Source organism: Tachyglossus aculeatus, chromosome 19 (genome assembly GCF_015852505.1).
Source record: "Tachyglossus aculeatus isolate mTacAcu1 chromosome 19, mTacAcu1.pri, whole genome shotgun sequence".
In the NCBI taxonomy this organism is placed as follows: Eukaryota; Metazoa; Chordata; class Mammalia; order Monotremata; family Tachyglossidae; genus Tachyglossus; species Tachyglossus aculeatus.
The window spans coordinates 39,250,893-39,361,257 of record NC_052084.1 but is presented as its reverse complement, the minus strand read 5'-3'; the positions used below and the strand labels follow the sequence as shown (position 1 = coordinate 39,361,257).

The window sequence follows — 110,365 nt, the reverse complement described above, 5'->3', positions numbered from 1 at the left end:
GTGCCTCTTCCTTTTCCTTGTTTCCTTCTCTTTAGAAAAGAAAGCTACTTCCAGCCCCTTCCCCCTCCCCGCAGTGGGCAAAGACAATTGAGATACCCCGGGTGGGCCGCAAGGGCCAAATTTCCCGGGACAGCCCCGCCTCCTCCTCTCGTCCTCCTCCTCCTCCTTGTCCTCGTCCTCCTCCCCCTTCTTCTTCCCAACTCGGTCCCCCGGCCCGGCCACCCACCGTCACCCCGCCCCATCCCTCCCGGCCTCGCCCGCCTTAGGCCCCGCCCGCCCGTCTGGTCCCTCCCCTTCGGCGCTGCCACCCGCGGCCGTCGCGTGGCCCTCTGTCGCTCGGGTCCTAATAATAATAATAACGATGGCATTTGTTGAGCGCTTACTATGTACAAATCAATCAATCAATCAATCAGTCGTATTTATTGAGCACTTACTGTGTGCAGAGCACTGTACTAAGCGCTTGGGAAGTACAAGTTGGCAACATACAGAGACGATCCCTACCCGACAGTGGGCTCACAGTCTAAAAGGGGGAGACAGAGAACAAAACCAAACATACTAACAAAATAAAATGAATAGAATAGATATGTACAAGTAAAATAAATAAGCGCTGGGGGGGATGCAAGGGGATCAGGTTGTCCCAGGTGGGGCTCACAGTCTTCATCCCCATTTTACAGACGAGGTCACTGAGGCCCAGAGAAGCGAAGTGACTTGCCCAAGGTCACACAGCTGACAGTTGGCGGAATCGGGATTTGAACCCATGATCTCTGACTCCCAAGCCCGTGCTCTTTCCACTGAGCCACAATCCCTCCCCGCCGGGCCCTCCTCCGCCACCCGCTGTGGGTGCCTGGGGCTGCGGATCCCCGACGGGAGGCCCCGGCCCGTTCCCTGGTTTTTCGGGGTTTCCCCGAGGAGCCCACAGCGCGGGAGGTCCGTTGTCAACAGGCCGGCGGGAGGGACGCCTCTCCTCCGTTACTTGGAAGACCAAAAGGGTCAGGGCAGGCCCGAGGAGGCTCCCCAGCCTGATGATGCCCGGTTATCCCAGAGGCGCCAGCTCGTTCTGTGTGCTCCGAGGACTGGCCTGCCGGCTTGGGCCCGGGACAGGAGAGAAGGACTGGCTGGGCTAAAAGGTTGGAACCCCTTTTAGGGTGCCAGCTTGGCCTGCCCCACTGTCTTTTCCCCCTGGACGGCAGGAGTGAGTCCTGGCCACGGTGCTTTCTCTCCCTCCATTCCTCCACTCAGCTCCTGCCCCCCCTTGGGCACCTGCCAACAGAACTGCCCCGAAACACGGGGATTCGACCCAGGCCTCTCCCCCCCGAACAGCCTCCCATGGCCTTTCTACACTGTAAGCCCGTTGTGGGCAGGGATTGTCTCTCTTTATCGCTGTATTGTACCTTTCCAAGAGCTTAGTACAGTGCTCTGCACACAGTAAGGGCTCGATTAGAGAAGCAGAGTGGCACAATGGAAAGAGCATGGACCTGAGAGTAAGAGGTCACGGGCTCAAATCCCTTCTCCGCCAATTGTCAGCTGTGTGACTTTGGACAAGTCGCTTACCTTCTCTGTGCCTCAGTGACCTCATCTGTAAAATGGGGATGAAGACTGAGCCCCACGTGGGACAACCTGATCACCTTGTAACCTCCCCAGCGTTTAGAACAGTGCTTTTCACCTAGTAAGCACTAAAGAAATGCCATCATTATTATTAAATACAATCGAATGAATGAATGAATGAACAGCCAGCCAGAGCTGGAGGGAATCTCAAAGGGCCATCTGGTTCAAACTCCTGTGCCCAGGAAGGGGAAGAGGAGGCTAAATTGTCCAGGAGAGGAGGTCACCTCTTCTTCTGAAGAATTCAACCTGCACTTGCTGTCAAGAATTCTTTGAAAAGGGGTCTGCATTTCCTAATGGGAATTGTTCATGGTGGTGGGTTAGGGGGAGAGAAGTTAAGAGTCCGTTAAAAATGAATAAGATCAAAACACGTGGAAAATAATGCTATTCAATATTGCAAGAGTTATATACACTGTACCCACTTGTAGCTTTTGCTATGCTGGAAATAGCCTTAAGCACCTCCCCCTCTGGTTTCTGTGGGTGCCAGGACAATTATAATTCACTGTTGCTCCACTCCAATCATACCACTGTACATAGTATACAGGCAAACACTTATACCCATGTATAGACCCTATGGAATTCTCAGAGAGAATGGCACAGGTGAAAGATATCATAAACCACAGGGCCCAAAGTCATAGTTTTGAGCCAGGAGGACTTACGGGAAGTTTTTTATGTAAGTGAATGTTTCCCTCTGAGTTGGGTGTACATCTTAACCGGACCCTTGAGAAAGTAGAGGGAGAAATACCGATGGGATCTGGTCATATATAGGTCCAATGGTGTGGCTTTCCCAAGTCAGTGGAGACTTTTCTGACCTAGGAAATCCCACAAATGGCAGCTCCACAGGCAAACTCAAGGTCTGCTTTTGGACAGCAGGACTTTGATCCAGACACGCCTCAGCCTGCCTTCAAAGTCTTCAGAATCTAAAATTTTAATCAACTCTAAGGCAACCAAGTGTCTGAAAAGAAGCAATCAATAGAATTTATTCCTCTATCACAATTACCAATGGTATTTATTGGGCACTTACTATGTGCAGAGCTCTGAACTAAATTCTAGGGAGAGTACAATAGACTGTAAGCTCTTTGTGAGCAGGGAATGTGTCTACCACTATCAACTCTATTGTAGGGTATGCTCCCAAGTGCTTAGCACAGTATTCTGGACACAGTGAGCACTCAATAAATATCAGTGATGATTTACTGAGCACTAGGGCACTGTACTAAGCGTGGTATAGAATCTCAGAGTATTAAAGCTAGCAATAGGCTAGAATTGAGAGGTCTTCTGTTTCGTTCGAGGATCTATTATTCATTCTTGTATTTTCAGGGTGGTCTCTCTGTCCTGCTGTTTTCTCTTACTGTTGTTTCTTTTAAACTCTTCAGGAAAAGTATGCACTATTTATAGGGACAAGTTCTATAAATTATTCATTTAGAGCTTATTAAGTGCCAAGAAGTAGGGTAGATACAAGATAATCAGATCAGACACAGTTCCTTTCTCACTTAATCTAAGGAGGGGAGAGCAGATATCTTATTCCCATTTTACAGATGAGGATTCCTAGAAAGGTTATGAGACTTGCCCAAAGTCGTGCAGCAGGCCAAGGGCAGAGCTAGGATTAGATCTTGAGTCTCCTGACCCCGTAATCCCATGTTCTCTCCTCTAGGCTTCCCTGCTTCTCTAGTATGTTGTTTTTGTACCCCTTTCCTGCCACAATGTTTCTAAGGTTCCACTGCACCTTTCGCACTCTCTCTCTCTCCTCTCTCTCTCTCTGATCTATTTTGCTCTTAATTTAAATTTGCTTTCTATTACGGATATTTACTTCTTTTCCTTCTACTTTAAGACTTTCCCTAAGTTTCATCAGAATCGTGAATATTTTCATGGCACATCTGAAAGTAAGTTCATTTGTTGAGAGACAGCCATCTTTGGAAATAGGAAATTTCTCATGAACTTTCTAGAGCTACCTGCAAAGAGCAGAGCCTGGGGAATAAGTCAGAAGGAGAAAGTATTATTGTTATTATCTATACTAGAAACAAATTTAAGCTTAGTTCTGCCTTTAACCAAGCTGATCACTGAAAAATCCTCAGAGAGAGAGAGAGAGAGAGAGCACAGTGGAGCTTTAAAGACATCAAGAGACAATAATAATAATGGTACTTAAGTGCTTACTATGTGCCAAGCACTGTTCTAAGCACTGGGCAAGGAAGTGGGGGAAACCCAAGACTGTAAATTCGTTATGGACAGGGAACATGTCAGTTAATCCTGTTGTACTGTACTCTGTAAAATGGGGATTAAGACTGTGAGCCCCCCGTGGGACAACCTGATCACCTTGTAACCTCCCCAGCGCTTAGAACAGTGCTTTGCACATAGTAAGCGCTTAATAAATGCCATCATTATTACTCTCCCAAGCTCACTGTACGGTGCTCTGCACATAGTAAGCATTCAATAAATACCCCTGATTGACTGATTGAAAAGGAAAGGCTATACAAGATTCTTTCAGGGTGACGGTTTCCTCATTAGCTCCTAACAGTTGCAGTACAGGCATTCTCAACTTAAGATGTCTCAAATTACGAGCGGCACTTCCCATGTTTCTACAATCACAACCGGTTTCAGCTTTGCAACCCATGGGTTTCCACTTAATGCCAGCCTCCATTACTGCACTAGCTCCAGGAAGGTGGGTGGTCAGAGAGGGCAGGGAAAATACACCGGCCCTGTGGGAAAGCAGGGAAACCATTTTAAAAGGCACAAAATTGCAGCGGGTGGAAGAAGAGAGTTTAAAGAGGGTGGGGAGGGCAGAACAGGAGAGGTGCAGAGTGGGGGGCTCCTGAGTGTCCAGGAAGAGACACCAGGGTAAACATGTCTGGGTTTCTTCCTATGCATTATACTGGGGTATCTTGACCTCTATATAAGGCATTCACTCATCTATCGTTGACTGAGTCCATATCCTGGATAATTCTGCTAACAATGGGAGATGGCTCCAAAATGATAAAATGATTTCAGCCCTGAAAATTCTGGACTGATGATTTTGGTTAACCCTTTAACTAGTTAAGTATCTTTGCTTATTTCTTCTATTACACCCACTTTGAAAGGGGATCTGCATTCAATAGTAACCATAGTACTACTATTTACTAAGCACTTACTCTGGGCTAAAAGTTGATTTAGATACAAGATGCCCAGAATAGAAACAGTCCTTGTTCTGCAGGAGATTCAGGTATCATATCCTCATTTTACAGATTGGGGAATTGAGGCACAGATAAGTTAAGTGATTTACCAAAAGTTACACAGAAATCCAGTGGCATGGGTAGGATTAAAATCCAGATCTCTGGACTCCCAGGACTATACTCTTTCCAACAGACCATGCTGTATTTACTCTGATATATATACTTCTTGTGGTGTTTGTTAAGTGCTTACTATGGGCCAGTAACTGTACTAAGTACTAGGGTAGATACAAAATAATCAGGCTGGATATAGTCCATGTCCCACTTGGGGCATTCAGTTTTAATCCCCATTTTACAGATGAGGCAAGTGAGGCACAGAGAAGTAAAAGTGACTTGACCAAGGTCTCAGCTGATATTGGCAGAGCTGGGATTAGAATCCAGGTCCTCTGACTCCCAGGCCATACTCTATCCATTAGACCACACTGCTTCTGTTTACAGTGCAATTTTATTTATAGTGTGTTTCCCTGCCAATGCACTGGGGGTGACTGTTCAGGCATTCACAGCAAATTCATTGTAAAAAAAAAATACCAAGTCAATCTTATAAACATTGTAACTGACCAATAAAGTAAAAACACAAAGATAAGGATGATGAGACAGGAGAGGTCCTAATATTGTGAATAAAAGTCCAAGTGTTAAAAATAATTCCTTTAAAACTAAATTTTTTGAGTCTCTGGATTGTAAACTCATTATGGGCAGTGAACATGTCTGCCAATTCTTTTGTATTGTACTCTCCCAAGCTCTTTGTACAGTACTGCCAGGCTGCCTCCCTACCAGCCTCCCTGCCAGTCTGCCTCCCTGTCTGCCAGTCTGTCTCCTTGCCAGCCTGCCTCCCTGCTGGTCTCCCTGTCTGGCAGCCAGCCTCCCTGCTGGCCTCCCTGTCTGGCAGCCAGCCTCCCTCCCTACATCCCTATCTGCCTCCCTGCCTCCCTATCTGCCTCCCTGCCTCCCTCCGTACCTCCCTATCTGCATCCCCCACCCCCGTCTGCCTGCCTTTCTGTCTGCCAGCCTCCTTGTCTGCCCCAGCACATACCCAGGAGGGCATAGGCTCTTCGCAGTGGGCCCACCCCCTCCAAACCCCGGGAACTCCAGCTGCTGCTGCTGCTGCTGCTGCTGCTGCCCCAAACCAGCTGCCCAGAGGTGGGGAGAGAAGTAGACCTCGTGAGCAGTCAGCAGGCAGAGAAGTGGAGCCCGGGAATTCCTAAGCTGATACTGGAGAAGCAGCATTTGGCCTAGGTCCCAGGAGAAAAGACTCTTGCAGGTTTGGCAGGGCAAGGCAGAGTAGGATAGGGAAGGGTAAAACAGGGCAGGGTAGACCAGGGCAGGGCTGGTCACGGCAGAGGAAGATATAGTAGGGTAAGACAGGGCAGGGCAGGCTTTAGGGTATGGTTATACCCACCCTATTAGCAGCCCGACAGCAAGACTTAAAGACTGCTCAGCCACCACCCCGCCTACTCCTGCTTACCCTGACTCACATGCACAGAAACTCACATACACAAAGACACAGAGATACCAACAGTGACGAAGAAAATGAGACCCAGCAGCTATAAGGAACAGACGCAAATCCAGCAGGGGAGTCAGAAAGATAAGAAAGAGGGGGAAGAAGACATATCCGGTGAGGTAAGAACAAGTGGAAGACCAGGGAATAACTGGGAAGAGGAAGAGGAGGTTGAATAGGAAAAGGAAAGAGATGAAGAGATTGGAAAAAAACAACAACAGAAAAATCCTGGGAATGTTGCCCAGGTTTCACCTGGAATTTTAGAAAATGCACCGTATCAGAGAAGGCAGGTTAAATGGGAGCCCCACACCATTCTGAGTCAAAATTGAATAAGTCCTCAAAGAAAAACAATACCAGAAACACCCCCAAAGTAATATCCCTTAAACTGTGAGCCCTGCATGGGACAGGGACTGTGTCCAACATGACTATCTTATTTCTACCCCAGTGCTTAGTAGAGTGCCGGGCAGTAGTATGTGTTTAACAAATACAGTGATAATAATAATAATATTTCAAATATCTACACTTTTCAGCTCTTCTTCTCAAAAAATGAAAATCTAGTTATGCAAAGATACATAATTTGTAGATCGATTGGGTCATTTATCTCTTAAGAGCAAAGAAAGCAACAATCCCTGCAGTATCTGGCTGGTCTTGATTTGCAGGTGGTAGGTGAGCACACAGGGAGACTAGTGGTCACAGAGTTTATCCATCAAGACTCCTTCAAGGCACCTGTATCACAGGATCACAGAACTATGTCCCAGAAATGTTAGGTGATCGGCTCAAAGCCCCAAAGCAGGCCAATGGCAAAGCCAGGATTAGAAGCGGGGGGTTTCCTGACCACCAGGCTGTTGCTTTTGGTCTTAGGCCACAAGGCCTCACTACTTCCCTACTTCCTCACTTCCAATGCCCAACAGCCTCCAGTCGATCAGTTACTCTCATTTCGCTGCCTATTTCTGGCTAGAGAGAGTCCTTGTAGGGTTCGGTGCTGGTGGTGGGGAATCATCAGATCATGTTTTCCCACCTAAAGTCTTGGCCACAGCACCGGAGCAAGGGATCCCTCCCTGAAAGCTCCAGGAGGCCTGATTCTGAGCCACAGCAGTGGGGAAGCCTAGCTAGCTTTCCATATGCTGCTCTAGCTTCAGTCAGTCATTGAATCATATTTCTTGAGTGCTTACTGTGTGCAGAGCACTGTACTAAGTGCTTGGGAGAGTGCAATATAACAAATACATTCCCTGCCCACAATGAACTTACAGTCTAGAGGGGCTTACCAGGGCAGGTCCTAGCCCCACTGTCCGGGAGCCCCATGCAAACTTAGCAGAATGGGAGCAGTCCTTGGTACAAATGCCTCTCATTCTTTGGCATTCTTTATATTCTCCAATCAATCAGTGGTATTCATTGAGAGCTTACTATGTGCAGAGCACTTTAGTAAGTACTTGGGACAACACAAAACAACACTCTCTTCTCACTACAACTTCCAGAGGCAGAACTAAGGCCACAGTTGACTCCCTAGAAAGGCACCTGAAGTTTCAGAGCCGTGAGATAACCTGTAGGTTCTATGAAATTATTTTGTGCTAGGCATTTTTTTATATTTGTTAAGCACTTACTATGTGCCAGGCACTGTACTAAGCTCTGGGTTGACACCAGTTAACCAGGGTGAACACTGTCCACGTCCCACATGGGGCTCATGATCTTAATCCCCATTTTACAGATGAGGTAATTGAGGCACAGAGAAGTTAAGTGATTTGCCCAAGCTCACACAGCAGACAAGTGGTAGAGCCAGGATTAGAACTCAGGTCATTCAGCCTCCCAGGTCTGTGCTCTGTCCAGTAGATCATGCTGTTTCTGTAGACATTGTCCATGCAGTCACAGCTGGAAAGAGGCATTCAATCAGTGGTATTGACTGACTGCTTACTGTGTGCAGAGAACTGTATTAGGTGCTTGGGAGAGTATCAAGCAAGAGAGTTGGCAGACACGATCCCTGCCTACAATGAGCTCACAATCTAGAGGGAAGGAGATAAGCCCCATTATTCCTCCTCTAAAACTGATCACCACAGTAGGAAGCAGGTTCAATACAACATTTTAATTTTAAATGAACCAAAGAACCCTGATTTTTCAAGGTAAATGAGACCAAGGATTCCATGAATAATCAAAACCTTGGTTAATAGGGTATGACCAGAGTGTAATGTATTTGCCTTCTGTGGAGAGATAAAGCCCATGCTGTGAATTGGTATTAAAGACACTGCACAAAGAGTCAGTCTTTAAAACACAGGATTCTGAAGAGACCACCTTGGATGCACAATACATCCCTAAAGCATACTTGTATTTTCCTTCTTCATGACTTCTTTCACCTTGGATAACCCAGAGAAGCTCATCCTAGCCAGGGGGAAATTTGAGTTCTCAGAATCTGTAATTTTGGCTAAGTGACAGACCTGACTGACTTTGGTTACCAGGAATTTGATACCTAGTTTGTAAGAAAGATAATTCAAACTGTAGCAGGTTATGTTGATTTCATATCATAAACAAGATCCTTTGAGGGATGAGACCATGTCTAATCTTTTACTCTGTATTCCAATCACCTCTTTCGGTGTTTGCCAGTATGGCCTGGTAGAAATCAGGACACCTGCGATCTCATTCTGGCTCTGCCACCAGTCTGCTGTGTGACCTTGTGGGACAGGGACAGTCTCCTACCAGATTTTTGTGTATTTATTCCAGTGCTTAGTAAAATGCTTGGCATATAGCACTATTATTATTAAGAATGTCTACTGGTTCTACTGGACTCTCCCAGCATATAGTGCTCTGCTCACAGTAAGCACTCAGTAAACGCTACTGATTGATTATGACTTTTCTAGGCACCAAATTCTCAGTCACTAAAAATACGGACAACATTAGAGAAGTGTATTTTACAAATTTCCCTTCTTAGAAGACTGGAGTAAAGGCAACTGGAGAACAGAAGCCCTAAATCTTCCTGAAAGATGAAATAGGGGCCCTTTCTTCTAGAGTTGAGGGGGCCTAAGCGGCCCCCTCCGAGTGTATTTTACTTATTCAGTACTCTTAAATTTTCAATTTTTTTTCATATCTTCCATTGCTTGTGACTTCTTCCTGTTTTCTATATCTGGCCTCCCTCACTTTAGTCTGTGAGGCCCATATGGAACAGGAACCATAGCTGAATTGCTTATTTGGTATCTCACCCAAGTGCCTTTCACAGTGTTCAGCCCACAGGGATAATGATGGAGTCTTCTGACATAAAATGACAGATGAGTCTTGGTCCAGATTAAAGATTTGGGATTGAAGAATGGATTCTAGCCCTGATGGTTGGTGTTGGGCTATTTGCACTCTTTTTATATATATCTAGCATTTGTTAAGTGTGTGGCTCAGTGGAAAGAGCACGGGCTTTGGATTCAGAGGTCATGGGTTCAAATCCTGGCTCCGCTGCTTGTCAGCTGTGTGACTTTGGGCAAGTCACTTAACTTCTCTGTGCCTCAGTTACCTCATCTGTAAAATGTGGATTAAAACTGTGAGCCCCCCGTGGAACAACGTGATCACCTTGTAACCTCCCCAGTGCTTAGAACAGTGCTTTGCACTTAGCGCTTAACAAATACTATTATTATTATTATTATTACAAAGTGCCAGGCACCGTTCTAAGTGCTGTGGTAGATTCGAGGAATCAGGTTGCAAACACTCCATGTCCCATTTGGGGCTCACAGTTGTAATACCCATTTTACAGATGAGGTAGCTGAGGCACAGAGAAGTTAAGTGACTTGTCCAATGTCACACAACAGACAAGAGGCGGGGCCAGGACTGGAACCCAGGTTCTTCTGAATGTGGCTTAGTGGATCGAGCACTATAGTGCTTCAGTTCTTGGTAACCAGGTGTAACATTCCTGTCCCCCTCTTCCTCGCTAGACTGGAAGCCTTGCTGAGGGCACACCAATAGAAAGGGTTCAGGGCTGGACAGAACAGCCTGCCAGCATCCTTGGTCAGGGGAGACTGTGGGCAGGATGGAGACTCTGTGGCCCAGGGGAAAGTGCACAGTCCTGGGAGTCAGGAGATCCGAGTACGAGTCCCATTTCTGTCCCTGTCCCCTGGCCTTCTGTGACACCTTGGGAAGTGTCTTAACCTTCCTGCTTTCAGATGACTTCTCTGTAACCTAAGCAGGGGGGGCGGTGGGAAAGTAGATGGTGTCAGCAGCCTGTTTTTCCTTGACCTCCCCTCTCCCCAGCAGGTGGAGGGTCCCCTAAGAGCCAGCCAGGTCCCCTGGGCCATGGAACTGCAACCAGGTCAGTCAATCAATTGTATTTATTGAGCACTTACTGTGTGTACAGCACTGTACTAAGCACTTGGGAGAATACACTACAACAATAAGTAGAAACATTCCCCTCCCACAACCAGTTTACAGTCCAGAGGGGCGGCCAGCCGCACAGCTCCACCGAGGTCAGGAAAGTGAGGATGGATGGGCTGATGGACTGACTGACTGACCAACTGACCTCCTGATGAGTAGACTGAGATGTTGAGCATGGCCTCAGGCGATGCCCGCCGGAGAGCAGCCACGTGGGCTAGGGTCCTGTCATTTTCTGCCAGTGTGGCAATGTGGGAAGCCCCTGCTGAGGTGGCCACAAGGAATCCAAACCTGGTCCCCAGGACCCCGGGTCCCCTGACCCCAGGCCAGTCACAGGGAAACCAGTGACTCAACTCCTGGAGCCAGTGAATCCTCACTGGAGCAGTAAGGTGAGCCATGGCCTTCCCCTCTCATCCTCTCCCTTTCCTTCTTCTCCTCATTCCTCCCCACCCCTCCCCTGCTTTTCCTTCCCTCCTACCCTGCTCTCTTTCTCCCTCCTCTCCCCTGCCCTCTCTTTCCCTTCCTTCCTACACTGCTCTCCTTTTCCCTCCCCGACCCTCCCCACTCTCATACGCACATTTGTATATATCTGTGACTTATTTATTTATTTATTCATTCATATTAATGTCTGCCTCCCCCTCTAGACTGTGAGCTCTTTGTGAGCAGGGAATGGGTCTGTTTGTTTTTATACTGTTCTCTTCCAAGTGCTTAGTATAGTGCTTTGCACATAGTAAGCGCTCAATAAATACGATTGGACAAATGAACGAATGCTCTCCCTTTCTCTCCCCACCCCTCCCTGCTCTCATATGCACATAATAAAAAAACAATAATAATAATAATAATGGCATTTGTTAAGCACTTACGATGTGCAAAGCACTGTTCTAAGTGCTGGAGAGGATACAAGGTGATCAGAGTGTCCCACGTGGGGCTCACAGTCTTCATCCCCATTTTACAGAAGAGGTAACTGGGGCACAGAGAAGTTAAGTGACTCGCCTAAAGTCACACAGCTGAAAATTGGTGGAGTCGGGATTTGAACCCATGGTCTCTGACTCCCAAGCCCATGCTCTTTTCATTGAGCCATTCTGCTTCTCTATGTATATGTGTGTATATATCTGTATATGTATTTATCAACGTGGCTCAGCACTTAATTATTATTATTATATTAATGTCTGCCTCCCCCTCTAGGCTGTGAGCTCTTTGTGGGCCGGGAATGGGTCTGTTTGTTGTTATACTGTCCTCTCCCAAGCACTTAGTACAGTGCTGTGCACATTGTAAGTGCTCAATAAATACGATTGAATGAATAAACAGATACTCTCCCTTTCCCTCCCCGCCCCTCCCTGCTCTCAAATGCAGGTATGTACATATCAGTAATTTATTTATTTACATTAATGTCTGTCTCCTCCTCTAGACTGTGAGCTCTTTGTGGGCTGGGAATGGGTCTGTTTGTGGTTATACTGTCCTCTCCCAAGCGCTTTGTACAGTGCTTGGCGCACAGTAAGCGTTCAGTAAGTACGGTTGAAAGACATATTTACTACTCTATTTTATTAATGTTGTGCATCTAGCTGTAATTCTATTTATTCTGATGGTTTTGACACCTGTCTACTTGTTTTGTTTTGTGGTCTGTCTCCCCCTTCTAGACTGTGAGCCCGTGGTTCGGGTAGGGACCGTCTCTATATGTTGCCGACTTGTACTTCCCAAGCACTTAGTACAGTGCTCTGCACACAGTAAGCGCTCAGTAAATACGATTGAATGAATGGTCTCTCTTTATTGCTGTATTGTACTTTCCCAAGTGCTTAGTGCAGTGCTCTGCGCACAGCAGGAGAGGCAGCGTGGCTCAGTGGAGAGAGCATGGGCTTTGGAGTCAGAGGTCAGGGGTTCAAATCCCGGCTCCACCAATTGTCAGCTATGTGACCTTGGGCAAGTCACTTCATTTCTCTGGGCCTCAGTGACCTCATCTGTAAAATGGGGGTGAAGACTGTGAGGCCCCCGTGGGACAACCTGATCATTTTGTAACCTCCCCGGCTCTTGAAACAGTGCTTTGCACATAGTAAGCGCTTTATAAAATGCCATCATTACTATTATTATTATTAGTAGTAAGCGCTCAATAAATACGACTGACTGACTGACTGACAGACAAGAAGCAGCGTGGCTCAGTGGAAAGAGCCAGGCTTTGGAGTCAGAGGTCATGGGTTCAAACCCCGGCTCCGCCACTTGTCAGTTGTGTGACTTTGGGCAAGTCACTTAACTTCTCTGTGCCTCAGTGACCTCATCTGTAAAATGGGGATGAAGACTGTGAGCCCCCCATGGGACAACCTGATAACCTTGTAACCACCCCAGCGCTTGGAACAGTGCTTTGCACATAATAAGCGCTTAACAAATACCATCATTATTATTATTATTATTCTCTGGGCCTCAGTGACCTCAACTGTAAAATGGGGGTGAAAACTGTGAGGCCCCCTCTGTGGGACAACCTGATCACCTTGTAACCACCCCAGCGCTTGGAACAGTGCTTTGCACATAATAAGCGCTTAACAAATACCATCATTATTATTATTATTATTATTCTCTGGGCCTCAGTGACCTCCTCTGTAAAATGGGGGAGAAGACTGTGAGGCCCCCCTGTGGGACAACCCGATCATTTTGTAGCCTCCACAGCGCTTGGAACAGTGCTTTGCACAGAGTAAGCACTTAGCAAATACCATCATCATCATTATTATCATTATTCTCTGGGCCTCAGGACCTCATCTGTAAAATGGGGGAGAAGACTGTGAGGCCCCCCTGTGGGACAACCCGATCATTTTGTAGCCTCCACAGCGCTTGGAACAGTGCTTTGCACATAGTAAGCGCTTAACAAATGCCATTATTATTATTATTATTAACAAATACCATCATTATTATTATCATTATTATTCTCTGGGCCTCAGTGACCTCATCTGTAAAATGGGAAAGACTGTGAGGCCCCCCTTGTGGGACAACCTGATCATTTTGTAACCTCTACAGTGCGTGGAACAGTGCTTTGCACATAGTAAGCGCTTTATGAAATGCCATCATTAGTAGTAGTAATACCTGTATATATGTTTGTACACATTTATTACTCTATTTGTTTATTTATTTATTTTACTTGTACCTATCTATTCCATTGATTTTATTTTGTTAGTATGTTTGGTTCTGTTCTCTGTCTCCCCCTTCTAGACTGTGAGCTCGCTGTTGGGTAGGGGCCGTCTCTATATGTTGCCGACTTGTCCTTCCCAAGCGCTTAGTCCAGTGCTCTGCGCACAGTAAGCGCTCAATAAATACGATCAATGATGGGTAGAGGCCTTTCCCCACAGCACCTGTATATATGTATATATGTTTGTACATACTTATTACTCCATCTGTTTATTTTACTTGTACCTATCTATTCCATTGATTTTATTTTGTTAGTATGTCTGGTTCCGTTGTCTGTCTCCCCCTTCTAGACTGTGAGCCCGCTGTTGGGTAGGGGCCGTCTCTATAGGTTGCCGACTTGTCCTTCCCAAGCGCTTAGTCCAGTTCTCCGCACACAGTAAGCGCTCAATAAATACGATCGATGATGGGTAGAGGCCTTTCCCCACAGCACCTGTATATATGTATATATGTTTGTACATATTTATTACTCCATCTGTTTATTTTACTTGTACCTATCTATTCCATTGATTTTATTTTGTTAGTATGTCTGGTTCCGTTGTCTGTCTCCCCCTTCTACACTGTGAGCCCGCTGTTGGGTAGGGGCCGTCTCTATAGGTTGCCGACTTGTCCTTCCCAAGCGCTTAGTCCAGTTCTCCGCACACAGTAAGCGCTCAATAAACGATCGATGATGGGTAGAGGCCTTTCCCCACAGCACCTGAATATATGTATATTACTCCATCTGTTTATTTATTTTACTTATTGATTTTATTTCGTTAGTGTGTTTGGTTCCGTTCTCTGTCTCCCCCTTCTAGACTGTGAGCCCGCTGTTGGGTAGGGGCCGTCTCTATAGGTTGCCGACTTGGACTTCCCAAGCGCTTAGTCCAGTGCTCCGCACGCAGTAGGCGCTCAATAAATACGATCGATGATGGGTAGAGGCCTTTCCCCACAGCACCTGTATATATGTATATTACTCCATCTGTTTATTTATTTTACTTATTGATTTTATTTCGTTAGTGTGTTTGGTTCCGTTCTCTGTCTCCCCCTTCTAGACTGTGAGCCCGCTGTTGGGTAGGGGCCGTCTCTATAGGTTGCCAACTTGGACTTCCCAAGCGCTTAGTCCAGTGCTCCGCACGCAGTAGGCGCTCAATAAATACGATCGATGATGGGTAGAGGCCTTTCCCCACAGCACCTGTATATATGTATATTACTCCATCTGTTTATTTATTTTACTTATTGATTTTATTTCGTTAGTGTGTTTGGTTCCGTTCTCTGTCTCCCCCTTCTAGACTGTGAGCCCGCTGTTGGGTAGGGGCCGTCTCTATAGGTTGCCAACTTGGACTTCCCAAGCGCTTAGTCCAGTGCTCCGCACGCAGGAGGCGCTCAATAAATACGATCGATGATGGGTAGAGGCCTTTCCCCACAGCACCTGTATATATGTATATTACTCCATCTGTTTATTTATTTTACTTATTGATTTCATTTCGTTAGTGTGTTTGGTTCCGTTCTCTGTCTCCCCCTTCTAGACTGTGAGCCCGCTGTTGGGTAGGGGCCGTCTCTATAGGTTGCCAACTTGTCCTTCCCAAGCGCTTAGTCCAGTGCTCTGCACACAGGAGGCGCTCAATAAATACGATTGATTGATCGATAGTAGTAGTAGTAGTAGTAAGCGCCTCGATAAGTACGACTAACAGAGGGAGGGAGTGACTGAGTGAGCGCCCGCCCCCCGCTTGCTGCTTTCCGGGGGCCGGATTTTCCGTCAGGCAAGATGGCGGGGCTGAGGGCGGCGCGGGCGGCGGGGGGAGGACGGTTCCCGCAGGGCTCGTCCGGGCCCGGCGGGCTCGGCCTCGGCCTCCTCCCCGCCCGGGCCCCGGGCCGCGGCCGCCCGCCCCCCGGGCCCGCCGCCCCCCCGAGCCGGCCGCGGCCACCCCCGCCGCCGGCGTCCGGGCTCCCCCCCGGCCCTCCCCGGCGCGGCCTGGCCTCGGGGGCCCCCGCGCCCTGGAGCCAGGTGGTGTCGGACGCGGAGAAGCTCGTGGGCTACCCCACCTCCTTCATCAGCCTCCGCTGCCTGCTGAGCGACGAGCTCGGCAACCTGGCCCTGCAGGTGCGCAAGCTGGTGGGGACCCGGCACCCGCTGCTCGGCACGGCCAGGTGGGACACCGGGGACACCCCGGCCAGGCGCCGGACGTCGGGGACCCGGGGGGACGCGCTCCCCCTCGCCTCTTCGCTGTCTGTGTGTGTCAATCAATCGATCAATCGTATTTAGTGGGCGCTTACCGTGTGCAGAGCGCCGGACTAAGCGCTTGGGAAGTGCAAGATCAATCAATCGATCGTATTGAGCGTTTACTGTGTGCAGAGCACTGTACTAAGAGCTTGGGAAGTACAAGATCAATCAATCAATCGTATTCATTGAGCGTTTACCGTGTGCAGAGCGCCGGACTAAGCGCTTGGGAAGTGCAAGATCAATCAATCGATCGTATTGAGAGTTTACTGTGTGTAGAGCACTGTACTAAGAGCTTGGGAAGTACAAGATCAATCAATCAATCGTATTCATTGAGCGCTTACTGTGTGCAGAGCGCCGGACTAAGCGCTTGGGAAGTACAAGATCAATCAGTCGTATTCATTGAGCTCTTACTGTGTGCAGAGCACCGGACTAAGCGCTTGGGAAGTACAGGATCAATCAATCGATCGTATTGAGCGCTTACTGTGCTCAGACCACTGTTCTAAGAGCTTGGGAAGTACAAGGTCAATCAATCGTATTAACTGAGCGCTTACTGTGTGCAGAGCACTGGACTAAGCGCTTGGGAAGTACAGGATCGATCAATCGATCGTATTGAGCGCTTACCGTGTGCAGAGCATTGCACTAAGCGCTTGGGAAGTACAAGATCAATCAATCAATCGTATTCATTGAGCGCTTACTGTGTGCAGAGCACCGGACTAAGCGCTTGGGAAGTACAAGATCAATCAGTCAGTCGTATTTATTGAGCGCTTACTGTGTGCAGAGCACCGGACTAAGCACTTGGGAAGTACAAGATCAATCAGTCAGTCGTATTTATTGAGCACTTACTGTGTGCAGGGCACTGGACTAGGCGCTTGGGAAGTACAAGATCAGTCAATCAATCATATTTATTGGGCGCTTACTGTGTGCAGAGCACTGGACTAAGCACTTGGGAAGTACAAGATCAATCAGTCAATCAATCGTATTTATTGAGCGCTTACCGTGTGCAGAGCACTGGACTAAGCGCTTGGGAAGTACAAGATCAATCAGTCAATCAATCGTATTTATTGAGCGCTTACCGTGTGCAGAGCACTGGACTAAGCGCTTGGGAAGTACAAGATCAATCAATCAATCAATCATATTTATTGAGCGCTTACCGTGTGCAGAGCGCCGGACTAAGCACTTGGGAAGTACAAGATCAATCAGTCAATCAGTCGTATTTATTGAGCGCTTACCATGTGCAGAGCCCTGGACTAAGCGCTTGGGAAGTACAAGATCAATCCATCAATCGTATTCATTGAGCGCTTATTGTGTGCAGAGCACTGGACTAAGCGCTTGGGAAGTACAAGATCAATCAATCATATTTACTGAGCGCTTATCGTGTGCAGAGCACTGGACTAAGCGCTTGGGAAGTACAAGATCAATCCATCAATCGTATTCATTGAGCGCTTACTGTGTGCAGAGCACTGGACTAAGCGTTTGGGAAGTACAAGATCAATCAATCGTATTTATTGAGCACTTACTGTGTGCAGAGCACTGTACTAAGCGCTTGGGAAGTACAAGTTGGCAACATATGGAGACGGTCCCCACCCAACAGTGGGCTCACCGTGCTTGACACATAGTAAGAGCTTAACAAATAATAATGATGGTGTTTATTAAGCGCTTACTATGTGCAAGGCACTATCCTAAGCACTGGGGAAGATTACAAGTGATCAGGTTGTCCCACGGGGGGCTTACAGTCTTCATCCCCATTTTACAGATGAGGTAACTGAGGCTCAGAGAAGTTAAATGACTTGCCCAAGGTCACACAGCAGACATGTGGTGGAGCCGGGATTCGAACCTATAACCTCTGACTCCAAAGCCCGAGCTCTCCACTGAGCCACGCTGCTTCTCCATTACCGCTATTTTATTATTATTATTATGACCCTGGGTAAGTCCGTTAGCCTCCCCTGGTCTCAGATTCCTCAGCTTTAAAATGCAGGTAATGGTTCCCGCTGAGCCCACCTCCTAGTCCTTGAGCCCTTGTGGGATTCTGATCTGATAACTTTTTTTGTGCCCCAGGGCCCAACATTTATCCATTCAGTCGTAGAAGGAGCAGCGTGGCTCGGTGGCAAGAGCCCGGGCTCGGGAGTCGGAGGTCTTGGGTTTTAATCCCGGCTCCGCCACTTGTCAGCTGTGTGACTTTGGGCAAGTTGCTTAACTTCTCTGTGCCTCAGTTACGTCATCTGTAAAATGGGGAATAAGACTGTGAGCCCCACATGGGACAACCCAATGACCTTGTATCTACGCAGCGCTTAGAACAGTGCGTGGCACATAGTAAGCACTTAACAAATATCATCATCAGTATAATTTATTGAACCCCTATTGTGTGCAGAGCACTGAATTAAGCTCTTGGAAAGTACAGTTCAGGAATCGAGAGAGACAATCCCTGCCCAACACGTAGTAAGTACTTGGTAATATTATTGTTATGGTATTTAAGGGCTTACTGTTATCGTCAGTGGTATTAAGTGCTTACTGCGTGCAGAACACTGTACTGAACTCTTGGGAGAGTATAATGCAGCAGGGTTGACAGACACGTTTCCTGCACTTGAATCTGTGACCTTTGGGCATTTGATATTTGCCCCACCCTCAATACTACAGCTTTTATGTGCATGTCTGTAAATTATATACTGTATTCATGCACTCAGTTGTACTTATTGAGTACTTACTGTGTGCAGAGCACTGTACTAAGTGCTTGGGAAAGTACAGTACAGCAATAGAAAGAGACAGTCCCTGTCCCACAGGAGCTCATAGTCTGGGAGGGTGGGGGGAAGAAGACAGACATCAATAAATACAAATAATTATATTAATGTCTGTCTCCCCCTGTATGCTGTAAGCTTGTTGTGAGCAGGGAGTGGCTTCCAACTTTGTGGCATTGTACAACAGGGTTTAGTACAGTGCTCTGCACCTAGTAAGTGCTCAATAAATACCATTGATTGGTTTCCTGCCCACAAGAAGCTTACAGTTTGTGTGTGGGAGGCAGACATTGATATATGTAAATATTTATAATATATAATTTATAGTGTAAGTGCTGTGGGGTTGAGGATGGGGTGAATATGAAATGCCCAAAGGACACAGATCCAAGTGAACAGATTATACAGAATAGAAAGGGAACCAGGGAAAAAGAGGGCTAATCCCCAAAGGTGCTTTGAAGGTGGGGAGAGGGTGATCTGGCATGAATGAAGAGGAAGGGAGGGAGGGAGTTACAGGAGGGTGTGGGAAAGGGTCGGAGCAGAGTGAATAAGCTGGAGCTAGAGGAGTGAAGTATGCAGGCTGGTCTGCTGTAGATCAGTGAGGTGAGGTAGGAGGGGATGAACTGATTGAGTGATGTAAAGCTATCTATAGTAAGGCATTTTTGTTTGATCCAGAGGTCAATGGACAACCACTGGAGGCTCTTGAGGTGTGGTGTGGGAAGATATGGACTGAACTTTTTTTAAAAAAAAATTATCCGTGCAGCAGAGTGCAGTATGGACTGGAGTGGAGAGAGACAGGAGGCAGGGAGATCAGTGAAGAGGTTGATTCAGTAGTCAAGGCAGGATAGGATAAGTGCTTGGATCAGCATGGTAGCAGTTGGGATGAAGAGGAACGGGCAGATTTTAGCAGTGTGTTGAAAATAGATAAGAGTTGGTGACAGATTGAATATGTGGGTTGAATGAGAGATGAGTTGAGGACAATGCTAAGGTTACAGACTTGAGAGCTAGGGAGGATAGTTGTATTCTCTACAGTGATGGGAAAGGCGGGAGGACACGGTTTGGGTGGGAAGATGTTACTAGGTGTCATTATTTAGCTTTGGAAGGTTTGAGGTTAACAGGGAGTGAAGGTGACACTTAGAAGGAATCAGTGACGTTTGAGTGCCTATCTTATGCAAGATGTCCCGAGCTCCTACTCAATCAATGAATAATATTTCCATAGTGCTTTGTGCATAGTAATATACTAGGAACCTGGGAGAGTACAACAAGAGTAAAATAGAAGCTAATTCAGACAAAAGACCCCAACAAGCACGGAAGGAGCATTTTCAGGTTCTCCCCGTCTTTGGCGGTAGGCTGATCCAGAGCCCAGCCGGCCCATCCTTCTGCGTGTTCCAAAGGCCCGGATGGTGGGGCTGCCATTCCCTGTTCTGCCTGACTCCTCCATCCGATCTGGATTGTACCCCCAGGATGGTGGTGTCTGTCCACAGTAAGTGCTCAATAAACATAATTGAGTGAATGTCCAGTTGACCTTCAGGGCACTGTGGACTGAATGAAGTAGGAGAGAACTTCCTCCTGAGGTGCTTAATGAGGGAATGGTTCGTTTGCTATTCACCTTGGTGGAGCCTCAGACCCTGTGCAGAATGCCCCTGGAGGAAGAGGAGGAGGGCAGAGAGCTTGAGTCAGTGGTATTTATTGAGAAGCAGTGTAGTTTAGTGGATAAATCATGGGCCTGGGAAACAGAAGAACCTGGGTCTAATCTTGCCTCATCCCCTTGTCTGTTGTGTGACTTTGGGCAAGTCACTTCACTTCCCTGATCCTCAGTTCTACCATCTGTAAAGTAGAGATTAAGGTCATGAGCTCAATGTGGGATAGGTACTGTATCCAACCTGATTAGCTTGTATCTACCCCAGTGCTTTGAACAGTACCTGACACATAAGTGCTTAACAAATACCATAAAAGAACAAAGTGAAAAGTGTGCTAAGTGCTTGGGAGGGTACACTACCATAAGATTGGTAAACACGTTCCCTGTCCACAAGGTGCTTAAGATTCCCCTTCCCTCCTTCTGCTGGCCCACATCTGCTGAGAGCCTGCCAGGAGGAATCAGGACCCCCGTTCCCGGAGCGGGTACCTTTCAGGTGGGATTGGGTGGTTTCTTCAACGTGCCAGATGCCGCTGGTTGAAAGCACAGTGCTGGGAGGAATTTCAGGCTGAATCCCAATCAGCAGGTGCATGGCTACCACAAGAATGTGGCTTCCTCCTCTGGAGGACTCTGTCAACCCCTAACTTGCTCTTCTATCAGAAACAGCTGTATCTGAATATTGCTTCATACTGCTGGCAAATTCATCCCCTGTGCAGGAAGCAACTCCTGATTCATCTGTTTGTGATTTGGATGGATAAACCTCGATGGAAGCCATCCACCAACTGTGTTCCAGGAACAGTCTGCCTGTCCAAATCTGGGTTGGGGTGATATGCTGCGTTTCCCTTTGATAGGGCTCCGTGGGTGGTGGGGCACTGATTTAGGAGAAAATTTCTCATCACATCTGGTAACCGAATGAGATCTTGCAACTCGAGCATGCCCCAAGGTAGGGACTGCTCCTGTAGGATTAGGGTACTGGGGGGCTTGTCTGGGGCACAGTTCTGTAGAGTACCAGGAGCCGGGGTGAGAGGGAGCCCTCTGGGATTTGCCATTGCTGGAATCCCCCATGGCCGGTGAGGCTCGTTTCCTGTTTGTCGATGTTTCCCTTCTTTCCCTCCTTCCCCCTCCTCTCCCTTGTAGTCCCTTCCTCCCCCACCCCCCCACCCCAACGCTCCACCCCCCAGTTGTGGGGTGCGGGGCGGTAAGGTGACTCTTGGTTCTGGATCTCTACTGCTAGGGCAGGTGGGCAGAGGCTAAAAGCTGATTCTTCCTCAGTTTTTCAGCAGCTATACCAAGGCACCCAGCCAAGCCCTCTCCATTCTCTGAAGTAATTTCCTTGAGTTTATTTTAGAGCAGTAATATTGCAGGAACTTGTGAAATGTTTTTATCTGTTTTCACTTCCTGCAGCAAAGCACCAGAAAACAAAAGGAGTCACGTAATGAACTACGTGTGAGGGTGAAACACAAGGATCACAACAGGCATTCCCTCTAGACTGTAAGCTCTTTGTGGGCAGGGAACGTACCTGGCAACTTTACACAGAGTAAGCGCTCAATAAATACAGTTGATTGATAAGCAGAAACTATGCCAGGGGACTCTTCCCTTAATTCCCATGAAAGCATGGGATGCTTCGGGAAAACTACCCTCTTTCAGATGTCAATGCCCATGTTTTTTGAAACTTTTTTTTAACAAATAAAACAGTTTAGGATGGGCTGCCAACATTTGACAGTCATGTGTGCTATATTGTTTCTACGTGTCTTTCCACCCACACACTGGTCAGCTCCCTTACCTTCCTTTCTAGAGCTAGGGATTGGGGTGGCAGTTTGCAGTCTTTTGGTGTGTCAAATGTTGAAGAAAAACCCGGGGAACATCTCAGCGGTGGGCACCTCCTTGCTTGGAGACTTGTGTGATGATGCTGTCAGATCTGGGTGCTTCAAGACTAGAAGCTCCTTGAGGGCAGGGGTCGGGTGCTCTCCCAAGCTTTCAGTTCAGTGTCCCATAAGGTATAGGCACTCAGGAAATACTGTTGATTGATGGAGTGATTTTTGTGGCTTTGACTTTGGTCGTGACTGTGTCTTCATGTTTTGGCCATTCCTTGTGCTTCCCAGGGCCTCGTTCCTACGTACATATCTGTGATTTATTCATTTATATTAACGTCTGTCTCCCCCTGTAGACTCTAAGTTCGTTGTGGGCAGGGAACGTGTCTATTTATTGTTATGTTGTACTCTCCCAAGTGCATAGTACAGTGCTCTCTCTGTATACACTGTGCTGAATAAATGTTTGAGTGAATGAACACAATATAACAATAACAGACAGACTCCCTGAGAGGGCCGCCTCCTGGGAAAGGCAATCAGCAGCCACCTCTCTTCCTTGGTTCCGGGGCCAAGGAGAGATGATGAAATAGCTGTTTCTCGGGTAGGTTTTTCCGCTTTCATCCCTCTGCAGCAGCTTCATAAAATACATCCAGCAGATTTGTCCGTTGGAAAGTGGGAAATGAGCGCATCTAATAACTGGGCTGTGTTTGTCGTAGCAACCCAAGTTGTAAAATCTGGCAGTTCTGGCCCAGCGTGTGCTCCCAGGTGACCCAGGGAGCGGTCCCTTTCAGGGGCCCCACGGCCACAGCAGACAGGTGGCCGGGGTTCATAGGTCCGGCCAGTCCCATACCCAGGGGTTCGGGGAATTTAACTCTCGGGGGCCCTTCCAACCCTTCTTCAATCAATCGTATTGAGTGTTTACAGTGTGCAAAGCATTGTACTAAGCACTTGGGAGAGCCCGATATAACAGAATTGTTTTATGGGGGGGCCTCAGCTTGGTGCCTCCGCATCTTCTCAGCCACCCACCCCCTCATTTGGGAACATAGGTGGGTTTCATCAGCTTAGCCGCCCTCCTCTAGTGATGGCTGTTCTTTTCAAATAGTCCCTTCATTTGAGGCTACCACTGGCCTCTCTGCACTGGCAGGCCCGGCCTGGAAGGGTCTTTGGCTGGGGAGTGACCTGTGCATAATCAAAAACTATTGTTTCCCCTCCAACTTCCCCTCAGCCATTGAAGGGTGGAAAGTTGCCAGATTGTCCAGACAGTGGTGAAAGCCTTCCCGCTTCAGCCCGGCCCGCCGGCCTGGCAGGGATGGAAGCCCCTCCGGTTGGCACATGGATGGACCCCTGCCTGACCCTCACAGTGAGGGTATCACCTGCACTTGGCTCAGTGGAAAGAGCCCGGGCTTTCTAGTCAGAGGTCATGGGTTCAAATCCCGGCTCCGCCAATTGTCAGCTGTGTGACTTTGGGCAAGTCACTTAACTTCTCTGTGCCTCAGTTACCTCATCTGTAAAATGGGGATGAAGACTGTGAGCCCCACGAGGGAAAACCTGATCACCTTGTAACCTCCCCAGCGCTTAGAACAGTGCTTTGCACATAGTAAGTGCTTAATAAATGCCATCATCATCATAATTATTATTCTTTGGCTTCGGTACATGGCCTGAGGTGTTGGGTTGAGACCCTTGTTTCACTTAGCATGGGTTACTGGGCAGTCATAGCAGCTTGGCCTGACTGGGAGGCAAGAGCCCTGGGTTCTCATCTCAACTCTGTCCCTGGCCTGCTGTGTGATGTGTGTATGTTCCTTTACCTCTCTGGTCCTCAGTTCCCTCATCTTTAAAATGGGATGAAGATAGCTCCCCTCCCTCCCTTAGATTGTGAGTCCTCTGTGGGACTAGGGATGTTGTATCTACTGCAGTGCTTACTACATAAGAATACTGGAAACTTATCATTAGTATCATCATTATTATTTTTTTATTGTAGCAGGCAAGCTACTTGGGAACTGCCTCGGGGCTGAGTTCAGAGTTCCCATCCTGTTTTTGGAAGCCAAATACTAAACAGTCTTCAGATGAGCCCATTGGTTCCCCAATTTTTGAATATTTTTATCTTTGCATGTTACGAGTCTGGATTTCATTTTTTATCAGACTTCACCAGGTCCCCCCTTCCACCACCTGCAGTGTGCTCAGGGACCAAAGAGTGCGGTGGCGGTGAAGCCCTCCTTTCGGAGAGGAGCGTTTCCATGGTCCACCTTGCTTCCTCAAGGAGGGCTCCATTCTCTGCCTTCACAGACCAGCAAATTCAAGGATTTCTGTTGGTAGCTGTAACCCACTCCCGCAAAGCCAGCCTTTTCCAGTAGCACTGTGCGTGACACCGGTCTAGCAGGAGTCTGGTCCCAAGCTGGGTAGGGGAGAGGGAGATGTGGCCAGCCACGCGTCCATGCCGGGGGAGAGGAAACCTCTCCTCAGAGCCGTCTGCCCACTCGGCTGAACAACCGTTCACCTCGTGCCGTTCTGGGGCCTTCCGGGCTCAGGGAAGAGCTGGCCGGTTGCTCGTTAACTGCTCCAAAAGTTGCTAAACTTTATGGCTTTTATTTCTCTGGGGAGCTGGGGGAGGAGAATGGAAACCAGCGGTTGTTTGTTTCCTCTGATCTCCATGCAGAGAGTTGAATTGGCAAGTGAAGATGTTACACATTTAGGTCATATTTGGCCCACATGTAATCCAGGCTGTGGAATACGTCTGGGAGACGGGAAGAGTGAAATCGCGAGCCAAAATCCTGAATGTTTCCTCCCCTAACTGTCCCCCCAGGTGAATATGTGGAATTTACTCTGTCATGAGTCAAATTAAAAGATGGGGTCATGAAGTGAAATTGGGGTCAGGATTTCAGCTGTCTTGTTTTTAGAACAGACCGATCCGGATGGCCTTAAATCTGATTTTGTTGAATAAAACCTTCCATTCTGGATTCTCTGGGTAAAGTTATCAGTGGGTTCCCCCTTTTAGAACTCGGCACTGTAGCCTGTTTTGTTTTGTTGTCCGTCTCCCCCTTCTAGACTGTGAGACTGTTGTGGGGTGGGACCGTCTCTATATGTTGCCGACTTGTACTTCTCAAGTGCTTAGTACAGTGCTCTGCACACAGTAAGTGCTAAATAAATTCGATTGAATGAATGAACTTCCCAGGATTATAAGACCGTATTGGCTGTATAGCTCAGCGCTTCTGGAAGAATCAAGAGAATCAGGTCCACTTTCAAGAAGCCGTACACAACACACCCAGGATTTACCGGTAGATTGTCACCTGAGACAAGATGTTCATTCATTCAATCGTATTTATTGAGCGCTTACTGTGTGCAGAGCACTGTACTAAGCGCTTGGGAAGTACAAGTTGGCAACATATAGAGATGGTCCCTACCCAACAGCGGGCTTACAGTCTAGAAGGGGGAGACAGACAACGAAACAAAACATATTAACACAATAAAATAAATATAGTAAATATGTACAAGTAAAATAGAGTAATAAATCAGTACAAACATATATACAAGTGCTGTGGGGAGGGGAAGGAGGTAGGGCGAGGGTGATGGGGAGGGGGAGAGGAAGGAGGGGGCTCAGTCTGGGAAGGCCTCCTGGAGGAGGTGAGCTCTCAGTAGGGCTTTGAAGAGAGGAAGAGAGCTAGCTTGGCAGATGTGCGGAGGGAGGGCATTCCAGGCCGGGGGAGGACGTGGGCCAGGGATCAACGGCGGGACAGGTGAGAACGAGGCACAGTGAGGAGGTTAACGGCAGAAGAGCGGAGGGTGCGGGCTGGGCTGTAGAAGGAAAGAAGGGAGGTGAGGTAGGAGGGGCGAGGTGATGGACAGCCTTGAAGCCGAGAGTGAGGAGTTTTTGCCTGATGCGTAAGGTAGATGGGATACTTTAAGAATGCCTTCTAAAGTTATATCGTTTCTGTGCTATGTAGATCCTACCTCCAGAGAATACTTGCAAGGGGAAATTAGATTCGCTTTCTGCCACCAGGTGATTGGTTTAGCCCTGAGGGTCTCTGATGAAATTCTAATGAATCACTTTATTGCTCCCGTGGTCATTTTCCTGCATCATCCCTGCCAGTTTGTGTGTTCTGCTCCACCATGGGACTCGCTGTCAAAAGTAGACACCTGTCAGTGTGTCAGAGTGCTGAGGCAGGGCTCCTCGCCAAGGGGATGTGCCACCCTGTCCACAACTGAGGGTTCCTGCGGCACAGGCTAGCAGTGACCTGCTGGCCGCAGCTCTGCCAACCGAGGCAGGTGGCCCAAGTGAGTGCGCCTTGTTCCAGCATCTGCTGCTGTTCAAAGGGCGGGGAGGCGGGAGGCTGCGGGGAGGGCAGGGTGGTGGGCAGTGACTGTCCACATGCTCTGTAGTCTTGACTTCTTCCCCATTAGTTGAATGAATGTTGGCCTTCATAAATTTTTCTGGCGGGGAGGATCATCTTGCCTTCAGAGTGTTCAATCTCTCGGGCGGTCAAAAAGAAGCTCAGGTAGGTGGATACAGTCATTCCATAGTCTGATGGGATGATTTTTGGCCAGGAGGTTGGATTTAGTCATTCATTCTGGACAGCTTTTTGTCCCTAGCAATTGGAGAGAGAGGCAGGAACAGGGGCTAGCCGAGAGGAAGAACTCTAAACAGAGCCTTTATTGGTGCAGAATCAATTGTATTTATCAGTCAGTGATATCTATCGAATGCTTTCTGTGGGCAGGGCACTGTACTAATCAATTGGGGGAGAAGAGTGTCCCAGACTTGGTAGGTACATCCCTGTTCCCCAAGGAACTTACATTCCAGAGGAAAGCATGAGCCTGCTGTTGGGTAGGGACCGTCTCTATGTGTTGCCAACTTGTACTTCCCAAGCGCTTAGTTCAGTGCTGTGCACACAGTAAGCGCTCAATAAATATGATTGAATGAATGAATGAATCAGTGCCCTTCCTAGAGTCTTTTCTCACCTCATGAGTGGTGGCTTGTGGGCTTGGACAGTGGGCGACTCCCGGTTGAGAGGGTCGGGGGCCACTCCTCGTGAGCCTTCGGCCTGTGGATCTGACCATCCCGAAGTGGCCGGAGCGGGGGACGTCAGTAGAGGTCCTGGCCCAGAAGACATTGGAGACTCTGGCCCTGGGATGGGCCCGCGCATCAGCTGAAATAATGAAAAAGCTATCATGTTCGGTCCTGAGCCAGCTTCCTATCCGGTGGGAGGGTTGAGCGGTATCACGGCAGGATGGTGGATGGAGACTCGACTTTCCAGTAGGAGACCCGAACTGCTGTGAGTGGGGGGACAAATTCGAGGTCAGGGGTGAAGCAGCTGTCTGTAGAGAATGGAGTTGGCCTTAACAGGGAACCCTTGGACTTCGGCTCTTGCCATGTGCTGAGCACTGGGGTCACCCAAGAGAATCAGCTAGGACTTGCCGTTCCTATCCCATCCCATGTTGGCTCCCAAGTGAAGGCTTTTCAAATGACCCTGAGGGTGAGCTCAAGAGGAGAATGCAGCACAAGGTTTTATTAGTACTAGTAATAATAATAATGATGGTATTTAAGTGCTTACTCTAGGTCAAGCACTGTTCTAGAGCACTGGGTAGATACAGGTTAATCAGATTGGACACATTCCCTCCTGTCTCACATGGGGTTCACAGTTTAATTAGGAGGGAGAACAGATATTTAATCCCCTTTTTACAGATGAGGAAACGGAGGCACAGAGTTTTTTTATGGTATTTGGTAAGTGCTTACTGTATGTGGAGCATTGTTCTAAAGTGCTGGGTTACATACAGTCAGGTGGGACACAGTCCCTCTTCCACCTGGGGCTCACAGTCCAAATAAGAGGGAGGCTAGGTATTGGATCTTCATTTTGCAGATGAGACAACGGAGGCATTGAGAAATTAAGTGACTTCTCCAAGGACTCACAGCAGGCAGATAGATGGTGGAGCTGGAATTAGAGCCCAGTCCTCTGACTCCCAGGCTTGGGGTCTTTCCACTTGGTCATAATGCTTCTCAGATGTTAAAAAGCAAAGTGTTAAAAACTCAAGTGACTTTCCCAAGGTCACACCACAGGCTGGGACTTGGCTAAGCCGGGCCTGGGGCGCAGTGGGAAACAGGACCACCAAAGGGACCAGGAAGCAATCTATCTCCCCATTCTGCGAGAAAGAATTGATTCCCCCTCTACTTGATGGATTGTGCGTTTGGAGTGGTTTGGCTTCTTTCCTCTACCTTCTTCCAGTCCCCCAGAAAAGTTTTGGCACCATTTAATAAGTAGGAAAGACCTAGATCTTTTACAGCATTCGTTCACTTGACTGAGCCAGCCAGCCATCTGGCCTCCCTTATCCCTATGGGCTCCTGCAGGGCCCTTGGGTCGGAGATTTCACTGGGCACATTTCTGATGTGTTTGAATCCAGGTGGCTGCCAGGGACTGGACATGCCCAGCCTTCTTCCGGAAGCCACTGTGGAGTGCCAGCAGGCAGAGATCTTAGACTCACTCCAAAAGTTCCTGAGGAACCTCCCCTGCCCACCCCTCTTATCACCCAGTTTCTCCGGAGGAAGTGCACTCGGAAATCTGCCAGGGTTTCTAGGCGGTCAGGTGCCATGGGCTTTGTCTAGCAATGCAAAGGGGAACTGGGATGGGGCTGGAGGCCACAGGTGCCCCTGCGATCCGACACCTCGACTGTCATGCTGGGTGGGTGGAGAGGTACCGGAAAACCAGCCATTTCCAGGTGTCAGGAGCCGGGTCCCTCTGCACAGATTGTCTTGTGGAATCTCCCAGCCCAGGGCAGCCTCTGCGTGAAACTAAGTGCGGTCTTAGGCTGGGTAGGAGATGTTCTTTACTGGGCACCAGTTCGTAGTTAACCCCACCACGGGCAGCTTCCAAGTCCAGAGTCAGTGGCATTCCCCACCCTGGGAAGTAGTCTTGAGGGAGCATTGAGCAGGGAGGATCTGCACTTTCCCCATTGTCCATGTTGTAAAAACTCCGATTCTAAAGGGACTCACTCCCCATGGGTTTGGGGGTGCTCACGTCCAGAGACAGACTTAGGGTAGCCTACTGGGGAACAGGCCCGTCAGAGAGAGGGATCCTCTGGTAGATTAGCTGGATGTTAAAGCCCGGCCAGCCTGGTTTCAGCCCTTTGTGCAGGGGCAAGCCAACGTGAGCAGTTGTGGCGCCACGTGATTCTTAGCTGCCTCGTCGGAGAGTTACCGGATAATCTCCAGACTGACACTGGGCCTCAAGTCCCCACATTGCAGCCGGGAGGAAAACTGAAGGGTTGCTTCCTGGCTGGGTCTTGATTGCTGCCAAGTGAAAGGTGGCGAGTCTCCCGGTGGATTGCTGCCCAGGGAAGTGTGTGGATGGCCCAGGTTGCCAGGTCCCCACATCTCTGTGGGTTTTTCTTTTTACAGGAGAGCAGGGGGGTTCCCTCTGAAACCTCCTGGATTGTTAAGCAGGAGAACTGGGAATAATAGGCCAACTAGAAAGTCTGTCCCAAACTATGATGGTGGATACACAGAAGAGCAAGCATTGCTCTGCTCCTCCAAGTATCCTTGGAGCCATTATCTGTGACAGACTTTTGGACTGGTTGGGCCATTGAGATTACCCAGTCTGGCACTGCACACCTCCACTCTAGTGTTCTGTTTTAGTGTGAAGTCTGAGTGTCTGAAATTCTTAGAGTGGGATTCTTTGGAAATACTGCTTTGATTGTCCACCCTCAAGAATGCTGACAGGAAAAGTAGAGGGAGTAGTGCCAGCCTGTGAGAGGAAGGGGGGAAAAGGAAGGAAGCATCGTGGCCTAGTGGGTAGAGCATGGGCTGGAAGTCAGAAGGACCTGGGTTCTAGTCTCAGCTCCACTACTTGTCTGCTGTGACACTTTGGGCAAGTCACTTAACTTCTATGCCTCAGTTACCTTACCTGTAAAATCAGAATTAATAGTGTGAGCCCCATGTGGGACAATGATTGTGTCCAACATGATTAGCTTGTATCTACCCCAGTGCTTAGTATAGTGCCTGGCACATAGAAAGAGCTTAACAGATGTCATTAAAAAAAAAAAGGTGAGGTTGAGGGTGTTGTTTGTTAAGGCAACTCTAGGTTAGTGCTGGAGGTTCTTTACTGCTGCCACTGCATTTCTGGAGCAAAGTAAGCAGCAGCCCTGTCCTTTTGGATCCAAAGAGCCCAAGTTGCTGCAGCTCTGACCTGGGTGCTTCTTGAGGGAAGAGTTTTTGATTCATTCATTTATTCATTCATTCATTTAATCAAATTTATTGAGCGCTTACTTTGTGCAGAGCACTGTACTAAGCACTTGGGAAGTACAAGTTGGCAACATACAGAGACGGTCCCTACCCAACAGTGGGCTCACAGTCTAAAAGGGGGAGACAGACAACAAAACAAGTAAACAGGTGCTTTGATTGCATCTGGAAGATGAGAAACTGCTTCTCTCACCCTCTCTGGGTACAAATGCCCGCGTGTGCGCTGGGCGCTGTGCCTGCCACTTACACCCACACATGGTGACTTAGTAGGTGGAAGGAAGAGCGAGGAGAGAGGTCGGGTATGCCAAAAGGAACCGAATGCCTTTGTGACTCCATCTCTCCACCAAACCCGTGATTTGGAGTTTCTTCCACACCCTCCTCCCTGCAGAGAGCAGGGGGCGTAAGGACTGAGCTCCTCAGAAGATCAGTGTGAAAACTCCACCCTTTGCTTCCTGCTGGTCCGTCTCCCCTCTCCCCACTCCTTCTTTTCCTCCTCCTCCCCTCTGTAAACTGGGCATGGGTCCCAGTTTTCCGCCTACTGACTTCTCTCAACCTCTCTCCTTCTCGGCTCCTCCTAAGGCTGTTTGCCACGGAGACTGTTCTTTTAGAGCACTCTTGCCTTCATCAGGATTGTCTCTGGCTCTAGGAATGCCTCTTCCTTCCCCATACCCCGAGTCGAGCTTCACTTTCCTCCTCATTCTTCCTTATTCCTGCTTGTACCTGCCTGGCCTGGCCCAGCTAGAAGGCCCGAGAGTTGAAGGGTCCTAGAGGTAACAATCCTCCAGAGCCTAGACTCCCAGTGACTATTGTGAAACTTGCTTTTTACCTTTGTGCAAATCATTCTGCAGGAAATTTTTTTTCTAAAGGACTATAGAACTGCTCTCCATCACAGTTACTGAGTAGCGCCTGCCAAGAGAGCTTAATTTGATCCAGTGTGACTTCCTTCCCTTTGGAGTTTGGGCCGCATCCAGGCTTTATGTGAAGCTACTAGCCATGGCGGTGATTGTGCTTTTGATTCAGCAAGTCTAGTGTTTGCGGGCTCTTCTTTGATGTGGGTTACCACAGGTGAAACCTCAAAAGACAAGGGCCACCTGGACCATTTTGGGAAACTGAAAGCTGGAGGAAAATGAATTGGCAGCAGCCCAGAGTGAAAAGTCTGTAATCGAAATGAAAATATTTCCATCTGATCTCCTCAGGGTTGAAGGCTAGCAGTTCCCTTGGTCACTGTTGCTGCCTAAAGTGGGCAGCTGCCGACTTGGGCCATAGGGTCTCTCATTGCTGCAGCCCTGGCCTCCAGGGCACCCCTCCCACCAGTGCCCCCCTCTCCAATATGTGGCATTTAGTGAGTATTTACTGTGTGCGGATCACTGTCGTAGGCGCTTGGAAGAGTACAGTACAATAGAGTTGGTAGAACAAGAGGAACTTACAGTCTGGAGGGGGAGACAGACATATTTCAGACAGGGGAAATGGAGATTTTGAGAAGTGGGGAGATGAGGACTGAACAGTTGGGTTTTGGGGGGTTTTTTGTTGTTGTTGTTTTTGTTGTTTAGAAAAATGATCCAGGCAGCAGAGGGAAGTAAGTACTGGGAGAGAGGAGAGAGGGAAGGCTTTTTTTTTTCCTTTTGTAACAATTTTCAGTGAAAAGTGCACTCTCGAGCATACACCTCTAATTAAGTAGCAAAGCTATGAATATTGAACGCTTCATATTTTGTTTAAAATCCAAGTCTGGAGGGACAGAGTCAAATTGGCGGCTTTGTATTCTGTTTATAGCACAGCGATGACCAAATCAATCTTTGAAGAGCAACTTTATTTTTCATGTAAATTAAGTACACATGGCTACTGTCTGCTGGGAGGGAACCCCGGGAAATAAATTCCCTCCCAGATATTCCCAGAGTTCCCTGCTGGAAAGGATGATTGTTCCAGGCCTCCAAGGCTCCTCTGGACTGTTGGGGGGGGGGGGGGTGTGGGGGGGTGTGTGTGTGTGTGTGTGTGTGTGTGTGTGTGTGTGTGTGTGTGCGTGCTTTGGGAGGCACTATCACACAATTCTTCTTCCTGCTAATAAAACCCGAGGAGCTCATTCTCCCGAGAAAGTGTTCTCCGGGAATAGGAGTTCTTTTGCTGACTTGTATTAGGGTGGTAACTTCTTTATGGTAGAGCACAATTCTTTACAGATTTTTCTGAGCCTTCCTAGTACTGTAAAGTAGCATCATGGTGTAGTGGAAAGAGCATGGGCCTAGATTTGTTGATGGGTTCTAATTGTGGCTCTGCCTCTTGCCTGCTGCATGACCATGGGCAAGTTACTTAACTTCTTTGTACCTCAGTTCCTTCATCTGCAAAATGGAGATTAAATACCCATTCCTCCCTCCCACTTAGATTGTGAGCCCTGTGTGTGTGAGACAGGAATTGTTTCTGATCTGCTTAAGTTGCTTGTATCTTGCCCGAGAGCATAGTTTAGTGTCTGGCACATGGCAAGTGCTTAACAAGTACCTCAGTTGTTATTATTAGGACCAGAAGTGAGGCTATGAACCAGAGAAACTGGAGTGACACCAAGAAGCTACTTTCTTGGAGTTCAGTAGGGTCACCTAACTACTTGCTAATTGAAGTGAATGGCTTCATAATTCTTTTCACATTGTCTAAATCCAGGGTGAAGAGTATTATTATTGTATAATGATAGTAATAACTGTGGTATTAAGCACTTACTCTCTGCCAAGTATTGTACTAAGTGCTGGGGTAGATGTAAGATCAGGTCAGACAGTCTCCGTTCCACATGGGGCTCACTGTCTAACTAAAAGGGAGAATGGGTATTGAATCCTCCTTTTACAGATGAGGAAATGGAGGCACAGAGAAGTTAAGTGACTGTCCCAAGGTCACACAGCAGGCAAGTGATTGAGAAGGGGATTAGAACCCAGGTCTGACACCCAGGCCTGACACCCAGGCCTGGTCCTGTCTATTAGGTCTTGTTGCTTGGGGTGGGAATGTGGCTCTCATTGCCGGTGTGGAAGCATGGTGTTCCCGCCTGACTCTGAGGCACGATCAGTCGGCTCAAGGATCAGCTCATTTTGGAATCAAACCACCTCTGCTGTGCTTCTTTCTGGTTGCAGAAAGTGCATCATTGGAATTTGAGTCCCATGTGGGCTGGGAACTGTATCTATCTGATTATCTTGTATCTACCCCAGCGCTTAGGACAGTGCCCGACAAATAAGCGCTTAACAAGTGCTGAAAAATAAACATTGTTCTGGATCATCAGGGCCTGAAGGCTCTGGGTGGACATGTGCAGAACAGGGAAAGCATAAAGTTCATACCTGTCCCCTGTGTGGTAACCAGAGGCACACAAATGGAAATTTCATTACTGTTAATACGTGCTTCCTTCCCTCGGAAATCATACCCCCCTCCCTCCCCCCCACCCCTGCTTGGATGTCACACTTAATTCCACATTTTAAAACTGCATCCTGTTCCCTGTTGGGACCCTGTCATTTTGCAACTGCCCTTGGGCGCAGAGTCCTCCATGGGGGTTGAAATGACCTTAAGGTCCAGGCAGCTTGTATTGCAGCGGCTCATGCTCTGGGCGTCTGGGGCAAACCTTTGTTTGCATGGTATTCTCCAAATCGGGTGTGTTTGAAAAGAAGTGCCCTCTGTTGCCAAATACTGGTTAATTGCAAGAGATCCACAAGAGCCACATCCCCATCCCCAGCATAGTTATTCAGACATTGAACCAGTACACCTGGAGGTTGGAAGCAATGCAGGTGTACGTGGTTGTCCCACCCTGGCACCCCTGCCCTCCCGCAGGTCTCTAATGTCATCTCTTAGGTGGTCTAGGGTCTTTCTGCATATTCGAGGGGGATCAATCAATCAATCGTATTTATTGAGCGCTTACTGTGTGCAGAGCACTGTACTAAGCGCTTGGGAAGTACAAGTAGGCAACATATAGAGACAGTCCCTACCCAACAGTGGGCTCACAGTCTAAAAAGGGGGAGACAGAGAACAAAACCAAAACATACTAACAAAATAAAATAAATAGAATAGATATGTACAAGTAAAATAAATAGAGTAATAAATATGTACAAACATATATACATAAATACAGGTGCTGTGGGGAAGGGAAGGAGGTAAGATGGGGGGGATGGAGAGGGGGATGAGAGGGAGAGGAAGGAAGGGGCTCAGTCTGGGAAGGCCTCCTGGAGGAGGTGAGCTCTCAGTAGGGCCTTGAAGAGAGGAAGAGAGCTAGCTTGGCGGATGGGCAGAGGGAGGGCGTTCCAGGCCCAGGGGATGACGTGGGCCGGGGTTCGATTGCGGGACAAGCGAGAACGAGGTACGGTGAGGAGATTAGCAGCAGAGGAGCGGAGGGTGCAGGGTGGGCTGTAGAAGGAGAGAAGGGAGGTGAGGTAGGAGGGGACGAGGTGATGGACAGCCTTGAAGCCCAGGGTGAGGATCCTGGGTGAGGGTCACATGTCTCGAGGGTGGGTATGACCATACGTTCCCGCCCACCTCTGGGTTAATTCTGCACAGTCCTTCTGAAAGGTCACCATCAGTTTAACTGATATAACCTCTGTGCTGGAGCACCTCCTTATCTGACAGTCAGGAGAGGGGGCTGGAGGACATATTTACTATATTTATTTTATTAATGATGTGCATCTAGGTATGATTCTATTTATTCTGACGGTTTTGACATCCGTCTACTTGGTTTGTTTTGTGGTCTGTCTCCCTCTTCTAGACACTGAGCCCGTTGTTGGGTAGGGACCGTCTCCATATGTTGCCGACTTGTACTTCCCAAGCGCTTAGTACGGTGCTCTGCACACAGTAAGCGCTCAATAATACGATCGAATGAATGAATGAATGAGGAGGGGGAGGTCTCTCCTCACCACTCTGCCTCCTCCTGATTACTGCTCTCCATTGTCCGAAGGCAATCCCTTTTGGCTCCTTTGTAATTGGGCCTTGCCCATTTTGGAAGATGATTAGGTTATCCCTATATTCTCTCCTTTTTGGGGGGTCACTATCTGTTTCTTTTACCCTGAAAATAATCTCCCGCCCCACCCTGGCCTTTCTGCTCACAGTAGATTATTTACTTCTACCCGAAAGACCTTTCCCACTCCCTCCCAAATATCTCAGAATTTCGTATATCAGCTTCCCCGCCCTCCCTACAACTCTCTCCTCTTTCATAAACAGGTCCTACGGAGAGCTGTTAACAGGTCTGGGGGTTAGAGAGCCCCACTCGGGCACCTAGAAAATGTTATTGAATTTTGACTTTTTATGGTTGTCTATAGCTGAAACCTGCACTTTGAACTATTTTCAGTATTTCTGCTTACAGCTTTGTGAGGAAGAGGAGCTTCCCCTTCCCATTTTGCACGTGAAATCACACATAGCTCTAGTGGCTTGGCAGGGTTTGAATTCTAGCCCCAGAGTTAAAGAGCACAGCAAACAGGAGAGAAATTAACACTCCCCTCCTACCCCACCCCCAAAAAAGACCCTTGAACAAATGAAGCAGACAGAACCTGAATGCTGTTTAATAATGTGAGTATCCCAGCCTGGTTTCTGAGCTGATCCAACACATACTGACTTGTGACCCAGTTGTACCCAGTGGGCTTGGAGCCACTAGATTGGGTTAGATTGGACGATGGACCAGCTTTCTGGTGCTCTCGATTGGCCCAGAAAAACAGGTGATTGACAGATGCCTGGGGGTACTTGCAGCATTGCCTCAACTCCCATCTAGGATAGACACTGGGTGCCTTTCACCAGTTTGTGGAATCTCCTCAGCAGACCCTCCGGGAATGCTCGTTAGCTGCCGAGCACCAGCTTTGCCCTGAATGGTGTTGTAACAAAATAGTCATTTCCACTGAGAAATTAATTTGGAAGAACACAGTTGCCTTTTACAGACCCAGTATGAGTCTCTGCCATTGTTGCCCTGGGGTAGCCTAATGGCAAGGTGTTTTTTTTCTTTTTTCCCCAGGATCCATGGGTTCCTTATCAGTTCTAATAGTATCTCATTTGTTGCCACATATTGATAAGGGAATTTGAGATTAATACATTGCATTTCAATTCAGGAGAGTAGGGCTTAGTGAGAATTCCCTTGAACCGGCACAGACGGAGCATTGTTTTCCAGAAGCCTACTCATTCATTCAGTCATTCATTCGTTGTCATGTTTATTGAGTGCTTACTGTGTGCAGAGCACTGTATTAAGCACTTGGAAAGTACAATTCAGCAACAACTTGTGTGTCCCCTCAGATTGGTCCAGGTATCGCCTGATTGTTAGCCACTTCTGGGGTGGTACTGGAAGCTCGTACTCTTCTTGTCCTTGAGGGTCCTCTCCAAGGCACCCTGCCTTGCCCTCCTCACCAGGGTAGCACCCATTTGGGGAGAATGGGCCGGGAAATGGGAAAGGTCGCAGAGCCATCTCCAAAAGGACCTTGCTGATGTCATCTACCTGGGGCCAGGGGGACCAGAAGCACAGACTCCCAATGCACAGAGGTTCTGCCTGCCACCATCCACTCAGGCTAACTGGTGTCTATGCCATAGTCTCCACTCTATACCACGCCCAAAAAAGAAGGTGGGTCCCTCCTTCTTGCCACAGAACTTCCCTCTGGGGGTTGAATTCAGATCTTCCCTCCACCATGGTTCAGAGAGTCTTCAGGCCACGGTCTATATTGGTGTCGTCTGTTCGTGCTGTCTAGTCTGGGGTGGTTAGCTCTGCCTGCAAACTCTGTGGCTTGTGATGCTGGCGAGAGGCAGTGCTGGCTCACTGGGGCGAGGAGGCTGAGGTGCCCTCGGATTTCACTGACTCCTAAAGGAGCTGTGAACTGGGTCCCAGAGAGCCAGCATTCAGAGAGCTCAGTAGCAGGAGGGAGGTGGTCACAATATCGGCTTGAAATACATGTAGCCGATGTCACTTTTGTCAAAATTAGTGTTTCCCAGCATATGTATATGCCATGTTGTCTTTATTTTGATGTGGGTCTATTTTAAGGAACATGAAATTAATGTGACTGTAGCAGTAGTGAGTTTAATATCTGTGTGTATTCACATCAAATGAGAATGTTCCCTGTGCGTTTTGGGGTGGCGTGCTCCTAAAATATCTAATTTGTTTGCAGTGAAAGCTCACTAGATAATACAGTTTTGGCTGTTTATCATAAATTATGAAGCTTTTAATTTATGTAAATGATAGTATCAAATCTTTGCACATTTTGGCATTATCACACCATCAAACCCAAAAACCATAATGGTTTTTCTTCTGTCTGGAACTAGATTGATCTCTATTTCAGAATTTGAAATTTCATTCCTAAGGCAAATAGTGGAAATGCTGTTCAGTCTCAAGAGTGAGACTGTTTGCCCCATGCATGGGCTCAAACTTCCAGGGTGTGGGCTGAGTTTCTGGGGGCAGGGAGTCCAGGAGACTGCTGCACACCAACCCCAGAGGAAATGCCAAATCGGATTACAGTCAAGTTTCCCAGCTCCTCTGTGCCGGGGTCCCCTCACCAGTGTCTCTATATGTTCTAGTTTGGGTCTGCAGCTTCTCTACTATCTCTTCCTCTTCTGCCTCCAGCATTTCCTCCAATCAATGGTATTTATTGAGCACTGTGTGCAGAGCACTGTACTAAGCGCTTGGAAAGTACAATTCAGCAACAGAGACAATCCCTACCCAGAAATGGGCTCACAGTCTGGAAGGGGGGAGACAAACAACAAAACAAGCAAACAGGCATCAATAGCATCTATATAAATAAATAGAATTATAGCTATATATACATCATTAATAAAATAAATAGAGTAATAAATATGTACATAAATACACAAGTGCTGTGGGGTGGGGATGGGGGTAGAGCAGAGGGAAGAAGTCGAGCTGATGAGGAGGGGAGGAGGAGCAGAGGAAAAGGGGGGGCTCAGTTTGAGAAGGCCTCCTGGAGGAGGTGAGCTTTCTGTAGGGCTTTGAAGGGGAGAAGTGTGCTGGTTTGGCGGAAGTGAGGAGGGAGGGCATTCCAGGTCAGAGGTAGGACATGGGCCAGGGGTCGACAGCGGGACAGGCGAGAACAAGGCACAGTGAGAATGTTAGTAGAAGGAGCGAAGAGAGGTGAGGTAGGAGGGGAGCAAGGTGATGGAGAGCTTTGAAGCCAATAGTGAGGAGTTTTTCCTTGATACAGAGGTTGATAGGCAACCACTGGAGATTTTTGAGGAGGGAAGTGACATGTCCAGAGCCTTTCTGTAGAAAGATAATCTGGGCAGCAGAGTGAAGTGTAGACTGAAGTGGGGAGAGACAGGAGGTTGGGAGATCAGAAAGGCAGCTGATACAGTAATCCAGTCGGGATAGGATGAGTGATTGTTAGTTCAGGCCGCTGGGGTGTTAGGAAGAAGTTCTCATTCTTCACACCTTGGGCCAGGGTCAGGGGGAGTCTCCCAAGACAGAAACTCAGCCATATTCTAAGTTCTGGAGCTGCTTTTCTGGTCGTGTGGGGCTCAAGGAGTTGCATTTATTTGGCTGCACAGTTCTCCTCTACAACAAACTTTTCCATTAAAACAAATACTGTTACGTTGTGGGCAGACATTGAAGGTTCTGGTTGGTCATTATTAGGAGGTGCCAGAACAGGACCCATCCAGTTAGCCCCTCTGCCCTGGGGTCATTTCCTGCTCTACCCTCCTAAGCTTTGGTTCTCCAGTGAGGTTGGCTTCCCCACACTTTTACCCTCCTTGCCTGATCCTCTAAAGGCAGAAACACCCATGTACTTCAACTGGTATCTCAAACAATGTGTTCACATGCTGAACTCTGGGATTTTAAATTGCCTGTACCTTTAAATTCATTTAAATATTTCACAGTATGAAATCACATCTCCAGGAGGCCATCCTGGACTGATTTCTCATCTTCCCAGTCTGTATATCCCCCAAATTACCACTTCTGGGGCCACTTGAGTACTCATATCCATCTTATGCTTGTGTCTTTTCATATCCTATTTCTGAAATGCTAACTTATTTACATGTCCCCTTTTCCTTCTTCCTCCTACTCCCTCTAACTGACTTGTAGTTCCCTGTCTCTCCCCTCTTCTAGATTTCACACTCCTGGAGAACAGGGATCTTATCTACTAACTCTGTTGAACTCTTCTGAGCATGTAGAACTGTACTCTGCACATAGAAAATAATCAGAAAGTCAGCAAGTAAGATTGGCTGATTTTAATCAGTCAGCTGGTAATGAATAAATGAATTTGGCCACTTTTAGCTCATGGGAGCAAATGGTCTGTGAATGGATCCCAGGACATGAAGCCCCATGTGATGGGCAGGGATATGCGAGAGTTCCTGCAGGTCCTCCACCCTCGCCCACCTCTTCGGTTCCTGGGTGCGTGCGGAAATGCCATTAGGAGTGTCCTTTCCTCTTGCTTCTTGCCATCCCCTGGGTGCCACCAGACTCGCTCACTATCCTTAATGGGTTGCGTCTTCCAAGGAGCATTAGGGTGATGCTTGCCCTGGGTTTGGGTTTTTGCATAAAACGTCCAAGAATACCAGCCCTCAGTCAGACCACCCAGTGAGGATTTGCTGTGGAACCGGGATGATGTAATAGCTGCCAACGTATAAGAACCTGGGGAAGGTTTCTTGTGAAAAGCATAGTTGCCTGGAGAAATGAAAAAAGCAAGGAAATTGTGAACCCCAAGGCCAGAGGAGGATATTTCTTCCCCGGGATTCAGCGTGATGATCCCCAGGGACTCGATAGCCCATGATACTGGCTGCACCAGCCATTCTGGAAGGGCTTCTGGTCTCCTCAGTTTTCTTTGCTATATTGGGCACGGAACCAATCCTATTTTTACCTCTTTTTTGTTTCATTCAGAAGAAACTCAAAGGAAAGCAGTCCATCAATGGTATTCATTGAGTGCTTACTGTGTGTGGAGCACTGTACTAAGCGCTTAGAGAAGCAGCGTGGCTCTGTGGAACGAGCTTGGGCTTTGGAGTCAGAGGTCATCAGTTCAAATCCCAGCTCCGCCAACTGTCAGCTGTGTGACTTTGGGCAAGTCACTTAACTTCTCTGTGCCTCAGTTACCTCATCTGTCAAATGGGGATTAAAACTGTGAGCCCCCCGTGGGACAACCTGGTCACCTTGTATCTCCCCGGCGCTTAGAACAGTGCTTTGCACATAGTAAGTGCTTAACAAATACCATTATTAATATTATTATTATTACAGTACAACAAGTACAGTACAACAGCTGATTGATTTGCCCTTCAATTTCCCCTGCTGTGAACTGAGGATTGGAAAAAATGCTTCCCAGTTACCTAGGAGCCATATTAAATTCATCCTGGTTACAGAAATTGGTAACTCTTTAACTGCTAGCTGTTGATCTGTGAAATACCCGCATAGCTGTACTTCCTCCCAAGCCTTACTGCTTCCTGTTTCCCTGCCACCTGGCCCTTCCCTTCCCATCCCACTTCCTGCCCAGGGACACGCCCGATGTACTTTTCCTAAGCCAGTGTCTAGGGAAGCAGAGGAGAGGACAAGGAGTAGGAGAAGCAGCCTGCTGTCAGAGAGGTAGGTTAGGGGTAGAGCCAAACCTGAGGGGAGGATGGCATGTCTTCTCCACCATCAGTTGTGGTTCTAAAGACCATAGCTACCCCAGCTTTGCCAACCAGGGGAGGTAAAGATCTCATAAAGCTACTTGGCTCCTTCGTGGGAATTCTGGGAGAAGGAAGCTGAGAATCTCTGGACCAGCCGTTTGGTTTCAGCATCCCCTGGGAGTCAGTTTAAAAGCATTGGCCTTCCCCGATGGGCAGAGAGAGTCAAAATCACGCATCCAAAGTGCCCTGCAAAGCAGGGGTCATTGAGTGGTGTGGAGGTGTTGTATACCCGGAGGCACTGTTGGTCCCTGTGCCACCCACAGAGGTTGGTTCTGCAAAGGCCGGGTTGCCCCGGGGGGCCGGCACATCTAGGAGTGGAGCAACCTGGATTCTGGGCCACATGGATCTCACGGGTTTCTTCCCATTTGTTCCAGTTTCTCCAAAGCAGCCAGGCCTGTTCTTCCCAGGCCCACCGTTAACACTAACTGGGTACACCTATGAGAGCCCCGAGCCCGGCTGTGTTTTTGCGTGCACGTGTGAGGAAGAAAACAAGCCCCAGGCCTGTGCACCTCACTCTTCCATATGAGGGGGAACTGTCGCATTCCTGGGAACGGGAGCAGCTGCCCTCCGTCTGCGTCTCAGTCCGGCTTTGGGGTATTGGCGCCGAGTCCAGCCTCCGCAGCAGTTATCTGAGGGCAGACCCGGTCGCATCTTAGGCCCCTTTTCATTCCCGATTCCGCGCCTCACTGGATTCGTCTTTGCGGTTCTGTGCCCTGCGTGGCAAGTGCTGAGAAAACATTTGTCCAAAGCCCTGCCAAGGATGGCGGCTGACTCCAAGGAGTACACTGACTTTACTGTTCCTCTGGCATTTCTGGAAAAAAAAAAAAGAAAAAAGAAGATACTGCTTAATTCTGTTTGTCTGGAGGTATTAGTAAATCTTGTTGCTAGCACACACAATTTATTAAATAACTCAAACATATTAGGTACAGTAGTGCAGCAGTTGTATTGATATGCTGGCAAAGAAACAAACATGACCACTCTTTACCATCTGCTTATAATGCTATATAAAGAAGTCCAGGCTGGTTACCGTGGAAACTAACAGTTCCAAAACCACGAGTGTTTGCTGAAATTCTCCAACCTTTAAAAAATCTTGAGTTTTTTTTTGCTCCCCAAGGAAAAGAATAGAAAATACTTTAAAAATTTTCCAGTCATTTTCCCGGTCCCTTGTCTGTAAGAAAGCATTCGGTATTTTCTCTGCAGAAATTTAGTTTCAGGGTCTTAGAAATTAGGCTGTGCAGATTGTCTCTGATAGACTGGTCTGGCTTTTAGGAGATTTCGGCAGGGGCAGGGTGCTAGAGGTGGCTTGGATGGTATACCTCATTAACAAAGGTCTGTTGCTTTACACAAAACTCAGTTTGTTAGTGGGACACCAGGGGAAGCACCGGGCCGGATCTGTATGGGCCCGGGAGAAAGGGAAACTGCTAATTGGAACGGGGGCGGGGCGGGGTGAAGGAGTTGGAATTTCACTACTCAATCTCTGTGGAAAAGACAGTTTTTTCTGTATTAACCCTTTGATTGACAATTGGTAGAAGAAAGACTGGCTTTAGATTGAGCAAGGAGAAAGTTCAAGAACACAGCACTTCCCAATTTCCACCTCCTTCTGGAGGCCTTCCCTGATTGATTCCCAGGTCAGGCCTTCCCAGCACCCACCGTTACTCAGTAGATAGGTGTGGGCCGATTGATGTAGTCCACCTCTCTAGGCTTTGATTCATTCAGTTGATCTCCTTCTGTCTTTCCTTACTCTGCCACCTGTTTGCTGTGTGACCTAGGACAAGTCACTTCACTGTGCCTCAGTTCCCTCATCTGTAAAGACTGTGAGCCCCTTGTGGAACATGGACTGTGTCTAACCTGATCATCTTGCATCTACCCCAGTGCTCAGAACAGTGCTTGACACATAGTAAGCACTTAACAAATAACATCATCATCGTCATTATTATTATTGTTATTACTCTGGCAATTACCAGCCAGATTTCTCTATCCTACCCGGATTCCCCTGCCCTTGAGGGTGGAGACCCTGGTTTATGCTTGTGTTTTGGGGTTTTTTTATGGCATTTTATTAAGCACTTACTATGTGTGCAAAGCACTGTTCTAAGCGCTGGGGAGGTTGCAAGGTGATCAGATTGTCCCACGGGGGGCTCATAGTCTATCCTCACTTTACAGATGAGGTAACTGAGGCACAGAGAAGTTAAATGACTTGCCCAAAGTCACACAGCTGACAAGTGGCAGAGCCGGGATTTGAACCCATGACCACTGACTCCAAAGCCCGTGCTCTTTCCACTGAGCCACGCTGCTTTCCAAGCGCATGTGTGGAAGCTACAGATATTTGAGGGCATTTGAGGGGGAGGAAAAAAATTATATGGGATTCAGGTCTTGTTAGGGTGCAGTAATGCACTGAGCTCCAGAAGTTGATTTTAGCCATCCCTGACTTTGTGTGTGTCTGCGTATGTGTGTTTTGGCTGCTAATGCCAGGTTGGCTCCAGTCATCACAAAGACATCCTGTTCCCCCCTCCCGTTTATTCTTCCGACGAGCAACCCTGCGGTAGGCCTGTGGTTTGGCCCAGCAACCGAGGTGATGAGCTGCTGGGGAGCAAATGAAGGTGCTGTGGGGCGGCCGGCGGCAGGCCCGGAGCCCCCAGCCAGTGGTCTCGGTACACTCGAGTAAACATGCTCCCTGCTTTGGCAGCTGGGAGTTGCCTGTGAAGGCAAGACCAAAGCTGTTGCTGCGCTTCTCAGTTGCCGTCTTGGATCGAAGCTTTGGGTCCCTTTAAGTTTCTACCCGCCTCCCAAAGGGCTGGAGAATGGAGAAGTCAGCATCGTTAGCAAACCACCTAAGATCAGCTGGTAGTCTGAGTTGTCCTTCATACTCGAAGACAGTGAAATTCACCGGGGAGGTCAGGTTATAATGGCGTCGCCCGCCACATCCGATAAATAATAATAATAAATAATGATGGCATTTGTTAAGTGCTTACTATGTGCAAAGCACTGTTCTAAGTGCTGGGGAGGATACAAGCTGATGAGGTTGTCCCACGTGGGGTTCACAATCTTAATCCCCATTTTACAGATGAGGTAACTGAGGCACAGAGAAGTTGTGACCTGCCCAAAGTCACACAGCTGACAAGCAGTGGAGCCGGGATTTGAACCCATGATCTCAGACACCCAAGCCCGTGCTCATTCCACTGAGCCACGCTGCTTCCCCGATGTACTTGAAGGTTGTAGGGGCTAGTCCGGGTTTTGCCATCAGAATGTGGCCGTCCTGAACTCGGGTCCTCCACCCAGCGCAAGCTTCTATCACCCCGGAGATGCTGTCCAAGTGGCCCGGGTGGCCAGAGTCTCTGAATCCGTTACCTTTGGGAAGCCGTTCCTACTTGTCATTCCTGCAGCCCTTCCTAGAGGCTCTTGCAGTTGCCACCCATTAGACTCTTTCCCTAACCACCCCTCCAACTGGCCCCTGCTGCGGCTCTTCCTTTTATTGGGTTTTCCTGGGGTTCTCACCTCCACTGGGAGTACAGAAAAGAGCAGACAAGACTGTAAAAATGCAGTCTCTCCTGGGGCCACTGCTATGCTGGCTTGTAGCCCACTGTTGGGTAGGGACTGTCTCTATATGTTGCCAACTTGTACTTCCCAAGCGCTTAGTACAGTGCTCTGCACACAGTAAGAGCTCAATAAATATGATTGATTGATTGTAGCCTGAGTGCCTCTACTTGTCACATGATGATGTTGATGGTATTTGTTAAGCGCTTACTATGTGCATAGCACTGTGGGGGGGATACAAGGTGATCAAAGTGTCCCACGTGGGGCTCACAGTCTTCATCCCCGTTTTACAGATAGGGGAACTGAGGCTCTGAGAATTTAAGTGACTTGCCCAAGGTCACACAGCAGACATGTGGCAGAGAGGGTATTCGAATCCATGACCTCTGACTCCAAAGCCCGTGCTCTTGTCACTGAGCCACACACATAGGATCCATTTTCCTCACTTCCTCCCCCTGTCCTTCCCACCTGTGAGCCTACTGTAGGTGGGCAGGGGAGTTGATCACCCTGCTGTGATTTGAGTGAGGAAAAAAAAATCCTTATCATTTCCCAAGCACTTAGTACAGTGCCCTGCACACAGTAATTGCTCAGTAAATATGACTGATTCTAAGTATCTTCAAACTTACTTGGATTGAGTTATGATCAGTAGTGAGGAAAACTACTAAATGGAAATGGAAGATGGACTTGGTGATGTTGTGAAGGTGAGACCGGCAGGTTTTGGTGACAGATTGAATTTATGGGTTTTTTTGTGGGATGCTGCTCTTGAAGCGAAAGGTTTTTTTGTTTTGTTAAGCACTTATGACATGCCAGGCACTGAACTAACTGCTGGGGCAGATAAAAGCTTATCAGTTTGACACAGTCCCTGTCCTAAATGGGGCTCACAGTCTCAATCCTCATTTTACAGATGGGGTAACTGAAGCACAGAGAAGTGAAGTCCAAGGTAATACAACAGACAAGTGGCAGAGCTGGAATTAGAACCCAGGTCTTTCTGACTCCAAGGCCCATGCTCTACCCACTAGGCCATGCTGCTTCTCATAGTGTTTTATAGTCTTGCCACTGCCCTTTGACTCTGCTTGAGGTGTGGGGCTGAGGACGCAGTGCAGTTTTACTCTTTTTTTCACTCCCATTGACACCTCCATATCAGTTGGATGGCAGAGGGAACTTCAGTTGTCTCTGGTCCTAACTAAATATTAATTTACATCTTTCAGCACTCTCCCTTTTCACTCCTCCAACCCTACTACCCGCCTCTCCGCAGACCTCAAACACATTTACTCCACCTTCAACAGAGGCCCCCTTTAGTAACAGTGGTGTCTTGCATGATGTCCTCTCATTGTTCTCATGGGCTGTCTGGCTTTTCAAGGAATAGGGTCTCCTGCCAGTCCTAGCAGCACTTTATCCACTCTTTCTCCAGCTCTGCCTTTCCAAGCACCTCACTTCTCCACGTGATTCAGGAGGCGGGAGGGTGGTCCGGGTGGCTTAGAGGAGCCCATCAATCAATCAATCAGTGGTATTTATTGAGCACTTACTCTGTGCAGAGAACCATTCTAAGCGCTTGAAAGAGTACAACACAACAGAGCTTCCTTTGCATCTCTTATTCCAGTTCCCAGCTTTGCCTGAGAGACAGAAACCTCCTCAGGGGCCAGAAAGGCCCTGTGTGGCAACCAGCCTGTCACTTGCTACATAGCAAAGCCAGGCTTCCTTTCCAAATTGATTTCAGAATTGCTCAAGCTGCTACTGTCACCTGCCTGGCTCCCACACCCTTCCCAGTAAGACCTTAAGGAGACCTGCACCTCAGGCTATCGGTGGTCTCAGGAAAAGTAGAACCAGCCCAGTTTATCAACAGGCACAGCCCCTGTGGGTATCATCCATTGAATAAATTCATTTGAGGTCGCAAAATCTGCACCCTGAGAACGTGACCATTCCCAGCCCCTAAATCTTTTAGTAGAAAGACACTGTTCATTCCTTTGATGTCCATAAAAGAACAGAAGAGCCATTTAAAATTCTCTTTAAGTGCCCACTGTTTAACTTTTTTTAAAATGGCATTTATTAAGCGCTTACTATGTGCAAAGCACTCTTCTAAGCGCTGGGGAAGTTACAAGGTGATCAGGTTGTCCCACAGGGGGCTTACAGTCTTAATCCTCATTTTACAGATGAGGGAACTGAGGCACAGAGAAGTGAAGTGACTTGCCCAAAGTCACAGAGCTGACAAGTGGCAGAGCCGGGATTCGAACCCATGACCACTGACTCCAAAGCCTGTGCTCTTTCCACTGAGCCACACTGCTTCTCGTCAAGAGGCGTAGACAAGGTCAGCACATTGGAGTGCATGGGATGGGAGCTGGTGACCAGAAGCTCCCCCTTCACTGATGTCTTGCCACCCAGTTGTCCCTCCAGATCCTGGAAACTGTGGGTGGTTGGAGGCAGCAGGGTGTGTGGGCCCAGCCAATGAGGGACAGGAGACTCGGGGGTCCCGGTCCAGCTGCCTTGGGACTAAAATGCATTTGACTACTGAGCATGCTCCCAGCAGCTGCCAGGACCACAGGGAGTTGGATTCTTCCAGGGAGGGATACTGAAAAGGAGGCATAGGAAGCAGAGACTTGTATATATGTGTTTTGTTGTCCATTCACTTTATTCTGATTAGTCCATTTGTAAATAATTTTATGCCTGACTCTCTCCTGCTAGATTGGTAGCTCCTGGTGCCAGGGAACACATCTCACGCTGCCAATGAACTTTCCCAGGATCCTAATATAGTGCATCGCACCCAGAGGGTGCTCAATAAATACCGTCCCCACTACTACAATAGCCAGAAGTAGTATTGATGGGTGGCTCTACCCTTAGAATTTTGTGCCTCTTTCCATCCTGCTTTCAGTTCCTAGCAGCTGTGGCATTGTTTTCCCAGTCCTGGTCCGTAATGACCTGCTGGGCAGGACAAAAGGTGATTGTATTTTTTGCTGTGGTGCCCTACCTTCTTTTTGCTTCACACCACCTCTCATGCAGCCATTCCACATTCTGTGCAATTTACCAGCCCTCGTTAGCAAGCAGCAATTAATCAATCCATCAATGGTACTGATTGAGTGCCAGCTGTACTGGTGCCCCAGGTGCTAAATATTCATCCCGGGCCATATCATGGTTTTGTTGGTTAAAAACAAGCCTGTGAGTAGCCGAGAAAATGATTAAGAGAAATCTGAATCGCAAGTAGCTCTCCCATATTTTAGGTGCAGAATCCATTGAAACTGGGACTGCTGGCTGAAAACTACACAGAACATTAGGGGAAAACTCATTCATGTCTGCTTGATTTCTTCTCTGCAGCAGACGGAGCCAGTGGGGCTAAGGTTACGTGTGTGTGTGTGTGTGGTAGGGGGTGGTGTCGCTGACAGCACATTAGCTATTATAGCACGCCTGCGTCACTGCTTGAGTGGGTGGTGTGAGTCTCTCTTGTCTGGGCAGCAGAACGATGCCCACATTTCCGAACTGGAGTCTTCTACCCTGGGACTTTAGAATTAAATTGATTTCTTTTTTATTAAATGGGAACAAAGAGGTCTGTGCTCATGATATGTAAATCTTGCATTGCAGGAGGGATTTATAGTGGTAATATGAATCCTAGCTGAAGGCCATCCCTATGGGAGAAGTCCTGTATCTTTATGAGCTGCAAAATTGTGGCTTTTTTAAAAATGGTATTTAATTGCTTACTATGCGTCAGGCACTATACTAAGTCCTGAGGTAGATACAAGACAATCAATTTGGACACAATTGATGTCCCACATGGGACTCACAGTCTTAATCTCTGTTTTACAGATGAGTTAACTGTGGCACAGAGAAGTTAAGTGACTTGCCCAGGGTCACCCAGCAGACAAATAGTGGAGCCAAGATTAAAACCCAGGTTCCCTGATTCGCAGGCCCATGCTCTTTCCACTAGCTACACTGCTTCTCCCATGGCTTAGCAGGGACCTTTGGTCTCCAGTCCATCCATCTGTTCCTGGAACCCGTTGGTTATTCCGAGATGGTCAGATTGGTCTCGTGCTGACAGTGTCATGAGACACTGTCCCCTCCTCCCTTGCGGCTCCCCACAGACCCCTGCCTACTGCTCCCAAGGGAGGGCAGGGCCGGAGCTGGAAAAACTTCTCAGCCTGGTTTTTTTGTTGTTCTTGTTTTTTTATCCCTACAACTTTCCAATTTTTTCTTTTCCTTTTCCAACAGCACCTTTCTGGGGGCCATGTTAATTGCACCTTCTGGGAGGCTTTTGTGTAGCTTGTGCTCAGGTTGGCCATCCTCCCTGAGCCCAGCTGCCCGATGGCCACTTGCACCTGGTGACCCACTTCATTCTGGTTTCCCACCTGAGCCCAGCCACTCGGCTCTGGGTTGGTTTTCCGCCTGAGCCCTGCCACCCGACTCCTGGTTGGTTCCCTGCCTGAGCCCCACCACCCAGTACTGGAATTTGGTCCAAGTTAGGGTGAGGAGCGGTGTTCTGATCTCAGTACACAGCACAAACAAGACTCTTTAAATAAGATTACAAATATGTTAATTTCAGGTGAAATTTCATGGCAAATGACCCTGAAATTCTGCTTCTCCAGCCATGGCTCCCGACTAACTCTTGATTCTGTGTATTGTGTATTTCTCCCCATTTCATGTGCTATTTTATTGTTTCATTGCTCCTGATGGGATCTGTCTCCAGTCCTCTCCCCAACCTATATTCATAGATTGAGAGCCTTTTTTTTATGCTATTTGTAAAGTGCTTACTTTGTGCCAGGCACTGTACTAAGCCCTGGTGTAGTTTCAAGCTAACCAGGTTGGACATAGGCCCTGTTACACATGGGGCTTAAGGTCTTAATTCACATTTTACAGATGAGGTAATGGAGGTACCGTGAAGCTAAGTGACTTGCCCAAGGTCACTCAGTGGACAAGTGCCAGAGTGGGAATTAGAACCCAGATTCTTCCAATTCCCAGGCCCATGCTTTGTCCACTAAGCAGTGCTGCTTTTTGAGCTGCTTCTGGAGCCTCTTGAGGGGTAAGATCTATGTCTAATTCCCACCTGCATGCTCTTTCCCAGCACTTAGTACAATGCTTGGTGTGCAGTGAGCACTTAATAAATACTATTACTCCTGCTGCTAATTAAATTCTAGCATTGCTCCTGTAAGATTTAAATGGCTGTTTACATTTGACAACTGTTAGTGTCCTCGGATCCTGTTTCAGTCTGTCCCGATGTTTCTCTGGCAGCACGAAGACATCAACCAGCACCATGGCAGCAAAATTGAGAGGGTGAGGCAACCAGTCCCCACCCTGGGGCGCATGCATGTGCCAGGCTCAGGCCTCTGAAAAATAAAAAGTATGCCTAAAACTGAAGCTTTCCTGCCCCAGGTTTTCTAATTGCATCGAAGTCTTTGGCTCAGTCCTTATAGAAAGGGAAACTAAAACTTTGCAGCAGCACTGAATCTGTTCAGTTCTGTCTGTTGGGTTTAGGTAAGTTTCTTTGTAAACATTCCTCTCCCTATTTTATTATTCCTAAAAGGTAAGTTTCTGTTATTTCTGGAGTAATATTTGCATGCCTTTTTGGCTCTATTAGTTTAGGCTAGAACTACTGGTAAGCTTCCCTAACATTTAGTGATTTGTTAGAAGAAAATTATCAGTGCATGTTTGGTGACAGACATTACCCACGTCTTCTTACCTCCCATAATACCATGTCAGACTCCAAAAGATTTATGTGACCCCCCACCTCTAGACTGTTATCTCATTGTGGGCAGGTACCATCACTGCCAACTCTGTTGCATTGTGCTCTCTCAAGAGCTTAGTGCAGTGCTCTGCACATAGTAGACACTCAATAAATACCACTGTTAAAGAAACAATGGAGTCAGTCAATCAGTGGTATTCACTGAGCACCTTCTGAGTGCAGAGCAGTTCAGCAGAAGGAAGACACAAATTCCCTGCCCACAAGGGGCTTGGATCCTAAAAGTACCAGTTTGGGAAAGATTGAGAAAAGGAGATGGAAAGGGAAGACCAGGATATCGGAAGTGAACCTGCAAGTCCGAGTTTGAATGACAGGTATCAGGCTGGGTGGCAAATGTTTGTAGGGATCAGGTGCCCCAGGAGTGCTGTTGACTGAGACAAGAACTGGCCCAGCTAGGGTGCTGAAAGATAAATTTTTTCAGGTGAAGCTTCACTTGGTTGACTCTCCTGACTTTGGCCCCAGGAAGTTTTCGAACTTCTAGTGTTGGATTGGCCATGAAACGGAGCGGCTGGTGAGGCCACAGAGCTACAGGGAAAAGGTCATCAGTTAATCTGTGGTATTTATTGAGCGCTATCTGTGTGCAGAGCACTGTCCTAAGCGCTTGGGAGAGTACAATACAACAGAGTAGGTAGATACGTTCCCTTCCAACAGCGAGCTTACAGTCTAGAGGGAGGTCATGTAAGTCTTTTGATTAAGAAAGTTGGTATAATGTGGGCTTGGGTGATTTAATGTCAGGGCAGTATGGATGGCATGCAGGTATATGAAATAGAATGTGTGTGAGTTGCTGAGAGTAGGCAGAGCCGGATCTTGTTACTGTGGGTTTTTTGGTGGGCAAGTTCTGGGGTCAACAACGGGAAGTGCAGACCCAGCATAACACTGCTCTAGGTCAAAAGCTGGTAAATTCCACCTCGTCACCCCGCGCTGTGCCATGGAATGTATAGTGACTCAGTTCGATGGTGTCTAGCCCTCAGAATCATTAACAAGAGACCATTCAGCCAACGTAAGGTCAACACTTGGCCGATGACTGGATCTTCTTTCTTCACTCCCTACTCTGCGCTGTGCTCCAGCTGTGCTTCGGCAGATGGTTGGAAAGGGCCCAGTTTTTGTTGGGGACATCAATGGTTTTCTTCATCGAAATGAGAACTAGAGGCTTTGCGTGGTGTCGGTGGAATCATTGTGGGCCCCATACACCTCCCTGAAATTGGACCATGGCGAAATCTCCATTCCCACCCTGAGTCTTCTCCCTGTGCTTGTGTCTGCAGAGGTTTGGTGCAAGACAGCCAGCACAATCTGCAGATGCGCGGCCTGGTGGTGCTCCTGGTTTCCAAGGCGGCCGGACCCGGTGGCCCCGCGACCCTGGCCCTTGATCATGGAATGGTCAGTGGGATCTATCCCAGGTAGGAAGCCCCTCGCTCTGGGAAACGCCTATGTTTTCCTTCTCGGTAGTTGGGAGGCTGGGGTTGGCCTATTTCATTTTCACATCTGCATCCAAGCATCTAGATTTTGAGCTGAAAAATCTGGGTGGCTTGCAGTTCTGCTGACTCAAGTGTGAACTAGAAAGAACATTTCTCAAGTAGCTGTGGTTTATAGTTTGGCTTCCCTTACTCCAAATTCTGAATAGACATAGGTATTTTTTTAAAACCATTCATGACCCATCATTTTCTAAAAAGCCAGTGTTATGGAAATAAGGTTTTGTCATCTTCTATTCTCTCTACTAGTTTGGTGGGGAATTAGCAAACCAACAATATCCTTTGGTTTGTGCTAATAGCAATATTGGAAAAAAAAAGAGAATCCTCGTGGAAGTGGAAAAGATTGAATATCCTCTTTCACATTTCCCACTGGCTAATGCTCCTCCAGTCGTGGGCCTTATGAGACTTGGGCCTGCAGAGCAGTTGCTCCAACTGCCCACCCCACACTTCTCCTGCCCCCTCATGAAAGCCAAAGGGGGTGCTGTGTGAGGGCCCCGGCTCCTCTGAAGATATTCAGGAGAATGCCCATCTCGAGACTCCGCCAGATAGGGATGGGGCCAGCTGTGAGAAGGCAGCAGAAATGGAGCTTGAAGCGGGAGGCCCAGTTGGCCAGCTTGGCTGGTACTAGATTGCAGATGGGGCCTGGCTCTGTGGCGCTAGGGGAAGGAAGCAGAAACCCAAGCGCTTAGTACAGTGCCCTGCACACAGTAAGCGCTCAGTAAATATGATTGAATAAAGCCCAATCCAGTCTTGTGTGGCCAATCCTCTGTTCCATGTCAGTCCTGTGGTGTGAGCGCGTAGTTCCAAGCAGCCTGGATTTTGTCTTCAGAGCGGGCCCAGAGAAGGGTTAGGCAGTGTCAGCCCCTGGAAGGATTGTCTGTCACTTTGCCTGATGTGAAACGCATGGTAAAGTGCTCATCCTCCCTAGACCCCTTGGGGGAAGTCTGGCAAGCCCCATGGCCAGCGGGTGGCATGATCCGGACGTGCAGGCTGCTCCAAAGAGTTGCTGACAGCGGGGTTTATGGATGGCACTGGGAGCCCACTCCAGAGCTGTGGAGTGAGCCCCCGAGCGCTACTGCTTCTCCAGCCTGAGTCAGGCTGCAGAGATAAAGGGGTCCCAGAGGGGCTTTTCAGGGAGACCCCAGAGGCTCTCCCAGGTCGGCTGGTGTGGATGGCTCCTTTGTGAGACTTGAGCAGCGACTCTCCCTAAAACATCATTGGTCTAAACAAGCATGACCCTGTTCTCAGCTGGAGGGGGCACACACAGGCATGTGTGGGTGTGCACACACACCCAGACACAGGTGTGGGAGGTGTTCACTTCCTGGAGGGGAGAAGGAGTGGGATCTCTGGCCCCCTGTGGACTTCTTGGCCTCCCACATCCCCCCTGGCCTTACCTCTTATGGACTTCAGGCCCCTTCTTAAGTCAGTCAGCCTGCCCCTGCTTTGGATGGGTGGGAGGATTGGCGGCGGGAAGACGGGGAAGAGGGAGCAGGCTGGGAGGCACTTAAGGATCATAGGAAGTGAATCACAGGAGCCAGGCTCAAGCTCCCCTTCCTGTTGGGTCTGGGCCAGGACCACATCACCTTCTAGGCTGTGGGCAGAGGGGGCGGGGGTGGGGGGCACCGGAACAGGGAGGGTCTGGGTGATGTTTGCGAGGCCGTGTCCTGAACGCTTCCATTTTCTGCAGCTGGAGAACAAGGTGGAAACCCCATGCAGACTGGGGGACGTGTTGTGGTCCTGTGGCCAGATGATATGTGCCCCGGCTCATGTTGCCCACGTAGCCTGCAGAGGCAGCTCTCCTGGCTCGTCGAGTGCTCAGTGATTAATTGCCTGCCTGCAGTTTCAGGAAGGACTGACTAAACCGTTCCAGTGCGAGTCAGCGGTTACCCCGAGCCGATCCCCTTCCCTCGCCGCCAGCCTTGGACTCTTCCCCGAGGTCTGATTTCCGTTTTCGGTACTAGCTAGAGGGACCCTATGGGGTAGGGGTCTACCTGGGGCTCATTTTCCCGGGCTTCCGCCAGGATATTCAGAGTACAGGAAAGGTACGTGGCCAGAGGGCAATGGCCAGTTTTTCCCCCAGCCCTCTTGAACCCAGTGCATCCCTGGGGTTTTTGAATAGAGTCATATGGAAGCAGCAGCTGTGGCTGTGCCCATGGGCAAAAAGCCTGGTGACAGCCCCTCTCTTTCTTCCTTCTGCCCCACTCTCATCTGCGCTGTACAGGGAGAGACAGAAACACTCTTCTCTCCTCCCCCCTCCCCCATTATCTTTATTGATTTGCAAATCTCCTCCTGCCTCTCCTAGTGAAGCTTTTGTGTTCTGTGAACTTTAGATGATGAGATGGAATGGACGTGCCCAAACACAGCCAAGAAATAGACTTTTCTGGGGGGAATTAGCAGCTGGATTTAAAAAATGGAAAATTGACTTTTGCTGCTGCTGCTGTTCTTAACCTATTTTCTCACCGTGTTCCCCATCTTGCCTGCCTTTCGTCTCTTTTTACCTGGCAGTTCGATTATTTTCAGATTTCTTGGATTGGGCTTGCCAAGGTGCAGTGCGGGCAGGGGCCAGTGGAAAAAGCGCCCTGCTGGCCACTCTCGTGGTCTGCGGCATAGCCCGGTTGGCAGCGAGGAGCAGCAGGGCGGGCTGGCCAGGCTGTAGCAGCTGGACTTGGTTGAGATCTGCAGTGACCGGGGATGTGCGCTCGCTTGTCTCAGCTCTTCTTTTGGGCCCTCACATTGGCATTTTCTGTGCCCCAAAGATCCCAGGTCACAGGAGACCCACAGCCCCACTCTCTCAGCTCCTGGCTCCAGTCCCCAACAGGTGGCTGCGGGACCCAAGGGTAGGAACACAGCAGAGGTGGAATGAGAATCGGGGAATGTCGGCAACGTGGCAAATCGATCTTGTTCAAAGCCACTGGCCCCAGGGAGTGAGCCTAGAACTGAGATGAGACCTGCCCGGCTGGCTTCTGGAGCCGGGGAAGCCGATACAGAGTTAGGGTTCCTGTATTTGTGTACCAAGCTTTTACTTACTCTGATCCTGAGTCTCCCAGATGTTGGCCTGGTGTTGGTACTTAGTTCTGTGGGACTGCCCCGGGGTAAGAGTTTGGTAGAGACCAGTGAATCGCCACTCCATTTTAAGTGTAATAATTTTGTCCATGAGTCCCCAGTGAATGCATATCTCTACTCCGTCACTCTCAGAATGTGAATGAAGTGTGAGGAATGATGGCATTACCGTTTATAGCTTCTTTGTTCAGCTCTCCCAGGGTGGCCCAAGTTGTGGTGCTGCAACCTTTCTCTGCTAGTGTTTAGGCATGCGTGCGTGTGTGTATAGAGAATCCACATTTTGCCCAGACAGGCATGTCCATCAATGTTTGTCCTTTCTGCCCTTGAGATGGTAAGAGACTAAGGGACTGCATTTCCCTGCTGAAGAGGGCAGACCTGAAGAAACTGTTTTGTTCTGTGGTTGTTGGAGTGGTGGAGAGGAGTGAGGAAGTTTGAAACCCATCTCCCTTCCCGTGTCCAAGCTTAAGGGCTTCATCTCCTACTTGTCAACTTGTCATTTGAGCCTCTTCCTCCCATCCTTCTTTCTTATCTCTCTCTTTCCCTCCATCCCTCCCTTCCCTCCCCCACCCCTTCCTTTCTTTTCTCCTTCCCTCTCTCCCTGACTTCCCTCCCTCATGGAAAGTGGCAGGAATTTGTCTAGTCTGGCAGGAAACCAGCCCTAACTAAACTCTGGATGAGTGCTATAGAATCGACTCTGAATGGCAGGGTGTGTCTTCCTTAAACTTTTAACAGTAAAGGAGGCTGGCCATAAGTAAGATTGGGTCTCAGCTGCAGATATTGCAGTAATTTATCCTCTTAATGGGGTGCTAATTGGTGTCTGGTCATTTCTGATTCTAGCAACAACAGCCTCCAACAATCATTTCCCTCAACCGTACACATTAGGATTTTGTTGTTCACCAAGAAGTCTTTTCCCCCCTACCAGGTGTAAGCCGCATATTTTTAAAGCTAGAAGGGGTTGTGTTTTGGGGCTCAGCTGTTGATTGATAGAAACTAGGTAATGTTAAAATAGTCGGCCTTGGAGCAAGGATTCCAGACTGAACATCCAGCTTTCATGCTTTGGGGATTGCTAATCAATCAATGGTATCTTTTGAGCACTTAGTGTGTGCAGAGCACTTTATTAAGTGCTAGGGAGAGTCCAATACAACAGAGTTGGTATACCTGTTCCCTGCCCGTAATGTGCTTGCAGTCTAGATCATTGAAGGAAAGGATGTCATCAAGATGTTTTATACCTGAAAAGCTGTGGAGCCTCTCAGGAGCGCCTTCCGGGGTCAATTCCCACTGCCACTTCCGTGAGGTTAGCTTGCTGACTGGGTCTCTTGGGGCCCATGTGAAAATATTCGAGGGGATTTGTGCTGTCCTTGGGAAGCCCCGTCTTTTGGAGTGGGTCCCTGACTGGGAACGTCCGTCCAGTCTGAGGGTACAGACCTACTGATTGAGTTCTACCCACCACAATACAGTGGACTTCTGATTCAAATCCAATAATACTAGTAATCCATGACCAAGTAGTACTTATGAGCTTTTTGCCTGTGATTGCCAACACAGTCAGAATGCACAGATGCAGCAATTCCAAGAGAGGGGAAGGGGATGGCCCATGGCGGTGTAGACATTATATAACACATTATATTCCTCTAGTCTATAAGCTCATTGTGAGCAGGATATATGCCTACTGACTCTTTATACTGTACTCTCCTAAGCATTTAGTGCAGTGCTCTACACAGAGTAATAATAATAATACCAATTATGGTGTTAAGCACTTACTATGTGCCAAGCACTGTTTTAAGCACTGGGGTAGATACAGGGTAATCAGGTTATCCCACGTGGGGCTCACAGTCTTAATCCCCATTTTACAGGTGAGGTAACTGAGACACAGAGAAGTTAGGTGACTTGCCCTAGGTCACACAGCAGGCAAGTGGCAGAGCCAGGATTAGAACCCACATCCACAGTAAGCACTCAATAAGTATAATTGATGGATTGAGCACATCTGAAGTCAGTGTTGTTTTCCCAGCAACTTGTAGTAAAAGATGTTGGAAAAACTCTCTAAGATCAGTCCCTTCAGAACAAGAGTAATTATCAACTGCACAAAGCAGGTAGGCATATTGGCCAGTCTCCCCGGCCAGCCCTGGGACTCAGGGCACATAAATAACAGGGAGAGAGAAGAGATGCCCGGCCTGCACCAGCCCTCCTGTTTCCAGCCCAGTGAGGACCTGCCAAATGGGGCCAGGGTCCACACAAGCCAGTGGCTTGCCCCGAGCTCGACATAGCCAGTGCTCGGTGTGAAAGTGTCACAGGAGAGGATCGAGCCGAGTTGATGCCACATTGTCTTAAACATTAGCCTTGCATCCTGTCTCAGTCCAGACCTGGGCAGGTGGCTGGGAGGGCCAGAGGGCCACCAGGGAGGGCAGGTCAGACTGGTCACCAGTGGGGAAAAAAAAGAGAGAGAGATTTGAGTCCATTTAGCCAGGATCTTGGGGCCTGCTGTGTGGAAGGGTGAATAAAAGCAAGGGCTGGAGGGGCTTTTTTTCCAAAGCATCAGCCACCAAGCGAATCCATGCCCTGTCCTACAGAACCCCGAGGGCAGAGCTGGGGTGGAGAGGTGTGGCTGCACGGAGCGTCTGGCTACTTCAGGGAGACTGTTAGGTGACCTGACTGGGCTCACTTGACCCTCCCTCAGCTTTCCAGGGCCCAGCATCCCCTTCCCTGCTCCATCACCAAGTGATCTAGCGAGGTCCTCTTGAACTAGTGCCTGGCAGGTGATGGGAATCAGTTTTGTCCAGCCCAGAATCCTGGATCAGCTGCCTTATTGTTTCCAGCTTCCAGCTCCCATTCTCTCTGGTCTGGTTACTGTGTAGCAGAAAAAGGGTAAGGGTGACTATTAAAAAAAAAAAAAAATGGCAACGGCAAATGAGGAGAGATGGTCAATTGCCAGTTGCCAAGTACATGTGCTGTTAGCTTTTGGAAGTGCTGGGTCAAAGTCAATGGGTGGGAAATAATAACAACAATGGTGGTATTTGTTAGGTGCTTACTATGTGCCAAGCACAATTCTAAGCACTGGGGTGGATACAGGTTTACCAGGTCGGGTACAGTTCCTGTCCCAAATGGGGCCCTCATTTTAAGTAAGAAAATGCAGACAATCCCATCCTGTCATTTGCCCAAGTTTGCACCCTGGCGATCCTGGGAAAGGTGTCCACAATCCTGACTCTTCCAGCCAGCTGGTCTCTCACTCTTGCTGTCTCATGTACTCGCTTGCTTTCTCTCTCGCTCTCATCTGCTGTTGGGGCATGGCCATTTTGGCTGAGGGGGGAAGCAGAAACAGCCCTGAAGCCAGTGATGAGTGCCCAGTGCCCTGCTCAGTGCCCAGGTGTGGAAGCTGTGTGTGCTGTTTGGTTGCTTGCTGTCATGGCAGCAGCTGCTCTCTGCTCTATTGGGAGGAGAGCCCAGCTTCTAGCCAGGAGTGTGTGGGGGGAGGGGGGTGGGGGGATAAGGTCCAGATAAGAGGAGGGATGGAGGAGGGGTGTGCTCAAGTTGGTGGGGAGCCCAGGAAATACCTCAGGGGAAACTCGAGGAGATTTGGGAGAGCTGCAGACCCTTAATTTACAGGAGTTAGAGGCCGTTTAGAATCTGGTTGGTCCAGTCCCCGCTTCAGCGGGTGTGGTGGCCTTTCGCCCACGTAGCAGGAGATGCGTTGTGTGGTATCTGTCTCCTCGCTGTGCTCCTGGTGGGTTTCTCTCCCAGCCAGCACCTTTGGACAGTAGAGCAGTCAGCCCAGGCCCTAATGTTTTTGAAGCCAGGGCTTTTCCAAAGCCAACCCTGCTAGGGAAGCAGGATAGAGCCAGAAGAAGGAGAAAAGTCTCCCTGACTCAGAATCTTGTTACCTTAGCAGAGTTGTCCGATCACTGCTGTGTCCTCTTGAGTTTCTGCATTACCCACCCGTAATCATTCAGGTCTTTCAGTATTTTGTTTCCTGTTTTTAGAGGCGCACCCTGAGCACCTTAAAAAAGAAACCCAAATCTTTGTCTGTAGGCAGATCCAATTGATCCAGCCGCAAGTGGCACATCTGTTCTCGGGTTCCTTGGCCTCCAATGTTTTGGGGTTGCTGTGGGGGCCAAGGTTCTACCCAGAAGTAAGGCCCAGGCCAAAGGAGGGTGGGGTATGTTTTCAAGTGGCTGGGTCAATCCCGGGTGACCAAGTGCTGTTTCCCTCTCTTGGGGAGGGCTAGGTCATCTCCTGGGCCCCCCACACCTAGGGCCCCAGGGCTCAGACCAGAGTGAGGGTCCTCTGTGCATGGGCCCACCCACAAAGTTGAGAAAAGGAGGGTTTGGGGGCTCTCAACAGGATCTATTGAAGCTCCACCCCAAACCAAACACAACCCTATCCTTCTGAGGCTGCTGGCAGGCCTTGTGCCAGTTGATTGACCCAGGAGCCACCCCAGCTGGCATCAGGGACACAGGTCCATCCTGATACCACAGCAGTCAGTCCATCTCTGGCCCCGGGGCTGGTTTGGGATCACGGACGGAGCCTTCACCAGATGGACTCCTCTTCTGGTGTCATGGGACTTCAAGATCTCAATCAGGGTTTAGAGTCTGGCTAGCCATAGAATTAGTTGCCCTCATCAGAAAGTCACCCCCACCATTGCGGCAGCAGTCCCAGCCAGCAGAGCCTCCTCTAGACTCTACGGGACCTTCTTGCCAGAGCCAGTTCACTTGGCATGACTTCCTTTCTCCCTACTCTAATAATAATAATTGTGATATTTATTAAGCACTTACTTTGTGCCAGGCACTGTTCTAAGAGCTGGAGTAGGTACAAGCTAATTGGATTGGATACAGTCCTTGTCCTACATAGGGCTCACAGTTTTAATCCCCATTGGACAGATGAGGGAACTGAGGTGCAAAGAAGTGAAATGACTTGTCCCACGGTCACACAGCAGACAAGTGGTGGAGCCAGGATTAGAACCCAGATACTTCTGACTTCCATGCCCGTGCTCTACCCACAAGGCCTAATTGCTTCTCTTCTGTAGAGCTTACTTTGTCTCCCCTTCCCAGAACTGCCATCCAATGGGTTGGGCCCTCTTGTCCCCACCTCCCTCTGCCCCCCAGTGAAGCTCTTTGTCCTGGAGGCCTTGCCAAGAGCATGGTATTCTTTTGTTTACGTGTTTGCTTGAATCGATCTGTGTTCACCGTGTTCACCGCCTTTCCCAGAGGAGCCATCGTTATGTAGCTTGCCACGGTACCTAGTGTAGGGCATGCTCCTGTGGCCAGGGTCACCCAACCAGTTACTGACAGCCTGCCTGGTGGGTTAGGTGCCGTATGGCTCTCAGTGGGTACTTGTGCTGCCACGGAAACTTGATCTCTCACATTTCTACCAGGGACGTGGTTGATGCTTTCAAATCGCCAAATTGGTGGGACTGGGAGGTGCGGGGCCATATTGACCTGATCTGGCCTCTCATCAATCCTCAATGTTGTACAGAGATTCTAGCCCGCAGTCAGGCCTGTGTCATGGGATAACTAACATATGAAGAGATGTGATCCTGGTAACAAAGAGGCTTTATTAAAAATCAGTGCCCAGGGTGATTGATGAAAACATCCAGGCCCGAATATGTCTACCATTGTCCTGTAGTCAACTAATGCTGAATTTTTTATTATTTGGTAGTATTTTATTAGGAAGATAGGATTTGGTAGTACTGAACAGTAGCTCGTAAAGAATTTGAAACTTTTGTGAAACACACCCGACTGTTTTCATTAAAAAATGAAGCACCTTTGGTATATTTTTAAATTTTTAGTGTTCATTTTTAGGTGCTTTCTAATACGTGATCTCTCTTTTGGCTATTCACAAGTTCTGTTTTATTCATGGCCATCACCGAAGTGAAAATTCCAAAAAGTTCTTCATATGTTGAAGTAGGAGTTGCTGTGCTACTACTAAGTAGCACAGTACTAAGCAACTGCTAAGCCCTACTGAGAGCTCACCTCCTGCAGGAGGCCTTCCCAGACTGCGCCCCCTCCTTCCTCTCCCCCTCCCCATCCCCCCCGCCCTACCTCCTTCCCCTCCCCATAGCACCTGTATATATGTTTGAACAGATTTATTACTCTGTTTTACTTGTACCTATTTACTATTCTATTTATTTTATTTTGTTAATATGTTTTGTTGTCTGTCTTCCCCTTCTAGACTGTGAGCCCGCTGTTGGGTAGGGACCGGCTCTATATGTTGCCAACTTGTACTTCCCAAGTGCTTAGTACAGTGCTCTGCACTCAGTAAGCACTCAATAAATACGACTGAATGAATGAATGTGCTGTAACACGTGCAGTTTTTAAATATCTATGTAGCCGTCACCCCTGAGTACACAGAGTCATCAGAGCAAGCTAACCTGCTTCCAAGGGGGTTGGGGATTTTCCCTGCAAACCAGGGAACCTGCGGGGGGGGGGTCTTGCAGTTTGCTGTAGAAACTTTATTTGAGGTGAAGAGTGGATAACCAGCAGAGTCTGGAAGGTTTTCCTCATTTCTCTCCTAAGAACACCTCACTTAAGCTGTAGAGCAACCCCAGACGGTTCCAAAGAAAACATTGGAACTTCCCATTTGTCCACCCTCCTCTCCCTGCTCCTGTCTCTGGAGAGGTGGATTCCACTTGGGGCTGAGTGGACAACCCCCCTGCCCCACCCCCCCAACACACACACACACACACACACACACACACACACACACACGTCCAGTACTGCACACACACACACACACACACACACACACACACGTCCAGTACTGCTGCCTAGTGACCTCTTCTGGTGAAATTCTGGAGCTGCTGTTTGAGAAGCCAGTCCGTCCTCCTTGTTTGGCCTGCCTGTGCATGGCGGGGTGTGGTTTGGTGTGGTCAGGGATGAGGGTAGAGGGCCTTTTCCATCAGAGCGTAGCCATTGGCCCAATGGATCTTGAATGATTCCAGGCTCCATAAGCTTTTGCGCATTTGCTACCCCCGTTGTTTGATCTTGTCCTGAGTGACCCCGGACTGTGTCCCCAGACATCCCATGCCCCACCAGTGGCCCCAAAGGAATAGATGCCCCCTCTGGAAGCAGGAATGATGGATATTCTGGGGGGTTTAGTGGTGGCTGCCAGCTGGATCCAGATTGCTGCTCTCTTTGTCTTTCTGGACTCTGATGCCCTCTATTCAGGTCCATTCTGGAGAGGGGCCAAGATGCTTGGAGTTCTCGGCTGGGCTAACACCACAGCCTGCCTCCCCAAATCATGCTCTTAGGGCTTCCAGTGGCTTTGGAGCGAAAGGCAAGGGTGAAAGGCAAGGCACGCCCCCCCTTCCCCCCGCCCCCCACCTGCAGGGCTCTCATGTGCTGCCCAGAGCTTGCCTGGGGACCCCCCAGCTCCACCACACATTGTCATGGGAATCAGGAGCCAGATGGACTGAACTTCCAGGATTTCTGGGATCCAGATTCTGCAGGACGTTGCCCGTGGAATTCCCTTTTCTTCGGCGCCCCCTGCCCTCTGGGTAGATCCAAGGAAGACTGGATCGAGAGGAGTGACTTGGTTCTGAGAGCCTTTTGGAGGGGGGAAAGGCCATTCTGAGAATTAACAGAGAAGAAACTGCAAGAGAATGTTGCGGTCTCTTCAAACTCTTAACTTGCAACAGTTCCACACAATTGCCAGAGTTGGTGCTGTTTGTCATCCCGACTTCTCTATGATTCTCGAAAGGGCGTGAGGTCTAACTTTAGGGCAAAGCCTTTTCCTTGTAAGGCTGGGTACTGTGGAAGCTTCAGAGAAAATTAAGAGATAAAGAAGAGAAATTGGACTAGACCGGCGGCTCCTCAATGGCAGGTATCATGTCCATTTTATTGTACTTTCTCCAGGTCAACAAACTTTATTGATTGACAGCATTGTAATCATGGGTGTGCTTTTTTGGCAAAAGACAAAAAAAAATGTCTCTTTAAGAATCCATAGATGTTGGTTGAAAATGAAGATGGTGAAATGTTTGAAATCTTTGTGTTTGTAACCTTTAATGCATTTTTAAAAATTAGACACAGAAGCAATTTATAAATCCATTCAAAAATAAGTTGATGCAAATGAGGCATTTCAAAGTGTAGCTTGATCTTGTCAGTTTGTGTCCCAACCTTAATGTTATTTTAACACGGTTCTTCTGTATTTAATTAAGTAATAGAGTGTTTGCTTATTTAAAACACCTGCCTTTGTTAGCATCGGAGCAAAACTGGCAGTGCATCACTTGCCTCTTGAAATACTCGGTTAGGCGATAGTGCAGAAAATAATAGATTTTGAAGACCTCTGATCCATCATTACTGTAAAATAAAATGCAAGTGGTTTTTTTCCCCCCTTTTCCAGCCATAATGGTTTTAACCTTGTGCACTAATTTGTCAGCGCTTGTGGGGGTAGGGCCTTGCATGAGACACAAATGAAGGAGAAATTGCTACAGCTTGCCACTGTGTGTCTAATGAGCACTGCATAATAAACCACAACCTCTGCGACATGTCTGTGGAAAATGGCGTGATTATTTTGGATGGTTGGCCCTTGCTGTAGGGCTCATTACACTTCCACCCGACACAATGGCCATTGATGGAGCCTGGGATCCTCCACTCCCCTCTGACACACAGGGCTGAGAAATGCCACCCGCCTGGCGACAGCCCACTAATGGCTGGATGGGAAACTGTAATTAAACAGGGATAGGGGGATGGGGGGGGGGAGGGGAGAGAAGGAGAGGGAGCGAGAGAGAGGTAGAGATGAGAGGTTCCTGCAGGCACACAGCAAGCATGCGGTATCGATGGGCTGCTTGCCCTTTCTACTGCCCCCAGGGTCTGTTCTTGGCTGGAGTTCCAGCTCCAGCCCCCACAGCTTGATCGTGTTCAGCTCCTTATGTGGTGTGAACCCTTGGGTCCCTCGCATGATTGTTTTCTCTAGGCATGAGCTGAGGTAGCTCCGAAGAGAATGGCATTGGATAAAAATGTATATTCATGTATGTCATCTGTTGGGGGTACTCTGCTCATAGAAATGAGTTGGCGCATCTGGACAATGACCCATCAAGTTTCACCTTCCATCTCTCCGTTAACTCCTTCCTTCCTGCCTCTTTCTCACCTTCCTTCCGTTTCTTCCAGCCTTCATCTCTCCTGCCATCAACTTTCAGAGTGAAGGTCATATTGAATAACACAAAACAGTGATTAAAGCCAATGTTGAATCTGAGATTGAGGTGAAGACTAGTTTTTAGTTTGTTTTGTTTCTTTGTGGGGCTGGGGAGGAGGGTGCACCGGGGAACGGAGAGCTATTTTTAGCACTAAGAAAAAGCCAAGCCTCCTCTCCAGGTGCCAGTGAAAGCAATTTCATCCAAAAACAATGTGCTAAGAACTGAGGCATTTCACTCTCTCTCTCCCCCTCCCTTTGTGCCTGCCTGACTGGCTCTGGTCCAGCAGAGGGATAACCTGGGGAGATAAAATGCTTGAGAAGTCAGTTCCTCCCCCTCCCTTTGGCAAACACCTGATCGAAGAGGGAACCAGAGAGCGGAACCAAGGGGAAACAAAAGGAGGTTTATGTTTGCTTTTGTCCTCTCTCTCTCTCTCTCTCTCTCTCTCTCTCTCTCTCTGTGTGTGTGTGTGTGTGTGTGTGTGTGTGTGCGTGCGTGCGCGTGCATGTTTCTCTTCCTTTCTCCACTCTCTCAAAGTCCCCAAAACCAACAGAGAAGCTATCTATGAAGCCAAAAATAGCACCCTCTGTTGCCCTGTGGTAGTGAGAGTGGGTTTTGTGTCTGCTACCTGAGACCACTGTAGGGCAGTGGGCCACCACCCTGCCCAGAGCTGTTTAGTTGTGCGGTTGTTCATATGCCCAACCACAGAAAGGCCCTGGCTGTCAGGGTGTCTGAGCATCACGTGTCCTTCCATTGCAAGGCCATGGCTGGAGGTGGAAATTTGGAGTTGGTCAGATTCGTTATCCATGTGCCTTTCCACTGCTGTAAGCCCCCTGCCTCTGATGGTGGCCACAGCATCCCAGGAGAGCCTTGGGATGGCTGTTTCCTAGGACTGTAGGTTGGATCGTATGTGTCCTCTTAGTCCCCAACACTGCCCCGTCAGTCAGCCAAATCCATCCAGACCCCTTTGACCTGCACTACTTTCTGGCATCATGAGCTTCCGTTGCTTGCCTGCTGCAGTGGGTGGAAGAGCTTCCCACTGTTTGTTTCTAGCACGCTGCCTCCAAGCTTCACGGCACCTTGTCCTGCTGGCGGGGGATTTGATGAACAAAAATTCCACCTTTGCTCAGTCCTTGCTCGGGGTAGCAGGTGATGGAAATGGGCCTTCTCAGTCTGGGACTCAGTGCCTAGGCCTTTCCGGGCTTGTGCTAGGGTCCGGGTTTAGAGGTGAGCGCTGGCCTCTAATGGCTTTGCCATCCTGGTTCTTGGAGGTCCGCTGGATAGAAGCCCTGGTGTCAACCAGGGCAGCCTCATCTCCGGCCAGGGAATGGAATGTCTGTGTTCTCCGGTTACTTCACATTTGAGGTAGAATTTCCACTTACCTAAGACTTCATGGAATACTATACCAAACTCCAAGGTGCTTCCGAGTCTCTCATCCTGTTTGCCGGAGTGGCCATGTCTCTGGGGCAGCCAGCCTTTGGGGAAAGTAGGAAGATGCCCCTTGAGAAGCAGCGTGGCCTATGGATAGAGCATGGGCCTGGAGTCAGAAGGACCTGGGTTCTAGTCCCAGCTTCGCCACTTGTCTGCTGTTTGATGTCAGGCAAGTCACTTCACTTTTCTGTGCCTCAGTTACCACATCTTTAAAATGGGGATTAAGATTAATGAGGGGCAGGACTGTGTCCAACATGACTATCATATATCTCTTCCAGTGCTTAGTTCAGTGCCTGACACATAGTAAGCGCTTAACAAATTTCATTAAAAAAATAATAGTAATGATATTTGAGTGACCACTGGGTACACAGTGCTCTGTACTGAGTGTTGGGGTGTGACTATTGGCTGCAGTCAATCAATCAGTTGTATCTGTTGAGTGCTTATTGTGTGCAGAATATTATACCAAGAGCTTGGGAAATTATAGTATATGAGACGCATTCCCTGTCCACAATGAGCTTACGGTCTAGACTACAGTGGGGAGTCAGGGTCTCTGAGCAAAAGTGATTCCAATTCAGGGAGCGGGCACGCACACCTTTCAGGTATTTCAAAAGCTAGGGCCTTCACTTTGATCTCACTTTTGTGTCAAGGGAATGTCACATTATGGAATAGGCAGTGCTGTTTCATGCTCCCCTGGAAAACTTAGGACATACAACTACACCTCTCTCACTCTCCCTCCTCTCCCCTTCTCCCCTCACCATCACTTTTTTTGTTAAGTTATCCTGTTCCTGTGGTGGTATCTAAATATGAGTGTAGAATGTCCCATAATCTTCCTTCCATAAAAATGAATACCAAGTAGTATTGAACTACTTATTTTGATATCATGGGGAATGTGGTAACTTTATAAAATTGTAGAATAAAGTATGTGCATTGACCCTGAGCAATTTATTCTGTAATCTTTCATGAATGAAGGCTGGCCACAAGAAGTTTTAAAGTTATGCATGAAAGTGACCCAGATTGGGCTTAAAAAATGGAAGAAATGTGGCTTGGCCCCAAATTTTCGTGTTAAATATGTTGAAACCATGGCGACTGCACCGCCAACCATTTCCCCCTTCCTTCTCCTTCGGTCACTCTCGAGCCAGAGTTTCTGTAAATCCTAAGTGCCTTGAATGGTGGAATAACGGACTGTATATTAATTAGCCCCAGTGAAAACTTCCCGTCCCAGAGTGGGAGTGAGAATTGAAGGTTCTGGTTGCTGCCTGCACGTGGGGCTTAGCAAAGGAACAGCACTGTCATCACCTGGGGATGGCATGGCTGTCATCTGATTTCAGTTCCCTGATGGTGTGAGGAGTACTTGTCTGACACCCTACCTGGTTTTGGTCCCAAGGGTGGCCATTACCCCCCCCCCCCCCCCATACTTCCTCTGAGCTGGAGTTATGGTAACAACAGAGGAAGGGGGAGAAGAAACCCTTCTCTGCTGTGGAGAACAGTCTTTTCTCTTCTTTACGCTTTCTGAACCTCAGAGGATGGGTATGAGAATTGTGCCAGCTGAGTCCACACCACTGTTAGTTGATGGGAAATCCTTGTCTTTTAACACCCTCTTTGTGGGTAAAGACTTTTGGAAGTATAGAGAATCACTGTGGCCTAGTGGATAAAACACAGGCCTGGGAGTCAGAGGGACCTGGGTTCGAATCCCAGCTCTGCCACTTGTCTTCTGTGTGACCTTGGACAAGTCACTTCACTTCTGTGCCTCAGTTCTCACATCTGTAAAATGGGGATTAAAGACTATAAGCCCCATGTGGGACAGGGACTGTGTCCAACTGATTAGCTTGTGTCTACCCCAGCACTTAGAACAGTGCCTGGAAACACAGTACACACTTAACAAATACCATAAAAAAGTGAAGGTTTTTAGACGCTTCATACTGGCCATTTATTAGTCAGTCATTCCTTTTTATTGAGCACTTACTGTGTGCAGGCTACTGTACTAAGGGCTTGGGAGAGTACAATATAACAATAAAGAGACACATTCCCTGCCCACAATAATCCTACAGTCTAGAGGGGGAGGCAGGTGTTAATATAAATAAATTACAGATATGTAGGTAAGTGCTGTGGGGCTGCTGGTGGGGGGAATGAATAAAGGGAGCACGTCAGGGCGACGCAGAAGTAAGTGGGAGAAGAGAAAAGGAGGGCTTAGTCAGGGAAGGCCTCTTGGAGGAGATGTGCCTGTAATTAAGCTTTGTAGGCCGGGGAGTAATTGCCTGTCAGATATGAGGAGGGGAGGGCGTTCCAGGCTAGAGGCAGGACGTTGGCAGCGAGATAGACGAGATCGAGGTACAGTGAGAAGCTTAGCATTAGAGAAGTGAAATGTCATGGACTTGGAGGTGCCTTGTTGTTTGAGATTAAGATAAAGGCCTTTTATTGACAATTTCAGGAATGGCTACAACCTTCTTTCTGAAGATGCTTATTGTTTTTTATCTTATTACACAGTTTCCTAAATATCCAGGAAGAAGCAGCATAGCTTAGTGGATAGAACATGGGCCTGGGAATCAGAAGGTCATGGGCTCTAATCCCAGCTGCGCCACATGTCTGCTGTGTGACCTTGGGCAAGTCACTTCACTTCTCTGGGCCTCAGCTACCTCATCTGTAACATGGGGAATAAGGACTGTGAGGCCTTTGTGGGATAGGGACTGTGTCCAACCTGACTACCTTGTATCTGCCCCACTGCTTAGAACAGTGTTTGGCACATAGTAAGTGCTCAGCATGTACCATAATCGTCATCATCATCATCCAGTATTTCCTGAGTTTCTACTATTCTTCATTTAACTGTGGCTGGTGTGGTGGGTTTAATGTACCTGGTTTTGGAAACATTAAGCTGATGTTATTTTTCAGGGGTCTAGAGAGTGGGTCCTCCCCACATCCAAGGGTGTAACCTCTAGTAACTCCCACTCCCTTGTATCCTGTCAGCCTTCATTCCTTGGGATTCTTGCCTACTTAATTAGGTTTATTCCAGACCGTAATTCTCCCCTTATTCTTGAGGCTAAGTGAGAGAGTTGCTCTTTATTTTAAAAAATGTAAATAAAAATGTTCATGTTCTTTGTGTTCCTTTTTAGAGAGGAGGTGTCTTGGACATAGAATCTGAAAGCCAAAAGGGACCACGTTTCTCATGGCAGCATAACATTTCCCTATTCAGTCTCCTGGTCTGACCTTATTTCATTTCTTTCTCTGCCAAGTGATAAGGTGCTTTTGTTGCTGTAAGGTTTCCCAGGAAAAGGAAAATGGAAGCATGTTTTCTGTTAAGAACTTCAGCCTGATTTGAGGTAGAGAACTGTACTTTCTGGCCTGCCCAAAAGCTTCTTCTGAGACAGTTGTCACTTTTGTGTTTTAGCCAGAGGAGCCTGGCGGAGATCACTGAGCTCATCCACACAGCTTTCCTTGTACACCGTGGGATTGTCAACATTGGTGAGTTGAAGACTTCCGACGGGCCCCTGAAAGACATGCAGTTTGGAAACAAAATCGCAATTCTGAGTGGGGACTTCCTTCTAGCAAATGCCTGCACCAGCCTGGCCCAGCTGCAGAACACAAAGGTAAAATATGTCACTGTGCTCCAGCCTCCCGTCTGCTTTTTCAGTGGCACTGGAGTGGCTCTTGTTTGCATCTGTGGGTTGATGTCGGACTGACTCTTATACACGCCTGTGGGGGGATGCTGGAGCGACTCTTATATGTGCCTGTGGGGTGATACCTCTGGCTCAGCCAGCACAGTGTGATGGAAAGCTAGCAGCATGTCGATCCTGAGATGGTGCAGCCATCAATACAGAAATGAAAAATACAGGCAGTCACAAAAGGGAAGCAGCCCCCCAAAAAGAAAAAAAAGTGCATTATCAATGAAAACGGGAACACTAGCTGCCCCTTTCTTATCTCTTGTCTGGGATTTGATTCTTATCTAGGTATTTCCACTAAGAGTTTCCTTATTTCTTTGTCTTAGGAAGCAACTTAATCTATTGGGTGCAGAGTGCTCTACTAAGCACCTACTGGATGCAGAGCCCAGTATTGGGCGCCTGCTGGTCATTCAGCACTTTACTAGGTGCTTACTGTGTGCTGCACACTACTGGATGCCTGCTGGGTTCAGGGCTATGTGCTGAATGCCGAGTGCTCTACTAAGTGTGTGGGTGACAAAGTGAAAGTAAGAGGCTCAGTTCCTTGCCCTCAAAGAGTGTGCAGACCAATGGGAAAGATAGGAAGACACATTGATAAAGAACTGGTAACCACAAGAGTTTGGAAAAACAAACAAATGGAGTTCATAGATCGATAGCTCCATGATTGAGAGCGCTCTCTCTCTCTCTCTCTCTCTCTCTCTCTCTCTCTCTCTCTCTCTCTCTCTCTCTCTCTCTCTCTCTCTCTCTCTCTCTCTCTCTCTCTCTCTCTCTCTCTCTCTTTTTCTCTCTCTCATAAGGGGATATGATCTCCTCGAAGCTAGCAGTCTGGGAATCTGAAGAATTCTTTGTGGTGTAGAACAGCTTCCATGACATGAATGGTCTCCTTTCAGCCAATAACGTGGAGTTTCTCCTTTGAGAAGAAAATCACATCTCAAACCTGATGTGTTTTAGTGTTCTCCCAGGAGCCAGCCCAACAGAAAAAATTCAGGGTGAAACACTGTGGTGTCAGTCTTTTGGTAGTGGTTGTATCATCAGCCCATTTTAGTGTTTGAGAGATTGGAGTGTCCAGAACTGAGCATCTGTCCATCAACTTTCCAGTGCGTTGGACCAGACTTCCCTTTTCCAATTCATGACCTATGCCTTTCTTTCCAAGAAAATGTACTAGCAGTGGGGACTTGAATGTAGATTTCTCTGATCCCCACTTTCCCTGGGGGGGGGGTGGAATGAGGAGAGAACATGTGCAAGATTTTGCAAACAGTATTGGCAGCATATTGAGGGTAACAAACCGATTACCCTGTAGCTATATACTTGAGCCCAGTAAACTGTTTTATTCCTTGTAATGTAAACTTTCTTCTTGTACCTCAACTTAAGCTATCTTACCAGACTAATTGTATTGCGCTGCTAGACTCTCGTTGGAATTCTTTGTGGTGCCTTTATCCGGGCACTTCTCCCGGGGCTGACAATTAGATGTACAATTCTGCCATCATAATGAAATGCAGAGCTATTTAATAATTGCCAGGGGTAAAATTAGCAAAGTCAATTATTTTCCCTTTGGCTTTTCCCTGAAGAAATTAAAGGTCTGCAAGGTAATTGCCTTAGGTAACACTTAGATTTTTAAATAACACCAAGTATAGGAATTGTCCTAGTAATCCTCTGGTAACTGTCCTCTTGCTACGGTTGCAGGGTGTAACTGTTGTGATGTAAGCAGCAGCTAAGGGGATTCACGATGCCTGACTTCTGGAAACGATTGCTCAGGGATTTCATTCATACATTTTCAGCCTCTCTATTGAAGGGCACAAGAGCAATTGCTCTCTTAGCCCTTCTCCAAGGGAGACAGAGAGCTAAAAATTTGTGAAAATGCAGTTCATCACACCACAGGTGACCCGACTCCTTAGATGTGTATCCGTGGTGGGTCCATAGACAGCGTCCGGGCCTGTCTCCATGACAGGATCCAGATGGAGTCTGAAGTTGAGAGCATGCTTGGCCATCCAGCTGATGGGGATACATGGCGTGCTGGATCCTGAAGGGGATGAAAAGATACCCCATCACTTTCTAATTCCCACTCACAGGGTCTCCCTGGGCCTGGGTTGTCTCCTAGACTGTTTTTTTTAGGATTGGGGCACAGCACAAACAAGCTGTGGATTCTCTCCTACTAATCTGTTTTTGTAATTGAGCCTTGGTTCCCGATTTGCTGGTGGGTTGTTATGTGAAGATGTGAGTCCTACCCTGTTATTGTCACATCTCAGGCTGCAGGTGGTCCCTGGACCTGGGAACTGAGCTGGACCTCTTGTCCCGGACTTCCCCTGGCCTCTGGAGGCCCTGTGCATCAAGAATTTGGGTGTATAAATAATCCGGGGCACAGATGTACGCCTTACGTAGCTGATGCATTTCCTTATGGTAGCTTTGTTTTCCTAAAGGCATAAATATGTTGTTTACAAAAAAGGACTTGTCAGTGTAAACATTTCCACTCTATGTGTGCAAATCTAATCTTTTTACACCAAATCAAATGTGTATAGTATTAATAAAATGTGTGTTTGGCCTAGGATAGACAATGCTATCCTCCTGTTCAGGTGGCAGGCTTAATGGAAGAGTCTCTAGAAATGTCATAGTCAGGTTTCTCTGATGAGGGTGCTTTCAAATTGAGTTTTAGATCTGTAGTGGGCAAGGCCTTTGTATGTAGGGCTGGCACAAAATTGTACTCCAGTTTAATCAGATTTGCAGAAATGATACTCAGAATTAGCAGAGTGTGTTTTCTTTTTTCCGAACTGCTTTCATTCCAGTGATTTCCTTTTCTCCTGCCACAATCCTTGGAAAAGACATCCATGTCCCATTTCCAAGAAGAAAGGACCCTGAGGGGCAGTCATGGGTCAGTGACTTGCCTGCTGGTGGATCTAAGATTAGAACCAAGGACTTCTTGATCCCAAATTCCAGGCTCTTTCCACCAGAAATTGCATCTTTTGGTCTCTTTAGCCCAGCTTGCACCAGACTGGTGCATTTTAAGCACACAACCCACAGCAGTCGAGTTTTTCATAAGCAGCAGAGATTTTGTGCGAGAAGTTGAGTGTTACTGGGCGAGGTGGCGAGATGAACCTCTGGGAGTCCTTAAGTTTTGCTCTTTCTCCTCGAAAAGGCATTTAGCACAGAGGCATTTTTTGAGAGGCATTTTAAAGGGGCAGAGGCATTTTAAAATGATTCCTTGCTTCGTTGTCTGGAGCGCTTCCTTTGTACTTTGAGCTGTGGTGGTAGTGGCTGATCTCTGTCGTAGTGATTAGAGCATGGGCCTGGGAGTCAGAAGGACCTGGGTTCTAATCCCAACTCTGCCATATGTCTGCTGTGTGACCTTGGGCAAGCCACCTCACTTCTCTTTGCCTCAGTTACCTCATCTGTAAAATCGGGATTAAGACTGTGAGCCCCATGTGGAGCAGGGACTGCATCCAACTTGACAACCTTGTATCTGCCCCAGCACTTAGAACAGTGCCTTGCACGTAGTAAGCACTTAACAAACACTATTTAAAAAGAAACAAAAAAACTTTCCCCCCAAGTGAAATATCTGTTGTGCTCAAGCCGGATCTCTCCCCTTCTCTAAAGTGGTTGGTCGTTTGGGGTGAGCATGAAAGAAGGAATATAAAAACCCCAGATCTATCTTCACACATCCTACCCCATTCAGAAAAGCTCCCTTGGATCCCACAGTCAGATTGGCACTTTGAGAGCCATGGTGCAAGTCTCTAGGGTAAGGTGCCTCAGAAATAACTGCATCTTAGGGTCACTCTTGGATGGAATACTAACAAAGCATCACATATCTCCAGGGTTATCTGGGACAGCATTTCTTGAGTACATAGATTATGTCTTGTTTTCTCAGTTGACTGGTGGACAATCAATCAATCAGTGGATTTCATGAAATGAGCATCGGCTATAACTAGTTCTGCTGAACTAAGTGAATGGGAGAGTACAGTGGAGGATAAAGATATGATCCTTGTCCTTAAGTTACTTACAGTCCAATGGGAGAGTCCCTTTTTGTCAGAAAAGTCAAGGTTGACCAAAATGCAGGAAGTGTAGCAGAAACAAAATGAATGGATAAAGAAAACATAGTGTTTTCAGGAAGCCTATTCATTTTAAAATCAAAAGTGAATTTCTTACCATCTTATTAAAAATTATTTTTTCCCATTCCCCATAAACCAATCCATCTGAGAGCCAGCACTATTAGTGATTCAGATTTGGGAAATTGAGGTAGTGTGCATTACTCTCAGTGTAAATTGGAAACAGTTAGACAGGTCATACAGGCTCTCCAACCAAATTAGAGGAAAGCCAACTGGAAAACAGAGTGGAAGACAAGTGTATTCTCCTACTATGGTAACAGACTGGACTGGTAAAATCTTCCCCCAAATCCTCTGGAAAATAGTATTCTATTAAGAGTACATCTGCTAGCATAGGCAGTGAGTTTGAAACCCGATCAAGACTGTTAGGAAATTATTGTCTCACTCAAAGACTATTGAGAGTGAATTTGTCATCCAATTTGTGGGCTGTAAAAGAAAATTATTGGTTTAAACAAGTACAACCAATTTATGATGTTCTTCTGGTTCCCACTCTATCTGAAAGGCACTTTAGTAGAAAAATGAATTAAACCAACATGCTTTTTTACTCATGGTCACAAGTGATTACACCCCCTAAGCAAATAGCAGGTGGCAGAGTTAGCTATTGCATTTACATGGCATTTGTATTTCCCCTATCCCAAATTTACTTAAATGTCTGTCTCCCTGTTTGGACTGTAAGCTCCATGTGGGCAGAGATCACAGCTATCAACTCTGTTATGTTGTACTTTCCTAAGCACTTTGTACAGTTCTCTGCACACAGTGAGCGCTCAGTAAATACCTTCGATTGTTCGGTTGATTGATTGGACTGGGAACTCAACCTTGTTTCACCCTGCATTGTTCCTTGGTGTTTCCAACACCCTTTGACTTGGCTCATATTTCACTGAATGAACAAGTCGACATCATTTCATGGTGATGCTCAAAAGGACCCAGGTACGGCGCGCTAGCCCACGTAGTAGTGGTAAATCGCACCCAGACCTTGGATTGAGGTTCTGGCATTTCCATCATTCCTTAACCCTTCAGGGTTGTAAGCACTCAACTAAAAAACTTGCTTCTGGCTGGAAATGGCATATAAGGTTTTAGCCCGAGAGAAAATTTTATTGATTCAGGAACTGGGATTGGGGAGGGCTCTTCCTGGCAACTAATGATCAGCTGGAGGGTGTGGAGCCTTAGGCAAAAGAACGGGCCAACAATCATTAGCTGACAGGTGCCTAGCCCCCAGGTCATTTCTGGTATTATTAACTGCAGGTATGTAGATAGATAGATAGATATATATTTGTGTGTGTTTGTGGGGAGTCAAGGAAGGAGGCTGGGACTGAGGAAAATTCCTTTTTCAGTCTGTTGGAATGTTGAGTTGTGTGGCCTGCTTCAGTCCCGGTGGCTTGAGGACCATGACTCTCTGTCCCATTCAGCCCCTTGAAGACATAGTAAGTGCTTAACAAATACCATAGTAATAACAACAGCAGCCTGTACGGAGGAGGGCAAGGCCACCTGAGCAAGGTTATAGCCATGTCCTGGTTTGGCTGGATTTTGAGGGAGATGTGGCTGGTGGCCTGTGCTTAATGGTGGTCCCGCTACAATTTTGGGGTCTGCAGTTTCACCTGTATCACATTCATTCTCTACTGGATAACTGCCACATCCTCATATCCCCCAAACTGGCGTGGCTAAGTGGAAAGAACACAGGCTTGGGAGTCAGAGGATGTGGGTTCTAATCCTGGCTCCGCCACTTGTCTGCTGTGTGATCTTGGGCAAGCCACTTAACTTCTCTGTGCCCGTTACCTCATCTGTAACAATAATAGTAATGATAATCATGTTACGTGCTTAACTGTGTGCCAGGCACTGTACTAAGCGCTGGGGTGGTTACAAGCAGACCAGGTTGGACGTAGTTTCTGTTCCGCATGAGGCTCACAGTCTCAATCCAAGTGGCAGAGACAGGATTAGAACCCATGACCTCCTGCCTCCCAGGCCCATGCTCTATCCACTACGCCATGCTGCTTCTCCCCCAGAAAAATGGGGATTAAGACTGTGAGCCCTACGTGGGACAACCTCATTACCTTGTATCTACCCAGTGCTTAAAACAGTGCTTGGCACCTAGTAAAAGCTTAACAAAACCCACAATTATTTATTATTGTTATTATTATTATTATTAATAAACAGGGCATTCAAACGAGGTACTTCGAGATGCAGGATGACGACCCAGTTAAAAACATGAAACCAAATCACTTTGAAAAATAGCCATCATCCTAATAATAATAATTATTATATTATTATTTGTAAAATGCTTACTATGTGTCAGACATTGTACTAAGCGCCGGGGTAGATAGAAGATAGATAGATGGGGCTCACAGTCTCAATCCCCATTTTACAGATGCAATAACTGAGGCCCCGAGAAGTGAAGTGACTTGCCCAAGGTCACACAGCAGGCAAGTGGCAGAGCCAGCTAATCTGTTTCTAAGAGAGAAAGACATCTGAGAGCTCGCCTTCTCCAGGAGGCCTTCCCAGACTGAGCCCCTTCCTTCCTCTCCCCCTCGTTCCCCTCTCCACCCCCCCATCTTACCTCCTTCCATTCCCCACAGCTCCTGTATATATGTATATATGTTTGTACATATTTATTACTCTATTTATTTTACTTGTACATATCTATTCTATTTATTTTATTTTGTTAATATGTTTGGTTTTGTTCTCTGTCTCCCCCTTCTAGACTGTGAGCCCACTGTTGGGTAGGGACTGTCTCTATATGTTGCCAATTTGTACTTCCCAAGCGCTTAGTACAGTGCTCTGCACACAGTAAGCGCTCAATAAATACGATTGATTGATTGATTGATCCGATGGGGTTCCGTATATTTTTCAATAGGGCGAGATGTAGAGCCTTCAAGTGGGTCATTTTCAATGGACATGTCCTTGTTTGGGCCACAGTAGAGGTAGAGACAGCACTTTTCAGAGTGATCTATGATGATTTCTGTTAGTCGGTGGCCAGATCTCCGTCGGACCCGACTGTGTCCATTGAGTTTCAGGCTGAGCAGGAGAGAGCCGCCGTAACCATGGAACAGTTGGCTCCTGGGTCTTCTTTGGTGGTGGCGTACCTTGGGGCCAAGTATCCGAATACCCACTCGCCTGTTAATTCCCCTCGTGGGCCAGGGCAGGGACTCTGCTGTTTCCCAATGGCTTTCTGATAGTTGAACAGGTTCCCCGTTCACATCCAAAGAAGGGCCACTTCTAGAGGACTGGGAATCCAAAAGGGCAGCCCAGAGGTGGTGAAGTGTGGAAGGGGGAAACGCGACCCCAGGCAGGTCTGGGCCCCCAGAGAGATGCCTTTATCGATCAACTTGGTGCGCACGTATGGGTTACGTCACCAGCGACCTGGTCCCCGGCATCTTTCTTCCTGGGGCACCTCTGGGCAGCAAAGCATCTCTGTGGCATCGCTGCGGCTGGGGGCTGCCCCAGGGCACTTTGTCCTTCACTGAGGAAGGGGCCCATGGTCTCTGCAGCTGCCGTGTGTAAACACCCCTGTTCAACTCCTCCTGGGTGTTTTCTCTGTCCTTCACTGAGGAAGGGGCCTGTGGTCTCAGCAGCTTCCGTGGGTAAGCGCTCCCTGTCAGTTATTGGCAGTTGAAAAGGAAGAGCACCAAATTGCTCTGGGGGAGCAGGGCCAGTTCAGCCCACATGGGCCCTGCCATCCCTCCCCACGAGTGCAGCCCTCAGAGTGGCAGCGCCAGGGAAGGCACTTCAGAAACTCCAGAGGGGGTGGCTCCCTCGGCCAGTGGGAACCTGTTGACAGGTGCTGTGGGTCACCAACTGGCTCGCACAGTACTACAACAGACCAGTCTCAGCAAAGTCATTCGAACGGATAGGCACTGACACCCAACTCGGGCTCATCGGAATGTATTGAGCTCAGGTGCATGGCTAGCTGCTTCTTGCCCTGACCCCTTTGCTGACCCACCACTCTGTTACCTTGTCCTAGGCAGTGGCCAGCACTCTGAAGCTCCTACTCATCTCAACCTCCCACCCCTTAGAGGGCAGGGTGGCAACATCCAAGGGCAGTGGACCTCCAGTCCCTTCTGTCCACCGTTGTCCGAGAACCCTCCTTCTCCGTCTCCTCGGGCAACAACACCAAGGCCCAGGAATGCTGCCGATGACACAGGGTTTAGCTGGCAGGTGCATCCAAATCGTGTCTTCCCTGGGTTTAGTCGTAGGCAACGATATCCCTTTAAGCCCCATGGCCCCAGGAAAGGGCAAGATTTCCAGCAAACCCAGCTCCTGCTTCACCTAAGCTCTCCGTTATGAGCAACTCTTCCCCAGGGCCAGTTTATTTCTGCTACCGCTCCGGTGCTGTGCTGTTTGTTCATGGGACAAAGAAACTGCAATAAATTTATGAGTAATTAATGCTGCCAGTCCTGCAGATGTGTCACGAGGCTTTGCTAGCAGCTAGTTATTCCTGCTAGCAGGAAAAAGTTGAGGGGAAGGTGTGAGTATGTGTTCAGTTGCCTCTTAAACAGATTGATGGATTGCATATTCTACTCTTGCCCTCTATGGGGGTGGTGGAAATGATCTTCAAAATATCCTTTGAGGGCAAGTATGAGTCTTTCTACTCTATTATTTTCTGCTGTTTGTAATGTATTTCAGCATATGTCTCCCTCCCTAGATTTCAAGCTCCCTGAGGGCAGGGATCTAGCTCTAACCCTTCCAAGTTTTTAATACACTACTCTGCCCACAATAGGTGCTCAGTACATGTTACTGATTGATTTGAAGTCGTAAAGAAAGCGGATTATGAATCTGGAGTATCTTCCAGAGTTTCATTGCACCGAAATAGCAAGAGAAACTAGTTGATTGGTACGCTTTATTTTATGAATAAAAACCATGTGGCTTTGGCTTCCCTGCTATTTCCAGGCTGGCAGACTTTGGAATGATCACTTCAGCTGATGCTGCCTGTCTGTATTGGGAGATTTCACTGCATTGAATTCCCAGGCTGGGATCGGAGTACCATGTCTGTGGGTGCGTCAGAGTGAGGTGATGATTTGCTAGTTGAAGAAACATCTGCAACTCTGTTTAGTCGATTCCATCTGTCAGATGCTAAATGACAGTGCTCCTGAATCACATTTATTGACACAGGCATATACTCTCTACACAGAATATTTAACACCACTTACAGATATCATCTGTGTCAATTCAGGGCTGACCAACTTTGACTGATTCATTTCACAAATCAATTTGTGGACATAGAGCCTAGCTTGATGCCCGCCTCTGCCTAAATAGAAGCAAATAGTTTCCTCTTTCTCCTTTTTCCTGGCCCTCCTTTTACCTGCTCTTTGTATTCATGAAAGCAGGTCCTGGGGCGGCAATGATCACGGGGCCCTTTTGTCCCTGTTCTATTTCTTGATAAGATGATCAATGACATGGAATTGTCTCTGCCAAAGTGCCCCCCAAAGCAGTGCCGACTGCACTGCTGCTGAGTCCTCCTTCCTGCCTGTGAGGGAGTGGCCCATTGCAGATGGCTGTTACCCCCGGGTCTTTGTAAAGTCCTCTTCATGTTACCATAGTGGGTCTCAGGGCTCAGCCCTTTCACGAACCATAACATTTTTCAGGGAGTGATTGATCTGTATTATGTGTCTCAGCCATCAGGAGAATCTGGGGATGCTGCTTGGATAAACTGAAATGCAATCTGTGGCTGGGCATTTGCTTACAGACGTTCGTAGACCTATTGGCGATACCTGATCCTTCTGGATTTGGGAATGGAGCTTATCTGATACCTTCAGGAAAAAAAATCCCTTCGTTTTCTCTGGTCTCCGCTTAAATAACTCAACACATCTGGTAACACTGGGGGATCATTGTCCCTTCAGTTCCTATGCAGCTCATATTGCCTCAATATTTCTTAAGTATTCGGTTACCTAAAGGGCAACATGATTAAAAAAGGACTGTTTTTATAGGTCTCACAAATTAACCCATCTGCAGTGCCAGAAAAAACATGCCTTTAATCAGCAGGGTTTCTACAGTCAGCTGTGCATGTCTGTGCTCAGAGTGGGCATATGCACACAGGGGGGCAAACTTGGGTGGGGGCAGCGTGGGGAGAGGAGACACTCGGGTGTACCCGAAAATGCAGGTCTGTTCATACACACTCCTGTGAAAAGTCCAGGGCTCCTCGCTGTACAAATGAATAAATACCATTTGCCCAGGAAAAGGTTTGGCCGTCAGCTGGAGAGCGCCCAGGATGTTGTCGGAGCACACTGGGTTCTTCGAGAGCCTCCAGCCTAATGTCTTCAATTTCAAGAATGATAAAGGCTGAAACAAAATCCCTTAATTCAATCAGAACCACGTTAAATTTCGGAAGCAAAGGGGAGGAAGGATCAGATACAGAGCTGCATACATAGGAAGTTAGGCATTCAAGGAATTAAAAGTCGAGGAGGAGTTGAAGGGAATCGCCTCGAGGAGTCCTGATGTCTGAAATGGGTGCATTGAATTTTACAGTCAGTCCCAGTATTTTGTTGGGGGCTTTGTGGGAACCTAGGCAGTGCATGCAAACAACTCTAAATCGTACAGTGTTTCCAGAGAGGCCACTGGCTGCTTGTTTTACATTTGGAATGGGTTTGGTATTTTTTACTTGATTCAAATTTTTTTCCAAGAGCCTGAGCCTTGATGGTAATCCAGATGGCCACGTATAATTGAAACACTGCCAGGTTGCAGGCGTTTCTAGCTTGTGCATAGCGCTGACCCTTAGGCCCCTCACTAGGTCCACCTGCCTCCCCCTATCATGACAGGGACACTGCAGACCCAAGAGCGTGTTTGAAAGTTTTGTTGTTGCTGGTGGTTTGACCCTCTCTTTCTTTCCTGAGCATTGAGATTAGATGGAGTGTTAGGAAAGCATCCACCTGAAGGAACACGGTGCAACTGGACAGAGTTAAGGTCCTGTTGGTCATGGAGAATGGAAGCCTAAACCCCAAACGACTAACTCCTCGGTTTCTGGCTTGTTAGCAGAAAATAAGAAAATGGGTTGCGTTGGAGGGGCTGTGTTGAAGATTTTGGTGGTCAGGGGCTGTGTGGGTATGTCCAGGCTCCTGCCTGGGATCCTGTGGGGTCATTGGCATTGAGTGTCTGGAATTCCTTGGGGCTTTACTAGGGGCCAGAGCTCCATGCTCTCACACCTTCGATCCTGGGAGGTCACTGAGCTGCCCGAGTATTCTGGGCGAGGAAATGGAAAGGAGTGATCAAGTGTAAGTCAAAGTCTCTTTTTCCTTTTGTTCTTGTTCTCCAGGTTGTGGAACTCGTATCAAGTGCTCTAAGTGACCTAGTCCAAGGGATCTACCATGAGAACTCCTCTTCTGCTGAGGTAAGCTTTCAGGTGGTTTTGGGTGGCCCAGCAGGCACTGGGTGAAGGGGAAGGAGAGCCCAAAGGTTGAGCTGTTTTCGTTGTACGGGCCTTTGTTTTAGACTAGGTGTGGGCACCCAGTGGGCCAGTCAATTAACATATCTCCCACACCCAGCCGGGCTTGCGGTCTGCTCCATCTGCCCGTGCCATCCAGCCTGCTTTGCACCGTCATGGTAGGTGGGATGACTGCGGCTTCTGTGCTGAGCATCCGTAAAATGCAGAGCTCTGGCAAGGTCGACATGGCGGCTGCTGTAGCTAGGGTGGGCACTGTGGCGGTAGCTGTGGCTGTCAGACTCTGAGCCGCGAGGAACCCAAAGCTCTGTTCCTCTAGCTACAGGGCCCTTCTGCTTTCATGGAGTGAATCTTCCGTATTTGTCTTTGTTTTCTGTCTTTCGTTAGCGTTCTTATTGTTTCATGTTTTTCTTATGTGTCTGTTGCCAGTTGCCCCTCCCTGCTGTTATTCTTAGATGATGAGCCCCTTGGGGGCCAGGGACAGTGTTCCATTCCCAGTGCTGAGCACAGTGCTCTGCACACATTAGGCTCTTAATAAATTCTATTAATTGATGCTGTTGCTACCCACCCCAGGTTCCAAGTTCCACCCACTTTTCATTTCTTCATTGTCGTATTTATTGAGCGCTTACTGTATGCAGAACACTGTACTAAGCGCTTGGAAAAAAGTACAATAGTCATTGTCGAATTTATTGACTGCTTACCTTCAGCCAGACAGGTGAGTTCAGTGCAACAATAAACAGATACAGTCCCTTCCCACAACGAGCTCACAGTCTAAGAGGGGATCTTCAGTCACCTTCAGGGAGCTGTCTTGTAGCTCAGGGGAGCCAAATGAGGCCTGGGCTGGGACAGTAGCCAACTGCCCCCGGGAAACGGCTATTGTCTGGGGCCCAAAGGGAGCTGGCCCTGAAACAAGGGCATGATTCAATCACCAGACTTCCCATCCCTTGAATTCCGACAGCCCAGTAAGATTTACTGCTGCCTTGGTCTTGTTCTGCCCTGCCAGACCTTTGATGGTGGCAAAGGTGAGCTATTGTGCTGAATTGAATGGAAGTGGAACGAAGGTTTTTTGACTCATTTAACAGCTTTGCAGGAAGAGTTTTGTTCCACTTGTAGAGTGAGGTTATTTCTCTTCCTGCAGCCTGTTAGATTTTCAGGAACGGCTTCATTTATCCCAATCACCATTGAACATCATATCTGCTGTAGCCAGGGCTTTCATTCTCTAGCTTCTTCATCGCACTTATTAGCGTCATTTCACCCTCTAGAGGTCGAGAGGACCGTGCGTGCATGTACATCTTAAGCTGTTTGACCTTTCTGTTTTTTCCCAAAGAGATTATAGTAATGGAGTAAAACTGTAGAAGATGAATAGGCTGCTTGAGGAACAGGATTCTTAAAGGAATAGGGTATAGGAGCAGGGGGTGGTTTGGAGGCCTGGCAGTGGCATCCTGGTCAGTGTCGATCACCTACAAGAAATCTGCTCAAGTTGATCATCCTTTGCGGGGCAGGCTGGCGGGAATAGGATGGATGAGAAAGCCTGGGGAATGGGTGGCACCCCTAGATTAGGGAATTTTCAGTCTTCCTTAGAAATCACCACAAAATCTCACAGACACACAGACACACACACTCTCTCTCTCTCTCTCTCTCTCTCTCTCTCTCTCTCTCTCTCTCTCTCCCCCCCCCCTCCCCCCCCCCCCCACAGTCCCAGGGTTTTATCTCAAATTCCTCCTCCCCCTCCTCTCATCACATACCTTCTCCCAGTGACCCCCCACTCCCTTTTCCCCCATCCACCACAAACAGCCGAGCATCTCTGAGGGTTGGTTCCGTGTTCTAGTGGAGCCGGGTAGACACCTGGCTGTGGAGCAGCGGGCAAACGGGCATGGGCTCCTGTCTGAGGGGAGCCCAGTGGCCCACAGAACACAAAAGAATTGCTTTGTGATTTAAAATACATCAGGAGCCATTTCATCTCTCCGAGGGCCGGGGGGAATACAAAAGGGTTTTGTTTTTGGTATGGTAATATGAGGCCATAATGAAGAATCTGAGCAGCACAAAAATAGCTAGCAACAGAACTCTATCTGGAGAGGCAGGGGGAAGTAGAGGGGACTTGTAACCAAAGCTTCATCCTGAACCCCCTGCTCCAGAAAAAAAATGTCAAGTGCAGGTCAGATTCTCAAGCTCCAGCTTCCCATTTCTGAGCAAAGATGTGCTGAACAAGGCTTTACTTCCAGTACATTGTTGGGACAATAACTTAACTAGCCAATCTGGAGGTGGGTGACCTTGACTTCTTTTTGCTTCATTCATTTGGTAGTTTGTAAAAACACAATACAACTCCAGAGGTTTTTCTTTTAGAAGTGAGAAACCAGTGGACCTGCTCTGCCATGTTTTTAAAAATATGTTTTGGCTCTTTGTCCCAACTGATGGACCAAGCATATCAAGCCAAGGAATAATATTTTCTAATGATCTTTGTCTGATTGGAACAGTGGATTTAGAAGGCTTGAAACCAAATCTTTGAGTGAAATTTAGGCCTCTGCCCCAAATAGAGTGAAAGCAGAATTCTCCACACTCTTGGTTAGCTCTACCACAGTGTGCCAGGCCTCAGACCCCTGGGAATTCCATGGCTTATGGGTGAAGGAAATGTTTTTTTTGGTTTTCAAATTACTCTTGGATGAAAATAGAAAAGGAGCACCTTGCTGGCTTTGGGAAGCCATGTGGCCTAGTGGAAGAAGCATGGGCCTGGCAGTAAGAGGACCTGGGTTATAATCCCAACTCTGCCACTTAATAATACTATAATAATAATAATAATAATTTTGGTATTTGTTAAGCGCTTACAATGTGTCAAGCACTGTTCTAAGTGCTGGGATAGATACAGGGTAGTCAAGTTGGACACAGTCCCTGTCCCACATGGGACTCACAGTCTCAATCCCCATTTTACAGATGAAGTATCTGAGGCACAGAGAAGTTAAGTGACTTGCCCAAGGCCATACTTGCTGTGTGACCATGGACAAGTCACTTAACTTCTCTGGGCCTCAGTTTTCTCAACTGTAAAATGAGGGCTCAGTACCTGGTCTCCCTACTACTTAGACTGTTGAACCCCATGTGGGACAGGGACTCTGTCTGACCTGATTAAATTGTATCTACCCCAGTGCTTAGAAAAGTGCTTGACACATTATAAGTGCTTAACAAATACTGTAATAATTATTATTTTTCCCAGTCCATGCGGCTTGGAGCTCTGCTAGGCAGCACTCAGGCCACCTTTCACCTCCCTGGCGCGGTGTCCCAGTTTGGGCCTTTCTACCCACCCCCCGGCACACACCTCACACCCCCTGGAGGGTCCTGGCCAGGCCCTTTTTTCATCGATGCCACATCTGCACAGTTCCTGTACAGTCCTTTTGTTAAAACTCCATTCTTCACACCAGCCTTCCACAGTTTATTTTTCCACATCACTTGAATTCATGTCTGCTAAGAAACAGGAAAAGAGTGCAGTAAGTATTATCTGCAGAACTCTGGCTCTCCCATCTCCTCAGTTTGCATGTTGTAAAATAGCCGAATATCATTGCATTATCAAAGTTAGGCTAAAATGTAAAATAAATTACAGTCAATTCTGCTCGAAAAGATGGCTTTGCTCTTGAAGCCATCTTGAAACCTTTGAAGCACTCAGTCAGCTTGCTCCCTCCTACATCACCTCGTTACTCCTACTACAACCCTGCCCACGCACTTTACTCCTCCAAAGCCAACCTACTGACTCTACCTGAATCTCATCTGCCTTGCTGCTGACCTCTCACCCATGTCCTGCCTGGAACACCCTCCTTCTTAATAGTCACCAGACATTTACTCTCCGCACCTTCAAAGCCTTATTGAAGGCACATCTCCAAGAGGCCTTCCCTGATTGAGCCCTCATTTCTTCTTCTCCCACTTCCTTCTGCATCACCCTGATTTCCTCCTTTTATTCACCCCTCCCTCAGCCCCACAGCATTTTTGTACAAATCCCTAATTCATTCATATGTATTAATGTCTGTCTCCCTCTCTAAGATTGTAAGCTTGTTGTGGGCAGGAAACATGTCTACCAACTCTTTTATACTGTACTCTCCCAAGCACTTACTACAGTGCTCTGAGTGCTCAATAAATACAATTGATTGATTGAACCTTGTGTTACAGAAAACTTGCATGCTCAATTACACCTTGACAACTTGCATTTCTTCCAAAACCATGTCATCTTAAAGCACTTTAAGCTTACGTTCTCTGCTGGCTGACCTGCATGGTGGGATGAACGCTCTCTAATTCTCTGATAGCATCGTAACCAAAGCGCCACGGTTTAAGCACATTGACTGGTAAAACTGAATGAATCCCAGAACGAGAAGGAGCTGAGTTGATTCTCTGCATTCTGCTCCCTCACTTGCTGCCCACATCCCTGTTTCTTTGGCCATGGAGTTGTATCTGGCACTCCCAGATAGAGGTCCAGATGGAAGCCAGGGGCAATGGGCAGGGCTGTGTCCTGAGAGAATGGTGGCAGTGTCCAGAACAGCCCCCTTTTTCCGGCCCTGGTTTCTGAAGATGGAGCATTACAAAAATGAAAGACGTTTTTCAAAATCTCAGGAAAACAGAACTAAAAATCCTTATTCTGTGACTGAAAAAATAAAAGCATCCTATGGAGTATTTGGAATAGGAAAAAATTAAGTACATTTTAAAGTTTTAAGGAAACAAACTGTAGATTGTCTTGTTAAAAGATTAAAATGCCTGAGAAGTGTTTTCCTGTCTCATTTGCCTCCCACATTGCCCCTAAGGCAAAGATAATGGACTAATAAAGCTTGTTCTATCTTGTTTTCCCACTGCTGGACATTTGTTTACACTTTCGTTATTCAGAAACCCAGCCCTCTGATGGTGCCAATGATGAGGTTGAGAATAGGGATTACCTGTCCTTTGATGGGCATCCTGTGTCCTCTGAGTGGAGAGTCGCTCTTGAATCATCCCATTTGGTACATGAAGAAGCAATGTTCTCCCAGCTTGAAAACTTATTGTGAGCCCCTTAAGTGCCTGAAAGCCCAGTGAGGATCAGAGTCAGAAAACTTCCTGGGAGGTGAAAATTCAGTCCTAGGTCAGATGAAGGGATGTCAGGTCAGGTGGTTGTGTGGGGCATCAGGGAGTGGTGGTGGAGTAGGGGAGTAGGGAACAGCTGCAGAAGAGTAGGGATGGGGGTCAGGTATGCAGTGTGGTGACTGGGGTCAGCTGCAGAGGAGCTACTGGGAGAGGCCCTTGCACTGGGTGGAAAAGCTTCATCAGAGTTTTAGTCCCGTGGAGGGGGTGGCCCTCCAGTTCACAGGTGGGTCAAGGGAGAGGTTGTTCTGTAAAATGGAAGCCAGATTGGCACAAGAAGTCAGTCGTATTTATTGGGCACTTACATGTTTAGAGAGCACTGGCTAAGCACTTGGGAGAGCACTGCATAACAGTTGGTAGACATGGTCCTCACCCACAGTGAGCTTGTAGTCTAGAGGCGGAGATGGACATTAGTATAAAATAAATTATGGTTATGGACATAAGTGCTATGGGGCTGATGGAGGGGTGAATAAAGGGTGCAAATCCAAGTGCAAGGGTGACATAGAACGGAGTGGGAGAAGAGGAAAGGAAGGCTTAGTCAGAGAAGGCCTTTTGGAGGAGATGCCCTTTTAATAAGACTTCGAAAGTGGGGAGAGAGATCGTATGTTGAATATGTCGGCACAAGAGCTGGTTGATACTGGCAACTTGGTGAGAAGGCAAAGCTGACTTTGGCATATCATCTCTGACCTGGAAGCTGGCCTGTCAGGAGATGAGGCTGCCATCTGGCTGGTGAGGAGCCAAGAGCAGGGCCGGGCCTTGAGGCGGGGGGTTCCTGCAGGCTGCCCCCAGGCCTTGAGAGAAAGGAGGTAGAATGGCCCCAAGTCGGATTGGTGTTGCATTTGGTGTGGTGGAGTAGCGAATTCCCTTAGAGCCAAGAGTGGGGGAATGAAGCCCATGGAGTAGCTGCAGTTTGAAAGGTGGATAGAGTATCTATGCCAAAAGTGTTCAGTATTTCCCACCTGAAATTCAGGCTTTTTCTTAGGCCCACAGTAGCTCGGGATTCATGGGCCCTCCAGTGAGAATGTCTCAGTCACCCTTGTTTATAACTTTAAAACGGTGGGGAGATAGAAATGGAACATGTTATCTCCATTGAAAGACCATTTATTCCCCCTCATGGGAAGCCAGCTGAGCTGCCGTGTGCTGACAGTGTAGAAGATATATGTGTTAAACATATAAAAAGCTTGCAAATTTTCAGCCACAAAAGTGTGATGATATTCATCCTCATAAAAAAACTTGGCAATTCACCAGATCACTGAGGAAGATTTGGAAGTTCTTTCTAGTTCCTGTTGGAAAAGAGGAAAAATAACTCCTGAGAACTCTTAATTTTTTTTAAGCCACTGATTTTTCAAGCCATTTGCTTCCAATACACGGGCTCTGTACCACAAAAGTAACAGACGTAGTCCCTGCCTCCACGGGATTTGTAATCTAGTGAGGGTGATAGGCAGGACCCAGAACCTTCCTAAGAGTGGGATTGGTTGAAGAAACAGACTCTTATAACCAGACCATGGAAAGCTAAATAGAAGATTAAGTGAATAAAATAGTCCATGGACAGGGGTCGTCATCAATCAAAATTGAGTGCTTATTTTGTGCATAGCACTGTTGCTCTGGAGAATGGGAAACATGAGTCACTCTTTATCAAACTGCTAAGGTATCCTTTCTTGTTCCTGCTGGATCCAGAGCACCAGGTCAGGACAACCACTGGTCTGACCCAGTCGGGCGTTGCTTCTGTTTTCAAGAGGGAGAGAGGCCAAGCAAAAACGCAAATGGCGAACCAGCATCTCCCAGTCCCAGACAAGTGCAGTGGTTCGAGGCACTAGAGTGATTGGGGGTGGGTGGGCTTAGTTGAAGACGGCTCCTAGGAGGGGAAGTTTTGAGCTGGGTTTTGAATGGTGGAAGAGTTGTGGGTGGGAGAGTGATGGGTGGGGAGAGGGGCGTAGAGGAGCATTGGGGAGGAAAAATAATTGAATTAGAATGTATGACCTAAAATTAAAACTGTGATATGTTATCATAAATGTCATGCCACCCATTCACCTTCTCTTCCCTATCTCTTAGATCGTAAGCTCTGTGGACCTGGGACTGGGCCTATGTGATTATCTTGTCTCTATCCTAGAGCATAGCACAGGATTGGGCACATTGTAAGTGCTTAATAAATACAATGATTGTTACTAGTTTTTTCCTTTTGGCCAGCCTTTAAACTTCTTTGGGGAATTCCACCCCAACTTATAAGCACCGAGAAATAAAGAAGAGCAGAACAGTTTCAATAGATTAATTAATCTCATTTGTATGGACAGGATTCTAGTTTCCACAAAGCTGCTGGCTGAAAGCTGATTTGATTTTCCTGTTGACATGGTCATATGATTTTGAATAATTGGCCCACCACGCTATCATCAGATAACTCAATTGCATCAGTGCTTTCTCCTCTATGTCGGTATATCTCTTTCACTCTTCACTGTATCTCCCCTGAAGGCGAAGATCTGTAGCCACTTCCAAAAGTCCTCCCCCCAGCAACATCCTCCCAGCAGTTTGAGGAGTGAGCCAGGTCCTCATAGGTGGAGGCCACCTTGACTGTGGGAACCGTTCCTGGAGAAGCTGTTGGGCAAGATGCTGATTTTTGCCAGCATGGCCCACCCCCGACCACCTCTCACACGTCTCTCACTAGCACAGATTTTCTCTAATACATTGGGCAAGAAGCCACTCTTGGACTTGGGTTCATTTTTCATCTTTGAAACTCATCCGAGAAGCAGTGTTGTGTAGTGGATAGATCATGGGCCTGGGCGTCAGAAGGACCTAGGTTCTAATCCCAGTTCCACCACATGTCTGCTGTGTGACCTTGGGCAAGTCACAACTTCTCCTTACCTCAGTTACCTCATCTATAAAATGGGAATTAAGACTGTGAGCCTCATGTGGGAACATGGACTATATCCAACCCAGTTAGACTATATCTGCCCCAGAGCTTAGAACAGTGCCTGGAACATAGTAAGTGCTTAACAAATACCATTAAGAAAAAGATCAAAGCTTGCTTTCTTTGGGTGATGAACATTTCCAGCTTGCTGAGTTAATTCTGCTTCAGAAACATACCCTGCTGTATTTTCAGTATGTCTCTGTTGCAGCTGAAGCAGAATGACACCAGTATCATTTATGTTTTAGATCGCGGTTCAGAACATCTGATTAGGTTTTTTTGTGGGGGGGTTGTTTTTTTGAAACATGGCACATTGAGTCAAAGCATATAGGTGGGAATAGGATCAGAAATGAACCGCTTGTTAGAGGGGATCACTAAGCCATTTGCTCTGTCTGCTCTCAGAACAGGCACCAGAGAAGGGCAAATGTGCAAGCTGCTTGCTAGCCTTGCTTTATCACTCCATGGGGTTACTGAGCACCTACCAGTAGTGCAGAGCACTGTACTGAGCATTGGGAAGTGTACAACAGCAGCAAGAGATCCATTCTCTGCCCCCCAGGACCTTACACTCTAATGGTAGAGGGAGGAGGGAGGAGGCAGAGAAGGGCCTAAAAATAGGCAATATCCAGTAGAGAGAAAAGTCTGGGGAGAGGAGGGAGCCAAGCTGGAAGTCAAAACCGTTTCATTTTACTGCTCATTACATCCCTTATAAAGCTAATAGTCTGTATGATGGTGATGATGATGTGGAGGAGGAGAAGAATGGAGTCTCTCTTTGAGGTTGAAGGATAAGCCTCGGTCCCAGTGTGGATAGGTGAATGTTGGTGGTGTACAATTGGTTGGGGCTGACCCAAGGGCAGAGTTCATGATACACTGTTACTTTAGCCTCTTGGAGCAGATGGGCTTCTGCCCTTCTCTGGTGGTTGATAATAATGATAACAATAATACAGCTTGTTTTTGGAGGAGCATTCTTATTTTTCCGAAGTGCTTTCATCATCCCAGCATTTTGCGGCACCCCGGGTGGTCCTCTAGTTCGTTTTGTCTTCTCACTCTTGGAGAACAGAAATGGTTGAGCTCCCCACACCCCTTTCTGCCTCCCCCTCTCTTTCCTTCCCTCTTTCTTTCTCTCACCTTTTCATTTTGGCTTTGGTTACATTTTCAGGAAAACTGGATCACAGATGATATTGGAATCTCAGCTTGGAAGGAGCAGACTTTCCTGTCCCACAGTGCCTTGCTGGCCAAGAGCTGCCAAGCTGCGATGGAGTTAGCGAGTCACGGTGCAACGGTCCAGGAGGTGGCGTTCCAGTATGGAAAGCACATGTCCCTGAGCCACAAGGTACCGCTGCGCCCTGGATCCTGTTCCAGGATTCAAATGGCGAGTGTGGTACCCACAGATACCCATTACTCGCTAATCAGTGGTATTTATTGAGCACTGTGTGCAGAGCACTATATTAAGTACTTGGGAGAGTACAACAGAGTTGGTAGACGTGTTCCCTACCCTCAACTAGAGTAGACTCTAGAGATGATCTCTTTTGGGGTTTGCATAAACCACTGCCACCATGCAGGCAGGACCGACATGCAGTGCAGCTCCTGCATGGAGCATTTCTCTCAGGTGGGCACAGCTGGTCCCACCAGGTTGAGCAGTCTGGTTCTTCATGCTCCTCTTTCCAGAAATTAGAGCTGGAGCACTGAGCACTATGGCCATCCACAAGATCAGAAGGACGGTTCCTGAAGAGACTCATGGTTTTGCAACTTTCATTTCCTCTCCCCTATAGGATGGGATAAATTGAGTAAACTTAAAGAAGCTTCAAGAACATCCTGAGTTTCAGTTTTTATTACAGATTCAAAAAACAAGCAGTCTGGGATTTGTTTTACTGAGTGGACTTTTTAGCATTTTTTATTTGGATTTCAAAATATTATTTAATATTTGGCTTTGTAAATGCTACTAGGACATCATTTGGGGGCATGTATTCAATTTAGGATTCCTTTTCATTTGCTCTGCTTTGTTCATGTGGTCACTATAAATATATTGGCCCTATCACCCTTCATCTTCCTCCCCTCCATTTCCTGCACTTGGCATGTACCTTGATTTAGCTGCCTATGGACTGCTCCAGCCTCCTCCATTACCACTTGTTGACCTGAGCACTGTCCCGGATGCCTTCTGTATTAATAGCGCTCTACTAGGTGTTTGAACAAGTTTAATCAAAGCTAAAGACATAGTTCCTGACCTCAAGGAGCTGACAGTCTAAGGTGGGAGACCGGCAGACATACATTATATTCATAGAGTGGGATATGACCTGTCCCAGCAGGATCAGGGAAAGTTACTACCTGGATGACTACTTCAGGGAAGAGTGCAGGAGGATACACCCGCAACTGCTGAGGGTGGCTGGTGTTCCTGGGAATTCTCTGGGGACCCAGCCTTCCCATCTGTCTTCCTCTTGTGCCCAGAAGCTGAGAGGGAGCTGGACCCCCCCGTGGCTTCTAAAGGTAGATTTCGGGGCCAAACAATGAAAGATGGCCATTGGCTTCCTCCAGTTTTCCTCTTTGTAAATTGCCCCCCAGCATTTTGTACATCAGGCCACAGTTGTGACTCTTCACATAGTGCTGAACGGTTTGTGTCGATTGGTGTAACCCAGTTCCCTGCTCATTTTTCCAGATAAACTCAGATCTCCAGCCCTTTGTTGAAGGGAAATCCTGTGGCTCATTAGCTTTCAGTTTAAATTCTGCTCCTGCCATCTTGCACCAGGAATTCTTCGGAAGAGAAATGTGGATGAAGCAGATAAGAGAGGTAAAACGGGAATCCAGTGTGGGGTGAAATTGGTTGTGCCCAGCCAGCACCGACTGTCCTTATTTTAAGGCCCTGTTCTGGGTGTGCTAGTGGCTCTTCATGGACCATGAAAATCCCATCTGTATTTCTCTATGGCAAACCTGGGCTTTGCCATTCAAGCAGTTAGATGGCTGTAGTAGTCATTCTCTCTCTGAAAGGAGGAGGAAGTCTGCAGCCCTGCCTGACATAAGGCTGAGCCTGTGGCAAATGCAAATTCATTTCTAAGAATTTTTTTTTTTCAAAGCCTTTCAAAGGTGGCTCTCTGGGGCTCGCGCTGCACCTCTCCGACCACCATTTCCCGTGGGTCACCTTGATGCGGTGGCAGAATTCCGGGAGCTCCAGGGCTGGTTTTCCAGCAAGCCGAGCCATGTGGAAACTCAAAGGAACCCCTCATTGGATGAGGAGGGAGGGGGTGCCTGGGATCTCAGCGCTTTCTCTCCCTGGTTTGCATTCAGAGAGACTCCAAAGGCAAAGGCAGCTGAAACGGGTGAATTTTCTATGTGGCAGCGGGAAGGGCAACTCCACACTTGCAGGCAGCGCTAACCGACCCCTCACGGCTTTTGTTTGAAGAATAACCCTTTTAATGAACCACGCATTTGCATGTGGGTGCAGAGAGCTAGAAAGTGCCGTTCTAGTGAGCTCCCACACCCCTTCCCGTGTTCTAAGGATGCCTAGAGAAGCAGTGACTGGGTTCAGGGTAGATATGAATAGTCCTTGAGTAATAGCTGTGGGAGCCCGTGCCTGCTTTCAGGGGTTTGGGGTTGTGCATTGCCATCATCCGATGGCTTCACTTCAGAAGTGCCTGTGGGCTGGGTTGACTTTAGAAACACAGGGAACCCACAGCCAGCCTGTTCTTAGAGCAGAAGGGGCCCTAGGGTTGAGGGCAGCCAGCTTGGTTTCTGTCAGAGCCCAGGAGTGCCTGCTGATCTTGACCCACCATCCAGTGGGGCTGGGTGAGTTTCTTCAGTACAGAGGAGGCAGAAATGCTCACTTCAGGGGGGTCATGTTCAGGAGTTGGGCTCTTTTGTGGAGGTGACAGTGGATGGGACCCTCAGGCCCTGCCAGCTTTCTCATTGGAAGGGAGGGACAGGACCAAAATCAGGGAGAGGTCCGTAAGCAGTCGGCTTCTCCTTTCTCTCCAGCAGGCCAGACTGGCTGAGAGGGACAGCTCTGGGCAGGCCTGGGCTGGGGTGGAGCCCCTACTTTCTCTCATCCTGCCCCTCATTTAGGAGGGGGAAGGAGGGAGGAACCCCTTGCAGTGAAGTAAAAGTAATGACATTATGGCAAGAATTGTCTTGGTTATATTTAATAACTGTAGATGGTCTGAATTGGGTAATTTCTGGCTGTCATTGTGGAGGCCTTGTCTGCTGAAAGAAAAAGCCCTCATCATTTCCACTGCCATTCCACACCCCTCCTCCCAGGACCCTCTGGCCTAAGGTGGGGAGCAGAGAAGGCCTGGTCTGGGCACCCTGCAGGACTGGCATTCCCCAGAACCACCTGGGCCTTAAGGGTGAGAACGGGAGTCCCACCATGTGCCACCCAGAGCAGCTGAACCAACCATGTGGGACAATCATTCCCTTATCCCTTGGGGGCCGTCATGTTCACCCCCAGAGGGTGGGTCGGCCAGGTTAATGCAAATATCTTCCACCGGCCCTGCTGTTGGTGTGCATGAGCCACTCGTCCAGCCTCTACATTCGGACTTTGTCGGCACCGGTCTGTCCCAGCAGGATCAGGGAAAGTTACTACCTGGGTGACTATTTCAGTGGAGTGTGCAAGAGGATACACCCGCAACTGCTGAGGGTGGCTGGTGTTCCTGGGAATTCCCTGGGGACCCAGCCCTCCCCCCTGTCTTCCTCTTGTGCCCAGAAGCTGAGAGGGAGCTGCCCCACCGCCCCCAAGTTTCTAAAGGTAGATTCCAGGGCCTGGGAGAGGTCAAATGTGTTCAGCTGCATTGGCATCCTTGTGGGGCCAGACCCCATTGCCTTCACCTTGGGCTGGGGGGCATTTGCTCAGTTGGTTGAGGGATCAGTCTTCAACTTCAGTCATTGAATTCCAGGGGCAATGCCCTGACAAAGCCTGCATCCATGGAGTTTGCCATGCATTAGCAGACTGGGGCAGTAAACTTAGGTGAATTCGGGCTTGGAGTCCCCCAGGTAGAGCTGGACAGGTGACAGTGGTCACTCAATTGCCTGTTCAGTTCACCCGATGGCAGTCCTACTCAGGATGAGTCGTGGGGTGAAGAGTGAGGCCCCCATGATGCTGGCCACTGCAGGCCCATCCCCTGGCAGCCAGCTGTGGCTCTGGGTGGAGGGGAGTGGCTTCCTCTATGCCCTGGATTAGCCCTAGGACAGAGTTCATAGAAGCAGAGGTGTTGGAGCAACATGCTCAGCTTTTAAACCAAGCCACTGTCTGGATCGTTCCATAAATAGTAACTTTTCCATGTAGCTCCTGTCAGAGTGGCCAGGCTTCTATTCCCACGGAGTCATAAAGTGCTGAGATTCTGCATAATTTACATGGACTAATGTCATTTTCAATTTTTTTTTCCTCATCCCAAATAAGGCGCAAGTGAAAGGGAGCTTAGACTACTCCAAGGTGAGTAATTCTGTGCACGTTTCAGTGTGTTATATTGAACAGTGTCTTCATTTGCATGTTTCTTAATAGTTCCCAATGTTGACAGCCCTTCCTCTCCCTGTGTGTCTGACCGCTTTCACTTAGACTAGCAGCCCCTCATAGGGCAGGGATTGGGTCTCAGCTGCTTTTATTTGGGTTTTTCCCTGCATCACAAATAGTTTTCAACCCACATGTTCACATTTGACAGTAAGGCTCCTCTGTCCAATTGTCCGAGTCCTCTCTGGAGAGGTTCTTGCCTTTCATTCATTCATTCAATCGTATTGAGCGCTTACTGTGTGCAGAGCACTGTACTAAGCACTTGGGAAGTACAAGTTGGCAACATATAGAGACGGTCCCTACTCAACAGTGGGCTCACAGTCTAGAAGGGGGAGACAGAGAACAAAACAAAACATATTAACAAAATAAAATAAATAGAATAAACACAAATAAAATAGAGTAATAAATACAAACATATATACATATATACAGGTGCTGTGGGGAGGGGAAGGAGGTAAGGCGGGGGGATGGGGAAGGGGAGGAGGAGGAGAGGAAGGAGGTGGCTCAGTCTGGGAAGGCCTCCTGGAGGAGGTGAGCTCTCAGTAGGGCCTTGAAGGAAGGAAGAGAGCTAGCCTGGCGGATGTGTGGAGGGAGGGCATTCCAGGCCAGGGGGATGACGTGGGCCGGGGGCCGACGGCGGGACAGGCGAGAACGAGACATGGTGAGGAGATTAGCGGCAGAGGAGCGGAGGGTGCGGGCTGGGCTGTAGAAGGAGAGAAGAGAGGTGAGGTAGGAGGGGGCAAGGTGATGGAGAGCCTTGAAACCGAGGGTGAGGAGTTTCTGCCTGATGCGCAGATTGATTGGTAGCCACTGGAGATTTTTGAGGAGGGGAGTAACATGCCCAGAACGTTTCTGGACAAAGACAATCCGGGCAGCAGCATGAAGTATGGATTTCAGAAGCAGGCCTTAATTAGGAATGTTCCCGAGGTGCAGATGAGAAGGCCGAGTGGCTTGGGGAAGCAGTGGAGACTTAAACTAACCAACATTGACAAACAACTTTTGCCTTTTGGGGACTGTGGATGACGGTTGGGGGTGGGAGCATGTGTGTGTGCATTGATTTGTTCATGCTCTCAGGGAACTCTCCATGACCATTGCTGTTGGGGCAAAGCCGTTGCTGTGACGTTGTATAGTTAGTTCCTCAGTGGGGTGTGTTTCCGAGGTGTCCACCGGGCCAGGGCCATCGAGGTCACTGGGTTCAGGGTGATGGCTGTGCTGGAGAAGAGAAAAGTCCACTTTGCACCCCATGACTGTAAAATGGTCGAGAGTTGCTTGTGGGGCTAGTACTTCCAGACTGAAAGTTGAGACCTTGGAAGTGCCAATTCCCTTTCAGTTTCACTTCTCTCCCTTGACTTTTTTTTCCTCATTTCTCTTCCTGGAGTGATGCCATTCCCAAATCCCGTTGGTCATGGTCATAGCACACTCCTGCCATGGTCCTGCTGTGCTCCCTCTCCCCTTCCCTTGGATCAGGAGCACCAGTTCTTCCAAGACAGCAGCTGTCTTACTGGGAGGGCGTCCCTGTCCCGATGCAGGCCTGTCTCCGTCTGAGACAATCCCTGAAGATATTCGGAGAGGGTTGGTGAACTCCTGAAAGGTCCTGGGCCACCATGGTAGCTCTCCGGTGGGCAGGCACTTCACACAGAAGCTTCCATTTTCCCGGCTTCCCATCTCCTGTCAGACAGTCACTCGTCTTTATTGAGTGATTACTGTGTGCAGAACACTATACTAAGCACTTGGGAGAGTACAAAATAGCAGACGCATTCCTTGCCCACAACGAGCTTACAATCTAGAGGGGGAGACAAACATTAATATAATGAAGGTGTTTCCTAGCCCCGATTCACTTTGAAAAAGCGAAATGGAACCTTCAAAAAAGAAGACGTTGAGTCAATTCCCAGAACTAAACGCGACAAAAATATTTTTGACTCTTATGGGCTCTGCAGCCTCTCAAATTGTATATTAAGTAGTTCAAGCCTTCGGGAAAAGAGACATTCTTTCAAGAGCATCCCATGGTATTCTCATAGTCAGGAAACAGCCATCTTGACTCAACACTCAGAGGTGAAATTGAATGACTTTTTAATTGAGTTTGTGTTGAGCTGGAGATTGGATGCTAAGCTAGGCCCTGAGACAGTGCCTTTTTTCTGGAGTACTGAAGTACAGCAATCCACCCATTTAATCTCTTGACACTTCTACGAGGTGGGAATTGGAAGAACAGGGACGACTCCATCCACTGCTGAAATACAGGACCCTTTGGGGTGGTGATGGCAGTTGCTTGACTGGGCATGGTGACCCCGGCAGTTTTAAGGTGGAAAGAAGGAGCATTCACACCAAGTTGGTGAAGCTGCAGGAAGAGGTCTTGTGGTGAAAGTGGAATTCCCAGAATTGAAAGTTGGCCAAGATGTCAGGGACAAAGATTCTGGCTCCTCAGAAAAGTACAATTGAAACCTTCTTTAGGGTTATTGGACTGCTGACTCCTTCTGGACCTGCCTTTCCCCACTCTTGAGCAATGCTGCATATGTGGGGGCCAGGAAAGGGATTTCTCAAAAGCCATTATAGATGGGACAAAGAAACTCTCAAGTCTCCATATCTCTCCCGGCTGAGGTGGAACCCGGAGAAGAGCCCTGCTGCCTAACCCCTGTGACACCCCTGTCTTGCTCTAGTTTGTTCTGTGAGTGAAGAGGGCCACCCGCAAATCACCCTTAAACAATTGGTAGCCCAGGGTGGATGGGAACCAGGAAAAATCAAAGGCAAAAGGCAAGCCCCTCAGCGGCTTGCACGGGTAGCTGTTGTATAATCTACACCCAAACACATGCATACAGGCATGTGCACACGTGTGCATGTGCGCGCGCGCGCACGCACACACACACACACACACACACACACACACACACACACATCCGCATGTCTTGACTAGCCTTCCCTGGAAAATTGTCTCCCCATGCCTGTGGATTTTCCCCAGCTGGAGCCTGCCTGCAGTTCAGCCTGCTGTTACATGGAACACGCACTGCTAAAGGCTGCGGCAGATGGTATTTTTACCACTGCAGGCAAAACATGGCACCTTCCATTCAGCTCTGTAGATCTCTTGGTTCTTTAACAAATTCCAAATGGCCTCACCTGCACAAATCTACTTGCATCTCAGTCCAGGTGCAGAGATGCACAAATGTTTTCCTCCTTTCTCTTCAACTGAAGGCCTGTTGCCACTGTTACAACCTTTGTTCCCTCTTCCCATCACTTCTCGCTCCTCTTTTCTCCCTGCCCTTTCCCTCTGCCCCCCCAGAGCCCCGGGGCTGCCATCTTGCTCAGTAGCCAGACTCTCTGGAGTCTGCCGGCTTATGTGTGGAAAGTTGGGATCCTGGGTTTGTAGTTCTACTTGGAGGCTAGTTCTGGGCCCTCGTTTGGGCCCCAGGCAGGGCAGGGGTCTTCTTAAGCTCCATATATCAGGGCCCTGGTATGGATGGTGTTTCCTCGGGCAATTGTTAGGCTGCATCTGCTCTTGCCACTTCATTTGTCATGTTGTTCAACTGGCATCCTCTTCACCGGCAAGCTAACGGTTGGGCCATCTTGAACTTCTTAGGGAGCAGTGGAAACAAGGATTTTCCCCAAATTCCAGAATTCCTCACTTGGTGAGGGTCCAAGAGGTGAGCCCCCTGGTGTCACAGTGGCCTGTAAACTATGCTAGCCTTACTTCCAGCTGACACTCTGCTGCTCAAGATGCCAACCGGAATGCCTCCCCACACTCCCTATAGCTTGACCAGTCTTGGAGCCCCAGGCTTCCTGCTCCCCAAGCCAAACGGAGCCCTGGTCTCAGGGCTGTCACCCAGAGGGCATCCTGCTTGGCACCAAATATCACCAAAAAGTGTGTCTCAGCAACCTGTGCCTTGCACATAGTAAGCACTTAATAAATGCCATTATTATTATTATTATTATTATTAAACCTTGAGGAGTGTTTAAAATGTAGATAACTGTTGACTGGTGAATTTTCATTAGGATGTGAGAGAGAGAGGAGAGTGTGTCTGTCTGTCTGTCTCTCCCAGCATGTCTCCTTTGTCAGGAGCCCATATGCCTTGCTACCCCTGGCCGGGGTAAAGAATCCCAGTTTAATTGATTTTCCTCTCTGTGGTGTTTAGCCTGAATAGAGTGAGGGGAGGAGCAGCATGGGAAGATGTTACCTTGGACAGATACATTTATATGCTTATCTGCAAGGCTGGCCCAATCAAAATGTTCAAAAGCCAGTTTGGTTTGTTGAGGATATCTGTGTTGGGGGGGTGAGGGGGGAGGGACGGCGGGGAATAGAGAGAGAAAGAACCCTCTATGCAAATTAGATATCTAATGGAGGAATTTTTTTTCTAGTGAGCTCATTCTTTTACACCCAGCCAAGATGATATGGCTTGTAAATTTAATTCCGTGTCTGTTTTAAAATGTCATTTGGACCAGTGTTGTCAGCATATGGTGCAAAGGAAACTAAGTCATTAGCTGCTGTGTCAGGGAAGGGATCTGCCCGGGAGCTGCCAGGCTGCTGAATCCCCAGTGTCAGTCTGTCGGCGCCCTCCGCCTCCATCGCAACCATCCCTGTGAGTGGAGCCCGCGGCATTAACAAGTGCAGCCTTGGTGGCAGTGGCCTAATTGTGGTGATTGGGGCTTGTTGTGCCGGGAGTGGGAAGATGGGCTGAACCCAGGCAGCCTCAGGGACCATCCGTGCTCTAGCCTCTGTGTGCATGTAGGCCCCTCAGTCCCAAATAGGCAGTAGGTGTAGGGAATTGCATGCTGTGTGCCCACATCCCAATCTGTGTGCGCTACTGAGTGACTTCCAGAACTGATTTTTGTTCTGTGTCTGTGTTTCCTAACAGTTGCGAGAAGCAATCAAGGCTGGCAAAGGTGTGACTTCGGCTATTGACCTGTGCCGTTACCATGGAAACAAAGCTCTGGAAGCCCTGGAGCACTTTCCTCCCTCCGAGGCCAGATCGGCTCTAGCGAACATCGTGTTTGCTGTGACCACGTTTTCGTGATGGTCCAGTGGGGGGAAAGAGAGAGAGTGAGCAGCAGAGTGTGTGTGTGTGTGAGAGAGAGAGTGAGAGAGTGAACACACAACCAAAATCACCAGGAGGACTGGGTGCTGGGCTCTCCAGGGATGAATTGTGACCCTGGACCGTCTGGCCCTCTGGGGGACTGCTGCCGACAAAATTTGACAGAGGGAGAAAAGGTCAAATGGTTTTCCCTTGTCATGCCAGAAGCGCACTTGAGGCTGCTCCTGCAGCAATAATTAATGAGGCTCACTTCCGTGACCTCAGCAAATGGACAGGAAATAAGTGGTTATTGATTGGACAGAGCCCAGGCTGGCGCCATGGCGGTGGCCTGTGGTTTGCCCATCCCTCCCCCTACCCCAGAGAGGATGAGGAGGGTGGGGGCTGGGGAGCAGTGGGAGTGGCATGCTCTTGCCCGGACAGGAAAGGGAATGTCTGGGCTAGGGTCCCGGGCCCAGCCACCAGCCGGGCAACAAGGTAGCTCAGTAAGTCCTGAGGAAAACCCTTTATTCCTCCCTCCGGGCTACTGGGCTTTCTCACACTCTTTCTGGCCATTCCGATGTATAAAGATTTGGTTCCTTGTGCTTCTGGGTTTGAGGATTTTTCTGGGAAAATATTTCAAGTGTGCCGAGTGGGAGCTTTAATATTTTATCAACTGTTAATCTGGTTCCATTATGAGAAACAATTGTGTCTGTGTCTCAAAGACTTGATTTTCAATCGCTTACTTCAGTGAAGCCAACCTTATCTCACTGCTCCAAACTTCTTTTTCCCAACATGCTCTTTCTGTTGAAGTGGAGCGCAGCCTGTTCATTTGTGAAAATCTTCTCTTTGGTTCAGATTTTCAATCAGAATAATTGTAATAGAGGAAGCGTTCCTGTTTTTGAACCTTTCAAGTCTTGGGCCCCAGGCATCCAATTCCAGAAAGAATAGAAAGACTGGCACAGCCCAGCAATTGGACACCGTCTCTGTTTTGTCCAGAGGAGGTGATTTTTGCGGTTTGCAACATGAGCATGCCGTTGACAAGAAAGCTGAGATTCCATATATTATCTGGATTGACACCGCTCCCCTCTTCTTCCTCCGAGGGTGTCATGTCAGCCCAATTGGGAGGCGGTTAGCACAGCAAACAGATCTCATTACCTGGTTCCTTCCCGGCTCAAGTGAAGTTATTTCTGTTCAGTTCTCCCCCTCAACCAACACAAAGATTCTTTGCTGTGGACCATCACGCGGCATCTCATGGGAGGGAAAAATCAGACCTACACACGTACAAGTCCCCAGTTTTGGATAAAGATTTTAGCAGTTCCGGAGATGTCCTTGTGCTTTTCCAGTTGTCAGCCAGCACAGCTCCACTGTAGCTGGTAGAGTGATTTCATGGCCTTTCCACATTTCCTCATTTGTTGAGTAGCCATTGTCGAGCAGGTGTGAGACCAGGTTTTTTTTTTAGTCATTAACCACGCCCTACAGTGTGGCTCTTCATAGCCTTTCTAAAAGCATGTTGGCAGGTTTGTTGTATTTTGTCTCCTAACCACAAACCTTTTGTAAGGAGCCAGTTTAATCAGGCAGAAAGGCTCACAATGCCAGAGACTAGATGGCAGTGGTGGAGATGGAGGGTCCCATCGGGAACAGCAGACAAGCCTCCATTCATTCATTCATTCAATTGTGTTTATTGAGCACTTACTGTGTGCAGAGCACTGTACTAAGCGCTTGGGAAGTGCAAGTTGGCAAGATATAGAGATGGTCCCTACCCAACAGTGGGCTCACAGTCATACAGTCACACGAAGATTTCAGGACTGAGACCTGTGGAGGAGTTAATTCTAGTACTAGAGGATGATGTGGCATCACTTGCATTTGCATCTGTGCCCATCGTGTTCCTGCTGGGGCACCAGGTGCCACAAGCCAATAAGGCAGTCAGGGGTGCAGCACATTACAAAGTGGCTGGAGAGGTATGCAGGACCCATTGGCACTGGGCTGGATAGACCGCTGGTCTGATCCAGGACTGGTCTTGCATCTGTTCTTAACCCCAGCTTTTCCTCAATGAGGCCAATGAAAACTTCATTTTTATTTTTTAATGGCATTTGTTAGGTGCTTATTATGTGCCGGGCATTGTACTAAGCGCTGAGGTAGATACAGAGAAGCAGCGTGGCTTAGTGGAAAGAGCCCGGGCTTGGAAGTCAGAGGATGTGGGGTCTAATCCCAGCTCTGCCACTTTTCAGCTGCGTGACTTTGGGCAATTCACTTCACTTCTCTGTGCCTTAGTTACCTCATATGTAAAATGGGAATTAAGACTGTGAGTCCCACTTGGGACAACCTGATAACCTTGTATCCTCCCCAGTGCTCTCTCTTCCCCTCCTTAACTTCCATCTTCAACCACTCACTCTCCACTGGTTCCTTCCCCTCTGCCTTCAAACATGCCCACGTCTCCCCCATCCTAAAAAAACCCTCACTTGTCCCCACCTCCCCTTCTAGTTATCACCCTATCTCCCTCTTACCATTCCTTTCCAAACTCCTAGAACGAGTCATCTACACCCACTGCCTCGAATTCGTCAACGCCAACTCTCACCTTGACCCCCTCCAATCTGGCTTCCGTCGCCTAAAACTTCACCGAAACTGCCCTCTCAGAGGTCACCAATGACCTCCCTCTTGCCATGGTCCGGCTCAGCAGGAATCCAGAAAAACCGACCTCAGCAGCTGCCAGGACACTGTGCTTCTCCACGGCTACGGTCCCTTTGGCCGCCGGCTCCTGCACAAACATGTACTTTGCCGTGAGCTGTCCACGGCCCGTGGGTTCACTCAATGCATTTCTTGCCCCAGCGGGAACGCTACCAGATGGTATATGAGAGAGAGGATGGAACTGTGCAAGTCACTAACCCTAGAATCAACACCTCTGCACACTTTTTCTGGCCAGGAGTCTCAGGCCGAGGTTCATCTGTCATCCACGATGAGAGACTCAATCGACATCCGTATCCGCATTAGGTATTTGCAGAGTAAATCATAGAAGTGCCGTAAGTAAAACACTTTGTATGGCAAGACTGTACACTGTACCCATCTTTCAGCCAATGTCTGATGATTGTTGAGTCCATGATAGCCCAGCCCCTCGGTCCTCCCGGCCCACGGGGCTGGTGCCTGCAAAGCCTGTTTCAGGCTAAAACGCCGCCGTCGACTTGACGCCACAACTGTGGCGGCCGGGGGTGGGTCAGCGAGTCTTGCTGGTGGGTCTGAGGGGCTGACCCTAGCCAACCTGCCCAGGTGGTCAGTGGCCCTGCTTCAGGCCACTTAGCCCCAGTGTGAAGGTCTGTGGTCCTCAAGACATCCACACCTTATCTGGGCTACCGTCGGGTGAGAGCTGGGGAGTTGGGAGAGGTGGGTGGCAGTGTTAGCCTCGCTTATGGCCAGAAGAGCCCATAGCCACGCTGGGGAAAACAGCAAAATATTGTGAAGTCTGCCGTGGCCTTTGGGCCTCGAGGGAACAGCCTGCTTATGGACACTCAATGCCGCCTCCCCACTTTCCCGGAGATGCTGAAAGGTGTTGGGGAGAGTTTAGAAGAGTCTTGCAAGGAGTTGGGGGAGCTGGAGGAGGCAGCCTCAGCAAGTGTCCCCATCCAGCCCTCTGGGTTTTCTCTCCCTAACCTTATTCTTCAAAAAACTGTAACTACCCCATACTACTGAAAACCAGACTGCAAATATCTCCTCAGCAGGGACTCTTACACATTGCTGGCACCACTGGCCCAGATCTGGTGTGGGCATCCTGGCTCCTGGATCGATTAATACTGAACTTTGGGAAGTCCTCCAGTGCCAGGCAGTTGTTTCCATGGTGACTCGGGTTTGATGGGAAAACATGAATGGAGGAGGCTTCAAATTAAGCAAGTAAACGGGAGGAAGGAGGTCCCTGTGGGGAAAACAGGACTGAGAAGCGACTCAGCTCCAGCGTGGCTCAGTGGAAAGAGCATGGGCTTTGGAGTCAGAGGTCATGGGTTCAAATCCCCACTCAACCGTCAGCTGTGTGACTTTGGGCAAGTCGCTTCACTTCTCTGTGCCTGTTACCTCATCTGTAAAATGGGGATTAAAACTGTGAGTGCCCCCGTGGGACAACCCGATCACCTTGTAACTTCCTCAGCGCTTAGAACAGTGCTTTGCACATAGTAAGCGCTTAACAAATACCATCATTATTATTATATGGAAGGATCTTTCCCCAGGATGACAGAGAGGCCCGTTGAGCAAGTTTCCCTGCGGCCAGAGCTCTGACCGGCCAGTCCTCCTCCTACTCCTCCCCCACCCCAGCAATCCCTCCCATTCTCCCCACCCCCCACCCCCACCCCGCCACTTCATTTTTCACGGCGTTCCGATAGCAGGCCCCAGGTCCTCAGGGAATTGTTACTTTGGCTATGAGTGCCCTTCCTCCCCCACTAGCCGCCCGTGGGCCTACCCTCCCTGTGGTGCCCAAGCAGGCTCTGCAACAACCTTAAGTCTCTCCACAGCCTTCTAGCTCCCAGTCGGGCCGAGCTCCTGCTGCCGTACAGAGGTAGCTGGGCTCCAGCCTGTCCATCCCCCTGTCTGTGGAGGAGGCTTCTGGACAACAGTGTGGAAGGCAAGGTTCCTGAAGGGCTGTATTCTTAAGTACTCCTCTGGGCAACTTAGTGGTGGGGCCCCAGGATTCAGAGATTGCTCATAAGAACAATGTAAAAAGGTCTGATAGCCACAAGGAATGCGGCAGCCTATAGTAGCCTGCCAGGAGTCCTGCTCCACTTGTTGCCTCTGCAGCCCCACAAATCCAACTCAGACTTTGATGAAGTGGTTGAACATGCGTTTAAAATGTTCCACGGAAGTGTTGGGATGCAGCACTCCAGAGAGATTCCATTTTAGCTTTTTTTTTCTTTGTTAAGCACTTGCTGTTCCAGCCACTACACTCATTGCTGGGGCAGGTACAGGCTAGTCGGGGTGGACACAGTCCCTGTCCCACATGGGGCTCACAGTTTTAATCCCCATTTTGCAGATGAGGTAACTGAGGGCCAGAGAAGTGAAGTGACTTACCCAAGGTCACACAGCAGACAAGTGGCAGAGCCGGGAATGGATCCCAGGTCCTCCTACTCCCAGGCCTGTGCCCTTTACACTAGCCTCTGCTGTTGGTTTGTGGCTCCTTGCATGTTGTGGAAGGAGCCAAGGTGGTGTGGGCAAGAGAGCAGTGAACTGATTCTTAAGCCTCAAGAGCCAGCAAAGACTCCCTCCCCTCCCCACACCCAAGACATCTGAGCATGCAAATCCCCCGAACAATTGGGGAACAGTTGATTGGGCAGGAGCTTCATACGTAGGGATCCTGTACTTTGCCCTGTTCTCAGGGGTGCAACTCAAGTCTGAAAGCTAGCCCTCTAGGATGCTTGGCCAATTCCACTATCCATGAGCGCCAGAGGGGTTCCACTGGAGCTCTTGCCTGACCGTATTTCCATGGACACAGCTTGCAAGTGGGCATAGGATCCAGAAACCCTGCCACGGTCAGCAGCGTCGCCTTGGAACAGACCGACGGCTCTCGCTGCTGTCACTGACATTGATTAAGTCCCCGTGGTGTGCAAAGCGCCAATCCAAGCGTGGGGGAATCTACCCGATACTCATGACAGCACAGGCTGCGGCATGGTCTGACGTAGAACAATGAAAATATAATCTGATCAACTACAAAAATACCTAAAACTTTAGCAATTCCATCCTCTGGAAAAATCTGACTTGTACTGCCCAAGCGCTTAGTACAGTGCTCTGCACACAGTAAGCGCTCAATAAATACGATTGAATGAATGAAAAATAGGTAGTGGAGCACCGCTGGGAAGGGAATGATCAATCAATCAATCAATCGCATTTATTGAGCGCTTACTGTGTGCAGAGCACTGTACTAAGCGCTTGGGAAATACAAGTTGGCAACATATAGAGACAGTCCCTACCCAAATGATGATAGTGTTTAAGCACATACTATGTGTCAAGCACTGTTCTAAACACTGGAGTAGATACAAGGATGTCAGATTCTACACAGTCCCTGTCCCACGTGGGGCTGACAGTCTTAATTCCCATTTTACAGATGAGGTATCTGAGGCACAGAGAAGTGGCTTGCCCAGAGTCATACATCAGACAAGTGGCAGTCATTCAATAGATCGTATTTATTGAGCGCTTACTGTGTGCAGAGCACTGTACTAAGCACTTGGGAAGTACAAGTCAGCAACATATAGAGACGGTCCCTACCCAGCAACAGGCTCACAGTCTAGAAGGGGGAGATTAGAGTGGGGTTTTGAACCCATGACCTTGTACTTCCCAAGCGCTTAGTACAGTGCTCTGCACATAGTAAGCGCTCAATAAATACGATTGATGATGATTAGGCCATACTTGGGCCTCTGAGCACCGTGTAGAACATGGACTGTGTCTAACCTGATGACTATCTACCGCAGTGCTTAGAACGGTGCCTGGCAGAAAGTAAGTACTTAACAAATATCATTAAAAAAAATCGAGAGCATTTGTTGAGGACTTACTGGGTATGGGGTACTGCACTATTTCAAATAATGATGGTGGTACTTGTCTCACACTGAGCTAAGTGCTGGGATAGATTAAGTTCAGACTTTGTCCCACATGGGGCTCCCAGTCTAAAGGGGAGAGGGAACAGGAATCAAATCCCCATTTTACAGGTGAGGAAACTGACACAGAGACATTAAGTAACTTGTCCAAGGTCATGCAACAGGCAGGTGGTGGAGCCAGGATTAGAATGTGGTCTGTAGACTCCCTCTCCCGTGGTCTCTCCAGCAAGCCATCCTGCAGAGACTTTGTGTGGGATAACCAGAGCCAGAATCAAAAAGGATGCCAGGCCCAGTAAATGCAACAGTGCACATGGCAAGGACAGCACTGTCCTTTGCCTTATTTTCACTTCCACTCTCACCTGTCCCCTCCCACCCCCAATCCCCATGCTTGGCTTTGGGGTCGGCCTGATGGGGAGCACCCCAACCCCAAAGAATTCCAAAATCTTTCCCCCATCTGCCTTCTCCAGAGATGAGCCATTCTCAAACTGGGGATTAAGACTGTAAACCCTGTGTGGGATATAGGCTGTGTTCAACCTGATTAACTTGTATCTGCCCCAGCCCTTACTACAGTGCCTGGCACATCATAAGCACCGAACAAATACCATAAAAATAAAGGAAAGTTCTGAAAGAGCCTCCCATTTCTGAGGGTGGACATGTTCAAGCCCTCGACTGAATGCAGAGTGCTGCTGGTTTTCACAGCCTGCCTACCTACTAAATTGTTTGGTTCCATAGATCGGGTGGTAAAAGTAATTTTGGGTGACTTTTTTTAAAACTCAAAGTGCTTTTTAAATTTCTGCATTACCAAATTTTCTTATTAGCTCTTGCCACTGACCAGTAGTTTCACCTCTGGACCTCTACTTGGGGATTTTGGGGGGGTAGATGGTGTGGCCATGTATGGCCCTGATTCTCATACTTCCCCAGGCCCTTATCTTTTGTCTGAGTGAGCCCATCTACCTGCACCCCCTCAGGTTCCCTAAGGGCTTGAGACCGTGGAAAGTTTAGAGAGGAGAGAAAATTGGGAGCTTTATGAAGAAAATAGAGCTTTTTCCTCAAATGCAATTGGGGCCAGATCAGCATCAGAGAACCAGAAATACCCGCCAACAGATCAATCCTGGGTGCAGCAGATCTTCAGCTGGTTACAACAAGGTGAAGTGGGTGTTGGCTGAGTGGGAACCAGACCGAGTTGCTCCCGGCACCACAGAGAGACACCACAGCTTCTGCCCTTTGAGGAACTGGCCCAGTACAGACAGCAGCTTGTTCTGAAGGAGACCAGAGTCCTGGGGTCCCCTCGCAGGAGGGGTCTTCAGGGCTTCAAGGCTGACACCGCAGTGCCTAGATTTTTTTTTAAAATGGTATTTGTTAAGTGACTTGCGCAAGGTTACAAAGCAGAGAAATAGCGGAGCCGGGATTAGAACCCACCAGGTCTTCTGACTGCCAGGCCTGTGTGCTTTCCACTAGACCGTGCTACTTCCTGTTACGCCTCAAATCCACATCCTCTCAGGTTCTGAGACCTACGTGGACCCCCTCTCTAGCTTGTCTGTCTTTGCTGAATTCCATGTGCATCCCCCAAGATTAGGCCCAAGTGCTGGAGCAGGTGGTAACACACTTCACTCTCTGGGGGCTGAATCCTCCCCCCATCAGTAGAACTTCCTGTCATAGGCTGGGAGGAGGCACATCCTGACTGGACCTCGACCATTTATTTATGGTGGCATTTACGTGCTTACTATGTGCTAAGCACTGTGATAGAGATAAGATATTCAGGTTGGACAAAGTCCCTATCCCACATGGGGCTCACAGTCTAAGGGAGAACAGGTACTGAATCCCTATTTTGCAGGTGGGGAAATGGAGGCCCAGGAAATTTAGTGATTTGCCCAAGGTCAAGCAGCAGGCCAGAGGCAGAGCCAGAATAATAGCCCAGGACCTCTGACTAGACCAGACCTCCAGGCCTGTGCTCTTTCCACTAGGACACTCTGCTTCTCCTAGTGACGGTGCCAGTTGAGTATGAGGTCCAGAATAAAGAGCTGCCCTAAGATTTTCCAGAGCATTGATTGCATGTCTCAAGTCCTACTCCCAAACTGATATTCTGAGAGAGTGACCCGTTTCCAGGACACAGTATGACAGTGTTTTTTCCATACGTCGGGCTGGTGCATTCTGACAATGCCTCCTTCAATCAGAGCCCTTTATAATGCTACTTTTCATTCATTCAATCATATTTATTGAACGCTTACTGTGTACAGAGCACTGTATTAGGTGCTTGGGAAGTACAAGTTGTCAACATATACAGACGGTCCCTACCCAACAGCGGGCTCACAGTCTAGAAGGGGGAGACAGACAACAAAACATATTAACAAAATAAAATAAATGGAATATGTACAAGTAAAATAGAGTAATAAATACGTACAAACATATATACATATATACAGGTGCTGTGGGGAGGGGAAGGAGGTAAGGCGGGGGGGATGGGGAGGAGGGGGAGAGGAAGGAAGGGGCTCAGTCTGGGAGGGCCTCCTGGAGGAGGGGTAAGGCCTTCATTTCAGGGTTTCTTTTTTAGCGCCCCCACCCCCCCCACCCCCGTTGTTGATTTTCTGTTGTGATTATTCAGAGCTGAAATCTGCCAGCTTCTTCTCCTTGAAGTTGAAAACTTGGCAAAATGATGCATACAGCAGGCAAGAAATGAAATGGAAATATCTCAAGCAACCAGTGAAATCTGTTTCATTGTCTTAAGACTTGACTACTTAAAAAATATTCTTTCTAAATATTGTCTTGGTAACTGTAAATATATTTTAGCAAAGATAAAGACTTGAGAAACAGTTTAAAGGTAGCAGAAACCTAATGACTGTTTGCCAGAATTTTTTCTGCCCATTAAATAAGTCCCATTATATATTGCCTGGTTTCTTTTGTAGTTCTTCCACATACTGTTTGTGTAAGGTTTAGGGGTGGAAGGGACAGCTTTAACTTGGACCCTTGTTTATGACCTCGCCTAAAAGAGGGAACCTGGTCAAAGGCGCAACTTGGCTGCATGGATGTGTCAATCAAAATCACTAGCATTTAGTGGGCACCTATTAAGCACAGAGCAGTAGTAGGCACTTGGGAGAGTACAATAGAATGAGCAGTCACAATACCTGACCTTAAGGACTTACACAGTCTATTGTGGGGGGAGAGGGTGAGAATCCTTTTTTTTTTCCTATAAAACTCTGGCCAGTCCTACTTGCATTAAGCCTGGTGAATTTTTAAATCACCTCAAACAGGCAGAAAGGAAAGAACCCTGGGAAGCAGCATGACCTCGTGGAAAGAGCAGGGGTGTGGGAGTCGGAGGACTTGGATTCTATTTCTGGCTCCAACACATATCTCCTGTGTGACGTTGGACAAGTCATTTAACTTCACTGTGCCTCAGTTCCCTCATCTGCAAATTGGGGATCCAATATCTTTTCTCCCCCCTATTTAGAATATGAATCCCACGAGGGACCTGATTATTTTGTTATCTACTTCAGCGCTTGATACAGTGCTCTGTACGTAGTAAGCACTTAAACACCACAATCATCATTACACAACATATATGATCATCATCTTCCATGTCAGGACATTTGGGTTACCCAATTCTCATTTTTGGAAATTGGGGATTTGAGCGCAGTGCGAAAAAAATAAACTAACTTTTCTCCTTCCTCTCTAAGGTTTTCTGTCACCTCCGCAGAAAGAGGGGGCTCCTGGCCTGTGGATGGAGGACCCAGTGTGGTGGAGAAAACGAGCTCCACTAACCACTTAGCCTGTGGGAACGGACAGGTCTGGGGGGAGACAGTTCACGGATACCACCGTGACTGCCGGTTACCCAAACAGGTTCCTGTGTCATCGCGTTGACCCCCACTGGCAGAATACTGGGGGCCGAAAGTGGCGGATAATAATAATAATGGCATTTATTGACCGCTTATTATGTGCAAAGCACTGTTCTAAGCGCTGTGGAGGTTACAAGGCGATCAGGTTGTCCCTCGGGGGGCTCACAGTCTTAATCCCCATTTTACAGATGAGGTAACTGAGGCACAGAGAAGTTAAGTGACTTGCCCAAAGTCACACAGCTGACAATTGGCAGAGCCGGGTTTGAACCCATGACCTCTGACTCCAAAGCTCGTGCTCTTTCCACTGAGCCACGCTGCTTCTCAATCCCGGCGGATTCAGAACCAACGGGTCAGTTCTAGGATGATGTCCGCATAATGGGTTAGCAGAAGGCAATTTGGGGGTTTGAGGTGGCAGGTGAAGAGCCACACTGTGAGCCCACTGTTGGGTAGGGACTGTCTCTATATGTTGCCAACTTGTACTTCCCAAGCGCTTAGTACAGTGCTCTGCACACAGTAATCGCTCAATAAATACAATTGATTAATTGATTGATTGATTGTGATAGCAGAATCCAGAGCCCCCGGCCTGACTGACGGAAGCATTGCCTATGTCCTAGTGGTCAACCTCAAAATGGAGGGAGAAGGGGGCGGGAGGGGATAGAGGAGGAAGGGGGCAATTAGAGTCATTGTTTCATTTCCACCTGTAGGCAGCAACCTGTATTTACATGTTCAGAATAAGGGCATCTTTATTAAGTCCCATTTCTGTCCCGTATTTTTCCGGGAACGTTATTCGGGCCCGAGTCCTCAGCGCGGACAACAGAAGGCCTACCGACGGCCCCTCGGCTCCCAATCCCTCTCCTTAAACCTGCGGGAAAAATGTTTCCGCCAGCGCCGACTCCATCAATCAATCGATCGTATTTATTGAGCGCTTACTGTGCGCAGGGCACTGTACTAAGATGGGGCTTTCCCTGCGGGGGCAGCCCCTGCAAGGCGCCCTCGGACTGCTCCCATTGGGCTTCCCGGCTCCGAGGGTTAGTTCCTAAATTGGGCGAGGGCCGGGCCGGGAGTGGCGGGGCTGGATCCCGCTGGGAATAATAATAATAATTATGATTATAAT

The 110,365-nt window shown here is 48.3% G+C and overlaps 1 protein-coding gene across 1 annotated transcript; it reads left to right on the top strand.

Moving 5' to 3' along the window:
* The first annotated feature begins 6,329 nt into the window (after nucleotides 1-6,329).
* PDSS2 (decaprenyl diphosphate synthase subunit 2) lies at nucleotides 6,330-99,463 on the top strand. The gene is made up of 10 exons (XM_038760897.1): nucleotides 6,330-6,419; nucleotides 10,516-10,570; nucleotides 15,534-15,921; nucleotides 51,467-51,601; nucleotides 68,665-68,863; nucleotides 80,267-80,341; nucleotides 89,533-89,706; nucleotides 91,027-91,158; nucleotides 93,757-93,789; nucleotides 98,706-99,463. The coding sequence occupies exons 1-10, from the start codon at nucleotides 6,330-6,332 to the stop codon at nucleotides 98,862-98,864; spliced, it is 1,440 nt and encodes a 479-aa protein (XP_038616825.1). The 3' UTR covers nucleotides 98,865-99,463.
* Nucleotides 99,464-110,365: the final 10,902 nt, after the last annotated feature.

Bases quoted from the DNA above. Each gene is read 5' to 3' on its own strand.
- PDSS2 (XM_038760897.1), top strand. From the start codon at position 6,330: ATGAGACCCAGCAGCTATAAGGAACAGACGCAAATCCAGCAGGGGAGT. The intron at 15,922-51,466 runs GTGGGACACCGG...TTGTGTCTGCAG, and splicing joins CCGCTGCTCGGCACGGCCAG to AGGTTTGGTGCAAGACAGCC. The intron at 89,707-91,026 runs GTACCGCTGCGC...TCATTTTTCCAG, and splicing joins ACATGTCCCTGAGCCACAAG to ATAAACTCAGATCTCCAGCC.